Source organism: Cuculus canorus, chromosome 14, assembly GCF_017976375.1.
Source record: "Cuculus canorus isolate bCucCan1 chromosome 14, bCucCan1.pri, whole genome shotgun sequence".
Classification (NCBI taxonomy): Eukaryota; Metazoa; Chordata; class Aves; order Cuculiformes; family Cuculidae; genus Cuculus; species Cuculus canorus.
Genome location: NC_071414.1, coordinates 3,505,353 through 3,647,381, shown reverse-complemented (window position 1 = coordinate 3,647,381; position 142,029 = coordinate 3,505,353). Strand labels below are relative to the sequence as shown.

Genomic DNA, 142,029 nt, shown 5'->3' with positions numbered 1-142,029 from the left:
TTTTTTCTCAGGTGATGCCTGGCGTTGGCTCCCAGCAGCATTGACAGGAGTGGGCTTCTCTCTTCTGGCATAGTTTGAGGATACTCAAAGCAAATATCAGAAGCTAGTCTTGTCCTGCATCCCACCAAGGTGTTCAAACTCAGGTTGTACACCCTGGCTCTTGCTCCCAAAATCGGTCCATCAGGAGCAAGGTGACATGGCATTGCACCGTGTAAAGACATCTGGTTATCCAGGGTATGTACCCCAGGGGCAGCCGGAGTGGGACTGGCTCGGGGCAGCAAGAACGGAGAGGAGCTGGTGATGAGCTTTGCCAGCAGGTTTGCTTAAGCCAAAGGCACACCACTGCAGGATGAAGATGTAAGATGTGTGGGATGAACGTCTTGAGTGGGGCTGGGCTTCTTTGCTGCACTGGGGGACGCCAATATCTCAGACCAAATAACCGGTGGAAAAGTTTCTGTCCATAATAAATACGGGTGTCTCATGCCTCTTCAACCTACACCTTTTGTGGCAGTGAATGGGTTGGGCTGGAGCATTTGTTGTCCCCTTTTGCTAGGGTGTCAGGCTGCGTGCACCTTGGGAAGATGCTGGCTGCAGAAGCATGGGAGTACTGCAAGTTCCTTCTCAGGTGGTAAAACTCTTCCTTTCTCAGGGTGTGAAGCCCTTTAAGTTGAGACTCAAGATGCTGAAGTGGATGTACGCTCTGTGCTGGGGCTTATTTCCTTTTTATTAATTCTTCTTCGGAAGCTATATGTGAAAAATCTGAGCCAGAGTCCCAAGCTGAGTTTGTGGGAGCCACTTGCCCAGGGAGGTATTTGCTCTGCCCTGGAGAACAAATGACTGTCAGAGATTTACTGAATTATCTGGGAAATGCAGAGATTTTATTCATTCCTGAGCTTCTCCTGACTTTCCTTATTTGTTCTTTCCAGGGCCAGAAAAGGAAACACCATATTTATTCTTGCAAATGTAGCAATATTGATTAAATCATAAAGCACATATAAATACATATTGACTCATATTACATTAAAGTATCTATCACTTATTACTTGTTCCTCAATAATACTATAGTTATTTAAAAAAATGCATTAAAATTGGCATTACCCCCAGGAAAATAGCATCTGCCATCATTATTATTAGTTTGACAAATAAAAGCTTTAAAAAGGATGCAAGTGTTAAAAATGGAAACCGACCTCCCTCCTCCTGCAACAGTGACCAGATATTTCTGGCTATACTGGTCACTCAGGCACGGGTCCTGACCTCTGTTGATTTAACCAGTACTTTAGTCTTGTTGGAAAACTTTGTTGTGGATGCTGTCCTGATCCATGGCATGAGAGGATGGGTATCTGCTCAGCATTCCCTGTGGAGCTGGGAGGTTGTCTCTGGCTGGTGGGGAAGCACAGCTCTGTGCTTCAAAACTGAGATCCTCACAACCCCTGCTTAATTCTAGGAGTTCCTCACGCTACCAGGCACACAGCTTTCTGCTTCCAGAGTCCCTCAAGTGCCAAGATTTCTGCAGGTTTCTAATGTTATCACGGATAACTGTATTCTGGTTGTGCCGCCAGAGTTCATCTGCATTGATGACAGCATTCATGGGTGGTAGGGTGTCCCCTGGGTTGAGATCTCCTAGGTGCTCAGTGCCTGTGTCCCAAAAAATCTGACAGGATTTTGCAGGTTGGGTGGGCATAGAGAATGGACTTCGCTTATTACCGGATGAAGGTTCTGATTCTATAACGCAATGAGTGTTTAGAGCATCCTTCAGAAAACAGGGTCAAATTTCTATTGTAATTTGAGCAGAAGAGGGACTTCAATCTGGATCTTTGGCATCTTGAGGATACTTCTCTGTGTTTTGAGTGAGAAAACACTCGTGGTTTACAAACCTGGGAGCAGGGAGAGCAGCCACATCCGTCACATCTCCAGTGAGGATCCAAGAGCTTTGGTGCTTTCTGCTGCAGCTTTTTCCTCTTGGGCAGTTTCTGGCTTGGTAGATTGGATTTTGTCTCCTGGTCTTAGAAGTTGAGATTTTTCTCCAAGTATAACCTAGGAGTCAAATGCATAAGGTGTCAGGATAGTCGGCCCGTAAATCTTGCCTTATGAGGCTCAAGGATGGCACGGTTGCTGCAGAAATGATGCTCAGTTTGTGTACTGGAAGCCACTGAGCTCAGTGGGAAGGGGACCGTGCAGGTACAAACCATCCCACTAGTGGAGAGCAGTGGGAGGGCACACCTTATTTCTGGGAGTGTAAATAGAGGGGGAATTGCAGGAAGGGCGCTTAGCTTCTTGCTGATAAAAATTAAGCAGCTTTGGGACAGGGCCAGATGGCTTTGGTGAACAAACAAAAATGGGCAAGAAATTGAGTGTATCCCATCTCCAAAAATGCTCAGGAGCTTCTGTGGTTGTGCAGGAGGAGGAACTTAGCTGCGGTGGGGGCGTAAACGTGATGGGTTCCTGCTGGAATCATGCTGCAGGTTGATTGTGCAGAGATTTAAGGATTTCTTTTAGGCTTGAGAAACTTGGTCATTATTAGGCTTTGACCACTGCTTCACACAACCTGTAAGACTGTGCGCATGTGTGCTGCCTTCTTATGTGCAGCAGTAAATTAATAAAACCAGAGAGGAGGTTTTTTAATACTCAAATTTCTCTTTTGCAGAATGTGTTTGGCCTTTTCCGTGCAAAGAAAAAATCCAGCAAAATACTGTCCACATGGCTATTTTATGCTTCTGCTTGTCTTTCCTTCTCTTTATAATTAACCTAATGTGATATCTGATCCCTGCTCTTTTTAGTGTTGGTGTGCCCATCTGACAGCACTCGCGCTGTTATTTCTTAGATAAGCTAATCACTTCTTAATGACTGGACAAGGTATCTTTATTTAACTGCATAAAGAGATTTCACTTTTGCCGTTAAGATATGACCGCTGGTTTATGTTTTGTTAATGACATGTAACATCGGTGTAAGACTCAGGTGGCACCCACGTGTCAAAGTGGGCTTGGCCGGCTGGTTTTAGAGAGGCTGTGAAAGGGGCAGGGAGAGGAGGAACTTGTTTCCTATTAATCAGAATTTATTAAGCAAGCCCTCTGTGAGCCTGGCAGGCTGCTGCTGCTTCACCGCCTGGTGTGTGGCCATGGGGCTGGTGCTGCAAAATCAGAGGTGGGTTTAGGTCCCATCACCTCCCTGGTGCGTATGGTTGAGCACCTACACAAGTGCCTATCTGCAAGATTATTTGAAGTGCTTGCCGTAAGATTCTTGTAAGGGCTTATTTATAAAATAAACACATCATTAAAATGTGCAAGCATAAGGGGCAATGCTCGGTGAGATCCATATGTGAGCAGTGTACGTATAGGTCCATATTTCCTCCCTAACTTTCTATTTCCCTCTTTACTCTTGGAAGCGGTAGCTGGATGAGACAGGCAGAGCTCTGCCCTGCAGCCTCCTGTGCTCACAGCAGAATCCCACTGGACCTGGAACTGGCTGAGGCACATGCTGCGAGGGGGAAAACAAGAAAATCCAAACACCACCAGACTTTGCCGTGAGAGGGAGGAGCTGTTGTCCACGCCAGCACGGAGCTCGCGAGGAATGGGTCTGTCTGTACCAGGCTGGTATAAGCTGGAGCCTTGCTGTGCGCTGCTGGTAGCCGGGGCACAAGGTGACTGAATTTAAGAGCTCAGCCCTCTGTGCCCTGAGATAAAAGACCCAGACACAGAATGGACTGTTTAACCTGTTGTGCAAAAACTTGCTTTCAGAGCAAGGTTTTCTCTGCATAAAAGTCAAAGAGGAGAAGTGAGCCCAGTGAGACTAAATCAGTGCATTTATCTGAGCTCTGAGAAGTTACGGGAGATTCGGCCAGGAAACAAAACTCCCAGCACCTCTGAGCTCAGAGTGTGAGATACCTCCTGCTCTAGCTCCACGAGCCTGCAGACATCAAGAGGGAACTGGCATTTGAGCTGGTTTTATCTACCAACACCCTGTGCAAGCATGCTTTCAAGCTCTGGAGGCAACCTGTGGTGCTTTGAGGCTTGCTTGTCATTTAGGCCAGAGTTTTTTGGAAGGATACAAAAACTCAAGATGCTTCCAGCCCTGAGCCTGCAGCTGCTGACACCTACCTGGGGCTGGGTCCTCTTTTGGGGCTGGAGAGCAAGTGCTCAAACAGAAAGGCAGGTCCTTTAAATTTCCTCTGAAATTGTTCTATCAAAACTGAAGGCAGCAAAAATCCTTCCCTTTTTTATTTTTTTTCTTCTGTCGTCCCTAACATTTGTGAGTACCTTACAGTGTGAGTTTGGCAGAGAATCTGTATTCCTGCCTGACAACAAAAGGGACAGTCCAGTCCTTGGGGTTTCCATTTAATTGGCTGACTCTATTGTCAGTCTTATCAATGAGATCTTTTCTTTCCCAGTAGCACGTTCTAATAAGAAACTAAATCTTGAAGACAAAAAGCTTCTGGCATCTCCATTTTGTTGGCTCCTACTTCCATCTATGGCATGTTTACAAGAAAACATTTATCGATGGACCACTTGCCTGCAATAAGGAAAGAGCTGATAACAACGTCGTTTAAGCGGGGTCCTCCCCGCTTGGCTGGGTGGATGTAGGGGGCTGGAGTGATTGCTGTTCTGCTGCACAGTCCCGTCTCCTTAGAACCTAATCCAGACCAGTGCTAAAAATCATCACCCTGAGCTGTCTGCCTCCACATTAGGCTTTTCGCAAGAAGGAGAAACAGTCTCGTGAATCATTTTGGAGGAGCGAGGGCTTGGCTGGCTGTAAGTTTGTAAGTATGGAGCAAAAGTAAGTTTTCTTGTTAGGATTTGTAAAAGCTTTGCACCTGGAGCAGTGTGGATGGTGGAGTCGTCTGAGCACAAGTGGTGGGAAATGCAGCGTGTTTTAGAAATGCAAACTTACGTTGTGGCTGATCCCTACCGAGGGCAAAAATCCACTTGGTAGTGTTGTGTATGGTAAAGAACTCTCCAAATCCTACGTAAGGACTGAGGTATCTTATGGTAAAAGCTGTGAGCCGGGCTGGGGCAGCCCTGCGAGCCCTTGTCAAACCCATCCGAGTCCCCTTGACTGCAGAGATGTCAGGAGCATTAATATCCTCTTTTGCAGATGGGAGAATGGGGGTAGCAAGAGGTCAAGTGGCTTCATTAGACCCCAGAGGATTTAGCTGTCGGAGCTGAAAGCTGGAGCGTGGCATGGCAGGGAGCACTTTGTCCGGCACTCAGGGCTTCAAAGGCCCGTCTCTGGTAAATCCTCACGTGCTTTGATCTCACACTTAAACTCACAGTTAACTTTGTCCCTTGCCATTTCTGTAGCTGGTGCAGTAGACACCGATGTTTGCTGAGAAGGGTCAGCAGGCTCGTGGGGTGGCTTTGACCTCCCTCGCTGGGGGGCTCTGCCGAGGGAAATGCTGCCGGTCGTGGCGGGATTCAGCACTCACCCAAATCCCAGAGGGAAGTGAGCAGCAAGAGGCATCTCTGGGCAATTCTGGCATCAACTGCAGCAGTAATAACAATTAGCAATTATGCAGAGTTATATGCCTTTGGTGCCTATTACAGGCATCAACGAGGAGCTCTGTTTCTGTTTTCTACTTGTAGCTTGGCCTGATGCTTGCGTTTTAATAGCAGATGCTCTAAGATAATTAGAGCCACTGCAGATAATACTGGGGGTGATTTGCTGCTGCACGTGGTTGTGGCGTGACCAGTCAACCTTCCCGGCCCCCCAGTACATGCCAAGATCTTCAGTGGTTGAAAGCCACATGCCATGCGGAGAAGGAGGGAAAATAACGGGAAATGGTTTCTGCTGCTCAGAGCAGAGTTGTCTTGGGATCCATCTCCAGGTGATGTGCTGGGGATGGGGTGGTGGATACCTCTCCAGAGCTGTGGGGCTCACAGGGATCGGTGCTACCATCTCCTTACCTGGCGTGCTCTCTGGAGTTGGAGCTTCTAGAAACCAACTTGGAAACGATGCCTGGGAGGCTATAAGGGCTCCCGCCAGGCTCTGCAGCGCTCCCTCCTCAATGGCGCCGGGGAACAAACACGCTTTTACCGAGGAGATGAAATGCAGATCTGTGCTTCAGCTTCTCCTCCATTCCTCCAATTCCCCTAGAAAAAAAAAATGGTTAATGTAATATTCCATCAGATTGCACTCCAAGGAGCAGAAAGCCAATTTTGGGGGAATGTGAGCCAACCTACATTTAACTGGGATGCTGATATTTACTGTTGCGGTGATCCGGGCCCGTAGCATGGGTGAAGTCGCTAGCTGGGGATTCAAAGTCCAATTAGGCAGTGTTAATAGAGGAGGCGGCAATGCTTCATTGAGAGAAATTACTAAAATTGTACTTTTAGGACAGTCAATTAGCTGTGTTTTGACAAAGCAACAAAAAGATGAAACTGAAGCCCTCAAAAAAAGAATGAGAGAATTCAGAGGGAACATGTCTGTTTGGGGAATCCTAATATTTTTTGTTGAAATCATTAAGTGAAATTAAATACTATTTTAAACCAAAGGGATAGAATATCTAATTAAGATAGAAAAAAGGTTTGGGTAAGGGTATTGTTGAGGGGATTAGAGAAATGGTTTACAATTCGTGTTGACTGAGGCGGGGCCCCCTGAATATATTAGGTATATTAGTAACAAGGATGGGAAAAAACTCTCGATGAGCTGATCTGAAGTTCAGGGAAGGTTTCTTTAGGGTGACTCAAAGGTTTCTGGCCTCCAGAGTGAAGTGTGGGAATGAAGCCAGGGATATCAAGGACAAGGCGTATTTTTGTAGCATCCCTGGGGCTCCCATGACTCGGCACGATCCCAGTGGTGGTGAGGGAGCCCCTCCAGCAGCAAAGGGGGCTGCAGGGCTCACCAGCAGGAAGATGGAGGAAGATGTAGGGAGTCCAGGGCAACCTGCATAATGGGAAGTTGGTGGGGTAGTGCAGATCATAGACCCCATGGGTGCACCCTGTGTTGCTGGTAGCTGTGGGGTGCTGTGGGAGCCCATCCCTGAGCCCCGGCCAAGCTATTGGCAGAGCCCTTCTGGACAGGATGCTTGAGTGCCTTCATTTGACACGGTTGTGTTTCTCCCAAGACTGAAATCTCGGCTTCACGATTATGTTTCCAGGAGTCAATCTTAGACCGGCGTGTTCCTCTAGGACAGAGGCCAGCGTGATGGGCTGGGGGTCCTTTGCCAGCATCAAGCCCAGGGCATGGAGAGGGCTGGCCCTGCCCTCAGGAGGGTGCAGGCTGGCTGGGAAGGGCAGGAGGTTTCTCTGCCAATTTCTCTGTAACTTGTGATGGTTTTCCCATGTTTTGCATCCAGCACTCCAGAGGCTCCCACTTTCAACACACAGCCTAAAGGCCTCTCCGAAAGAAGTCTAGTTTTGACCTATATCATCATATTGTGTAATTCATTTGATATACAGAGACAGTTAGTGAAATATGCATGCTATATTATATTAAAGAGAAATGTAACCTTCAATTGGTATCTGATGTGCACTTTGCAATAACTGCTATTAGTTGTCTATAAAACTCCTAGACATCATTTGATTTTATTACCATGATATTACTTTTACTCGGGAACATATAGAAGGAGTGGTGATTGCAGGTCTTCAAGTGCTTACTGGGAAACATTTAACACAGAATGTTTTATTTATTAGCATAAAGAGACACAATGGATTGTTGGTGATTAAAGTGATGATACTGCTGCCATACTTGTCAAAAATATAGACCTAATTCAATAGAAAGGCGACAGTCAGTCTCCATGTTGATCTATGCTGAAGCAAACTGCCTCTGAAAGCAGTACAAAGCCTGAATTGGCCTCTTAATTTTATGCTCTAGGGCATAGTATAAAAAGGGGAATTCTTTCTAAGTGCCTGTAATTGCATGTTACCAGAACCCAAAATATAAGCCAAATTTTTGAAATTCTAAGTGTTAAGCTTTCCATTTCAATCCCTTCCCCTCCTTTGAAAAAAAAAATCATCAAAACAGAAGAGAGCTTTAAAATGCCTCGCTATCCCACATCATTAATAAAATATACAGCATACTTAGCCTTTAATTGCAAATGTACATTTTAAAAGAAAACACTTTTTAAAAAAATAAATTGTTTTCCTTCTCTCTCAGAGCAGGAGCCAGGGACCCGCTGGCCCCAGCTGGACATGCACCCTCCGTTTTGAAGTGGTGTGTTTCAAACAACAGCAATCTCCTGTGTGTTTTAGGTCTGCTTGTATGGGCTGGAATATCATTTCCCTTGCTTAGACGGGTAAGGCTCTGAGTTAGGTAAGTTGTGCAGGTGTGGCTCTGCCCAGGCAGGCGATGCTTATGCTCTTGCTGGATCCTAGAGGTTGGGCCAGTGCAGAGATGCTGGTGAGGTTTGTCAGTGAGTCAAACTGTTCAGGTAGAGCAGCTTGGCAGTGGGAACCTGAAGTGGAAAGAGCTTGTGTCCTTCCTTTGCCCTGTGCTAAAATGAGATTTGCTTTGCATAGACACACCACAGCAGCTGCCTTGGAAAAAGTCAGATATTTCCCCTGCGCTGCCCTTGCATGGGTCTGTGTTTACAACTTCACTCCTCTGAGAAGACAGCAAGAAAGAAAAATATAAGATTAACCATTTTGTACACTTGATGGCTTCATTGGACAGGCGATAAATCAATGCAATTGAATTGGAGAAGATACTCTTCAAATGCTATTATCTGTCTCTCTGCTATTGAGCTGGAATCCTTGGACTGACAGAGATCCCTCCACCTCCAGGATTCCCTTCCCCAGGAAACCTGCAGGACTTGACCCACTCCAGGGCTTGCCTGAACCCATCCGGCAGTCCCGCACTTCCCTGTAGATTTCATCCTTTTGGGGTTTGTTATCCCAAACCCATTCTTTTTGGGGTTGCTCTGACATGGTTATGTTGTTTGAGTGCAAGCAGGAAATCATCTTAAATGCTAACGCTGAAAAGATACTCTACTCATAATGACAGAGGAGCAATCTGACACAGAACCGAGGGTGGCAATGCCATGTGCCCCAGGGGAGCGCATCCAGAGCTGGAAGCATGGGCTTTAGAGAGCTAATCTGGTCCTCTGTGTCTTTGTTTTTGCCTTCTAGCGGTGAGATTGCCAGTGAAGGTCAGACTGCCACAGCCCCTGCAATCATAGACAATTATTTACCCAGGGCTGCTTAGAGAGCACAGGGATTTTACCCAAAGGAATCTCCTGGTGGTGCTTCCTGATTTGGGTGCCTGTATTTCCATAGTTTTCCAGGGAAGATGAGAGCACTGTGAAATTTGTTTTCTTGCAGAAAAGAAAAGTTCTCAATAACAGCTTAAGAATACCCAAAAGGCCAGATTTAATGTTGATTTAACGGGTCTGAGTCCACCAAAGTTACTGCTAAGTTATATCTTTGTAAATGAAAGGGAATTCAAGCCAAAACTTAAATACCACAAGGACTGATGCCGATTTCAAGATTTCAAAGATTTTTTTTAAGCAAAATATTCTGTTTCTCTAATACCAGCTTTAATATTTTAATGTCATCCTTATGTGCTGGCATAAAGGTTAAAAATTCTTTGTTTACAGGTGAAATCCCCACTCCTCTTGCTGTCTCAGGTCTTTCCCAGCCCCAGTGACTTGATAAACGTTCCCTTCGACATATGTAATTTCGGAGTGCCCTCTGGTGTGCAGACACCTCCAATGCAACGCCCTCCCGCCTCTCCCCTCTGACAGATCCACTTGCTTCTAACACTTTGCAGTGATTTATCCCTGTTGCTCCATGCTTCCTTCGAGGACATCAGACCCAACTGCCAGTCCCCGTCCAGCAAAGGCACTGACGTAGAATCACAGACTGCTTTGGGTTGAAAGGGACTTTAAAGATCATCCAGTTCCAACCCCCCTGCCATGGGCAGGGACACCTCCCACTGGCTCAGGCTGCCCAAGGCCCATCCAACCTGGTCTTGAACACCTCCAGGGATGGGGCAGCCACAACTTCCCTGGGCAACCTTGGCCGCAACCTTGGCCAGGGCTTCCCCACCCTCATCGTGAAGAAATTCTTCATTATGTCTAGTCTATGTCTGCCCCTCTCCAGTTTATACCCATTGCCCCTTGTCCTATCACCACAAGGCTTTGTAAACAGTTCCTCCCCAGCTTTCCTGTAGCCTTCAGGTACTGGAAAATCGTTATAAGATCTCCTTGGAGACCTCCTATGGAAAGTGCTCCAGCCCTCTGATCATCCTTGTAGCCTCCTCTGGACCCGTTCCAACAGCTCCATATCCTTCTTATGTTGACGATTCCAGAACTGGACACAATACTCCAGGTGAGAGGAATAGAGGGGCAGAATCACTTCCCTCACCCTGCTGGCCACGCTTCTTTTGATGCAGCCCAGGACACGGTTGGCCTTCTGAGTTGCGAGCGCACGTTGCCGGCTCATGTTGAGCTTCTCATTGACCAGCACCCCCAAGTCCTTCTCTGCAGAGTTGCTCTCAATGACATCATCCCCCATCCTATACTGAAAACGGGGATTGTCCCGACCCGGCTGTAGGACCTTGCACTTGGCCTTGTTGAACCTCGTGAGGTTCGCACAGGCCCAATTCTCCAGTCTGTCTAGGTCCCTCTGGATTACATCCCATCCTTATGATTACATCCATAAGTCCGACATGGACATACCTTGAGTATCCTGGGCTCTCCCACACTTCACATTAGTTAACGAACGGTTCTGCCTATCTGATGGTAGACTGATCTGCCTATCTGATCAGTGACGCTCTTTTCAGGGTGGTGCCACCCGTGGCAGTGAGCCTCTCTGCATGGATGTGACTGTGGAATTGATCTGTGTTTTCCAATGTATTAAAAAGAAAAAAGTGAGCCAAAATAATCCTTGCTGTGTCTCCAGCAGATTTAACAGACCTGGAGGATGATGTTCTTACACTGCCTAATGATATTCATATCAGATGTGAATCTGATCCCCGTTTTCAATGCAAGGAATAATGTGGAGTTTTTTTCTAAGATCTGTTAGTTTTGGAAATGTAAGCCTACAACAGTGCTATGTCTAGTGAAACAAAACCAGTGGAGCCTCTCGTGACCCAGAGGCTAAATGTCCTTCAGCACTGCAGGGAGGAACAGGTATGCCATAGGACAGTGTTAGGAGGACCAGTGGAGGCTCTGCAGGGACCTTGGATGCTGGCAGCAGGTGAAAATAAGGCATGCCATGTCCAGTAAGTGGATGTCTGGGATCTCCTTGGTTGACTTTTGCTTCCCTATGGCCAACATACACGCTGTGGGTTTGCACTTGATTGCAGCTGCTTCCGTTTAGATTGGGTCTGATGCAACCTGTTGGTGAATGCTATGATGACCATGACAGAGAATACACGGACGCCACTGTGGATCTCATGGACCTTGCGGAGCTAATCTACCTGGGCTCTTGCTCAGCTCCAGCATAGCCACGTGCTGCTTGCTTTGAAGGATTCCCAGGCACATGGGAGTGCCCCCGCCCTGTGCCAGGAGTGTTTGCTAGAATCCTGGAATGGTTTGGGTTGAAAGGGATCTTAAAGATCAGGAACATACAAGAGCGATGAACCATCCTCCAAGCAGTGATAGCATGTGGGCAACACTGACTTTGGGAGCGCAGAGCACTAACTGATCTGTCAGCAGCTAGCTACCAAAGGTGCTCCCTGGACAGATCTTCCCACATTGAAATCCCACTGGCGAAGAAGTCAGAGGGATTCTGGGCTCTTGCTGAGGCAGCAGAAATGGCAGATGATAAGTAAAGTGACTGATGAGTGCTGCTTTGTAATTAAGTATTAAAAGGCATCACAACCAAGGTAATTTACATTGATAGGCCCAACCTGGCAGCAGCAGGAAGCTGCGGAGATGTGTGCCGCACATCTGATTGCATCAGATCAGTGAAAATTTTACTTTACAAAACAAAGCGAAGACCTTGGCAAAGAGAGAAAGAGCTCCGCAGAAGCTTGTTAAAGATTTACAAGTAGAGAGCAAAGCCTGAAAAGTGCAGTACAAGACAAATGGGAACTTTGAGGTTGCTGTTAGTACTCAGACTTCTAAATTTTAGGTGAAATTGAAGAAGTATTGAAAAATAATTTCTTTCTTCTTGAGGAAGCTGGAAATCCTCTTTCTTGCAAAGGAAGTTCTAAGTTCTTCAGAGAACTAAATCCCATAGGACCCCAACCACTCGATCTGTAAAAGTCTGGGTCACACAGGCATGAACTATCCTTGAGCAGAGTTCCCAGCTGGTGTGGGAAATACAAAGAATTAAATGGGAGGTCCATGTGGTTTTCCTCTGTGTCATCCAGGAGTCAAGGGAGAGGGGTACCTTTGCCATTGCATGGAACTGCTCTGGGGGTCAGTTTTCCCCACTACTGGATGAAGCTGTGAGAGAAGCATCAAGATGATTATGTGAATATTTTGTCACCTTACCATCTTGACCTGCTGTAAATTACCACCAGCAGTAAAACACAAAGACTTCATTTGAAATAGGTATCCAATGCAGACGATAGCACAAGCCCCTGCCATAAGTGAACGGTTTTTCACTGTGGGATTGCCAGAGATAACTATGATGGGATGAAAATGGCCAGCCAAAGTATCCTAAACCTCTGCTGCTAGACTTGACAGCTATTGTGTGATTGGCCTCAAACCTGATCTCTGGTCTGGGTCTGAGCCTCACAAGCAGCGCTGGAGTCAAGCCTGGGTCAAACATCTGGCATTGAGCCTGGACTGAGGAGCCCCTGTCCTCCTCCCTGCTGGGACCTGATGAAATCCTCAGCCAGGACAGTGTCTGGCTGCCAACAGTGATTGGAAGAAATGGAAGAGCACAGGTTAAGATTACAGTGATATTTTCCCCTGAATATCTTCCCAACCTACTCAAAGCTCCTAGAGCCAGAGAACGTTGTCTTTTGTCTGCCCTCCCTTGACTGATTTTTCTTTTATGTGTGTGTGTCCGATACAGGTAAAGTTCTAGTGTCCCCAGCATCCTGTGGCAGTGACTTCCACAGTTCTGCTGTGCGTTGGGTGAGGATATACCGCCTCTTTTTTTTTTTATTTAATTTGCCAACTACAAGTTTCATTTTATGCCCTCTATTTCTTGTATTAGGGGAGACAGCAGACAGTTGTTTCTTGTTCTCCATGCTTCTTGTTATTGAATAGCCCTTTATTCTGTGTTCTCTTCATGACAGGACTATTGCTACCTATAGTAGCCAAGATGTGGTTGTACCATGCGCTCATACACTGTTCTAATGATATTTTCTGTTTCTCTCCCAGTGATTCCTAACACTCAATTTGATTTTTTGACCTTTGCAATGTATCAGACAGATCGTAGAGCTATGTATTACATTTCTAAAGTCATACCTGTGATCAGAGATCAGACCAGAGCCCACCGTTTCATCTGTAAAATTTTCAAAGGTGGAGTTTGAAAGTGCAATAAACATTCATTTCTTCAGTAAATATCTCTGTCTAAAAGCATCCAGAGGCCTATAAGCATCTACATATATAAGCATCTAAAGTGAACTGAGGATGTTTTGTGTGCAGGAGCCAGTAAACCACCCTGGAACGCTGCTGCGATGCTAAAACCCCCATTCTCCTGCCCCAGCTGAGCAAATATAACCGAGAATGCCAAATGGATTAACACTGTTGCTTACATAAGATAAGTTCAGTAAAGTCCAGGAAAGATATTGATTTATGAGGATGGCCTTAAACATCCGTCTTGTTCTTTTTCATGATTCTGAAGTGGTTTCATCTGAAAGACCTCTTGTCTCTGCAAACTGGAAAGCTGTGATCCATATATATAATCACACAGCTCCAGATTCCTGGCCTCTAGGAAGTGTCCTTTAGCACAAGCTGGGAACACGGACCTGGTTTTGTCTAATGAGCAAACAGAAATGTAAGAACTTGCCACATATATCTCATGTAGTGTGGTTTTCCTGGTTGTGACCTTGACACTGGAGGAGGTGCTTGAGGCATCACAACTGTTTACTGTTATCCAGAGGGACCTGGACAGGCTGGAGAAGTGGGGCTGTGTGAACCTCATGAGGTACAACAAGGCCATGTGTAAGGTCCTGCACCTGGGTCGGGGCAATCCCCATTTTCAGTACAGGATGGGGGATGATGTTAATGAGAGCAGCCCTGCAGAGAAGGACTTGGGGTTGCTGCTTGATGAGAAGCTCAATGTGAGCTGGCAACGTGCGCTCACAGCCCAGAAGGCGAACTGTGTCCTGGGCTGCATCAAAAGAAGCGTGGTCAGCAGGGTGAGGGAAGTGATTACGGCCCTCTATTCCTCTCTTGTGAGACTTCATCTGGAATACTGTGTCCGGTTCTGGAATCATCAACATAAGAAGGACATGGAGCTGTTGGAACGGGTCCAGAGGAGGCTACAAAGATGACTGGAGGGCTGGAGGACCTTCCCTACGAGGGCAGGCTGAGAGAGTTGGGGTTGTTCAGCCTGGAGAAGAGAAGGCTCACAGGAGATCTTATAGCGACCTTCCAGTACCTGAAGGGGCTACAGGAAAGCTGGAGAGGGGCTATTTGTAAAGGCTTGTGGGGATAGGACCGGGAGAATGGATACAAACTGGAGAGGCGTAGATTTAGGCTAGACATTAGGAACGTCTAGTGAATTTTTTCACTATGACAGTGGTGAGGCCCTGGCCCAGGTTGCCCAAGGAAGCTGTGGCTGCCCCATCCCTGGAGGTGTTCAAGGCCAGCTTGGATGAGCCTTGGGCAGCCTGAGCCAGTGGGAGGTGTCCCTGCCCATGGCAGGGGGTTGGAACTGGATGATCTGTAAGGTCCCTACCAACCCAAACTATTCTATGATTCTTTATGTCTTTATACCCAGCATGGGGGCTCTCTGGACTGCTGTGGAGAGGGTGAAATGCAGCAGTCCAGGAGCTGGGATGATAAGAAAACATCGGCCTCTCCAGGTTTGTGTGTGGAATCTGCAGATTTTTTTCTTCCTGTGGGTATTTTGCAGAGAGCGGTGGTGGGGAGAGGAATGGAAGGGCCCCTTGTATGCTGGAGATGGGGAGCTGCCTCTCTGCTCTTAAGTTAAGAAAGTGGAAACAATGTTGGCCATACTTTTGACTCTTGTGACATCTGTGTCATCAGCTGCGTATGCCATTGGGTTCCTGGGGAGAAAATGTGACCTTTATCTGGTGTGCTTGAGGTCCTTACATATATGTGAGAAAAGTCAAACCCAGAAGAGAATCCAGCGAAGGAAAAGGGAGGATTATTTTCTTTCTTTGAGCAGATTTCTTTTGAACATTGAAGCTGTGAGAGGTGCCCAGGAAGGCAGAAAAGACTGTCATTGAGCCAAATGAGGTCTCCACACAATTCAGTGATGCTTCTAGGCCTGTGAGTTAATTTGGATCATGCCATCCCACCTCTGAGGTCTGTGACCATGACTGAGTGTCCTCAGCCCATCCAAGACCTTCCAGTAAGTGAGCCTCTAGCAGGAGAAGTGTAGATAGGAACAGGCAGACCTCATCTGGGAAACTGAGGACCGCATGAAACGGGGGAGACAATGCAGACAGGTATGGAGGAACGTGATTTGGTGTCACTAGATGGTGCTGTTGATCCTAAAATGAGAACAGACAGCTCAGAAACAGGAATCTCTCCTCTGAACTTGTACCCAGAGCATCCCCCCAAATTACGGTTGACTGACAACGTCTTACATGCTTCCCAAATACCAAATGGACCTGCACTTCAGGCTCTGACAGTGAAGCTCTACAGATCAAGGAGTACAACAAGCATAGGAAAATCAGGAACTAGACAACTGCGTGCTGTGGCTCCACCTCATGGCCTCAGCTCTGCCTTTCCCACAGCGTGCAAGAATTACATGTGAAAAGCAACCACCAGAACAGGCTGTTTTACGCAGAGTACCATGTATTCTCTCCCATCTCCGTGGCCTTGGTTGCCTGTAGGTGGTAAACAGAGCTGGTGCATGTCAGCAGTGATGCAGAGCATCATTTTGGGATCAAGTTCACAGGGTTTCCCTTCCCCTCTGTTCCTCTCTCGTGAGACCTCATCTGGAGTACTGTGTCCAATTCTGGAATCCTCAACATAAGAAAGAGATGGAACTGTTGGAATGGGTCCAGAGGAGGCTACAAAGATGATCAGAGGGCTGGAGCACCTCTCTTCCAACCCTAACTACTCTACAATTCCATGATTTAACAAGTAGGGAAGTGCTGTGGGCTGGCAGCAGGTCCAGTAGAAGTGTACAGCGGCAAATGATACTACAGGGGGAGGCACTGTCAACCAGCTCATGGGCTAAGAGCATTTGGCATTGTTAGAGCACAGTAGCTGAAACAGCTCTGTAGTCTGCCTTACCAGTTTACACACACGCCACTTATGGACCTCTTCACCAACATATTCCTTCCCAAGGTATCTCAGCCCCACCAACTCCAAACTTTTACTATTCCTACTGGGAGCTGGTGTCACCTTTCAGATGAGCAGGGCACAGGAAGTTTGAAAATATGTTGACTTAGGGCCATTTTTTTTTTTCAGGCAAAACCCCCAGAAAACAGCATAGGTTTAGAAGCAATCTGTGATGTAAGACATGCCCTGGAGTCAAGGTTCCCAGGGAGGAAACAACGCCCAGGAGTGTGGATAGAATCCTTGAACTAAAATGTTGCTCCAAAGCCATGTATATTCAGTAGTTTGTGGAATTCAGTTTATCTGCTGATTATATCCTGTTTAAGGGCCAGACACTCTCATTTGGTAAGGGCTGTCCTGAACGCTGGCAAGGGCTAGTGAAAATGTTTAGGATACTAGTTCCCTTTGAATTGAATTAGTACACAGTTTTCTCCTTTCTAAAGGTATGGCTCTACCTCATGTCCAGGTAAGCAGGGACAGCTCATCCCTGCAACAGGTCATACAGTTCAATGGGAGAAGCATCCTTCCTACACCCTGTCTCGAGCATCTAGCTCCTGTGACACTCAGAGCCCTCACCCTAGTAAATGTCCTGGTCTGTGACCTGTTGCTATGGTCCAGACCACCACAAAAATCCAGCTTTTACTCTTTACTATTGCAAATACTTGGCTGAGATGCAGGCTAGCACCATCCCTTTGGGCATGCGTAGAGCCATATCTGAACGACAACTGCACGCAAAAACCTCAAGCACACAATTTCAATGTCTTTTTGTGAAAGGACCTATATTCATGCACATGTGTTATTTCTAAATTAGAACCAATCGTCTCATAGTCAAGGCTTGATCATTCATACCAAATGTTTAGACCTTGTGTCCGTCAGTATGGGTTTCAGAGTATTTAAGGAAAAAAAGGAAAAAAAAGAGAAATGTCAGGCTCTTTTATGTTAGTCTTGCAACACTAACATCTGGTGTAACCTATCTTTGTCACTTTGTTTGTCACCCACCATGTGACACCTCAGTGTTTTCCTTCTGGACATCCCGGCTTGTCTGTCATTCCTCCCTTTTATGGATGAAGCTCTGAAATTTGGCCCTAACATGAGGAGGGGCTCTCGAAAGCTATGTGCAAGAATACAGAGGAGATGGAGCAGCAGCAACGTGTGCTGCCATGAGCAGAGAAACCAGGTCACCAGCCTCCCTTGGTTTCCCTCACTGTCTTCATCTTTCTCCAGTGCTGCAGGATCTTCTGATGCAGACCTTTGTGCTGCTCTGCACAAATAACATGTTAGAGGCAAAAGTGTGGATGGAACAGATTATGCCTTAAAGAAGGGTGACAAAGCGAACTTCTACTGTGGCAGGATCAGCAGCAAAAAGTAGGCTGCAAGCAAGAAAGAAGACAACCAGGTAAGGATGGTCTTCCATCCTGTCCTCATCTGGCACAGTCTGGCCTGAGACTCAGCAGGACAGCTCTGTCTTTGCTGACACTGCAGGGCTGCAACACTGTCCTGCTCCTGCTACTGGGTGCTGCCAATGGTATACTAGTGATAGAAGCTTGCAGCTCCCTTGTGCTGCCCCATCTGATGATTCTGATCTGCGGTTATTTCAGGTTAAATTGATTTTCAGGTTTGCAAATGGTCTTTTTGATATCGAGGAAGGGCAAGTGCCTTTTAAAGATTTTAGCCCTGAGTTCACTGGGGCAGGAATTACTGAGCGGTGAAAGGAGGAGGATCCTGGGGAAGAGGTTATGTAACAGATCATGTCATTGTGTCATTACATAAATTAAGATTGCACAGGAAATCTTCATTATGTCTATAGCTTCTGACTGCCTGACTGCAGCTGCGCTGTGGCTTTAACCATGTTTACAATGCAATTTCCTAAGTTTTGTAAAAGCTTGCTAAAAAGAGAATTCCATTAGGGGAAACCATGTTGACTCCGATTTCTTCCTCAGTTCTCCCTGTACAGCTATTTCTAAATCACTTGTAAGCTTTTTCAGCTAGACCAAGTATTACATAGTGTAGAGTTGAGCAGAGTAAGATGATCGATATTGTAATGGACTTCTCATCCTCGTACATGGCAGAAATAATAAATGTCATGATGTACGACAGCCCTTTTAAAGACCTTTGGAGCCAAATGAGACACAGTAAGCATATATCTCCTACTTCCTACCCCTGTTTTGCTTCTCTGTGTCTGTCCTTTGTTTCCTCCCACATTTATTTCCTCAGTAATGGAAGACTGCAATTGAATTAAAAGCGACTCTGGACACATGAGAACATGCTGTGGCTGCACTGCTCCCCTTTGACAGACCTGGATGGATTTCTGAGCCGCTTCTGAGCTGCTTGGGGCTCTGTGGAGTGGGTTTTTGGGTGGTCTGATCAGTAGCCGTGGACTCCTGCTGGCATTACACACGCAAAGAGTTGCAGCCTCTTTCACTGTTACCATCTAGTGTTCACCTTCCTGCCCCAGTCTATTTGACATTTGGGTCATGCCAAAACATCACTTTGAATTTTGATTCTAGTTCTTGTTTTCAAGCCAAATCAAACAAATGTCTTATCTGCGTTTGTATGCTCTTCTTGGCTGTGATGTCTGATCAATTAAAGATGCCCTTCTTCTGCCAGTGACACCAACTGCCACATTTGGTGGGAGATTTTAAATGGAGTAAATGGGAATGGTGGTTCATGATGCTTAAGCGATGGCCCTGCTCTCCTCTTTTTGACTTTGACACCTATCAGGGTGTTATTTCTACACACACACGAGATGCACAGGTTGCAAATTAACAATGTCTCTAATATGCAAAGAAAGGGGGAAAAAAGATTATTTCTGGTTTTGCTTACTCTTTCACACGCAACAGGTGTGTCGCCTTTATTTAAGTAAAGAAAAGAGCTGGTTGGAAGATGAGAAGGGAAATAGGAAAAAACCCTACACATTTTAACCCATATCAGCATTTCCAAACCAGCTGTAATTAAAATGCCTCTGCAGCACGGCTGATGCTGGTGCCACAGTGAGCAGGGTGCTAGACTCAGTGGCCTCCAGACGAAATGACCCTGTGGCTCTATAAGTGTACTTACAGGTAGCATATAGGAAAGTCTGGGAGGGGCTCTTTACCAGGGAGTGCAGTGACAGGATGAGGGGGAATGGTTTCATGATGCAAGAGGGGAGATTTAGATTTGATATTATGAAGACTTTTGTTCCTGTGAGGGTAGGGAGGCTCTGGCCCAGGTTGCCCAGAGCAGTGGTATCTGCCCCATCCCTGGAGGTGTTCAAGGCCAGGTTGGATGGGGCTTGGAGCCCCTGATCCAGTGGGAGGTGTCCCTGCCCGTGGCACAGGGTGGGACTGGATGGGCTTTAAGGTCCCTTCCAACCCAAACCATTCTATAATTCTATGAAGAGGAATCTCTCACAGCAGCCCTAATCCCCCATCCTCGTGCACCTGGTGAGCTCCACCACTGTTTATTTCCATATCTTGTTGTCACATACAAGTCAATTTTATTAGTATTGCATGTTAATTAGCCACTGGTAACTTGCTTCAAGGTTAAAGGATTGTACGGGACGTATCCAGGTGAACCTACTGCTCAAGTAATTTCACTTTTGGAAAACTAATTGTATCTTGCACATGGGAGGTTTTTACATTCAAAAATAAGCTGAAGGTATTTCTCTTGTGGAACTGTATTTATGGTTTTTCAAAGACTTGAGCTTTTATGAGAGTGAGAAAGAAGGCAAAAGCCACATTTTGAGAGGTAAGATTCATTTCATTGCTGTGCCACTTCTTTCTTGTTTCAGTTTGTCTCATTTCCAGCAACAGAGTTTTCTTACAATGAATACAAATGCAGGTATTATGAATATAAATTAATGGAGACACATGAGCACTAACAGGTTCTAGACTTTTATTTTTGAAGAGTGAGTGTTTAGGTAAAGAAACGTTGAAGTTAGCTAGGTTACAGCATCAGACGATGAGCCCCTGGAGGGGAGGACAGCCTGGAGCACGGACTCAAAGGTGTGTCCTGCTCAGGGCCAGGAACAGCATAACTGTGGTAATCCACGCACAAGTCTTCTTGGGGCTTATAGCTCTTAGTACAAAGGAAAACATCTGATTTCTAGTTGTGTCGTGACACACAGATGTCCCCATATGCCAATTCACATGGAGTAGTTCATGTTGCTCTCCAGCTGGAAGGGACTTCCCAAAATGTTGTTTCCCCCTGGTCCTCAGAGCCTGGTGGCACAGGGGGCAGTACCTAATTAGGGCGGCTCACTGAACAGGCATGGAGACAGCAAAAAGGCATCTTATTTTTTAATCAGCTGAATATGGATAGCACATTCCACTGCAACAGTGCATTCCTCTACGCGGAAGGGCACTGGCACAGGCAGCGCCTTGCCTTGCTTAAGCTCTTCAAGTGTCTGGAGCACAAGTCTTATGAGGAGTGGCTGAGGAGAGACCTCATCACTCTCTACAACTCCTGGAAGGGATGTTGTGGTGAAGTGGGTGCTGGGCTCTTCTCCCAAGTAACAAACAATAGGATGAGAGGAAATGGACTCAAGTTGTGCCAGGAGAGCTTTAGAACCATAGAATAGTTTGGGTTGGAAGGGATCTCAAAGATCATCCAGTTCCAACCCCCCTGCCATGGGCAGGGACACCTCCCACTGGCTCAGGCTGCCCAAGGCCCATCCAACCTGGCCTTGAACACCTCCAGGGATGGGGCAGCCACAGCTTCCCTGGGCAGCCTGGGCCAGAGCCTCACCACTCTCATGGTGAAAAAGTTCTCATGGTGAAAAAGTTCTTCCTTATGTCTAGTCTAAATCTGCCCCTCTCCAGTTTATATCCATTCCCCCTTGTCCTATCAATACAAGCCTTCGTCAGCAGTCTCTCCCCAGCTTCCTTGTAGCCCCTTCAGGTACTGGAAGGTCACTATAAAGTCTCCTTGGAGCCTTTTCCAGGCTGAACAACCCCAACTCCCTCTGCCTGTCCTCACATGGGAGCTGCTCCAGCCCTCAAACCTTCCCTGTAGCCCTCCTCTAGACCCATTCCAACAGCTCCATATTCTTATGCTGAGGATTCCAGAACTGGACGTGATATTCCAGATGACATCTCACAGGAGAGGAATAGAGAGGCAGAATCCCTCCCTTGACCTGCTGGCCATGCTTCTTTTGATGTACCACAGGGCACAGTTGGCCTTCTGGCCTGCGAGTCCACACTCTTAGAACAGAAATTCTTGCAATTTTAAGAGAGTGTTTATTATTTCAGGTTATTCACTCATGTCTGGAGATTGTCTGCATATTATCTCTTGATAAAAGACAGATTTATTTGACAAGATAATTAAACATGCAAACCAGATACAGCAAAACCTATGAATTAATTCATATAACTGGATGATCCCAGAGGTCTTTTCCCACCTCAATGATTCTATGACTCTACCATTCCTCTACAGCTCAGCGAGCCAGTCAACATAGAATCATAGAATCACCAGGTTGGAAAGGACCCACTGGATCATTGAGTCCAACCATTCCTAACACTCCCTTAAACCATGTCCCTAAGCACTTCATCAACCCGTTCCCTGAACACCTCCAGGGAAGGTGACTTGACCCCCTCCCTGGGCAGCCTCTGCCAGGGCCCAATGACTCCTTCTGTGAAGAATTTTTTTCTGATATCCAGCCTGAACCTCCCCTGATGCAACTTGAGACCATTCCCCCTTGTCCTGTCCTCTGTCACTTGGGAGAAGAGCCCAGCTCCCTCCTCTCCACAACCTCCTTTCAGGTAGTTGTAGAGAGTAATGAGGTCTCCCCTCAGCCTCCTCCAGGCTAAACCCCAGCTCTCTCAGCCCCTCCTTGTAAGACTTGTTCTCCAGTCCCTCACCAGCTTTGTTGCTCTTCTCTGGACATGCTCCAGAGCCTCAACATCCTTCTTGTGGTGAGGGGCCTGAACTGAACACAGTACTCAAGGTGCGGTCTCACCAGTGCCGAGTACAGAGGGAGAATCACCTCCCTGGACCTGCTGGTCACGCTGTTTCTGATCCAAGCCAAGATGCCATTGGCCTTCTTGGCCCCCTGGGCACACTACTGGCTCATGTTCAGTCACTGTCAACCAACACCCCCAGGTCCCTCTCCTCCGTGCAGCTCTCCAGCCACTCTTCCCCCAGTCTGTAGCACTGCACAGGGTTGTTGTGCCCCAAGTGCAGGACCCGGCATCTGGCCTTGTTGAACGTCATGCCATTGGCCTCAGCCCAGCGGTCCAGTCTGTTCAGATCCCTTTGCAGAGCCTCCCTACCCTCCAGCAGATCCACACTTCCTCCCAGCTTAGTGTCATCCGCAAACTTGCTGAGGGTGCACTCAATGCCTTCATCCAGGTCATTGATAAAGACATTGAACAGAGCTGGACCCAGTACTGAGCCCTGAGGAACCCCACTTGTGACTGGCCTCCAGCTGGAGTTAACTCCATTGACCACCACTCTCTGGGCCCGGCCATCCAACCAGTTTTCAATCCAGGAGAGCATGCGCCCATCCAGGCCAGAGGCAGACAGTTTCTGAAGCAGAATGCTGTGAGAAACTGTGTCAAAGGCTTTGCTGAAGTCCTAGAAGACTCCATCCACAGCCTTTCCCCCAATCCAGTAGTCGAGTCATTTTGCATAGAAGGCGATCAGGTTAGTTTGGCAAGAACACATGCAGCAGGGTGTGTTACCCTGCCCACAGCACTAAGCCTTTTGTTTCTCCGCTCCCTCAGGGAGCCAGGGGCTTGCAAGCCTCGGGACCTGCGGGCTTTGCTCGGCGCTGAGCCTCCCTGGGGCAGTTGCCCAGCTCCCCGCCAGCCCTGTCCAGCTCCTCACCAGCCCTGCCCACGCAGGGCAGCACAGCACAGCAGCATGGCTCCCGCCATTTTGTACTGCCCTCACCGCCCAATACGCGCGCGGGAAAAGGAAGCGCATACTCCCCCCCACCCCCCAATATGCAGCGTGCACTAAGGGGGGAGCATGGCGCATGCACAGTGGAGGCGCGGGGCGGGTTGCGCGGGTCTCGCGAGAATGGCGCGCGCTATATCTGGGAGGGGGGCGGGCGCGGGGCTTCCTTTAGTGTGCGTCCGCCCTCCGCACCGCATCCAGCGACGCTCCGTCCCCCTCCAGAGCAGGCCGAGAAAGATGGAGGACAGCGCCATGGACATGGAGAGCATGGGCCCCTTGCGCCCACAGACCTTCCTCTTCGGTAACGCGCACGGTGCCCTCCCTCGGGCCTCGCGGCCTTGGAGGCTGTGGGGGCCGCGGCCTCGCGCCGCGCCTCAGACGGGGGGGGGGGGGGGCGGCGCGGGGAGCGCGCTCTCCCTCCGCCGCGCGCCCCCCCCCCCATCGTGGCCGTGTCCGCGCGCCCCACGTGGCGCCGTCCTGTCCCGCGCTTTTGTTCCCGTTCCTAAGGACGCGGAGGGAGCGCGCTCGGCCCTGGAGCACATGGCAGCGCCGCCGAGCACGTGGAGGGCGGCGGGGAGGCCTGGCCGCATCCTCCCCCCCCATCCTCCCCAAACACCATGGGGAGGCCCAGCCGCCCATTCCCGGGCAGCGCGGCGAGCGGGGAGCAGCGGTGGGCTGGGAAGGGGTACGCGGGCGGCTGGAGGCTCCGGGCTCGGCTGGGGCTTTCCCCGCCCCACGTGTGTGCCCCTGGCTCGCCGTGCGAGTTTAGGAATAACCAGCGGTCATTGAATATCTGCGCCTGGAAAAAACCCGCGTGTTCATAATTAATTCGTCTTTTCGCAGGCTGCGAGCTTAAGGCAGATAAAGAGTACCAGTTCAAAGTAGATGATGAAGAAAACGAGCACCAGTTGTCTTTGAGAACGGCAAGTATTGTTTGGGGGTTTAAGTAGTGTTTATATTTAAATATTGAGTATATAAGTAGTATTTTTAAGAACTGATTCTTTAACATGTCCCTTACTTCCTTGACATTCTTTCTTTTAGTTATAAGGGGGTTTTATGTGAATGTTGAATAATAATCACTTGTAACTGGGAGTGAAGCATCCCATGTCACTTCAAATGTTTGCCGCATTCAGAAAAAAAAAAAAGTTGGAAAATTCCGGTGATATTTCTCTGTTTACAGACCACAATGCAAACTGGAAAAGTTTAAAAATAAGTTCCAGTAGATTAATAATGCATAGGAAATGGAACCAAAGACCAGAGTATACACTCTGAGGTCACTAATGCGGTAGTTTACGTGCTACAAGAGCACAGGGAGATGATGAGTTATTGGGAATCACACCTTTTAGTAGAACTAATTAGAAACTTCAATTTTTCAAACCTTTCCATGTATTCCTCGAACATAATTCTAGTGGGTTTATTTCCACAAGCGGCTAATTACTGAATCTAAACAGAGGAGGAAGGTTATGAAACTTATGTTTCGGTTTGTCTTCATTGTTGACATCTTTTAGGATGTAAGTTGGAAATTATTTCTTTCATTCAGATAATTGGTCTAACAGACTCCTCACTGGGCAGGACACTCCTAGAAATTGGGATCTGTGCACTGAGGGTTCTTGTATCTGTCCTTAGACCTTTCTGCTTGCACAGAAAGCAAGATACTGTTCCAAGGCCTTTCTTCTGGGCTGAGCATGTTAGCTTTGTTTAGCATAAGGATAATAACAGCCCAACTTCACAGGCAAGTGGAAAAGCTGTAGCATCTCTCTGCTTTGTTTTATTACTGCATTAATTTAAATATAAAGAGATTATGGACGCAAGAGTCTTATAATTTGTGGATTGCTTCCTACAGCAGAATTACTTCCTACAGGACACTTGAATAATAATAGCCCCCAAACTTACTCACACTGGTAGTTACAACACTTAAATAGAGGCATTACTGTTCTTTGAATCATGTGTCTTCAGTCCTTGCATTCTACAAAAATTACAGCCTGGATTTCACAGTGACTAATGTGTTCTTAATTAGAATTTCTTTTGAGTGAAGAATATAACAGTAAAGTGTTTATAGGACAGGTTCATGCAGAGAGTTTTCACATCTGAATGGGGTTTTTTTTGTGCAGATGAAATTAGTGTTGCTTGAGTTGTATGGCTTTATCCCAAGACCCTGGTTTTGGAAAATTAGCTGTAGCATCTCTTCTGATGCTGTGCATTCTTCACTGGGGGCAAAGCAGATAGGGTGTGTGCTGGTACTTGGTTTATAGCGTCGTGAGGCAAAAGTCTCAGTAAGTAACCTGTTTAGAGGCAAAAGATGATATGCAGCAGAAATGGCATTGAAATAGCAAAGGCTTGAAGGTCTTAGACATAGCTACCAACAGAAAATGCTTTGTTATGCTTCGGCAGGTAGAGGGAGGGAGATGATGTAAGATAAAGTGTGAAGGTGGCAAATACCTGGTAGCTGATCTGTTTGCCTGATAGAAGACTGGATAAATCAAGATTGACTGACATGTGTTAATTAAGATACAGATATGGAGTTGGGTATGAGGCACACAAAGAGGTGAGGAGGAAAAATGATGAATGTGAAAGCAGGAGTGGGACTGGTGCATTTAGAGGTAGAAAATGGCACAAGGGTTTCTGCAGATGTCTTGCTAGTGATGGCTGAGAGCATAAAGAAGGATGGTCATGGTTTTATTGCCCATTTATTACCAGTGTGTGTTCCCTCAGTGCAGAAATTTTAAGCATATGAATGGATACTTGCCAGTTACTCAGTAAATAAATTAATAAGGGCTGCAGTACTGCTTTAACTGGTACAAATGGCAGGAGTAATGGGAGGGTGGAGAGCATGCTCTTAAATTCTTGTCCGTGTGAATAGACCCACCAGCCGAATGATTCTGTGTTCTTAACTCATTTGAAAGGTGAGATCAGAGCAGCAATTTCACCTTTTTAAATGGATTGTAACAAAACTTGCCTGGAGTAGTACATCCTATATCCTGTTCTTCAGCCTTCAGTCTGATATATCTAGTCTGGGTCGTTATAGCCTGCCTAAACTCAGCTCTTTGAGAATGGAAATCTGAATCGTATGCCTCTGCCTGAAGTGTTTACACCCACCTCTTCCATGGAGGGTGTAAAACTTTCTTTTCATGGGCCTTGAGAAAGGAAACAAAGAGCCTTGTTCACTTTTCTTGGGAATATTTGTAGTACTTAAAGGGGTTCTTGGTTTTCACATCTCTTGCATGTAATACTGACTCAGATGCCAGCGATTGAGAGAACTGGATTTTCAGGCCTGTGCCGTGTCTGTCACTCACTTGTTTCCCTGCAGCTATGACTTTTGAATCTTCAGGAAGTGCCAGACCTGTACCTAGTGTAAGGAACTGAGATATATGGGTTTTGAAATGCTCTGGGACATCAGCTCTTGGGTCCCATAAATGGCAGTACTGAACTGAGCATCTGTTAGAACTTCTTGTTGAAGGTCAAGTAAGCAAAAACTGTGTGGTGTGATAAACTGAAGCAATCGTCAAGACAAAACATGGCCTGAAGCAGGATAGTGTTTGTGATTCTGTAGCAGTGGTTTCCCTTCCTCTAGGCATGTGCTTGTACTTCTTCCCTTGGGCCATATGAGGTGTTGACTGGACTTGTTACTGACCCTTCTCAATGTAATAATTGGTAGCAGAAGGTCTGCTTTTCCCTGTGATCAGAACACACGTCTTGAGAGTCACCTTGCAAGTGCCAGTGTTAATGGGGAGGGGGTAAGTGGCTTAGGGAGGAGCACAACTGAATCATAGTTGAAAGTAGATGCTTAAGTCTTAAAAGATTCAGAACAGTGGCTGTAGGTTTAAAAGGCTTCAGAGTGTTTAACAAGGTGCTCAGAATGTGCCCTGTTCTTTGCTTCGTAGGTTACATTAGGGGCTGGAGCCAAAGATGAATTACACGTTGTAGAAGCAGAAGCATTGGACTATGAAGGCAACCCTGTTAAAGTAGTACTGGCATCTCTGAAAATGTCAGTGCAGCCCACGGTAAGTACAGAACTTGAAAAAGTCTGCTATAAATTTGGTCTCAGGTGATATAAGATAGTTGTGAAAGGGTTCGATTAACTGAATTCTAGTGAAACAATGTCAGTGCGTTCAGACAAGCATCAGCTTTGGCATGTGCAGTAAATACAAGCTATATGTGAATATACTTTTTTGTGCCTACTAGACTTAATCTGGTCATCCGGAGATGGTAGGCTTTGGTTCAAATTATGCATTTTTTGAAGAAGTGCTAGTAATTATGCATGTGATCTCTGTATACAAATTTATGCATTTGCAAGCGGATGCGTCTATAGCCAGCATTGCTTGCTTTGAGCCTGGGATGAGAAGTCTAGTTTTTCCTGCAGGTCCCAAGCTCTTGAGAGGTTCTAAAGATCACTGTTACCCTTTCTTAGTTTGAGAGCACCCTACTTGTCTTTCCTGCCATCTGGAATACACTTCCGATCAGTGCTGCTGATGTACAGGGGAAACTGCACAATGCTGTGGGCAGGTGTGAATAAAGTTCAATTTGGCATTGACTGTCAAGATGAATAGAAATGTGGATTGATCTGGCTTTGAAAAGTTGACTTTAATTAGGATAAGCAACGAGAGTGTAGTAAGCCCTGTTGTGGGTTATTGACCCTGATTTCGCTCTAAATGCTTTTGGGAATGCTCTCAGGTGGGGACTTGAAGTAACTGAATTAGTCTTAGAATCTGTGGATGTTGGTGCTCTTGGTTTCCTTTGAATGGATTGTCTGTTAGGCACACTTTGCCTTCAATATTTGAGTTAACAATAATACTTTTGTCTTTAGGTTTCGTTAGGTGGCTTTGAGATCACACCGCCAGTGGTGTTGAGGTTGAAATGTGGCTCAGGGCCTGTTTACGTCAGTGGCCAGCATCTCGTAGGTAAGTGTTGCTCTGCTTACTGACCTGTGATTTTGCTGCCTGCCAGCACCAGCAGAGCTTGAGTAATGTATGTGGTACCTCAGGCAGTACGTTCTCCAGTAGTGACCCTCTGAACCTTTAAGTCACTGTTTTCAGAGGCACAAGGTAACTGTAGGATGAAGGAACACAGCTTGTGTACCTGTTCTTGTCTCATTTTGTGTGGATAAGGGGAGTTTGTCAGCCTTGCTGTTCGGGTTCTAATTTTTATAAAAAGAGCTGCTAGGTTCCTTGTTTTAAACATTGTTAAATGAGGCAGGTTTTTTTACACATTGCCATCATTTTATCAGCATTAGAGGAAGAACCAGAATCCGATGATGAGGAAGACGATGCAAAAATTGTGAACACTTCAACAAAGAGACCAGCGAGTGGAGGAGGAGCTAAAACGCCACAAGTATGTGCTTCCAGTCAGCTTGTCTGTAGAATTGTCTTTTGGTTGGGTAATGCTGCCTGTAGCAGTAAGCAGGTAGCTGGATTAGTATGATTTATTTGTGTGGTCTCTTGAGATTGGAGGGAAGGAATAGTTTGAATTGTACTTAAGTTCAGGTAGTTTCCAAAGCTCTGCTGGAAGGGCTACTGCTGCCCACTGCAGTAACTGAGTGCGCAGATTATAGTCTAAGCATCAGCATCCTGCAAGAGTGGTGTTGAAGGAGAAGTTCGTGTGCTCAGGGCGTGCTGTGAAATCATCAGTAGCTTTTTGATGTGTTACTTGGAACTGATTTTTAGAGGAATTGTTGTAAGATATGCTTGTAATTGCGTCACAAATTGTTCTGGAGCAAGGTTGCTGTTAAGATAATGGTATTGACACTTCACATACTTGCTATTTTTAAAGAAAAAAGCAAAATTGTCAGAAGATGATGAAGATGATGATGAAGATGAGGACGACGATGAGGAGTATGTATTCTTGTTTCGATACTGTATTTAGAAATAATGTTAACTGTTTCAGAGGACGAATTGTGTAACATAACTCAGTGTGAAGTGAGTGAGCTACTTTACCTTGGCTATGAAAAAGTAGAATCGCCTCAAGTTTATCTCTGCAATGCAATCTAAATTGCTGTTATTAAAAGGACATACACTGGGTTATAAAACTTAAGTTTAGTGTAATTAATGGATTACTTTTCATACACTTAGAATTTCTTTATTAGTAGTAGTGGAAGTCCTAAGATATATGCCTTCAATATTAAAGCAGGAAGGGACACATGTAGCGTCTTTAGCAGGAATAAGTAGAGTGTTAAAGAATGCCATGTGTTAAAACAAGGTATAAAATAGACTTGAAAATATTGTTTCCTTCATGAATAAAACCTCTTTGGAGAGATGGGGGAGCCAAATTCCTTGGATGTGGTTAAAGCTGTAAGTAGTAGTGAGTTATGCTGACAGCCTTTCTAATTGCAGTGATGAGGATGACTTGGAGGATGATGAGGAAGAAGTGAAGACGCCAGTGAAGAAAGTAAGTGGCATATATACACACACTGACCTTCACCCATGAGGGATTAAACAGCTTGTTTAATGAACTGAAGAGAAAGTTGAGTGATAATGCCTGTGGACTTGATATCTACAGCTGAGTTTATTCAGACAGGGGAGCAAGTGCTAACACCTCTTCACTTACTAATAGGTGTTAATTAACTGTCCTGATTGAGTCATCTTTGAGGATTCATATGAAGACCCCTAAAGCAGAAGGGGAGGAGAAGCTGTGTTTGCATAGGTGAGATAGCTGTTTAGGTTTGAACACTGCATTTGTTGTAACACAGAAGCTAATTGATGTGTCCTTTGTGCAGTGTTCTGTTTTACAGTTGACTAGGCGCTAGTACAAGGGATGATAGTAACTGGGCAGGTAGTCCCTTACATCAAATGTGTGAATGCTGTGCTTCAGATGTGTGAGTGGGGTGCTTTTGATTTAGCTTAGACTATAGAAAGAGATCGCAATAGGGCATTAGAACTCCTCAGTGGGAGTGCGCCTCCAATCCATGTTATATTTACCTCACTGCAGAGGAGTGGCTGAGTTCTTAACAGCACCCATATGGGTATGGCTATCAGGCATTAAACAAGTCCTGCTCCAAGATGAGTTGTGCTTTCTCAGTCCTGCATGCTCTGAAAAAGGTCTTCTTTTAGCAACCTGAGTGAGTGCAGGATGTGAATGTGAGTGCCTTGTAAGGTTGGCTTCACGCAGTCAAGTGCTCAAAGGTGTGTTTCGGTCAGCCCTTGAGTGCCATCTGGTGGTGAAGTGAGCTTCAAGACAGTTTGGCAATTGCAGAGGTAGAAGGTAGTAGTTTTTTGAACTTGGGTACTTTGGTTTGAATTTAGATTTGCATACCTGAAGTTCAGAAACAAACATTTAATGTTCTACTTCAGAATGTGCTGCTCTGTCCTAATGAACATCTATAGGTTATGGTGCGCAATAGTTTAAGGCCTGTTAAAGACAATCCAAACTGCAGATTTCCTGCCACCTGATTGTGTCTAGTGTGGCTGAACAAAATGGCCCCTTGATTTATATAGAGATGGAAGATATCTAGTTCTTTAAATACACATCCCAGGTGGTATTTCTCTATGAAATGCCAAGCAATAGGTAATGGTTCTGTTAATAAAACAGCACTGAGTCAGTTCTTGGAATTGCATTGCTATCTAGAATTAGTCTTACGCAATATCTGCCCCCTGAATTCTGCATGGTAGCACATAAGGAAAGATGTGATGCTAAGGAAAGCGTGGTGGAGGTCCTACATATTTTTATGGCATTGAAACAAAACTTGATCTTGGTTATGCTATGTATTGTGCTACACCAGCAGTTTTCCGTTTGTGTTTCTGGAACATACACGCTTTTTGCTTAAATAACGGATGCTGATCATGTTGCATGGGCAATGAGAGTGCTTTTTTGTTTGAGGCTAAAGAGTATGTATTTGTCACTAAGTCTTGAGTATTGATGTCAAGAAAACTTAGCGTTTGCTAGCAGTTTTTCATAGTGAATGAGCTTGAATGTTTTCTTTTCAGCCTGTCCGTGAGGCTGCAGGAAAAAATATGCAGAAAGCAAAGCAAAACGGAAAAGACTCTAAGCCGTCCACACCAGCATCAAAATCCAAAGTGAGTGAAGACAAACGAGTAAAACAAATGTTTATTCTACTGTGGAATCTAGTTTTCTTGGCTAATGATGATGTTAAGTAATGTACTGACTATTACATTAAATATGTGAATTTGTATGAAGCATGCTGGGGATTCTGCTCATGGCTTCTTGTTCCCCTCTGAAACTCCTTCGTGCTCAGTGTATGTCTGCAGCAGCTAAGATTCGAAGCTACACGTGCTGTCCCTTCTGAATATTGGTGAATCCAAGGTTTAAAATACAAGGGGTTTTTTTGCGTAGCTGCTTGTACAGAGGATGAGTGGGTGCTAACTAGGCCTCTGTGGTACAGCAGGAGGCTGCTGCTGTTAAGGGGGTCTTACTCTACTGATCCATTTGAGAACTAACAATTTTGTTGCTCAGTTGCTTCGCAGTTGTCAGGCTTCATTATGGAGCTTTTCTGCACTGCATGTACTTGAAAATGCGTGCAAGGAAGGCCGATGGAGAAATCAGTGTGGGATGGATGATGGCAGGATGGCATCTGAAAAGCAGTCCAGATACTCACCTTTTTAAAGGACAATCTACTCTGACTGCAGTTGTGGAGTAAACTCTAAATCACTGAATGCCTGGGTCACTTGCAGTTTTGCTTTCATTGAGAGAAAGAGCTGTGTAGGCACCTGCTTAAATCCACGAGATATGAGCTGTGCTAACTGTAGTAACTCTAAACTTGAATGTTGTCTTTAAAGAATGTGTTTGGAGCATGAATTTGACTTTTGCGGCTTTTTGAAAACTATCTGATGTGCTTGTGTATCTATTTCTTTTATTCCTTAAAAATTCTACAGTAGGTTTTAATGTTTTTGGAAAGCTTGATCTTGTGTACTAAGCAGTTTTATTTATGTACCAGTTCCTAACAAAATGAATCATTTTCAGACTCCAGATTCCAAGAAGGATAAATCTCTAACTCCAAAAACACCAAAAGTCCCTCTGTCATTAGAGGAGATTAAAGCAAAAATGCAAGCATCTGTAGATAAGGTGAGTTTTTGGGAAATTGAGGTTTGTCAGCCTTATCGTTGTACTTCTGCAGATCAGAACTGGATGTTGTTAAGAAACAGTTACATGTAACGCTGAACTGTTAGGGGAGTATATTGATGGATAAGCTCAGAAAAATGAAAACTGTTTTGGGACAAAAAAGCATCTGTGCTTGTGAGAAACAAGCCCACCTACTTCAGTTTTATATTCTTAATAGTAGTGGTGATGGATAATTTGCTATTTCTTAGTGAACTGTCTCAGTTTACAAAAAAAAAAAAAATCTCAAAATAAAATAAAACAAAGCAACGAATGTTTATTCTACAGTTGTCTTAACTAATGTACGTGTTTTATTTTAGGCAACTAGGGTAAAACAGATTTCTTCAGGTGTCTAGAATTGCTTGGTCTTAGAGCAGTATCCAACTTTGATACCTTGGTGCTTGTAAGGCTTTGTAACTTCCAGAAGGGGGAGATAGGTGCTTCTGATATACATTAATGAATCAATAAAGACCTGAAAGAGTTCGCTTTTGTAACTGGAGGCGTGGGGTTAATTGAGTCTCTTCCCTCACTGGATGCTCTTATCTTTAGAAGGCCGCAGGGCAGGCGGCCAGTTGGCTTTTGGTTGCTGTCAGTGGTGACTAGCGCTTCATGGTGATGCATAAGAGTATTCTTCCTAGCTGCTCTTTAAGTATAAAAGAAGAAAATGGCATTTTAGTTATGGGCTGATTGGGTAAAAGTGTAGCTGGTAATAGCAATTCTTTTCCTGAGTTTAGAAAGCCGTGTGCTAGTTAAAGATCAGCATAGGTGATTGTGACATCCAGATTATGAGTTCTGATTTTACTTCACTAGCTCAGGAGAGATCACATGGATCACATACTAATTTGTAGCTGAATGAAATCCTTTATTGGAGACTTACATTTGGCTAAAGCCTGCACAAATATTGGTCCTGTGAAGAAATCTGAGTTTAGTTTGGTCTGAGATGATAAACCTCCCCCCCTTATGCTGGCAATCAAGTTATCTGAGAAAAATCAAGATTATCTTCTGCTTAGATTCTTGATGTTGAGGCAGTTTTGTCTCAGGAATGCAAGAAGAGACCAAAAATATTTCAATATAGAGTGGATGCAGAGTGAGCAATGACAACTTGTGATCAGGATCGAATGCTTATCCCTAAATTGTGAACCTGACAGTGATGGATGGTATCACTCTGCTAGGTCAAACTGACCTCTCGATCTGGTGGATGCTTGGGTGGAGTTTTGCGAGACTCAAGAGCCACGATTAGCATTTCTGCAGTGCAAGCAGAAGTGTCCAAGAGTCTCGCAGAAGAGAGGCATCCCTTTGGAGGGAAGCAGGCAGGGCAGATAACCGGCAGGTAGCTTTAGAATATACTTGATGTTGCTGAAGTTTTTTTAAGGGGAAATGCTCTGTAAGCACAACTATGTAGAAGCAACAGCATGTGGCTTAATTTGATGTTTTCCAAGGTTATGCTAGAGCATCCCTTAATAAGGCAAAAGGTTTATGCATTGTCATATGTAATAGCGCTTCTAGCTGACAGCCAGCAAGTTAGCAGCTTTAAAATACCACTTTATTAAATGATTGGAGTGAAACTGCTGTATTGTGTAGTATGTAGATATCAACAAGCTAATAGAAAAGCATCAGTACTTGACAGAATCTGGGGTGACACATTGTCCAAATACAAGCTTTTTGGTTGCAGTATTGCAATTTCAGATATTCCTAATGTAGCTTTGTTTCCTTAAAATATAAAATTGGTGTCTTTTGCGATGTGCTGAATAGCAGCTCAGTGTGCTGTCATAATTGGTTGTATGTCATCTGATGTACCTGAAAAATGGGGAAAATATTACACATGGAGCATGTGAAAGTGAGTTGGTGTCTCTTAAAGGTGTGCTGTATTTCACATGGAGACATGAAGATAAACAACCTACTTTGTACAATTGAGTTGATAGTGAAGACTAGATGAGAGGTGTAAGCAAATATCTCTTAAATTAAAAGTCTCAAAGGATAGATGGGAGACCAGACAATTTTTTGCTTTAGAGAGCTGAAGTTGAGAACCTACCTGTGAAGGATAGTAGTGTATCAGGTTGCATCCATAAATAGCAAATGAGGCCTGTGTGATCTGAATAGTGTATGGATGTTGACTACAAGCAAGGGGATATTAAGTGGTGAATGCTTGGTTTAGTCTTTTTGAGCATGAGCGAAGATGCCTGTGCAGCTACATCAGTGTGCAGGCATTCACTCCTGTGAGAAATACCTGGGTATTGTAGAGAAGCAAACTTATAAAAACAGTTTAAAAGCATATTGGTTTGGCATGGTGCCAGGTGATTTCAGAAAAATTCCATGTGCATTGCAAAGGATTTAAGCTATTATTTATTGGAATCATTAAATGACCTGCATACACTAAAGCTTGCTTTTTTTCAAAACAGGGTTGTTCCCTTCCGAAGCTGGAACCCAAATTTGCGAACTATGTTAAGAATTGCTTCAGGACGGAGGACCAGAAGGTAACTGCATTTATTGGAGCTTTATTTAAAGTCCAAAAGACTTTTATAACCTGACTTAGGGATTCTTTTCCACTTCTTAATCTTTACAAGCTTTGGACTGTTTCAAAGGGTTACAAACCACAAACAATACTTCAAATTAAATAAACGGGAACGGTTTTAAGGGGTTTAGTTGGCTAAGATGGGAAAGCTAATATTTTATTACATTTTTCCAGCTTTTATATGGTTGGTAAATTATCTCTTGCTTACTAAACCCACAGAATTTTCCTTTTGGCACCATATTGGCTAAGGAAATGAGCTGTGGTTTTCCTTGCTGCTGAATTTGGCCACCTAGACCAGTCTGCTGCTCAGCCTTTTGTTGGGGAGGTTGTCTGGGAGGTGGAGCTGTTTTGCGATGGAGATTATGGCTTTATGGCTACATTTTCTCCCAAAGTCAACTCAAGTCTTGTAAGAGGGCAAGCCAAAAGGTGGTATCAGGAAGCAAGTTTCTGAATTGATTATTACTTAACATAAACTAGGCTAAAATGTGTCTTAGATCTCCCTATCAAAATTCCTGTAAGTTTGAACTTTCTTCCAGTGACAGAATTCCTTATGCTTTCCTGCTTCCTTCAATGGTTCAGAGTAAACTTGTCTGATAGACAAATTGATAGGTTCTTGAAAGAATGTTTAAAAGCACTTAGCCTCAGCTACTGCAGTTGGTCTGACATGAGCCAGGGTAGGCAGAGTTCAGCCAATATTTGCCTAGTGGGTCCACACCCATCCTCTCGCTTACCTTCACGGAATTCTTACTATTGTGACTAGCAGTGAGTAACGGTCTTCTAGCAGAAGGATCTAATGTCTTGCTTTCAAGTTAGTTTTTTCTGAAAGGAATGCATTTTTTGTTGTAATTGAATGTCAATATTTTGTGGAGTAGGTGGAGGTAGTAAACTGAAAATAATTAGATTAATGGATTTCAGTTTCTAACTTTTTGTGTACACTTCCAGGTCATTCAAGCTCTCTGGCAGTGGAGACAGACTCTGTAAGAAAAGAAAACAGTTTAAACAGTTCGTTAAAATCTGCAGTCTTATTTCTGTAACCATTATTTGGCTGTCCTTTTTACAAATGCTGAAAGAGCTTTCCCTACCGTGTCTGATAAATGTCATCCAGATTACTTTGCCAAGAATGTGTTGTCCAAAATGCCTGTTTAGTTTTTAAAGATGGGACTCCACCCTCAGCTTCATTTTAAGTATGTATGGAATGTTTTGATAAGGCATGGTGGTGGTCAGACAAATGGAAATGGTGGGGAGACTAAATGTACGTGGAAATAAAATAAAGTTTAGTATTTTAATAAAGTACTATCGTTTCTTTTTTTATGGGCTGGGGGTAGTCTGCATACTGAACTCAGGAGATAACGGGGCTTTAAAGTTGACATAAGAACTCTACTGCTAAGTATCTTAGCTACTTCTCTTTACCAAGTACACATCAGATAGCCTCATTTATGTTGTCAGCTTTAAAAACAACTCAATTCCATGAGCTTTACAGCTACTGTTAGCAGTGTGATTAGTGAGAAGACTGAGGTGGTAAGTGGGGCTATGTTCTTGTCTGGAAGTGACCACTAATTATGTAAATACCTCAAACAGCTTTTCCTGCATCTCGATTTCTGACCCACTTCATTGCTCTTGGGTTTATGGTTTCTGCCTAACAACTGAGTTTGTAAGGCTTGTGACTCCGCTTGTAAAACGTAATACTTGTGATCTGGAAATTGCTGGCCGGGCTGTTCTTCTGAGGGGCTGCAGTCTCAGAGACTCTCATATAACTCTCGTAAGGGTTTTGTGAAGAGAGCTTGAATGCTGTAGGGTGCACTTTGAAACCTCTCTGGGGGAGATAAATGCCAGGAGATAAAATTTATGTGTGAGAACTAATGTAACTGGCTTCTATTTCTCACAGCAGAAGTCTTACTTGAATTAGAAAGGCATTAAAGCAGGCTTTAGCAGGTTGAGCTGCTTTCCTCTTGAAGGACTTGCACATTTAGGGTCCTACAGCAGTTACCTTCGCAAGATATGTTAAAAGCCTTTGGGTTGTGCTAATTAGGCATGGGATCTCCTTTTTACTGCATGTTCTTTTTTCCCCCTGTTTGTTCTAGAAGCAAAACATATAATTGGGTCTGCAAAATTGTCACTGGGAATACTTAAGGTTTTGCTATTATAAAATCTTCAGTCTATATAATTGAGATTCTGGGCATGATGGAAACTGATACAGGTCTCCAGAAGCAAATACTTCTTCATGGAAAAACAAAGGCAAGCAAAGTGCGTGGTAGAGAAGTGAAATGCTGCAAGTCTGGTGTCAAAGATTCATTTAAGCCCGAGTATAATTGCAGCATGTGGAATGGCAGAGTGTAAGAGTTTGAAATGTCTATTTTGGTGGGGTTATGTTAATAGATGATGTCACATGCACAAGGAGAGTGAATTTCCCTAGTGAAACAGAGCTAGTGGCACAGACAGGCTCATTTAAGCAAAATTGCCCTCAATTTTGGCTGAAACGAGTGAAAATTGTACAGTAATTTCAGTAAAAGCCCATCCAGCCAATTCCAAGTATTAAACTTCTAAGAAAAGGCAGGGTGTTGCCTTGTCTGTAGGTTGGTGACCGGAGCAGGTTGGTGGGGTGCAGCTGCCCTTGGCACGAGGGTTGTAGGGAAAGATGGACCCCATGGGGCAGCTTTAGGTTAAAACATACTCTTCTGCTGTAGCCAAGGTCAGGATCTGTCAGGCTGCCATTGAGTATCACGAGGCACCTGCATTGTGGCATCATGAGGATAACTGCTTGGCCCCAGCCTGCTGGCTGCTTTCTGCCAGCTCTGGCTGTGTGAGGTGCTCAATGTCACTGTCCTGTGCCCTCTGCTCGGTGTGGCTGTCTGCCCCGTCCCTCCCAGGAACGGGCCTTGATCCTCCTGCCAGTCACAGCTCCAAACATCTCATTTCTGTTGAGACTGGTCATCGGATGGCTTCTGTGGGGCTGCTGGCCTGCAGCTGTACCCTTGAGGATATTCACTTGCAGCTGCTGGTTCTTCCACTTCTATGAGCAGAGCCTCAAAGCTTGGATGTGAAAATTCCTGTTGAAGAGGGGGTCCCAAATGCCAGACGTGGGTTACTGCAGTACTGTTCCTGACTTGCTTTCTGTAGAGTTGCAACGTTTTTCCGTGGTAATAATGGCATAATTGCAGCAAAGCTGTAGCATTTTGGTAGCTGTGTGGAAGGTTTTTAAGCCTGTGGGACCCTGGTCCTTGACGATGGTTTCTTTCAGAGCATGGATATGCGTAGTCCAGTGTGTTGATGCAAACACAGGCTTTCTCACTCTACCATGGGAAAAACAACTTGCCTTCCCTTTACAGGATGGTAGAATGCCTCTCCAGGTGTCTGTCCCTTGACTTCTCTCCATGAAAATCATGGAATCAGAATGGTTTGGGTTAGAAGGGAGACCTTAAAGCCCATCCAGTTCTAACCCCCCTGCCACGGGCAGGAACATCTCAGGTTGCTCAAAGCCCCATCCAGCCTGGCCTTGAACGCCTCCAGGGATGGGGCAGTCACTGCTTCTCTGGATAATGACAACCTGGGCCAGTGCCTCACCACCATCACAGTAGCAAACTTTGTAATATCTACTTTAAATCTCTGCTCTTTCAGCTAATCACCATTACCCTTCATCCTATCCCTGTGTTCCCTGACAAAGAGCCCCTCCTCAGCTTTCCTGTAGGGCCCTTTAAGTGCTAGGAAGGCTGCTCTAAGCTCTCCTTGCAGGCTTTTCTAGGCTGAAGGAGCCCAGCTGTCTCAGCCTGTTCTTGTACAGGAGATGCTCCAGCTCTCAGATCATCTCCATGGTCTCCTCTGGACTCGCTCCAGCAGTTCCATGGCCTTCTCTGCTGAGGACTCCAAGTGAGGTCTCAAGAAAGCGGAGTAGAGGAGCAGAATCCTCGCCCCGCTTGTCACGCCTTTGGATGCAGCCAAGGGCGCTGTTGGCTTTCTGGGCTGCAAGTGCACATTGCCAACTCATGTTGAGCTTCTCATCTACCAACACTCCCAAGTCTCTTCAGGGCTGCTCTCGATTTGTTCTCCACCCAGCCTGTAATTGTGCTTGGTGCAGGACTTCATCAGCTTCACGCAGGCCCACACCTCCCGTCTGCCAAGGTCCCTCTGGATGCATCCCTTCCCTTCAGTGTGTTGATTGTGCCACACTGCTGGTCTGTTTCTTATTTCTTGGGGTGTTCAAGAAACACTCCAAGGTCTGTCCTGGGTTCGGTTTGCCCCTGTGAATGAAGCCAGCTTGCTACAATGGTGCCGTGGATCCTAAGCGCAGCGGTGAGTACGGGACTCTGTTCTTTTGCCTGTGCTCAGCAATTGTTGCAGCCTTTGGAGAGGAACAACTTGAGCAGGGCTGGCAGGAGGGTGGAAGGGAGTGTGTGTGGGCTGAGGTAATGGAAAACAGGGCCAGGATGGGTGGCGGTTCTGGGCTTCTTGCCACCCAGACAGTCCCTCAGGGGCTAGGTTCATGCTGGAACATGCTCTCTGTCCTCTCCACTAGAAATCTTATCCTGATACTCCAAGCTATGTCCTGTCTCCTTCCAGTCTGCCATTACTGACTAGCAGGCAAACTCCCAACTTTTCCTTCCCTCTTTCCCTGTGGAACAATCACGTAGATCCTTATTCCTCTTGCCATTTTCCCAAAGGGGAGTTAGAAGAATGGGTCCTACTCATAAAGCGTTGTAGTAAAAGCTGCAAATGAGTTGAGTGGTTTGGAGCTCGGTGTTGGATGGAGCGAGCACCTCTTCCCTGTCCTTGTCTACTGGTCCTGGCAAGCAGCAGCGAGCGCTGTTGGTTGTGTTGAGTGAGGTTTGGAGGTTTTCTGATCTGGTACTTATTAAGGGTTGCTTTGTCTGAGTCCTGGCTCTCGTGATCTGAATGAGGAGAGCTGAGCTTGTGTGGCAGGGCACAGGAGAAGTGGTACAGGACTCAGATGTGTCTGAGAGGGCCTGCCTTGTCCTTCCTTTTGCAGACAGCAGAGGGAATCCCCTGCTCTCTTCTTGCTGGTTATTTTTTATCTACATTTACACTTCTGGGAGCAGTTCTGTTCATTGTGTTGGATTAGCTCTTCAGCAAATGGCTGTTGGGTTGTCTGTTATCCAAGTGATTTTGAGAGTGGATTTTAAGCCATGCCTTATTGGGACCAAACAAATCAATCAAATATATTAAATTTTAATTAAGATGATATAAGTCTGACTTGGAGACCACTGGACTCTTCTAGTTGTATGCATGCATGGTCTGTGGTCAGTTCTATGGGACTGATTTTTGCTCTGCTCCTTCCATTCTCCAGAAACCCCTTCTTCTCCCATCACCACTTCTGTCAGCATTCCCTAACTGAGCTAGAGAACCTTTATAGGAAAAGGATCCTGCGAGAAAACAAAGAATGAGAACGGGCAATGAATCAAACTGATTGAGAGTCAAAAATGAGAATGAGGGAAAAAAGGAGACCCTCAGTGGGTTGGCTCAGCAGGGGAACCCTAACAGTGCCCGCTGCTTCCAGAGGTGCCCATGTGGGCGGTGATGTGCTGCCTGGAGGCTTGTCAAGCCGAGGGAATGCAAATCAGCAGGCTAGAACAGCAAGTGGCAAAAGGGGGGAACGTAATTAGGCCACTCAAACGAGAAACGATGTGCCTGGTTCACCTTAGACCTCGTGTTTGGATTGCGTAGGTATGAGAAACAGTCCTTTTTAGACTGAAGGCAATTTTGTTGGAAGGGTCTTACAGTCTTACTCAAGATCCCTTCAACTAATTGCCGGGGCTGTAAGCCTGCGGAGCCCATTCCAATTCTGTTGCCCTACTTGGTATTTAAGAGAAAATTAGTTCCTCTTGAATGAAGATATAATTTTTCAAAGCTTAAGCCTGAGGTTTTTTAATTGACTTTTTTTCCATGAAAAATAACTGCAGGGAGAGTTGAAGGCAGATTGTAGCTTGTCGAGGTGCTTGGCACCACTCTTCTGTAGCCATCTTTATCCATGCCCAATCCTGCAACTTTTTTCCCATTACTCTTTATGCTTGTCCCAAGCTTGTAATTGTGATAGTCTTCCAAGGATGTCCTTCCTGTAGTGGAATACAGCATCCTGGTGTAGCTTCCTGCAGTACCTGCTGCTTTAGCTGTTCCCTGTATGTAAATGTGTGTGTGTATACAATTACAGCTAATAGATAAAGCTTCCCGTTTAATAATAAGACCACCTCTGGCCTTTAGGGCACTTCCCTGCCCCTTAACTCCTTTTTTCCTCTGTACTTCTAAGCATTTCCTTCAAAATCTCCACATGGAAATTGCTTAACTAAATGACTCCACGCTTCCTATCTATGGACAATGACATATCATGGAATCCCCATCGTGAAAAAGGGGACTTGGCCCCTGTGTTCTCCAGTGACCATGGAAAGACACAGAGGCTGGAGGTCTTGTCTTCTTTTAGGTCTCAAAGTAGGAGAGGTACTTCTGCTTGTTCCCTCTAATTTTATGGTTCTGGATACTCCCAACTCATTCCCGCTTCTAGATCTTGCCACAGCCTTGTCCTCGCTAACTTTGCCCATTGCTGCTCCACAGACTTTTCCTCTCTGTCTTAGCATCATAGAATGAAATCATAGAATAGTTTGCATTGGAAGGGTCCTTAAAGCCCATCCAGTTCCACCCCCTGCCATGGGCAGGGACACCTCCCACTGGCTCAGGCTGCCCAAGGCCCATCCAACCTGGCCTTGAACACCTCCAGGGATGGGGCAGCCACGACTGCTCTGGGCAACCTGGGCCAGGGCCTCACCACTCTCATCGTGAAGAAATTCTTCCTAATGCCCAGTCTAAATCTGCCCCTCTCCAGTTTATACCCGTTCCCCCTGGTCCTATCATGACAAGCCTTTATGAATAGTCTTCTGATCCTTATCAGTTCCTCCTCCAGTCCATTGCTGTTGTGAGCAGCACTGACTTCCTGTGGTCAATCCTGTGCTCTCTGTCTCTAGGAAAACCTTGGACACCATTGTGAACCTGGTGCTCCTTCACGAGCCCGTTTCCCCTTCTGTGTTTCTTGGCAAAGTGTCCCTGAGAGCACAGCAGAGACCGGTGCCTTCCTTTCAGTCCAGATAAAGAATGATGATGGTGATAGAAGCCCAGTCCTGCTGCTGCACCTCCAAGCAGACAGAGCATTGAGATTACCTTTTCTTACAAGATGCTTGTGTATGCCCTGGGAAAATGCAACCTCCAGAGATGTCTCTCTGCTTACCTGTGACACCGATTTTCCAGAGAACAGCCATGTTTACCTGTATTTTTGTGGAAATAGTAAAGAAGACCCACCTATCTGTTGTATTTTTGAGTTCTTGTTCTGAAACCAGATGTGGCCTCTTCAGTAGGATCAGTACAAACATACTTTTTTCGGTGTTGTTCTCAGAAAGAGCTGCCCTGTGTCTGTCTCAACGCCCACCCTGAGTTGCTCCGAGGCTGCTCGTTCAGTTCTGCCATGACTGAGGATGGTGAGCTGAGAGAGGGTAGAGTAGATTGAGATGAGATCTTGGGAAGAAATGTTTTGCTGTGAGGGTGGGGAGGCCCTGGCCCAGGTTGCCCAGGGAAGTTGTGGCTGCCCCATCCCTGGAGGGGTTCAAGGCCAGGTTGGATGGGGCTTGGAGCAACCTGATCCAGTGGGAGGTGTCCCTGCCCGTGGCAGGGGAGTGGAACTGGATGGCCTCTAAGGTCCTTTCCGACCCAAACCATTCTGTGATTCTATGACACAAGGCATTGAGAGGTCCAGGACATCACCGGTGCCTGCAACTGTACGCATATCAACTCCAAACTGCCCCAGGGGTGGCACGTGCCAGCTGTGGGGACACATGTGGTCATGCAGCCTCTACGTAAGGTTCTGCCCGTAAGACAGCAACGGGAGCAGCGCAGGGGCAGAGGGCAGGAACCTGGGATGCTGATGTGGGGAGGGATTGGCTGTCCTAGAGAGGAGACTCTGCAGATGGGACTTGAGGTGGCGGCTTGCTGGAGACAGCTTAATTCAGGAGACTTCAGTCAAAGAGGTTTATGTTTAAGAGCTGTTGAGCTGAAAAGCTCCAAGTTGAGGAAATATTAAGTTTTGAAGCTTAACAGCTTGTGATTTTTTTATTTTTTTTTTTAGGGAAAAATGAAACCATGGAGGAATATAAATCCAAGGAGCCAAGCTCTAGGATTTAATGCACTACAAAGTCGGGGAAGTGGAATTTCCCACTGGTTTGTGTAGGGTTGTCTGCAGAGGTTTGCTTTTTCTTGCCTTCCTTCAGAAGCATTCAAGCAGCTGCCCTGTGCTTTCAGAGATCAGCTGCAATGCTCCTGGGTGGTGGGACCAAGGAGAGCCCCCGGGCATCCTCCCTGTGCAGGACTGGCAGGACATCAGAGCGTGAGCGGCCAAGCTGGGGGAGGTGAGGAGACCATGCCCTGGCCGAGGGGCTCTGGGTGCCGGAGGTGGGCTGCCCAGGGCATGACACTAGTCCGTATTTCTCTCCTTCGGCTTGAGATGACCATCACTTTCCTTGCTTGCTTTTTCCTCATTCCTCTGGTGATAAAGCACTGACACTTATTTAACGAGCATGCTGGAGCTTTCAGAGGGATCTGAGGTTTCAGTTCTCAAATCCCATTGAAATCCAGAAGGTGTTTCAGTGGAGAAAAACCTTTATGAACCTTGAAACTGTGGTGGCTGAGTAAGAAGCTTTGTTAGTTTGTTTTTCTTCTCTTACGAAGTAACAATACACATCACAGTAAGGGCTGTAGCATGCTGAGTTTTCCCTTTGCGTGGGACCATGAGAAATTCATATGGTCTGGAGTTGGAAGAGACTCTGCTCTTGCCTCTGTTCCAAAGAAATCCAGGAAGAGCTGTTGACTGCAGAAGGTCTTGGGAGCATCCCCTGCTCTCTCTGGAGCTGGGATGGCCTGGCCTGGCTGGCTGCAGCTTTGGGGATTCCCTGGCCACTTCCATCCTCCCAGGGCTTGGTGCTTTGCCCTGCGCCAGGTCCCTCCCCTCCCACTCCCCCAAAGACTGTCACAGTTTGTTGTCCTTCTTATTAATGCTACAGAATGAAAGCTGCTGTGCTTGATATCCTATTATCTGTGTTTCTTACTTATTTTATGTTGTTCCATTATCCTGATATTTTATGTTATTTTATGATATTTTATATTATTTTATATTATTTTATATTATTTTATATTTTATGATATTTTATGTTATGTTTTATGATATTTAAGGAACGGGTGGATGAAGTACTTAGGGACATGGTTTAGGGAGTGTTAGGAACGGTTGGACTCGATGATCCAATGGGTCCTTTCCAACCTTGTGTGATTCTGTGATTCTGTGATTCTGTTTGTTTATATTTGATTATGTGCTTTTTTCAGTCTGCATTCTCCAAGGCAGGAATTCCTGGTGGCCAACAGAGGCTTTCCCTGGTTATGGTACAGAAAACTCCAGCAAAACTGGGCTGATACCTCTGTGTGAGCTCTTCCTCACCATTAAGTGACTTCAGATCGTTCCTCACAGCTGTTCTCTTAATGCTGAACGATGGGTGTGTTGTCTTTACCTGGGCTCCAGATAGAGACCTTCACCTCTTTCCAGCTGGGCATCCCAACAGCTATTAAATGGCAAATACTTTGTGCTAAAACGGTGGGGTGATGCCACACTTGCACCTCAGTAGTACCAGTCTCCAGGTCTCTTGACTGATACCCTAACCCACCCGGGTCCTGGGTCACCACAGGGGACTGATGCTACTGGCTGGCATGGCACGGTGCAGTTCACATGTTCCAGGTTGGCATCTGATTTTTGGGGCTTATAAAGCACAGCTCAATGATCACAAGCAAAAAACTCGGTAAGCATAAGGCACCCTGCAGCAAAAACACTGTTTTGGGTTCTTTTTCACAGAATCACAGAATCACCAGGTTGGAAAGGACCCACTGGATCATAGAGTCCAACCATTCCTAACACTCCCTAAACCATGTCCCTCAGCACTTCATCCACCCGTTCCTTAAACACCTCCAGGGAAGGTGACTCCCCCCCCTCCCTGGGCAGCTGTTCCAGTGCCCAATGACTCTTTCGGTGAAGAATTTTTTTCTGATATCCAACCTGAACCTCCCCTGATGGAGCTTCAGGCCATTCCCTTTTGTCCTGTCCTCTGTCACTTGGGAGAAGAGCCCAGCTCCCTCCTCTCCACAACCTCCTTTCAGGCAGTTGTAGAGAGCAATGAGGTCTCCCCTCAGCCTCCTCTTCTCCAGGCTAAACAACCCCAGCTCTCTCAGCCGCTCCTTGTAAGACTTGTTCTCCAGCCCCTCACCGCTTCGTTGCTCAAGGTTTTGTAGTGTAATGAAGGGAACTTCTGTTACGTGCGTTCTGATTTAATGTTTCAAATGGTTGGTGTGGGAAGTCAGCATTTCTGCTTTCATTTACGCAGTTGTTTGGTGTTTCATTTAGTTTCTGATGCCTCCACGCACTTTCGAAGCCCAGGCAACCAGCAAAGTGATTGCAGACACGTGTTGGGTCTGTGCTGACCTCCCTGGCTCTTCATCGGTCTTGGGACTCAGTGAAATCTCAGTGTAAATGCTAATGATGTATGCTTTGGGTTCCTTTTGTTCCTTCATAACGTGGTTTGTTCATGTCCAGGGAGAAACTTCAGCGTGCTTAAGCCTAAATTCCATCTGGAGTTAACCGAGAGGTGAGCCTTCCCTATGCCTTTTGGTGTGCGGTGAAATCAGGGAGCTCCAGGGGCTCCAGCACCCAGCAGCTTTCCAGCCTCACAGCGGCTGTTTGGCGGCCCGTGGTGAAGCAAGGTGCTGGGGAACACTGCGAAGCACAAGAATTGCTAAAGACCAAACCATCGTGTGCTCTTCTTGTGCTCAAACCATGCTGACGTGGAAGTATGGAGCTGCTGCCTTCTGCTGCTACCGGTACAATGCGGGGAAAGCGTCGCAGGGTGCATTAGCAATGTTGGAGTCAAGAGAGCTACAGGAAGAAAAGCTGTGCACCTCTGCTGTTCCTGCATTTTTCCCAAGCAGCTTGCTTGAAGGACTCTACGTCTCAGGGAATGCATTTTCATTTAGAAATTACAGCTCTGGTTGTTAACCTTTTGTGTGGCCTTTTGCTCTCTTCTCCCATGTGTGAGGATCAGCAGGGCTGTTGGCCAGGCTGCCACCTACAACGGTGATGACTTGCAAATTTCTTGCAGGGTTTTCATGCATGTTATATGTGCATGTGTCTATATGGCTGTGTATATCTCTATCTCTATCTCTATCTATCTCTATCTCTATCTCTATCTCTATCTCTATCTCTATCTCTATCTCTATCTCTATCTCTATCTCTATCTCTATCTCTATCTCTATCTATCTCTATCTCTATCTCTATCTCTATCTCTATCTCTATCTCTATCTCTCCATCTCCATCTCCATCTCCATCTCCATCTCTCTATCATCTATCTCTCTATCTCTGCTTTGTGCTTCCACTGCTTCAAATCAGGGCTTCAGCTCAGCACTTTGTGGCTGGCTGAATCAGAGTCCTGAGAGTTTGCTCTTCACTGTTCCTCTCCCAAGGTTGTAGCTGAATGTCACGGTGCTAAGGCTTAAGTCCTGTCCTTCTGGGTATTGGTTCAGAATTGTTTTGAGGTGACTTTTCTATAAATAGCTGCAAAGCCCCCCCTCCCTGCCTGTCTGGGCTACAGGGCAGAAGCACTTCTAAAACTCCTTCTTACCTTGGGATGAAGTTGCCTTTTTGTGTGCCAACTGGATAAAGACAGAATATGCCAGCCCTTCTAAAAGTTGTCTTTCCTTTTACTGAGGCTTTCAAATGCAGAAATTCTCCTTAAGCTGGTTTTCGGTAAGAGCTGCTTACTGAAACGATCCAAGACCAGAGATGCAGAAGATAATGGGAGCAAACGGGGCACAGGTTCAACCACCGGCAGCAGGGCTGAGATGCAGAGCTGCACTTGGGCTTTGTAGAACGTCAACCTGGGCTTTTAATTTTTCCTTTAATTCTCAGCTGTAAAGGAGGAAGGTCCTTGGAGTGCCAGGTGCAGCAGGGCCGGATCCTGCGTCAGCCTTCGCTGCTGGCTTCTCATTCACATTCCAAAGGGATGTCCAGTGGGTGGGAAGGTTTCCCACTCAAGCATGCCTCTAAGTCCTTGGCCCCATTGAATAGGTTTCATGCTGTGTGAAATGCCCGTTCCTTGGGTGATATGGACCACTGGAGCAGGGCAAGGGAAACTCATTTCACCGGGGGGCACCTTCACAGCCCTGCAAGCGAAAGGTCACGCTGCTCAGACTTTGATTTGAACTGCTGAAGAGCAGTCACTAATCCAGTGGGGACACAGTCTTAATTCAGGCATTTGCATGTGTGAGGGAAAGACAGCAACCCTGGGAGATGCCAGGGAGCGCCCTGCAGTGCAGAGACCCTACCTGGCCTGTCCCTTGCTTCACGAAATCTGGTGAACATCAAGTTCTTGGGAACATACTGTGCCTGCCTTCGCACTCTGAGTGTGCCGTATCAAAAATAAACAGCTTAAAATAACGGTGTTCATTTTCCAGCGACCATTGACTGTGTTGGGATTCAGATCCTATTGCAGCTTTCGGCACTGAAGCAAGAGGCATGGGTGCAGAGCTCTTAATATCACATTCATAGCAACATGCAGCTTAACTGATATTTCTGTTTTTCCACAGATACCTGTGAGCTGCTTAATCTATTTTTTGTGCTAAACTGTGTTCTTCAAGGCTGGTAGCCTGAGAAACTCAATATTGGTATTATTCTCTAGGTAACTATTGGGATTTTAAAGATGAAAGTGCTTTGTCAGACTGCCGAGGCACAGAACTTGGCTTTAAACTTAGTTTAAATAAGGAACTCGTGTGATTGCAAATGATGTGTTATCATAATTGAAAAAAGAAAAATCCTATGTGCCTCCTCTAAAACCCCACTCTGGTGTTGTCCTGGCAGCGTGCACTGTCTGAGGTGTCCAGGTGCCTTTTGCTCCATGTGGATCCAGTCTCTTTGCCAGCCGAAGCCCAGTCGAGGTGCAGCGGCGGGAGGCAACCGTGCTGCCGGCATGCGGTACCTTGGCACGGCCCAGCATCGCCTGGGATGAGTTTTTCCATGTGTTTCCATTTCACATCTCTGCTGTAGCTGCTGTGATTTTCCCTGCTGTTGGAGGAACTGGAATTACAAACGTTAATAGCAGCTTCACAGATCACTTTTCTAGCTATGGCACTTCCACCCGGGTGCAGCAGTTTGAGTGTTGGGCAATGCCATCAGTCACTGACTAAGGAGCCCTTTCTCAGCGCTGGGTGATGGGGCTGCCACGATGCAGAACCACATAGTGGCGGGATGGGTGCTCACGGCTGCTGTAGAGACTTCCATCCTTTCCCTGGTGCATCCCACCCTGTCACCATCCCTGGAGGTGTTTAAGTTAAGCGAGTAGATGTCATGCTTGGGGACATGGTCTACCGGTGAACTTAGCAGGGCTGGATCGATGGCTTGGACAGATAGTAAAGGTCTTTTCCAACCAAAACCATTCTGAGTCTATTACCAACGGCATTTCTATATCCAACTTTGAAGGCACGCAGAAGAAAAGCATGAACTTTCCTGTCAATACTGTTTACATCGCTAGGGTATACAGGTGTAAAACTTTGTCCTACTTAGACCCTGAGGTCCTTGAGGCTGGCCCACGCTGGTCACTTAAATCAGCTGATGAACTTGGTGTATTGAAGATTCTGTTTGTGTGGGAGAGGGGCAGGTCCTTTGTGGGATGCTTTGGATTTGAAAACCTCACCAAGAAATCCTGACTTCCATATTATGGATGCTGAGTGTTTTCTGCTCTTGTGAAAGGAGGAAAATGCGATGCTTTCAGCTGGCACAAGATGTCACCTGTATGAAAGGTTGAGCTTTGAGGCTTAGCAGGATGAACCTCGTGGTAACAGTGCAGCATCTTGGCATCATCACGGCAAGGAGGGGGACTAAGTTTCAGGTATCCATTTTCTGCATGGATCCTGCTTCCTCAAGGATGACTTGGGGCTGGGCAGAGAGAAAGGTGACGTGGGCTATTAGTGGAGCAGGAGAAGGGGCTCCGGTTTTAGGTGATTACATCTTTGGTCTGGTGTGGTCTGCGTTGCAGTGGCCACCTGCAGGAGGCTCGGTGGTCTTTTCAGGAGCTTTGCTGAGTGGGGAGGCTATGCAGGCTTCCCACACCCAACCTCTACCATCTTCCCCCTACAGCAGATTGATTTTACAGCCTTGCATTTGTGCCTAAAGGAGAGTTAAAGGGGAAAAAAAATTAAGAAAAATATCTAAGGAGGGCCAAAGAAACCCATCAGGGCTATTTCTGACACAGTTCAGGCTAATTTTCTGATTGCTCTGAGTTTTGGTGGTCAGGAAGGTGCAGGAGGAGCAATCAAAGCTCCTGCTCACAGATGACTATGAGCAGCTGTGAATGTTAGGGAGGAATTATTGCCTTCTGGCTTTGGGTGCATCGTGGGGCAGATACTGGCCTTAGTGGGGGCCAATGCTCGTGGAAGCACTGGGCTTGACCCCTACGCCATGGGTGCCTTCGCTGTGGGTGACTGAGCAGCACCCAACGGTGCGAGGTGGCCTAGGCTGTGTTCCTCCCCACCCAAAATGCTTCGAAGAAAAGAGACGCTGATGATTATTAGAAATATATTGCATGTTTTTGCATCTAAACTAAATGTTCCTATCCTGTGATGTCTCCAAATTCTGTTTGCACTCTTTCTATGTGGGCATCTCGGCAAGCTCAACTTGCAGGGCTTGGGAAAACTTCTCTGTTGGGCTTGGCCATCTTTGGAAACAGCCTTCAGCTGTAGGAAGCTGCTATGGGACCACTGTGACGGGGATGCACGGTGCGATGATGTTGGTGGCATCACTACTTGACAACGGTTTGGATTTGGTTTTGACTTGGGGATTTGTAAGACCAGAAGTGTGAGGTCCATATCACATAGGTGCATTAGTGATGAAGGTTTTCTGAGAACTTGCTTTGGTCATCGTTTTCAAACTTCTTAGTGTTTTCTGTGCCTCTTGGGCCTGAAACCGTGGGCTGAAAACCATTGTAATTTGGTATCTGATTAGTCCCCAGAGCTGAACTCCGGGAATTAAAGATGTTGCTTTATTTGTGGCTGAGAACACAGAGGGAAGTGAGCGCTTTGGTCCCCACAGATGTGGGAAGAGCAGGGACCAACATGCTATGCTGATGCACACTGTTATTTGAGCGGAGAACTTGGAAAGCTCCGAGTTCTGAGCCATGGTTGTGTTCTCACTTAATAAGGTGTTAACTGATGTGAGGCTCTCTTTGGAGAGCTGGGCTGTGCGTGGAGGTTAACAGTTCCTGATGTTTTGTCTGCTATAAATGAGCTTTCGGGGATGGGGCAAGAGTTACCGCATGCTCTCAGCGTGTGAATTTTGTTCTTTCCATGAAGAAAAGAACCTGAGGAATGGGATGTGCGATGGGAGTGGGATGCGGGATGGGAGTGGGATGCGGGGTGTGGGTGTGGTGTGTAGAGGTTAACAGTTCCTGGCATTTTGTCTGCTATAAAAAAACTTTCAGGAATGGGAAAGGAGTTACCGCATGACCTCAGAGTGTGGATTTTGTTCTTTCCCTGCGAACAGGTTGCCTAGAGAGGTTGTGGCTACCCCATCCCTGGAGGTGTTCAAGGCCAGGTTGGATAGGGCTCTGAGCAGCCTCATCCAGTGGGAGGTGTCCCTGCCCATGGCAAGGTGTGTTGGAACCGGTGGGCTTTGAGGTCCCTTCCAACCCAAACCATTGCAACATATGGGAGGCTGGAGCACCTCCTGTATGAGGACAGGCTGAGAGAGTTGGAGTTGTTCAGCCTGGAGAAGAGAAGGCTCCCAGGAGACTTTATAGTGACCTTCCAGCACCTGAAGTGGGCTACAAGAAAGCTGGAGAGGGGCTGTTCACAGAGACTTGTGGGGATAGGATGAGGAGCAACGGGTATAAACTGGAGAGGGGCAGATTTAAACTGGACATAAGGAGGAATTTCTTCACCATGAGGGTGGTGAAGCACTGGCCCAGGTTGCCCAGGGAAGCTGTGGCTGCCCCATCCCTGGAGGTGTTCCAGGCCAGGTTGGATGGGCCTTGGGCAGCCTGAGCCAGTGGGAGGTGTCCCTGCCCAAACTACGCTGATTCTATGATTCAATGATGAAAAAAAACCCAAGGAGAGGGCTGGCGGTGGGATGCAGGGTCTGGAGGTTAACAGTTCCTGGCGCCCTGTCTGCTATAAACGAGCTCTCAGGGATGGGGCACGAGTTCCCGCATGCTCTCAGCGCGTCAATTTCTTTCTTTCCCTGAGGAAAAGGGACCCGAGGAGCGGGATGCGGGCAGGGAATGGGATGCGGGCAGGGAATGGGCCGCGGGCCGCGATGAGGGGCGCAGTGCGGCGGCTCGGCCGCCAGGGGGCAGTGCAGGAGTGCGGGAGCGGGCAGCGAGCGGGTCGGCAGCACCGGGGGTGTCCCTGCTCGGGGGAGGGGGTGTCCCTGCTCGGGGGGGGGTGTCCCTGCTCGGGGGAGGGGGTGTCCCTGCTCGGAGGGGGTGTCCCTGCTCGGGGGGGTGTCCCTGCTCGCGGGGGTGTCCCCCGCCCGCGCGGAGGTAAGAGCGCACCGTCCGCGCGGGTCTCGCCCCCGGCGTTTGGGGCTCGTCCCGGCGCTGCGCGCTCCGCGGGGCGGCCCCGCTCCCCTCCCCTCCCTGCCTTTGCCTTTGCCTTTTTATTTTTGATCCTTATTTTGAAAAAAAAAAAAGAATAAATCCTTCCCTGCCCTCGTGCCGCGCCGCGCAGGCTGTGCCCGATGCGCGCAGGCGATGCTGGATGCGCGCAAGCTTTGCTTGCCCCGCGCAGGCTCTGCTCGGTGCGGGTGACAGATCCGCGCAGGCGATGCTGGATGCGCGCAATCTCCCCTTGCCCCGCGCAGGCGGTGCCCGCTGCGGGTGCCCGATCCGCGCAGGCGACGCTCGATGCGCGCAAACTCTGCTCGCCCCTCGCAGGCGGTGCCCGACGCGCGCAGGCGGTGTCCGCCCCGCAAAGGCGGCGCCCGGCGCGGATCGCCGCTCCGCGCAGGCGGGTCCCGGCGCGGGTCCCCGGTGCGGCGCTCGCCCCCCGGCGGCCGTGCCCGCCCCGCTCCCGCCTCCCGCCCCGCACAGCCGCTGCCGGCGGGGAGCGCGGAGGCTGCCGCGGGCCGGGGGGCGGGGGGGGGGGGGGGGCCCGGCTGCCGATCGGAAGTTCCTGACAATAAGCACCTTCATCCCCCCCAAAGGCGGAGAGAGAGGGAGAGGAGGAGGAGGAGGAGAGACGGGGGGAGAGGAGAAGCTGATGCCTAAGCGAGTCACTCGGAGGAGGCAAGGCGGGCGGAACCACAACTTCTCGGCGGCGCGGAGCGGAGCGGGGCTCGGCCGGAGCGCTCCCATGTCAGCGCGGCGGTGGGCGACCGCACTCCGCTAGCCCCGGCCACCCCTCTCCTCGCCCAGCGATGTATTCACTGCTCTCCGCCTGCACTTGCCTGTAAGGATTATGGCAAATTTGAAAAGATTTTTTTATTATTTTTTTTTAAATCTTTTTTTTAAAAAAAAAAAAATCTTTTTTTTATTATTTTTATTTTTAATTTTCATTTTTATTATTCTTATTTTTTAAATTCTTTTTATTTTTTAAATTCCTTTTATTTTTTAAATTCTTTTTATTTTTTAAATTCTTTTTCATTATTCTTACATTTTAAATTCCTCTCATTTTCAAATACTTTTCATTTCCACTATCTTTTATTTTCTAAATTCATATTTTTCTAATCTTTTCATTTCAAGAACATTTTCATTTTTAAAATTTTTTTTCAAATTATTTTTTAAAATTCTTCAAAATGATTATTTTTTTCAAACTCATTTTTACTTCTATTTTTTTTTTTTCATTTTTTATTTTTAAACTTTCATTTCGGAGGCTTCCATTGCCTTTCCCTCACCATCAGGTGCTTAATCGCGACCCGAGCCTATTCTGATAAGCAGAGCATCGCTCTGCGCCCTTTAAAGAAAAAAAATCGCCATAAAAAAAAAAAAAAACCAACCAAAAAAACAAAGAAAAATATTCATCTTTAACCATTTTACCGCATCATTTGATCTTTTGTTGCTTTTTTTGTTTTTTTCTCCTCTCCAGATGTTTACATTTCCTGCTGCTGTGCTTTCAGGTACAGGTACGTGTCCTTTCTGTCCTCTTTCGCTCTTGGTTGTAAAATAGAAACAAAGGCGGCGTGCTGACCTCGCAGTGCCAGCCAGTTTTTGGCTAAGGCTTTCACTTTTTTCTCCTCTCCTCTCCTCTCCTCCAGCTTTTATAGCCGTATTAAAGCGATCCCCGCGCCAGATGCTGGAGCGTCCCTGGCCTGGCCAAGGGCTGTCCCTCTCGCTGAGCTCCGCGGAGCGCTGGTGCTGAGCTGGGCTGCGCGGGAGCGCTGCTGTAGCGGATCCTCTGGAGCGCCTTAGGCTGGCTAATGATGTGAGAGGGAGTGCTGGGCTCTCCTCCTCGCACGATTGATTGATGCACTTGCCTTGGAAGAGCAGGCGCTCTCCTACTCGCTTTCCTTTTCATTTTTTTTTAGTCCTTTCCTAGGGAACTTACTCCCAAAAAACCGATACTTTGAAAAACATGAGTTTCCTTCGCCAGGAGAAGGAGGCTGTGCGCGCCCTCCCCATTATTCAGTAGAAAGCCGTCCAAGTCAGATCCTGCCTTTGATCCTGCCTCGGCAGGAATGAAGCCGTTGGAGGAACACCCTGAGCGGCGAGGCTCTGCTCGGGCGCCCGCGGGACGGGGGTGGTGGTGGTGGGTGCTGGGGTGCCCGCTGCCCCCCGACAGCCCCGCGCGTCTGCCCGGGATGCGGATCTTCGCTGGGTATCGCGGAGCAGACCCACCTGCGGGGCTGGGCAGAGCAGGTGCCGCTGCCCCTGTGGCTCCAGCCCCCCCCGTCCCGATGGGGTTGGGGGCTCCTCCTGCCACCCCTCGGCCCCGCATGGTGCTTTGGCTGGGATTGCACCTGCTTGTCCTCTTACAAATACCCAACGGCAGCAGGGATGGTCCTGGATGAGCGCAACCTTGGAGAGGCCTCCATCCCTCTGGCCAAGCTAAACCCCAAACCAGCCCCTTCCCTTGCTCCCCCACCCCCTAAAATATTCCCAGTCGTGTCTTTTTTGTCCTCATCCGCTCTGAAAACTGCCTCTTGAACCTAACACCAGCAGAGCCTCCCCTCTGCGGAGCAGCCTCCTCATCAGGAGAGGATCCACAGCTGTAAATTACGCTGCGGTTGGAAGGCGTTCGCTCTTTTGCTCCTGTGCATTTCTTTTTTTTTTTTTCCAAGCCCGAGGAATAACAGCCTGCGCAGGGCTCGCAGCGACAGCACCCTTTGCAGCGGGGAGACATTTTTTTTGTGCTTGTGCGGTAACGAAAGTTAATCAGCCCCTGCAGCCCCCTCCCTCTCCCCCTCCCTTTGGTGCTTTTAGTGAATCAGAAAAAGTTTGGCTGCCTGCCTGGAAAGCACTTGCTAAAATCTGATCTCTTACTTCAGCAGCCTTAAAACTTGGGAAGTTATTGGCATTTATACAGTTGGAGCTCGCAGGCTTCCAAAGCAATAAAATAATATAAAAAAAAAAAAAAAGAGGCAAAAAAAAAAAAAAAAAAAAAAAGCTCTGTGCTCTGGTGCTATTAGAACCATACTTTGCTCCATTTCGTGCTGATTTTGCAGCGTTTTGAGGGATTTAAGGCAGGGATTCGCTGCGGAGGTGTCCCGGGCTGCGGCTGGAGGGGTGGTGGATCTCGCTGGGTGTTACACCGAGAGGAGAGCTCTTGCGGCGATTAACGTTGGGAGCCAAAACATTAGATTAGTCATACTCAAGGGCCTTCGAGTGAGTGTTTACAGTATTAATGGTAGATGAAAAGATGTGAATGCTGTAAGTTTTTATTGCCCATTTTGTTACACTTTCTTTCTGGATTTATTCATGGGATTACATGTTTTGAGCCTGAATGGGAGCGAGGGATTATAGGATTTCTTTTATAATGATCAGTTTGGGTAGGAGTTAGCCTTTGGTGAACTGGAGTAAATTAATGCATCACTTAGGTTTAATATTTATTTAGGCTAAAGGAAGTTGTTTAGTTTTGCTTAAAGGGCTCTGTGTTGTATGGGGGAGATTTAAGAGCGCCTGAAACGGATTATATTCTAAGGCTGCCTTTCGCTGTCCTGTGCAAGCCATGATCAGGAGGTCATCCCATGTGTTTGTCTTGGAATTATGCTCCTTGGCTGCCAATTGTTACCCTGTGGCTCTGCATGCAAAGGTAAAAATCCCTCCAGTGTGCTCCGGGGCTGAGGTATTTTAGGGCAAAACAGTGCAGCTCGGGTATTTTGTATCTTATTTTAGTTACTTGTGTGCAAAGACCGGGATGGGTTGGACCGCAAGCTGCCTGTAGATAGGTACCTGCTATGGTAGCCCATCTCCTGGCTAAAAGCTTTCTTGAAGACCCTGAGTCCCACTCTGCAGCATCAGTCTGCAGTGTAGGTGACCGGTCAGGTGCAGCATCACCCATGGGTGGGTTGTGGCAGCACCGGAGAGGCCTCCCCCAGGCTGGACCCTGGGGAGGTCGAAGGGATGGGAGTTTTCAAGAGCAGGATTGACTCCTGGACAAGTTGGATTCCTCCAAGGCTTTGCTGTTGAGTGACATTTCCACTGAGGGACGCGGGGGGAAATAGTGTGTGGTGGGTGAGAGGAGAGCACAGCTGGAGCGCAGGTGGTGGGTGCTGGTGGCTCTGTCCTGGCACCGGAGAGCAGCCCTGTCTGTGCCGTACAGGGCTGCGAGGAGGACTGCTTGTTCTCCGGTCCCTTCCCCTGTGGCAGTAATGTCCTCATCTTGTATTCTCCTCTTGCACCTTGGGAAGGTCCTCTGCTGCTTGGAGTTGCAGTCCTGAAGGCAGGAAGGGACACTGGATATCCTTGGAGACACTGGAGAGATTCATTTATTTATGCAGGTTGTTCTTAGGGATGCCCTTTCACCACTGGGTACTAAACTCTCCCTCTATTGCGCATCATTAACATTCTTCAGTTTAATTCTCCTGCTGCCTTTTCATACTTCCAGGAGCAACGTGTCTTCTGTGCTCTTTTCCTCCCTGTGTCCTGGAGTGGTTTCTGGTTTGGCTTCAGAGTCAGTCCCTGCTCTTCACGTGGGTGAGAAAACCCAGGAGCACCTTGCGTGGATGGAGGGGAAGTGGAAGTCCTGTCGGCTCTTTGGACATCAGGGTTGGGGACACGGGACCTCAGGAGCTCAGAGGTGGGGCCTTTGGTGTAAGCTGAGCAGCAGGATGCGAGGTTTTGGGTGCTGCCCTGGTTTGTGAGACCTTCCAGCTCTTCTGACCCCGAGCCACCTCCAGCACAGGGTCGAGTGGAGTATGTGGTGCTGCCGGAGTGGGCTGCCCCATCTGTGCCATAGAGTGGAGGCTGGTGCTGCCTCTGTCTCTTCCCTGCCCTGATAAACCTCAGCGTGCTCTTCTACATGAAGTGCATCTGTCTTAGATTAAGAAGAGGTCCCTGATAGGGCCAAATCCCTTGCTTTTATGGCTCTTGTAGGTTAAGATCCAGCTTTGGAATCTGATCCAGAAGCAAACAGGAGGTCAGAGGAGCGCACAAGGCAGCACTGGGCTATTTTCACATCTGCTGGTGTTGTGTAAGAGGAAGGCTGCTGTGCGCCATGCCAATAGCAACTTATGTTTCTCCTAAGCTCCTGTGCAGCGACAGACAGTTATTGTTTGGGGCTTTGTAAAGTGAGACACAGAGAAGTGTTGCTTCCACACGTTCAGTGAGCCAGATCCTGCGGTCTGGCGAAGCTGCGTGCAGCACATGTCGGAGGCGTGAGCCTGCTGAGCGGCTCCCTCTCGCTGTCTGCTCCTCCGCAGCCATTCTCCTCGGGGTCAGGTGGACACCAGTGCCACCAAACAGTGCCAGGGACACTGCTCTGGACAAGCCAGAGCATGGTTCTTGTCACAGCCTTCCTCCCTTGCCTCGCCACGGGGCTCCTCGCCTCCCCTTCTGCGGGTATGAAGTCGTGCTGGAGCCGAGGGTCCCCGCTCGTCCTGCCCTCACCTCCCCGACGGCAGCGCTGGTGGCTGGCACTGAAGGCAGTGTGCTGGAGCCCACGGGGTTATTCTCATGTCTACCTTCCCCGTGGGTGGGCATCCACTTGCCCGCACCCTGCCTGAGTGGCATGAGCTTGAGGTGGGGGCCAGGACCACGTGTGCTGCCAGGGATGGAGGCTCCGGGGCTCGGGCATTGCTGCATCACTCTTGAAGGCCACCCTGCAGGATAGACTGGATGTTACTTTAATGCAGCGTACTGCTCCGCTCCTCGTGGCAAAGCCTTGTGTGCCGAGATTCAGCAGAGGTCCTTGGTGCCCTGTGGCTCCTGGGCTGGGAGATCCTGTGCTTGCCATCTCCACTTAGCCTGGATTGGGACCACCAAGTCCTCGGCACAGCATCCCCACGCCAGGACCTGCCTCCTGCACTGTGAGAATCTCTGAACCCCCTCAGATGAAAGTAGCACCTGTCCAAGCAAACATCTGAGGTCGGGTCTGCTTTCCAACCATGCCGTGATACCCTCCCGAGCTCCCGTACCTGTGCTTGTGGTTGTAGAAGTGATGACGTGAAGGACAAAACATGGCATATGTGGTCTGGGAAAGGCTGGGGAGCTTTCTGTTGATTTTTCTGATCACAGCCAACTCTTAATTATTAGGCTGTGAGAAGGCAAGAGAAACTGCATGAGCAAACCCTGATTTAATTAGAGGAGGAAGAACTCAGAGATATTGATGAAGTGCATGACCCTGTAATGGGCTGGGAATGATGAGATGGTCCGTGATGTGGGTCTGTGCTGCTGCTGGACTTGTGGTGGTGGATGCAGTACCAGCTTGTGTGGCTCTGCTGGTCTGCAACCCACAGAGGCAGAGTTTGGTTGTGAATTAAATTGCTCCTGTTTAAAACTCCCTTGCTCTCCAGATGACCATGCTGCTTGCCACAAGGGATTTTTATTCCCCCTGCCAGCTCTTTGCACTGGGCTATGAAGCGTTATGTCCTGAAACTGCCCCTCGCATCTTGTTTCTGCCTCCCGGTCTTTGCAGAGCTCAAGCTGGTAGAGGAAGAGGACACAGGTTGGAGCAGTTGTCTGGGCTGGAGCGGGGAAGCCTGGCTCTGCTGAGCAGCAACGACCCGGTGGTTGTTCTGATGCAAGCTCTGTTCTCCCGTGGGACGTGCAAGACTGAGATTAGCATGGGGTGACTGTGGATGTGAGTCTTGCTCCTACATCGATGGGAATACGCAGCCTGTGCCTCCCACAGCGGCTGTCGGCTGCCTGCCTTGGGCACACGCTGCCTTTGCTTCCCGTGGTCCCCAGCCCTTCAGTGTGCTGGGGTAGGTCCTCTGCCAGGAGAACCCCCCAAAAACGCACATTTAGCAGGGTGATTTGCAAGGACAAAGCTGGTTTCCACATTCCCAGTGAGGCAGAAACAGGTGTGAACTCCTTCAGCCTCTGTGGGCTTGGCATTTTCTGGGTATGTTGTGGCAATGGGCAGCAAAGCAGAGAAGCTGCATGGAGGCTTCAATCCGCACACCTGTGTGCGTTGCAGTTTGCTTTTTCAAAGCTCTAGAGATGTGCAAGATGCTTCAGGGGAGCAGAGAAGGTGTTGTTGAAGAGAGCATGCAGAAGGGTGTAGTAGGAGTGGGATTCAGACTTCTCCTGTTTGAGGGAGCCGGACTCATTGTGCTTATTGTATTTTAGTTCTGTTTTGCTTTCCTTATTGCACTTGGCTCGTCCAGGACTGCACGGAGGTGAGTGATGCTCGGTTTGGAGCAGTGCTGGGTTGCTCAGGAGGGATGCTCACTTTCTGCTTGTAGAGCCGCTTGGTCGTAGTGTATCGAGGCAGGAAAGAAGAAAGCGGAACAGGCAGAGAGTGACGCTTCCCAGCCAGTGCAGGTGCATTTGGGACGCGGTGGTGCAGCCGGTGGTAGGTCCTTTGGTGAGGGGAAGGTGGGAGTGACTGCTGAGGGCTTCTGGGAGCTCAGGTAGGATGGACAGCATCGAGAGGACTCAGGTGGCCGCTCTGAATATTTGATTTTGCTGTAAGCTGATAGCGCCGAGCTGGTCAGCTGAGCGAGTGGATATCTCCCTCCACTGCAGGAGTCTGAGCTGAAGAGAAAGACTCCCGTGGGGCTGAAAATCATTTAGTTGGATCTATAAAGCTACTTCCTGGATCCTTGGGAGTATTTTTATGTGTCTCTTCCTTTCCTTAGGAGCTGGGGAAAACCCCTGTCGTGCTATCTCCTCTCCTCCCTTGCTGAGCAATAGCTGCTTTTGCTTTGATTTTCCCCAGATACGGACAGTTTATTTATCAGTTGTGATAAGAGCAAGTGAAAAAGGTGTTCAGGGAACAGTGTGATTTTAAAAAGGAGTGGCTGCTGGTGGTGCCTGAGCAGGGGTATGTGAGGACGGATACCGGCTGCCAGGGCCTTTGCCTGGGATCTCTGCAAACTGCTGTGGTCCTGAACAGGCTGTGGTAGGTCAAGCTTTGCATTCTGGGGGGAGGGGGTATGCAAACCTTGGGCAAAGGGAGGCACCTAAATCTCCTTGTGTGAGCCCAACGCACTGCCCCAGCAGGACTGGCAGGCAGGAACCCCCAGGGTGCTTCAGAGCAAGTTGCTTTGCTGCAAAGTGTGACCTACCCGTGCTCTACTGCTGCGACCAGGGGGTTTCCATGTGGGAATCTGTTGCCCCAGCAGGTTCAAACCTTATTTTTTTAATTTCCTTCCCTGGGTTTTTGTGTTTTAATCACCTGCTGTGCCATAACAGCAGGTACAACCAGAAATTATGCAGAGCTGTGCGTTACGCTGCCTACCTGGTATGTCGCTTCTGTGTCTCTGTACCTCACCAGATGTCCATGGAGGATTAGGCATCCAGCGAAGCAGCTGGAGGGCAAGTAAGAAAAAAAACCCAAACAAAATAGAAAAGACTGTCTGGCTCTGCCAAAGTATTTTCCTATTGGCATTCAGCAGCCTCGCCATAGCATGACGAGAAAGAAAGGGAAACAGAGAGAGGAAGGAGGAGGCTTAGCCTGTCATGGTCTGCGTGTTTCCCTTTGTGTGAGCTCCTTGCCGTGCCGGGGGCTGCGGTGGGTGGGAGCCGATGTGCCAATCTTCCCCGCTCGGCCAGGGGAGGCTGTGGGGTTCGTGCCCCTGGCGCTGGGCTCGCCAGCTTGCTTTGACGCAAGGCTGGGCCTTCCCCGCAGCGCTTTGACACCTCTCTGCCTGTTTTGCCCGCACGAACAGCTGGATTTCACACTAACCCACAGGGCAGTGTTTTCCATGTAGTGACAGCCCGGCCTCCCCACGCGCAGCGTGTTGGCCTTTGCCAAACTCTGCTTGCACCCTGCTCGCTGCGCACGTTTGCTCTTCCGTGAGGGGGTCTGCTTTATCCCGCTGCAGGGAAATCCAAAATGCCTTAAACGTGCTGGCCTGAGGGTGCAATAACAGCATCTGACAGCATCCTCCTTGCCTATAGCTCCTGTCTCGGTGTGTCTCGGTCTCTCTGAGGCCGCACCTTGAGTACTGTGTTCAGTTCTGGGCCCCTCACCACAAGAAGGATGTTGAGGCTCTGGAGTGTGTCCAGAGAAGAGCAGCGAAGCTGGTGAGGGGCTGGAGAACAAGTCTTACAGGGAGCGGCTGAGAGAGCTGGGGGTGTTTAGCCTGGAGAAGAGGAGGCTGAGGGGAGACCTCATTGCTCTCTACAGCTGCCTGAAAGGAGGTTGTGGAGAGGAGGGAGCTGGGCTCTTCTGCCAAGTGACAGAGGACAGGACAAGGGGGAATGGCCTCAAGCTGTGCCAGGGGAGGGTCAAACTGGATATCAGAAAAAAATTCTTCACAGAAAGAGTCATTGGGCCCTGGCAGAGGCTGCCCAGGGAGGGGGTGGAGTCACCTTCCCTGGAGGTGTTTAAGGAACGGGTGGATGAAGTGCTGAGGGACATGGTTTAAGGGAGTGTTAGGAATGGTTGGACTCTATGATCCAGTGGGTCCTTTCCAACCTGGTGATTCTATGATTCTATGATGCGGCTTCTGCTTCGTGGCTGTAGCTGCATGCGTGCCTGTCGAGCCCACTGGTGATGCCAGCTGAGGTGAACTTTGCTTTGGAGCCAATCTGGGAGGAAAGGGGGAACATCTTGTTAAAGATGTTCCTGCTTTTGCATGGGGGGGGATGGACTAGATGACCTGTAAAGGTCCCTTCTAACCCAGAGCATCCTCTGATTCTGTGATTCTGTGATCTGAGGCTGCGGTGTTGGGTATTCACAGCCTCTGCCTTGGGCAGCAGATGGAACTCGAAAAAAGTGGGCAGTAGGGAACATCTGGCAGGTCCTGCTCACTGCTGTGGTTGGTAATGACAGAGTGGAGGCAGAGTCCGGCCTTCAGGCTTGCCCCATGCTAAGATTAAAGGTGAGGCAGTGCTTTTCTGGGCAGACTGTGTTTGCTAGAGCTTGCCCCAGGGGGCCGCAGAGCCCCGTGCGCTGGCCAAGCTGAGGGGACAGATCCTGCAAACAATGGGGGCGATGGGGAAGCAGGGTGTCGAGGGGCCACGCGTGCCCTGAGATTCCTCTGATAACATTTTATAATCCAAATCACAGTGAAGGTCCCATATTGTGTGGATACAAATACCAGAATGCAGCAATTTAATTAATAACGGATTGCTCTTCCTACAAGGTATTTCCAGCACTCCTTCTTCCTCCCAGTTCCTTTTTCTCCTGCTGCATATTTCAGATCTCTTTCTTTCCTGCTAAAATACTATCTTTGGCATCATTTTTAAGGACAGCTTGTTAAAAAGCTGTTGTATCTTTTGGAATACCCTTCTGCAGAAATCCGGCGTTAACAGAAAATGTAGGGAGCAGGGGCGAGCGTGGGGAATAACTGGGCTGGCAGCACGCGTGCTGGGTGATTGTGGGCATGGCTGGTGGGACACGAAGCCCTGGGAATACAAATTAGAAAAGATGATGAAGGACAATATTGATAGAAGAGCGTTTTCCTGCTTCTCTGTTGCTTTCAAGCAAAGGATGGTCTGGAAAGCTGGTACGGCAGTGCTGCAATCGCACAGATTCCCTCATCCGCAGGCGGGACTGGGGCCATCTCATTCTGTGCAAACCCTAGGCAATCCACTAAGTGTGCAGCTCCTTGGGCTTCTTCTGTCAAATGGTCAGATATGAATCTGAACAGATACTAATATTTATTTTCCCAGGTTGGATTCAAACCGTAGGCAGAATTTGACGTAGTTACAGGAATGTGCAAGCTCACAGCCCGTGGGATGCGAGATTTACAACCCTAAAATGAAAGCTGATGTTGACTTCCTTAAGCTGCTAGGCCTTAAGGTTGCAATCCTGTATGAGAAGCGTCAGTCCCTCGGTGGGAGGCCATACTGTAAGATTGCATGGCGCGGCACGGTATTGATTATCTGTAAAATAAATTATGATGTATGTAGTGCAGGTTTCTGACCCCGTGGTCACGACCTTGCGGTGATTGGGGAGACTTCCGACCAGCTGAGATCAGAATAGCAAACAGCCCCCCAGCAATCAATAGAAAAACCAGCAGGTCTAATTGTCGGGGCCTTTTATAGGAATAATGTTGGATGCCGAGTACGCGTGGCGTTTTCGTCCTGGGGAACAAGCAGTTCTTCTAGAAACTTTGCCTCTAATTAGATGTGAAACTCTGTGTTGGGTTTCAACAAGGGAGCAGTCAGGGATGGAAAACTTTGCAGAGCAAAAGGGAGCGCGTGGGTTTTTAGGTCAGGATTTTCAATGATGGGCAAAGCTGGTCTATCTCGGGCTGGAAGGGAGGAGCAAGGGCAGCTCTGCCCAGCAGCACTCGGCGGCCCCAGCTGCGGTCTGTGGGGCAGGCGTGGAGGATCTGCCCTGGTTATGTTGTACACTCTCTTTGTGAGTTTGAAACGGCATCGTCTCAGTCCCTATGAGAGAACTCTTTTGACCTGCAAGCCAAACTGACTGATTGGTGGCAAAATTGGTAGCTAGACTGCAGGGCCTGAATTTCCAGAGATGTGCAGATGCCTGCAGACTTCTACCCTGTGCCGTGGGTAAATGAGGTGCCTGCTCCAGTGCTTTGTTGGGGTCCCCCCTGTAACGTGCATAGGGGCAGCTGAGCCGCCAAAGCGCTGTCACGGTGGGGGACAGAACTGTGGTTGCCCCTAAGGCACCCCAAGAGCATCATCCTGGCTCCTGGCTTTGCTAACGTGAGCATCGTGGCACTTCCTCTGGCTCCTGGGTCAGCTCAGCTATGTTCTCTGATTTGGAAAGAGAGCAAATAAATGGGAATAGTCTGCCAGAGAGGCAGAGGGCTTGCTTTTGCACTGTTCATGTTGAAAGACTAGATGCCACTGGAAGAGGTTGCCCAGAGACATTGTGGCAGCTCCATCCGTGGAGGTGTTCAAGGCCAGGTTGGATGGGGCTTTGAGCAACCTGATCTAGTGGGAGGTGTCCCTGCCCATGGCAGGGGGGCTGGAACTGAATGATCTTTGAGGTCCGTTCCAACTCAAACTGTTCTACGATTCTATCATAGTAGGAATTTAATTGCCATTTGAATTTAGCAAATGAGAATATGGAATTTATTTGCACAACTTTAATTGTGTTCCGGGGGACTGATTTCCCCAGTGTGCACCATCATGGTGAGTGCAGAGAAGCTGAGTCACACCAGATTAGGTCGTGGGGTTTTACTTCTAAAGAAAACCTGTGCTAGCTCTGCTGCGGGGCCGGCAAGGCTGAGCTTGCAAAGCTGCTCTATTAGCTGGGGGGCGGCCCCAGGGTTATGGGGAGCTACAGGCATTTCCAGACCAAATGGGAGCCATAGGCATTCCCAGACCAAATGGGGAACTGTTCGTACTGTTTCATTGGCACCGTTTGTGTGCGGGGTGTCACGGCGCTCTGGCCTGCTCCTCCAGGTCCCCTTGCAGAAGGATGCTCGGAGAGCAGGGGGATGGGGATGTCTGGTCCCAGGTTTTACACCATCCCTGTGCTGCAGGCACGAATGCTGGTAATTCAAAGAAAGGGTTGCTGGGGAATCTCCAGCTTCATGTCGTAAGGTCTCCTTTCCGTGTTTGCTCGTGGTTGGCCTGAATTCCCCTCCAGCAGCGTTTTATCCCACTGCCGGTGACTGGTGGTGGATGCAGCAAAGCGTGTTGGGCTCTCCCTGGTACCCAGCCCAAACTTCAGAAAGTGCCTTAGTGATTGTAATGCCCTTTTTTCTCCCCTATTTAAAATGTTTCAAAAGGATTTTTTCCCCAAAACTGTTGAGAATAGTTCCTTGACAATGAGAAACCTGCAATCTAACTTAATAAAATCCAAATGAAAGTTTTCCCTAACTCAACAAAGCAGAAAGATAAGCAATCCTGTTTATCCAGCCTTTGTAGTGTAAGGATTTCCACGCAGGAGCGCAGCTAATAGAGATCAGTACAAATCTTGTATCAGAAAACAAGCCATGCTTTTCATTTCTGGCCCTAGGCTCACATGTTTGTTATATCTGATCCTGAAGGCAGATTGACAGTTTGGTTTGGGTTAAGTTCAACACATGGTTTATGCCATACTTTTGATAAGGCTCAATATTAATCTGATTTTTTTTTTTCCCCTGCAGTCTTTAGTACATGAGCAGCAGAATTGTCTGTCCTTAGGAATATTTTCACAGTGAAACCATTAAGGAATTTTTTTCTGGAGGGAAGATAAAATTACTGATTTTAAAAACTCTCAAGATCCCAAGTAAAATTGAAATTCATTAACTGCAGGCAGTAACCTGACCTAGGCAGGTTTTGAGCTATTTTAGTAACTGATATAAAGAGCATTTTCTTTAAATATCTTTGGAAAGGCAGCAGAGGAGGGGACTGGCTCATGCAGAGGGACCACTGCAGGTACCTGGATTTTTAGCACCAGCATCAGCTCACTTCTGGTTATCTGGGAATGAAGATTGTCACTGTTTGCACCTATATGTGCTGTGAGCTTGGGTTTCTTCATGGGAATAACGGGCATTGCCACTGTCCCTGAATGACCTCCTACAGTACGTCCCAAAGATGGGCTTTTAGGTACATTGGCCCATTAGGTACATATAATAACTATATAATATACATGGTTATGTACATATAATAACTCCAATAACATAAATAACAATAACTATTGCTATTTATTTGTATAGCATGTATTTATTCTGTTTATAAATGGGCTTTACTCTCCAAAGCTGGTGTTTCTTGTCATTGTTCTGTTCACTAGAAAGAAAGGAGGGGTAAAAAGGTAGAAGAATTGGGAATGGGGAGGACAAAAAGAGAAGAGAGAAGAGGCAAAGAAGGAATGGCTTGTTGCCTTTGCACTCTGTGGCTCAGCAGTTGTGTGCCTGGAAACCTGGCTGCAGAGCTTTGTGTCTGTCCCTGCTCTAGGATGCAGTGATTTGTTGTGGCTAATTGTGGGGCCACCTCTGATGCAAGCGTGGTGACTTAGAACCCAAGGGAGATGTGTCAGAGGAGGTTGAAGTTGGATATTAGGGAAAGGTTCTTCCCCCAGAGGGTGGTGGAGCACTGGAACAGCTCCCAGGGAAGCAGTCACAGCACCAGTCCTGACAATATTCCAGAAGCATTTGGCCAATGCCCTCAGCCCCACGGTGTGAGTGTTGGGGTTGTGCTGTGCGGGGACAGGAGTTGGACTCGATGAGCCTTGTCGGTCCCTTCCAACTCAGGACATTCTACGATTGTATGAACTTGTGAACATGATTATTTTATCAGGGGTGAAGTTGGTCCTAAAGCTTGTCTTCGGTGGCTGAAGATAACCAGTGCTGGCAGGACCTGTTGGTTGATTGTATGGTGTTATCTCTGACTTGATGATGATGCTGAAAGCGACTGAGATCCTTATTCCAACTATATATTAACTTCATAAAAAATGAAATTAATAGAGCTGGAGATGAACATTGCCTGGGTCTGTGTTCATTTGATGCTGCCTCCAGCAGTGAGTTGCACTCAGCAACGTGCGTAGGTGTGCTCTCCTCTGAGTGAGGGAGCTCCTGGGGTGCGTGTCTCGGGATGAAGCCCTTGTATCTGAGCAAGACAGTGTGAGTTTCCTACATCCATCCGTGTTGAGTGAGCTGGAGATCTCCAGCCTCAAGCGGAAAATATGTGTTTGCACAATTAACGTGGCTGCTTCCTTCTCTGGGAGCAGAATGTTTTATTGATTTCTTTGGCCCGCTCACCCCCACCTATTCAGCAATAATGACCCTTCCACCCCAACTCTAAATCATCCCAGCCTGCCTCACCCGTAAGCCCTCTAACCTTTTTGGGTTGTTGTTGGTATTTATGCTCGTGGAGGTTTATGATCTGTCGGCACTGGCTGCTGAAATGCTTTATTTATCCATGCGCTGGGCCACACAGGGAGTGTCCTTATTCTGGTATCATATTCAGGATGCTGTAGTTAAGGTTTGTGTCAGCACTTCCATGCACAAACCTTGTTATTCAGGGGTTTTGCAACTCTGTGGAAAAGAAAACCAGTGACCTGGCACGGCGAGGGGAACTCAGAGGCGCACATGAAAGCCCAGCAACCCACTGCCCATTTAGGGATTATTAGATGGGCAACCTCTTTCCTCAAGAAAAATAGCCAAAAACATCCTCCTCCCTTGTTTTGAGTTTGTAAAAAGAAAACCCTCTTTTCTGTGCTTGTATTGGTGTCAGATGGGGAAAACACAGGGAGGTAAGACACAGGCTGGAATCCTCTGCGGATACTTGGAAAATAAATGTCCAACTGATGCAGAACAAAACTGCCTCCTCTGAACAAATGCTGTGCTGCGGAGGGTGGAGGCTTTGGGGAAGGCTGTGGCTGCTCCCTGCCACCTCGCTTCGCCCGGCCCTGCGCTTTCCCTCCTGCTCAGCGCCGCAGCCCTCTGAACGGTAGGCAACGGGCTATATAAATGTGATTTATTGCCCTGTTAGCGCAGGAGCTTGTGGGCTTATAAATTACTTGGAGATTTCTCGATAATAGAGGGAGTGTGGTATAAGCAGGAGAGATAATAGGGCTTGAGAATGCGTTTCAAAGAACTGGGGAACTTTTGTGGCTGTTGGCAGATATGGGGTAGAGGAAGAGCCTCTACAGACCAACCCAGCCAGGATATGTTTTTATTGCTCCCTCTTAATGGGCGATGGGTTTTGTGGGTGCTCCATGGAGCAGCCTGCAGCAGAGTTGATGAGCTGGAGCGAGAATGCTCGCAGAGCCCATTAGCCCAGGCCAGCGGGAGTTTGCTGGGGTTTAGCTGGGAGTTTGCAGTGGAAGTAACTTGTTTCGTAGAATTTATCAGCTACTTGTGTCTTCAAGCCAGCTCAGCGATGAAGTACCCTTCATCCCCCTCAGAAAGGGGACATGTCACTTCTCCCAAGTGACTGAGGACAGGACAAAGGGGAATGGCCTCAAGCTCCGCCAGGCTGGATATCAGAAAAAAATTCTTCACGGAAAGAGTCATTGGGCACTGGCAGAGGCTGCCCAGGGAGGGGGTCGAGTCACCTTCCCTGGAGGTGTTTAAGGAACGGGTGAATGAAGTGCTGAGGGACATGGTTTAAGAGAGTGTTAGGAATGGTTGGACTCGATGATCCAGTGGGTCCTTTCCTACCTGGTGATTCTGTGATTCTGTGATTCTGTGAATGGTTGGACTCGATGATCCAGTCCTTTCCAACCTGGTGATTCTATGATTCTATGATGGCAAAAGGGGTTTTGTGAAGGAAAACTGAGTGCTAAATACAGGCTCAACCCTTTGTTAGCAGGTACAGAGCTGGCATGAGCACTGTTACTGCTCCAAAGCTGTTTTTCTTGTCTGCAGAATGACACTGGCAAGCCTTGCAGCACGTCACCACGTTTAGCCTATGGGACTTTGCCACTGTCCATGGCAGTGCGCGGCAGGCTGAAAGCAGTGGTGGTGGTTCAGGAGCATCATTTTGGGGAGGGGCTTATTGAATTGGGAGGTGCAGGAATACATCTCAAACATGCCTTCAGGCTGAGCCGAGGGGATGCCCAGGTTCAGTGCTTACTGCCCTCTCAGTCCTTGGTTTGCTGACCACCTTTGGCAGGTCATGGGGGAGTGAGTCTGCAGCTTCTTTGTGGGCTTGTGAGAGTGCTGGGCTTGATGAGGAGCATCTTGGGTGCCAACATTGAAAGAGAGGTGGTTTCTATCTCTTCTGTTTTCATTTGAAGTTTTTGGAGCTGGCTGTATGTTTTGTTCACTGAACGTGAAGTTCTAAACCGTTCCTGAACATCCGAATCTTATATAGAGAACGTTGTTGGTGTGAAGTTGCACTTTGCTGATCACTCCTGGAAACTCTGCAGCCTCTTACCACGTGGCATCTGCAGACCGTGTTTTGAGGTAGGACCGCCCTGAGGAAATGATCGCAAACAGAAAAGGTTGCTTTAATGATGAGCTTAATTGAGTTTCGCTAAATAAAAGTGGGTCTTCCCAGGTAAGCAGATTTATTTAAAGTAAGTAGCACATTTTCAAGTCAAAATTGGTTCTGTCCACCTGCTACTTCAGCAGAGCTCCCGTGGTAACGTGTTTGGGATTCAGAGGACATCCTGAGAGCTCCATCCTGCTTTGTAATGCATGAAAGGTGAGCCTAAAGCAAGATCAAAAGAAAAATCTCTTCCTTTCAGAGGTGAATGAAATTTTGCGTCTTAGGTTTCAAATAAGTGAATTACTGATCAAAATAATCTCTGGAAAGCCCTGTTCCAGTAATAACATGTAAGACTTTTGTAAATTAGCGTGTTTCTCATGTACATGGGGAGAGAACTACGCAGGAACAACTCTAATATCTCAGGTGTTTGGTCATGGTAACTCAGAGAGAGGAAGAGTAAACTTGTTGGCAAAGTGTGAGTGAAATGGGAAAAGCAAGCTGTTGACGGACAAGAGGGTGCTCATCTTCATGGCTAGGATTTGATAAACTGTGATTTGATAAACTGTGATTTGATAAATTGTGATTTGGTAAATTGCGATTTATTTTTAGGTAAATTGCTGGCCCACTCCATTTATCTTCCTCAACGCGGTACCACAGTACCTTGCCTTTAACAAGTCCCAGTGGGTTCACAGAGCTCCAGTGGCTGTTCCTGGGAGCTGGTCTCCTGCTGGATTGTGCTGTGCTGTTGTCCCAGTTCTCTGCTGTCTCCTCTTCAGGAGCCTCCAATGTCATTTCTAAACCTAAAGCTTCCTTGTGGCACAGCAGTGCTGGGTGTCTCTGGGCTTCTGCGTGACCAGGGGTGATGAATCTTAAATTGTGGCTGTCCCTTTTCTGTGCATTTTGGGTTTTATATAGCTGTGTACTTCACTTTTTTTTCAACAAAGGGTTGTGCCCCTGGCTCCTCCAACAAGTCAGGGCTTATCGGATAAACTATTTAGATGTGGTGTGTGAAGTCCAAAGATAGAGAGTATATACTTTTGCGATGAGTAGGATAAAAGGAAGTCATAGAATCATGGAATGGTTTAAATTGGAGGGGACCTTAAAGTCCATCCAGTTCCAATCTCCCTGCTATGGACAGAGACATCTCCCACTGGGTGAGGTTGCTCAAAGCCTGATGGTTGCTCAAATGCCCAGTGGTGGTTGATATTTTATTGGGTTTTTAGACCTGCGAGGAAATCACTATCTCTGTGAATTCTACCTTGGAATTTGCAGAGATCTGTGCACACAACTCCTTTTCCTGTTTTGACACATAAAGCTTCAGAGTCACCTGGCCATTGGGGAAGGGCAGGTCCACAGAGACCCCTTGTAATGCTGCCGTGTGTCAGCCATGCGCAGTGACACCAGTTTTGCTGTCACAGGCTTTACTTCACTGGGTCGAGATGAGGAGGGTGGAGAGGCTCCCCAACAAGCATCCTCGTTAATTGGGCTCTGAAAGAGAGGTCAGCACAGAGAGACAGGATTCACCCTCCTCAATAACTAAGACGAGCAGGCTGGTATTCAGGAAACATGCAACTGTTGAGGCTGCTGTGTGTTTACAAGTTTCCAGAGATGTTTTGGTAGTTTCCATAGCATGGATTTCATCCTTGCCCCAAACCTGCATATGTTTCCCTTCCAGGTGGTGCTGTTGGAGATGATGAGGCTAAAGATGATACTCAGTTGCAGGCACCTGTGTGTCCCAGATGATTGAGAAGACCAGACTCTAAATGTAGTAAGGAAGGGTGCAAGCTGTGGGAGGAATTTTGGGTCTCAAACAGTGAACGTCAGCCAGTACTGAAAGCAAGCATGAAAAAATCAAGACTGAGACAGGCTAGTGTGGATGAAGGCAAGGCAAAAGCGAAGTATCAGCAGCACAAGCATTCCCTGCGGAATGATTCCCGCAGTTTCAGTATATCCCCTAGCTGGCCTCCAGTTATTGTTAGATGGATTAACCTCCCTTTCCTTGGTCACAACCGTTTTCTTATATCCCAGCACTATGTAGATGCAGCCAAATTATGGGATGAGTGAGCAGCGACACCTGAGGTGGTCCTTTTCCCCTTGGCACCGTTCCTGTGTAGGGTCACTAGGTGTTATCTTGCAGGAGTAGGACCAGTTGGAGCTCAGTAGAAGGTTTCCATAAAGGAAACTTGATGGAGGAAAAGTGGCATGGGATAATTTGATGGAGTTTCCGGGCATCTCTGCTGAATCAGCTGTGTGCTTTTCGAGAAGCCACCTTTCACATGAGATCAGAGCTTGGGAGCTACTGCCCAGGGAGATGGTTGTTAGCCACATCTGTATTTTCATTGCAAATTCAATGGAAAACAATGTTTAAAAAAGCCTGCTCTCAACTCGCGTGCGCTGCTCAGCAGTTGCCATGTTTTACCCTAGAGGGAGTTGCTTTTCTGCAGTGGGAGCAGGGATCTGTGTGTTCCTTGGACTATGTCGAGGGACTGGGATGAAAGGAGCTACCAGGGTAAACATCAGATTGCTGCTGCGGTGCTGCCGCTGCAAATGTTTTTTCTTTTATGGGGAGATCAGTCTCTGGTGATCTTCTGTTTCCTTCTGCCAGTGGTGTTTTCCCAGGTATTGCTCAGATTTCTCATGTCTTGTGCTTCTGCTCCTGTTCTTGTGGAGGTCCTGGCTGGGCTGGTGTTGAGAAGAGCCAGATATGTCATCTTGGGTCTGATGGGCCCATACTTTAAACCAGTGTTGTAACCCCTAGGGCTGAATGACTTTGCCTTTTTCCAGTGTTTGGAAAACCTCTGACCTGTTTCAGGGGTGTGGGCTTGGGATTTCCACTCTGCCCTGGCCAAATGGATTTGCAGATGGAGCATCTGCCCCAGGAGGAAGTTCTGCTGATGGACGAAGGAGAGAAAAGGCCAGGAGTGCTTTGAACCTGGCAAGTTTTTCAGTAATTGCGTTCGGATCTCGTTTGAAGAGGTGAACAAATTGCTTGTAAGTATTTTTCGTGGGATCTGTGCAGCTTTTGTCCCAGGAGTGCCCCGTTGGAGGACTGCCCTGGTCTCTGCTGCAACCCAAACGGCGTGGCCAAGCTGGGCTCCTCTGCCACTGCCCGTAAAACAGGGAGAGGAGCGGAGGGTGATGGGGACACACCGTGTGCTCAGATAGCAGCACCCTGGGGATAAGTTGAGGATAGAGAAGGGGCAGCCTCCTCACTGTTGTTTCTCGCCTTTGTGGAGCTTTTAAGCTGTTTGGGAGCAAGTTGGCTGCTGCCGCTGTGTCTGCTCCAAAAGGGACCTCCTCCATGGCTTGTGGTGCGGGTGATAGGTGCTCAGACACAGGTTACTGCACTGCTGTCTTGTTGGGGGTCGTGTTTGCTCTTCGTGTGCTTGAGGATGGATAGACTTTCCATTTTCCTCTCAAGGTTTTGTTTCTTGAATACCTGTTTCAACTGCTCAAAAACACCAATAGACAACTGCTTGCAACAGTTTGAATTGCTGAATGGTTTTATTTCCAGAGTATCCAGGCAGTTTATTTCAGCAGGAGCATTTTCACCATAAAGAAATGAAACGTTTTGTTGTTGTTAAGGTAGTGAAAGCAGTTGTGTGCCAAGCTCCCCTCATCCAGCTGCTGGCTTTGTGGATCCATGATCTCCCAGAAGTTGGTTGGGGCTGTTCCATAAAGCCTGGTTGCATTTTTCTTTGGAACAATACCTGTGCCCTGAGGAGGGACATGGGCATAAAACTGCTTCTGAAAAATACTCATGTGCTGGTGCTAGCAGAGAGGAGTGATGGCAGCAGCACAGAGCCATACGGGGTCCTGGGTCATGCACGGCTCATGCAAAGCCTGAAGGATGTTGCCACGACTCAGCAGAGTATGTGGGAAATTAATGAATATTGAAACTTCCCCATGAAAAAGAGAGTGCACCCCTTAGGAGGCATGGCAGGAAGGGAGGGCATCGTTCTGGGTTTTGTTTTGCCCTCACTGAACTTGGCAGTGTTGGAAATAACTGTGGTAAAGTGGCAGTGATGGGAGCTTAGTTTTTCCCCAGGGAAACCATCTGTGGGGAAACCACAGTAGGGGAGCAGTACCGTAAAGGGGACTGTTTTGGAAGGCTTAGGCTTATGGGAGCAGTGATTTTTGCATATCAGGACGATTGTGAAGGCTGTTGTAGTTAACACATCCTCCAGAGCCAATGCTGTCTGCTGTCCATGGGTTGTCTGTCTCAGGGTGGGTTTGATCTGCATGGTGGAACGTGTCCAGAGGAATGAATGCGCAGTGAGGTCTCGGTCATCAGGAAGTGTGAGAGTTTGGGTTGCCATGATCCAGGTCCGGGTTCAGGCCATGTAGTTACAAGGCAGTGTTTGGCACCGAAGGGTGTGAGACTTGAATGAGCGGCTGGAGTGGGAGACAGCAGGCAGGACAGTGCCTGGAGGGGATGTGGGGACTTCACCCCATCCCTGAATGGCTCTGCCAAGGTCTGGGGTGAATGGCAGAGCTACATAAACAGTTGGGTGATACTAGTCCAGCTTATTCCTATGTTTCTTCCAGTGAAAAATTAGCGCAGTAGTAAATGGGAACATTGTACATTTTGGGAAACCAGGTGCTGAACATAGAACAAACTTGGAACTCTGAAACCCAGGCTATCCAACTTCTGTCTGGTGGCTTTGACAGCTACAGCATTAACCCTTGCAACTTCTGCAGCCCAGGCTGCACAGAGATGCCCCGTGGCAGCCTGATGTGGTCTCATGAAACCACCATGGAAATTTAATGTATTTCAGTAAGCAAGGGAAGCATCTGTTCAGCTTTGTTTGGTTTTATTTTAACGTAGAAGCACAGAATGATTTGTGTTGGAAGGGACCTTAAAGCTCATCCAGTTCTACCCCCCTGCCACGGACAGGGACACCTCCCACTGCGTCAGGTTGCTCCCCTGTTTATTTTTTTGAAAGTCCCATTCTTATTATTCTGGAATTGTCACCCTATTTCCTAAAAATATAGTTTCGTTAAGATGTGGTTGGATATTTTTAAAATGGAAAAGCAGAGTTGTAGCATATCAAGCAAAGCTGAGCTACTTTAAACCTGCATGAGCCCTAGGTCTCCTTGCATCCGTATCTCTTCCTGAGACAAAATCACATAGATAAATGACAACTTTGGGTCAGGATTGCTGAGATCACCTTAAACTGGGATCACAGATGTCTTATGTGACTGCAGAGCTGGACATTTCAAAGCTCTGTTGTGATCTTGTGTCCCAGTTTGGGAACACCAGTAAGGACAACCTGAGTCAATTTACAATCGTGCATTTCAGCGTGTCCATCTGCCATGTGGAGGAGCTCAGTTTTCCCCTTCAGACCATGTTCACCTGATGGTCAGGCAGTGGTTGGAGCTGCGGAACTGAGCACCTGCAGATGCCTTTGGGTACACAGAAACCTGCAGTGACCCTTCGTAATCATCCTGGGGGAAGTGAGGTGCCAAAGCTGGAGCAGTCATGTCTGCATGGTGTTGGGTGGCTTTGGGTCGGACCTTCCTTCCAGCGCTGACCTCCTTCACAAGCCCTAGGCAGCGGCTTTGGAACGCGACAGTTTGCCAGTCACAGTGGAAATCAGAAGGACCACCCAGTTCTGATAAGGGCAATTTAGAAAGGAAGGGGAAGATTGTGAAAAGAGGGGCAAAGGGGCACAAAGAGAAATAAAAAAACCCCACCGCTGAACAAAAATGAAGATCAAGACTGCTGTTAAACACACTGCCTGTGAGGGAGGTCTCCACCATGCCTTTTCTAATCTAGAGCCAGCCAGGATTGTATTAACAGCTTCAACGCAATGGAACAAATTAATCCCTGATGTAATTGAAATCGGTGAGGTCTCACAATAGGTGAGTTTGACCCAGTGGGATAGAAATAGAACAAGTATTGGAATGAGGGAGTGAAATGAAGTCACACTGTTCAGCCATTGGTATTTCATTCCTAGAAACAAAGGCCAGACAAATGCAGAGAATACATGGCTCTGCTGGGCATGGTTGAAAGCTGCTCAATAATATCAAGCTTTGAAGGGATATTTCTGTGTAGGGAGGAAGTATAGAGCAGAGATATAACAAGTGTTAAAAAGAAAGAAAGACAAAGAAAGAAAGGAAGAAAGAAAAAGCCCTGCTTGCTCGTTGTTTAAATTGCCCTGAGTTTAAACAAAAAGATATATCAGAACTGGAGAAAAAATAAGAAAAAGAAGTAAGGTCTGAGTTGTATTCCTGGAGAATCGAAACTATCAAGAGCTTATCCTGCAGATACCCCGATACCCTTCTTGCTGCTGAGATGCGCGGGACTGGTTTGCTTTGGTTAGCACAGGTAGCAGGAGCTGCTCCCACTGGGGAGGAAGTGTCTGTTGGTGCTGGGAGGTGCCTTGGCCTTAGCTCCTCCTGTGCTGCTGCACTGTGGAACGATGAAGGTGGATGCTGGAGGGCTGGGCAACATCCTGCAGGCTGCTGAGCTGCTGTTGCTCATGGTAATCATAGAATCATGGAATGGTTTGGGTTGGAAGGGACCTCAAAGCCCATCCAGTCCCACCCCCTGCCATGGGCAGAGACACCTCCCACTGGATCAGATTGCTCCAAGCCCCATCAAACCTGGCCTTGAACCCCTCCAGGGATGGGGCAGCCACCACTGCTCTGGGCAACCTGGGCCAGGGCCTCCCCACCCTCACAGCAAAACATTTCTTCCTAAGATCTCATCTCAATCTCCCCTCTTTCAGCTGAAAACCATTCCCCTCATCCCATCCCTGCACTCCCTGATCCAGAGCCCCTCCCCAGCTTTCCTGGAGCCCCTTTCAGCACTGGAAGCTGCTCTAAGGTCTCCCCACAGCCTTCTCTTCTCCAGGCTGAACAACCCCAACTCTCTCAGCCTGTCCTTGTATGGGAGGTGCTCCAGCCCTCGGATCATCTCTGTGGTCTCCTCTAAACTTGCTCCAACAGCTCCATGTCTTTCCTGTGTTGAGGAATTATGTTGTGACCTGGGGGCTGTGGCCAGTGACCTGGTTCTGAATCAGCGAGAATGGGCAGATGCAGGTGGAGATGTGGAGGACGGGGGTGTTGGAGCCCGTCTAAGAGAGCTGCGTTGCAGCATTTCGGCAGCACTCTCATATGGCCTTGGCACTGGCAGCAGCACTGGCCAGAGGCGCCTTCCCTTCCTCTGGTTGCACGCGAGTATGGCTGGGATTTTAAAAGTCATTAATCAAGGCTGAAACCCTGCTCTTCCCCAAACTGAATGATTTCCCAAGACGGAACAAGTTTAAAATGTCACCATTTCACAAATTATGCGTTTTCGCAGTTCTGGCTAAGGCTCACTCCATCATCAAAAGGAGAAATTTGGTTTTCTCAAAGGCGGCATCATCTTTCTCTAGAAAATGGCCAAATACTGACTGATGGGCCATAAAACATTCGTTTCCTCAAGCTCTTTCAGGTTCTAGTTTTTTGGCACCCACCCACCTTCCTTGTGGTTTCATACCTGGCTCAGTAACAGGGTTGTCTGCCCTCTGAGGGACGATGGACACGTTGCTTTAGGGGAGCTGGATAGCAGTGGTATGTGGCTTGGAAAGCTGGTGGGATCTTGGGGAGATGCTGGGGGGTTGGCTGAATGATAGCTGTATTTCTCAGGGGCTGTGTGTTTTGGAGAGAAGGAAGGTCTGATGCTGCTCGAGGAGATTTAACGTATGGCCTCTCTGAAAGCGGCAGGCAGCTCTTTGGAGAGAAGGAGGCTCAGCTTGCAGAGCAGCTTTTGGATCCAAATATGTGTCACCTCACTGAGCTGTATGTCCCCTGTTCCAAGCCCTAGAAACTTCTTCTCTTTGGGTGTTGGTTAACATTTCTGAAATCCAAAGGGACGAACAGGCTCGACCCACTCATCACCCTGTTTCCTTCTCCTTTCCAACTCCATCCCTAAATGTACTTCACTTGGAGCGCATTAAATAAAGTGAACATCATTGAATTTCACATACTGCAGCAACTTGAAAGCGCTCAAGGCAAAGAAATGAGGGGCTCAGTTTCAGAGCATGTGTGTGCAGGAGTGGGGAGAGCTCTGGGTTTCTTTCTGTGATGGGCTGATGTCTCCTGCACGAGGCTGTGCCAAAGGAGAGCTCAGAACTCATCCTTCTTGCAGGCAGGAGCTCCTCTGTGGTGGGGGAGGCACGGGAGGGGAAGTGGAGGTGGAGGTAGTCTGGTGCTTGGCTTTCTTCCTTTCCCAGCATGGTGGAATGGAGGTCGGGAAGAAAGCAGAGAAAGGGAATAGCGTAAATGCACCTCAAGGAGAAGCACAAGGGGGGAAAGTATTATTCAAGCTGAAGGACACTGTTGGTACAAGAATAAACAGATGGAAACTGGATATGAGGAAGAAAATTAAGGCAGAGAATATTAAGGAAGTGTTTCTAAAACAGGCTTCTAAGGAAGCAAAGACAAAAGATGGTTCATGACTGGATGTATTAATGGGCTACAGAATGGTATCACTCTTGTGGAGGGAGATGTTTTAGCATTAGAGTTTTAAATAGGGCATTAATGCTTGTCTGATGACATAATTTCCCCACAAAAAAAAAGAAAATCAAAAAGTATTTCAAGTGAAATACTTGGTAAATGGCATGGATGGAGTCTTTTGTGGAGTTTGGGTGGAGGCGTGTCTCATTTCTGCATCATTTTGAACAACTGCCTCCATGGTGTATGTTGTTGCCCTTTCTCACAGTGCATCCTGGAGGGTACACAGTCACCATCCAAGATGACACCTTCCAAGACTGAGAGTAGAACTTGTTTATTTTGGAAGGAAAAAATGTTTTCCTGTGGATAGCAGGAAGAAACACACACCAAAACACAGGTCAAAGTTCTGTTATGTTGAAAGGCTTACTTCTATTTGCAATTCTGGCACTGTCGCGCCACAGGACACCTCCTGCTGGATCAGGTTGCTCAAAGCCCCATCCAGCCTGGCCTTGAACACCAGGGATGGGGCAATCATGACTTCCCTGGGCAACCCATGCCAGTGCCTCATCACCCTCACAGGAATAAGTTTCTTCTTAGTATCTAAGGAATATGGAGCTTTTTTTTGTGTTAGACGGATTTCCAAATGTGCTTCTAAAGCCGAGAGAAGTGAATACGTCAGAGCAGTGCACATCTGCTTCTGTCTAGGTTTGAACGAGGCTCTGTAACCTGAAGGTAACAATATCCTGGTGATGGACTGACTTTGCAGTTAAGAGGAGGAAAAAGCAGCGAATAAGGAGTGCATTGAGTTTCACTGTATGTCGAGGATGGCTGTCATGGTGAGTTAGCAAATCCTGCTGTAATTGGCATAGAGGAATTTTGCCAAAGTCATGGAAGCAGAGTGGTTTGTTACTTGCCTTTGTGGATTTGAGAGAGATCTGTCTTGGATATCCTCTTGTTGACCTTATCGAGGTAACTTTCATGTGTTTAGAAGGTCAAGGATAAAATCATTAATATTAGGTTGATTTGATGGCTGAAAGGTAATAAGTATTTCCTGCTTATCAGATTGGGTTTGAAAGGACTTTGATTTGTTTATCTTTTGCAATCGCTACAGCCCTTAGCGAAAGGGATTTTGTATTCCTGGTTCAGTTTGGGGAATGACATATGGTTTACTCTCTGATGAGGCTTGGAGGCTCCGTAGGATAAAAAGCAGAAAAATCAGGAAATTCTGAAGTCCAGCTCCCAGCTAACTCAGCCACGCTGTGGGCCTTGGACATCTCATGCTGTAATGCTTTATGACACGAACAATAACAGATTAACATCCCCTTTTACTGGAAAGCTCAAAATAGCAAATTCGAACTGCGCAGAGGTTGGTTAGATGGGAAGCCAAATCATGTAAACACGGCTTGGCACTGTGAGGGTTTCGTTGACCTTGGCGGGGCTGGGATTGCTTTCCGTTCACAACAAGGCATTGGCGTTTGCAGAGATGTGGCGCAAGCTCGTGTAGGACTAACATCGCAGTGCTGCTGTCAGAGGCTTTTGCTGTTCTTAAACGTTTCTTGGATTACTTAATGGTGAAACCTTTGGCTGTGTCAGCAAAATGGTCTTTCCCTGGTCTTCCATCTGGGATTTAACAAATAGGAGAGTCATTCGTTAAGCTGAAGGATTGTTGTAAAGCCATTTAAAATGAAATCCTCTCATTGTTTGAGAATCATTCGGCAAAAAAACCCACTTGAAAATCTCCCCGTGTGGCCTGTCTGAAGACAGATGTCGTTTCTGGTTTCTGTGCCTGCTTGGAAAGGAGGTAGGACTAAATGCACCTACCCTGAATGATTGGGAAAGTATAACAGGGAGGAGGGAGAGCTGCTTCTTTTCAGGAGCGAGACGTTTCTGATGCATCAACTGCTTGAAATGATGGTTGTTTTAAAAAGGAATACTGTTTATTCTGTTGGATAGGCTGTGTGTTCCCAAGTGGTGATTTAGGATGTCTTTCTAGCTGTATATTATCATTGAAAGAATGTAGTGATAAATAAATAATAAACGGGTGAGGAACTGATTGAAAAGAAAACAACAAGAGGAGGAATAAAAATGAAACCAAATTTGGTGCTCTGTTCTAATGACAGGGATTTTGCAGACTGTAAACCATTGGCAAAGAATGAGATGGAGTTACACGAAACCCACTTATCCTGAGATGCTGAAGCTGTCCTTCACAGCCAGTGGGCTGTACTAGTTGGATAGATTTGCAAAATAGACCACAAGACAACCCCAAATCCCACCAAAGCACTGGAGGAGATCAAATAATACAGGAAATCCTTTTCCTCTTCGTAGCAACTGTCCCACATTGCTGGTTGGGAGCTAGAAGGTACAAGCAGCCGTTCATTTCAGAGACCTCTTGTGCTCAACTCTTGCTACCTACAGCATGGACGTGTGGACAATTAGATTGAAAGGCCAGAAAACAAAGGTGGTCATTTTGCGGATGATGTTTTTATATGGAGTAATAGCATGTTATAATAGTGAATAAGGAAAGAAAGAAAAGATTTCCTTTTGCTTTGATGAACAGAAGTGAAAGCCCTTAAGTTTTCAAGTGGGTCTGGGACTTAAAGAAATTTCTGTGTTCGTTTTTGTGTGGTTGTGATTGTTATGGAAATGTGTTTGGGGGTGGATAGGCTTGGTTTTAGGTGACCTTCTTGAGTGAGTGTTGGCGATCGGTTCCCAAAGGAGGCATGTGTTACTAATTTTTTTGAGATTTATGAAAGAGAATCTCTCTTATGGTATATATAAATGGATGTTCTTATCTCAGTAAAGTTAGCTGCTTGGGGGAGCATTCTCTGTAGGGCAGGGAGACTGTGAGAATGGATTTCAGCAATGATCAAATAGGTTTTATCTCATGAAATCGACACTGCGTGAAATTTTATTTTAAGAGTATTGATATTCTCTGCTGCGGGCCAGATGCAGCCCAGGCTGGCACGGCTAATTCACCTTGGCTGCGCTCCAGCAGAGCATCCTGTTTCAACAGAGTGACTAAGTGTGTGCTTATCTTTCAGCAGGCAGCTAAATCCTGGCGGTTTCACTGCTGCTCTGGACCACAGCTTCTTGACCAGGGGAAAGCTGCAAGGAGAACCTGTGGCATGTTCCTCCTCCAGGATTTCTTTCCCTAGGTTAGAGCTGGGCCTGTTTTTGGATAAGTTATGGAACAGGCTGCCCATGGAGTCTCCACCCCTAGAGGGGTTTAAAAAACATGAAGATGTGGTGCTTTGGGGCATGGTTTAGTAGGCACAGTGGTGTTGAGCTGATGGTCAGACTGGATGAGCTTAGAGGTCTTTTCCAACCTTAAAGATTCTGTGAGGGATACAGTCTAGGGCTGACTTTGTTTCAGGGGTCGGGGTCCTCTGCTGATCCCCACGCCAGGCTACTGCTGGGTTTGAACAAGGTGTTGGAGTTGTGGGGACGGCTGCCAGGCCCTTGGCTGGAGGAGAAGGAGATGTCATCCCTCTGGGCTGTGGCGAAGGGAGGAGACACTTAATTAGCTAATCTTGGGCAGGAGAACTGTGACAAACATGTGCAGGCGTGTTCATGGCACGTCCGGAGCTGACCACAGCGCAGTATGCTCCATGGGTGTTCCAGAGCCTGTGTCTTTGGGCCGGGGCTTCTGTGGTGTGAGCGCTGGAGGACAATTAGAAGAGATAATTAAAACATATTTTGGAAACAGATTGCCTTTTCTATTTGAAGTTTCCAAGAAAGCAAAGCAACCTGCCCTTCCCCCCACTTCAGATCCCACCTGTTTTGGTTTTTTTTTTTCCCTAGAAAAATGTGAAATTCATTAACATGTGGTGAAAGCAATGTAATGACGTCATCTTGATTTAAAATCTGTTTTAAATCTTAAAATGATGGAGCCAGAATCTCTAACTACAAATAGCTTTGCTTTTGTGGGTACAAGCAGATTGTCAACATTACTCGAACGTCTCTGGTTTTAGTAGTTTAGCATCCTTTGCAGGAGTACCATTTGAATAGAAAGCAAGTGATGCAGGAATTAAAAAAAGAAATTAATATTATTTATGTCAAAAGACAAGTCCTGCTTGCTGTGCTTAGACGTAGCTGCGGCAACTTGGGAGAGGAAAGCGAGCAGAGCCTGGCTCCAGTGAAGGCTGTGAGCTCTGTCAGCATCCTGCGGTGCCCTCCTGGCGGGTGTCGTGGCTGTTACTCCTCTTGCATCCTCAGCTTTGGGTCATGACTTCTTGCTGTGCCGTCTTCTGAGAGTGGGGAATATTGTGATGGTTAATTGTGTAATTCTTATCTGTCACTTCTGTTGTTGCCTTAAATGTCTGTTTAGACCCAGAATCGACCTGAACCTCCTTTGGCACAGCCTGTGAGTTTAGCTCCTGCTGTCTGCTCCTGGCTTCTGACTGTAAAATAAGAGACTTAAATCAGTTTCTCTCTGAGGACTTGGGATTCCAATAGTATAATCCCAGCAATTAATAAGGACAGCAAAGGCAATCCCGCAACATCCCTGTGAACCTCGTGGCTGTTGCCACTGTGCTGAATATTGTGTTTTTGTTTGAGTTGCTTAGTGAAGGTCTGGTGCTAAGCAGCACTGCCTGCCCTAAGTTGTCCTCCCGCTACTGATCTGTGTGTCTACTCGATAACTGGAAATGCCAAAAAGTTATTTTGAGTTTCTGACTTTCTGGGAATATGTCACTTAAAAATATTTGCTAATATTTAAGATGACAGATGCAAGAGGCTCAAGTGAGGCTGTTTTACGTTTTGTGGCCACTTGGTTTTATGTGTTTTAGCCTGGAATGGACCTGAAAGAGGATTTATTGACCCTTTTTCACTTGCATTGCCAGCTCCACCCTCACACCAATATAGCGGAACACTGTTGCTTCCAGGCTAAGAGGACAAGTTCCCTGTAGTGGGAATATAGGAATGGTTGGACTTGATGATCCAAGAAGTCTTTTCCAACCTGGTGCTTCTATGATTCTATGTTAGGAGGAAAAGTAGTAACTCTGCTAGGAGTCAATGGTGTTCCTCTGCCAGCCCCAAACCTACACATCATTAAATTCCCAACTGATTCTCAAGTATGCATCACTGAATTCCCATATGATTCCTTTTTTTGTGGTGGATTTTGTGTCTTGCTTGCAAGTGGTGCACAACATTAGAACTCACCAACAATGAGCAGAATTTGAATGGTCTTTGTCTTGGTCAAGTTAAAAATTGCCTGGTGTGTGTGTGCCACTTGATAATCTTTTGCTTTTGGTTTCTGAATGTTTTATTGTCCTGTGAAAGGAGTCTGTCACCAACATATTGTCCGTCTCTAAGTTTGGATGTGGAAAACCAGTGTGGATGTTGTGCAAATGCCCTTAGGGACAGATAGTGGAGCAATTTCTGGGCTCTCGTATTGTTTGGGTGTAAAGTGCTTTGGGTCCTTACTGCCCAGCCTCCCCTTTGGGAGAGCATCTTCAGATCATCTAGGTTGTCTGGTCCTCTGACTTTAGGCAAGGCGGGGCAACTCTCTGGAAGCAAAAGCCAGAATCCTGTTTCTGCGTTTCTTTGGAACAGTTAAGATAGGAAACAAGACCTCCAGAGAAAGGCAGATGTGTCAGAGAAACTTTCTGGTGTTATTTTAAGACTGTAGTGAACTAAGGTTATTTAATCCATTAGCCAGAAAGAACAGATGAACTGGCACAAGCAATCAAACCCTGCTGATAATGGCTTTCTGGCTGGACATGTTAGTTTGGCTCTCACTGGTCATTTCGACCCTGTGGAAGTGTGCAGAGGTGCATCCATAGACGGTCACTAATGAGCTGGCTTCGCTGAAAAGCAGAGGTGAGAAAAAAAGCCAGGCTGAAGAGTGCCGATACCACTTCTATCTTATTACATTTTATGCCTGCACAAAGCTAGAGTCCAATCTGCTGGTGTCAGCACAGCTTTTTCTCTTAATTTCATCCCTGCAGTTAATCCTGGGAATCAATGCTGAAGGTGAAGCCCAAATTCTCTGAAACTGAGTTGTCTGTCCCCTTTCTCCCATATGTATCCGTGTATACAGGTAGAGGCCATGCATATGCAAGCAGAGCCTAATTTATGGCCAGCATTGCCAACCAGGATTAAATCAAAGCAGGACCAAGCAGAAGTCTTTACTCAAACACTCCCCGCCTCCCGATGCAGTTTGATTGTAAAAACCCAGGTTTAGTTTACTGTTGAGAGCCAGCTCAGGCTAGAATTGCAAGTTGAGTGCCGATACCGTGGCGGCAGCGGTCAAGTGAAGGGCAGCCAAATCCAAGTCTTCTTGCGCCAGATTGATGTGCAATGTTTCTGTCCAAGATGCTTGCTTTGTTTCATGGTCTCTTCTGTTCTCTTCCTTCCCTCCCCATCCACTCTCAGATGTTTGCTGCCGAGGAGAATGTAGATTTTCGGATACACGTGGAGAACCAGACGCGAGCGAGGGACGACGTGAGCAGGAAGCAGCTTCGGCTCTATCAGCTCTACAGCAGGACAAGCGGGAAACACATCCAAGTGCTCGGCAGGAGGATCAGTGCCAAAGGAGAAGATGGAGACAAATATGGTAAGAATATTTACTGGGATCCCCCAGGTTCCAGGTCAAAGGCCTTAATGTTGTATGTTGGGCTGAAAAGCTCTTGAGACAAAAAAAAAAACAGGATAAAAGGGAAAAAACCTTTCCCAGTTAAGTACATGGGATTTGTTGTGTTGGAGGAGGCTGTCAGGCCAGCTTCCCACTGCAGGCAGTTCCTACAGCAGTGTCATACTCCGGTCTATTAGTATATGATGTTGCTTGAGGAGAAAAATCTTTTTCTGCCCAATGGATGAGCTCACAGGGTGCCTACTGTAATTCATAAATGATATCCGGGTTGGTGACTGGTATGTTCTTTTCCCGAGAACTCTGGGCTTGAGTTTGGGTGAATCCAGTGCTTCAATGAAGTGCTCTCATGTTTCTAGGTGGTGGTTGTGGGGCATATTTGGTTTGAGATGAAATTAAGCAGACTTTGGAGCTTTGAGAGCACCCTAGAGGTTAAATTGAATCTCATGGTGTGTGGATCCTGCAGGAACGCAAATAATTGAACTTCCCTCAGGCTAGCAGTGTGTTCAACCATTGTCATTGTGATTTGCACACAAGCGATGTGCTAGAAATGCTGTTAGGAGGCTGAATTATGAAAAAACTCTGTAATCCTGGTACATTCTGAAATGGTTGCAGTAGAGATACTTTTACTCCAGTTAGTTGCTGGAAGGATGCTGTTCAGAGAACTGGTTCTTTTTCTCTTACGGGTGTCCAGCCCCATGTGTTGATGCATTGCTGCAGAGGTATGTGTATGCGTTGGCTAGCGTACACGTTCGTGTGAAGATAACTTCACATGCAACACTGGTGAGGTGGGGATGGGCTATGATGGCTGCAGGTCAAAATCTGGAAACGGTTGTTCCCTTGGGGAGCTTCAGGCAGGATGAGGTACACGCCATGCCTACTGCGTGCACACTGCCAGCGTGGGCAGAGGAGCAGGGCGAGCTGTGCCACGGGAGGTGATGGCTAGAGAGCACCTGGCTGGTGTGAAATGAACCCCCGCGTCTATAGTGTAGAGTCATAGAATGGTTTGGGTTGGAAGGGACCTTAAAGCCCAACCAGTTCCACCCCCTGCAATAGGCAGGGACACCTTCCACTGGATAAGGGAAGCCCCATCCAACCTGCCCTTGAACACCTGCAGGGAAGGGGCATCCACGACTTCCCTGGGCAACCTATCTCTCACAGAAAGCCCTGCCCTGAGGTCCCCTCAACCTTGTCCTTTGTCATTCCCAGATTTCCAGAAAAAACGGGAGCAGAAAGTGCCAATTGGCTACTAATTATTGTGTCATTTTATTGCATTCATCCTCTCAAGGTTTGATATGTAAACTAGGCGCTACGTTCTCACTGCTGGCTTCCCAGGAAACACTCTTGCCCACAGTGACTGTCAGGTAACGTGATGTAGTTTTCCTCTCCGTGAAAGAAGGCAGCATTTACAGTGGGGTGCAGCAGGGAAGTGTGCCCGTGAGCAGCTGACAAGTGCTAATTTATGTGTCAAAGCCCATCTTGTCCCCTTCATACATATGCAATCGTGTCTGAACAACAAATCCTCGCGCAGGAGCATGCTCGTGACCGGTGGCAATGCTGCACAATGGCAGAGCTTGAGGTTTCCCATCTGGGGAGCTCCCCAGTGCCTTCGTCGCTGCTCGCCACCGAATCCTCTTTCCTTCTGGTTGGTAGTGTCCTTCTAACAACCTGGGGCGCTCGGGCCATGGGGTGCTCCCTCCCCCTCACCTGCTAATAAAACTCCTTGATGCATCAAGCTGCAAAGCCTTCCTATCCCTTGCCGTGCTGAAAGGTTATGGAAATCTGTTCATCATCTTGCTTGGCACGGGAATACTTAGAGCATGATAATCGGGGAGACAGTGAGGTGGGGCATGGAGGTCCAGGATGTGACCATGCAGAGCTCCTAGCTGTGATAATGAAGGGGGGAGAGATGTCAGAGTTACTGAAGTGAGAACCATCTGTGTTACAGCCAAAACTGGATACAAAGGCAATGACACAGGATTCATTATGTGCTGGGAACCCCTCCCCCCGAGGCATTATTATGGAGTAACCTTTGATCAAGACCAGAGAGAGGCTTAAACCAGGTCTGGGGATCTCAGCAGTTGCGAACTTTTGATCCACATCTCCGTCTTGCTGGTCGGATCTGCCTCGGAGGGAGGACAACTTTCCTCTCATGCAGCAGATGGCTGGTTTTCCTCCTGCCCTTTTCTCTTCTTCGCTTTTTTACAGCCCCTACGCTGGCACGGTGAGTCAGAGCCAGGCTTAGCACTGGGGAGTGCCCGGCTTATTTCTTTGCTACATCGCCCTTGTGGATGGTGCAGTTGTCCCACAGATTCTCTGCTGTCCTAGCCCTGTCCCCATTGACAGGGGAGATGATGGTGAAGGTGATGTGGATTGATGTCCTAAGGCAGGGAAGGCTTTGGAAAGATGAGCAAGTGGCAATGTCTGAGCAAAGGCAAGAGACGCCTGGAAAGGTGCCCGTGAGCTGGCTCCAGCCCTGAGTTGTCCCAACAACTCAGTCCCATTAAGGTTAGGCAAGGGCAACGCAGACTCAGTCTACATGTGGGAAGCTCTGTGCGGCTGAGGTCCATAATGCTCATCACCAGTAATGAGCACCAGCCAGTTTTAAGGATAGTGAAGCTAATGATATTTTAGCACCTCTTTCCCCTCTCCATTCACAACGGGCTAAAGAACAGTGTCCAAGTGAAGAGATGCTTTCTCACCACCCCCCCCCCCATTCTTTCTTTCTTTGCACATGTACAGTTTCCAAATGGCTGGCGTGGGAGGGCTGTCCTGCCTTTGAAGGGGAGGGTAGTTTTATTGCAAGGTTTTATTGACTTCCGTAAAACTTCTCACCTCTTGGTTGAAGAGAATGCCCAGAAAAAGAGGGGAGGTGGCAGATCTCAGGCGGTGAATTGCTCCTTTCCAGGCAGCCACCATAAGTACAGCAGAATGACCAGCCAGCCCTGGGTCAGGGAGAGAAGATACCGCAAGGCTGGGGGGGTTCCAGCTGGAGGAAACCCCCTTGTGTGTTTTATTCAGGTCTGCAAATTGCATGTGCAAGGAAGAATGCAGGCTCTGCAATGCAGAGTTTTGTTGGCATAATAATTCCGGTGTGTAATTTTTGGTTTATGCATTCTTCAGGGCCAAGATCTGGCCCCATGTGTCAAATTATTAAATGGCAAATTAAGTCAGTTAATAGAATTAATTGAGTCGATGTAATCCTTTTAATCAGATGGATTTGATCCCTTCTCAGATGAATTAGAATCCATTAACAGATAAGTCAATTATTGGACTAAATTAAATCTAATCATAATGCCTGCTGCTCACAGCAACGCTAATTAATCTAAATACACTTACCTATCTCCCAAGGTTGGGTTTTTTTAAGGCTTAATTGATGTTCCTAAAGTGCTCTGAGATCTTTAGATAACACACGATCTATGTGAGCAAAATATTATCTCTTAACAGACTATAAACTAATTAAAAGACTGATCTATTTACAGATTGCATTTTTACTTTAATCTCTTCAACCTAATCAGCAGGATATTGCACTGTCCCAGAAAAACAATATTCCTGTTATAAGCTTATTGTTACTTTACAGGTTCCTAAGTGGTCCTTTCATTCAGAAAATTAAAGGGAGAAGGAGAAAAAACAACCATTAAAGTGCTGACAGAAAAAAAAAAAAAAGAGAAAAGGACCTGGAACCTTTATATTCTTCCTCCGATAAATGGTACAGATAGGGAACAGAGGGATCAGTGACCTGAAACCTTAGATCCTTTCATTTATTTTCATTTCACAAAAGGCAGAAGACATTCTATCCTGTTTGTTCACGATCTTTGTATCCAGCACAGTTGGGGAGACAGCTCTCTTGGTTGGGTGAAGGCATTTTTTGCCTCATTTGTATTTCACAGCTATGTGATTTTTGTTTTAATTTGTCCCTGGCTACTGCTGTCCTGCAGGGTGATGAGAAGTGATAGCCATCAGGAGAGAGGGAGGGAGGTGTGAGAAGCCTTTGGGCTTGCCCTCTCTCTGGAGGTAACTTTTTTTGTGTGAGTGCTTGGGTGTCCTGCAGGCTGGGATGTGGTGTATGTAGATAGGTTATTAGTCACTGTGTTCCAGGTTGCTCTCCGGTAGGATTTTGTCCATTGACCTAATCTATCACAGGTTAAAAAAACTCTTGGGTCCCCTAGAAGGTTATAAACTGTCTATTTTTTTGACCAAAGAAAAGCTGGGGGGGGGGGGGCTCTGTATCAGGGAGTGCAGAGATAGGATGAGGGAGGAGTGATTTGCAGCTGAAAGAGGAGAGATTTAGATGAGATCTTGGGAAGGAAGGAATTTTTTTCCTGTGAGGGTGGGGAGGCCCTGGCCCAGGTTGCCCAGAGCTGCCCCATCCCTGGAGGTGTTCAAGGCCAGGTTGGATGGGGCTTGGAGCAAACTGATCCAGTGGGAGGTGTCCCTGCTGTAGGCAGGGAGGTGAGACTGGATGGGCTTTGGGATCCCTTCCAACCCGAATAATTTCATGGTTCTGTTTTATAAACCTTCTCGTTTATAAACCTTCTGGTCTAAACCATGTGAGGCTTTGTCTGAGGATACGTGAGGGGCAGTGCACAGGTGTGACATTCAGTGATTTCAGCCACCCAGGGAGATGGACCTTGAGCCAGTTAAGTCCTCTCGAAGACTCCTCCGGAGTTCTGTGAGTTTTAGGTCAGGACTCAAGTGATGCTCCTGTGATGGGAGAATTGGGGAGGTTAACAAAGCATGGATTTGCTACCTGAGTGTTGACAAATCTGGGGTCAGGTGGACCAAGGAGGGAAGGAAATTCAAGAGGTGATGTGCATGCGTGGTGCCAGGCATTACCTCCACGTGTCGCGGGTGTTCCTAGAATCGCAGAATCACTAGGTTGGAAAAGACCTCTTAGATCATCGAGTCCAACCATTCTGGTACAGAACATCATGCCTTGTACAGATTCAATTTTTCAGATGGTATGGGGAAAGCAAGATGCTTGTGGGGGGATACTGGTGCCTCCTTCCTTGGGCCACCCCAGCCTGGGTGATGTGATCCATAGCTTGCAGTCCCCGCCTTCTGTTCTAGCTTCCCAGAGATGCCAGTGGACAAGCCCAAGGAGAGCACGTTACAGCTGTCTAGACATCAGCCACGCTCCATCCCGCCAGAGATTTCATTTGCGGTGGAAGTGGGCTCTGTTCCATGAGGAGGTGTAATACGTGTGGAAAATATTATTATAGCAAAATAGCCTCCTTTAATTGACTCTAACTTTTGCAGGATTCCTTCCTAGGTTTGGGTAATCCTGTGCACTCCAGAATTAATGAGCTGACATAGCACTTCTTCGGGTTTGGCAGCCTGACAGCTAATTTAGAACTCCCTAAACTCATTTCACTAATGACTCCCATTTGTTCTATCTCAAAGCCTGGAAACAAATGCAAAATACCAGTGCCATTGTCCCATCTTTAGCAAGTCATTCTTTCCCCTCGGTATTTCTGGCACCTTAACAGCAAGCAGCCTTGGGAAACCTGATTAACCCTTTCCCTTCCTAGAATACTTAAAACCAATTTTGATCCCTCTCCTGGGAAGATCAGGAAGGAAAAACTAAACTCGTTGTGGCTGGAAGGTGCAGAATTAACTTGCAAGAAAGAAGAGGGATGTGGCCAAAGTAGCGGTTGGGGTTAGTTAAATATGACTGTATTTTCACAGGCTAGACACTCAGAAACCTGCTTATCTTCCCAGGAAGCAGGTATGAGCGAAGCTCAGCCTCGCATCAATTGTGATTTGCTCTGTAATTTATTGTGCTGAACCACCAGGATGGCTGTTTCTTATTTAAACGGCGTAGCGCTGCCTCCAGTCTCTCCCCATTACAGTTTTGACATGACAACAAGACAAATAATTTTTTTTAAAGACCTTTTATCTTCTAAACCATTTATTTTCACTTACTTAGCCCGGGGGCAGCGCTGACCCCAGCGTAAGGGATGATCATTCACCATGGCAGCTGTACAGTCATATGTGTCCTGGGGACTGGCCTGAGCTGGAGAAGCCTTCGCCGTCCAGCTGCTGTGTTGTGCCTCTGGTTTTGTTCCCTTCTTGCTCAACATCCCCTCCTTGCTTTATTAGTTTTTTTTTTGTCCCTTAAAATGTCTCTCCTTCTCATCTGCAGTGGGGCAGTGGTGGAGTTTTCCTTTGAAAGCAGGCGTGGGGATGAACTGAAGCGCTCCAGTGAGGAGCATCAGCTGCCTTCACCTTCCAGGCGACTCCAAAAGGTTCAGCAGCTATTTGAAATGTGCTGTGAGCATCTTCTATGAACCATCTGTACGTTTAAGATGTTCTTATCTTTTATTGTACTGTATTCTGTGCCTCTCTAAGGTAGGGGAAAGCTCTTCTTAGGCAGGGTGAGAAGTTTGGGTAGAATAATCTAAGCCGTTTGCTTTTGGATTCACGACATAGCTATTTGTTGCAAGTTTACTTTTGGTTTTGATCACTGCCACCCCAAGGTCCCGCTGTGGCCAGTTTCATACCTCAAGTTCAGCTCTTTCCGCAGCAGAGCCTGTTTTGTACCTGTAGTAACAGCAGAAGCTGTTGTTTATTTTATCTCTGCGGTGATTTTTGATTTCCCTGCTTCTGGACCTGAAAGATAGCTTAAAGAGTCTTGAGTTTTATAAGAGAAGAAAAATATCACCTTTTTGCTCTGTGTCTGAACTTCAGCTGTCTATAGTCTCTATGGTTGGAAACCATAGGCCTGTCTGTCAGTAAATATTAGGGACCTAGAAATAACGAGCAGAAGTAATTTAGAGGTCTGCTGATAATTTGTCATTTTTAATTTCTGTGTGGAGTGGAAAGCGAGCTACAAAGTGAAAAATCTTTATTTTCATGCAAGTTCTAAAAGGATTTTTGTTAACAGTTTGTGTGTGTGTATCATTCTGTGCTGCGATTTAAGTGTTCCCATTAGAAATGCAGAATAGGAAATAGGATCCCATCTGTGAGCAATTTAAGAGGAAGTGAGACAATGGAGTCGATTGCTGCTTCAGTTTAGATAATCAATACAAATATTATTAGTATAGTGATTTATCTTCCAAGACACTTTATGAAAATGTGAATGCCAGACCCTGAAGACAGGTCAATATGATATTATCTGTTCCTGCCTTGCTGTAATGATGATTTTTCCCATGAAGCTCAAACAGCTGCTTTGCTAAATGTCCTTCCCTGGCTGTGATTAAATAATGCAGAAACAAAGTTAGAGCTTCCCTTTCTCCTCCGTGACTCTGAAAACACACTGTGCGTATTAGTACAAAGCTTACTTTTTATCTGAAATTTATACCTGAGGACTGCCAAGTGGATACTTGGAGATGATCTTTAAGGTTCTATCCAGCCCTAAACATTCTATGATTCTATCATGAAGTTCTTGAAGAAATTTGGATAATTTAAAATATATTTCTAGGCCATGAGCGATTCTGTGCACAAAGGCTGAGAGCGCTCCTTTGAGTTTATTGCAGTTGTTTCATGTTAGTGTCTGTTATCAAGCCTTGTGTCATGGTATCTGAGAGTTTCCCATATCTAAGCATTTGGCCAGTTATGAATTCAGGTTGGTTCTTGGGATGCAATTAAAAGTACCCTGCAAACAGGCTAAGTCTACAGTTCCGAAAGGTTTTCTTAATTGCTTTTACTTTGGAGAGGGAGGAAGGAAATCATCATCAATAAATTGTTTTGTAACTTTTGGCTTTGGCGTACATTGTCATGCGTGTTGTCAAGTGGCCACTGAGATTTGTCCTTGATTGGAGGAAATGAAAAATGTCAATAACCCTATTAAGAACATGCCTAATTAAAGACAGGATGGGAAATTCAAAACTGAGTGTGGAAAGAACATACTTCTGCTTGAAGATAACATGGGATCTTGCTAGGTTGCTGCTTGAAAGAACTAAAGTCGGTAGCTTGCCTGGCTGGAGACTTGATATTTGTGGTTTTTGCCTAGTTGCTCAGCTGGAGCATCTCTTATGCTCCGCTTTGCCCAGGTTACGTGGTAGACACTGAGGCTGGACCCTCTTGACAGTGAGAGAAGGATCTTTGCTCCTCACTTACAACAAAATGGCACAAATGTCATCCTCTCGGTCTCCTTTTGTGTCTAAACCTCTTCTCCAAAGCAAGGGTTGCACCATTCCCTCACCTTGTAGGTGTGCCATCAGGATAAAAGCATTGCAAATGGAGAGATGCTAAAGAGATGATGGCTACATTGGTAGCCTGCTTAGAACTAATTGTTTAGTGTTTTTACACACTGTGAGACCGTTCCTGTTTTCAGGTTGGGATTTCCACAAGAAAGGCGTTAGACTTTATAAAAAACTAAGGCAATTTAATTGCTCAGATTTCACCTCAGCTCTTTCAAAAACCAGATAGTCAGGAATTTCCGCAGCTGCGAGGTGGAGCACAGCAAACATTAACAACGCCAGCAGTATTGCATGGCTGTCTGGATGAGGAGGGAAGAGCCCAGTCTCCTGCAAAACTGCACCGAGCCTCAGGCTCGGCGGAAAGGTGAAAAATAATGAAGCTCCAAAGAGGAGAAATTGCTGATGCATGACACTTGGAAATCTGGAAGAGTCCAAAAAAGGAGCTGAAAATACCCCCCAAAAATGACTATCTGTGGCTTGAACGAAATAGTGTCCGATCAGCATTCAGAAACCGCTGAATTCAGGCCGTTCCAATACTGGCATTTTCCAGACTGCCTGCCAGTCGGATGCAGAGGAGAACACGTGTAGAGCGTCTGCGGTCTCAGCGCTTGCAAGAAGGGGAAGGCGAGCTGGAAGTAAAGGGAATGAGAAGGCCCAGAAAAAAAAACCAACTGTTTTTTCTTACTGTGAGGAAGAGAAGGGGGTATTGGGGTTGGAGGGAGATGGTCACGTGGCTGCACTCTGTTAGCATCCCTACTAAGGAGCTGTGACAGCAATAAATAGTGCACACTTTGGTCCCTGATGAATTTTAAGTATTTTCTGAATGCCTGTAGCAAACAATTTGTGCTTTTATGGTGCCATAGGAGCTGAGACCTTCTCAGTGTCTCCTGAGCTTTTTGTCCCTGACTTCTGCTGTAGTCACTTTGGGGATGTGCCTGTCCTTTGCTGATGCTACATGGAATGGTTGAACTTGAAGAATTGCTGGATGGTGCTCAGATTCATTGTGCTGTCATCTCTGAGAGCTGAAACGAGTGCCTAAAAGGCCTTCTCCTCCTCTGCATTCATAGCTGCCAAAAAGGGTGCCTTTCTTCCCAAAGTAATGAGAAAAAAATCCTGTCGTCTGCCATGGCCCTGCCTTCTTATAGCTGTAATGACTTCTGGGTCTTCTCCAACGAGCATTTTCCCAGCAATCACAACTGGATGGCAGCTGCGTTGGCTGGAAGGGTCTGGCCCCAGGCTGTGCCATGGAGAGGAGTCCTTGTACTCTGATGCTGTTTGGCTGCGTCTCTTCCTCTTCCAAGAGCTGGACTGGTGGGACGGAGGGAGGGCTGGATGTTGCACCTGAGCTGTGCAATGGTGACACAAGCCATTGGTATTTGAGCATGTGGTAGGTGGCACACTCTTGGGATCCTGGCTTCAAGTTGGCATGGCTGGTATGGTTTGTTTTGCACCTGATGTTCTCAAGTGCTTTTGGAAGGACAAGCAGGAGGGAAAATGGGTGGTTGGATGTGAGAGGGAAAGCTCTAGCAGCAGGAGACATCATCCCCAGCCACTGGAGGTGGTGAGGACCTTAAATGAGAAGAAGCAGCAGGGAAGGGCCAAGAACAGGATGGCATGTAAACAACAGAGAGATTTAAAAGAATGAATGTCCAAATGGTTTCACTGGTTGTTCAGGGACAGCCGTGAGGCTCACAGTGTGTCCATGCCCCCTGTATGGGATGGGCATGAGGAGTATCCTCACCACAACCCCCTGTTCCTGCTTTGCCAGCTTTTGCAGGGGTGAGTGCTGAAGCAGACTGAGGAGCGCTTTGGGTTCCTAGTTTCAAATCACACATTGAGTCGAGGCAGAGGGTGAACTCTACAGCTGCTGAAAGCTAGTCTTGTCCTGTTGGGATCAGAGATGTTGTCCCAGGTTCCAGCAGCAAAGGAGCTTGCCTAAGGGTAACTTCAATCTAAATCCCAAATAACATTTCTGCTGGTTGCATGGAGGGATCACAGGGCTGGATCTCTGTTACAACTGAGGCCCGATTATCCTCTTTCCTACACTCGTGAAACTCCGCTGACTTCAGCAGAGCTGTTCCTGGAGCTCCTGTGTGAGACTGAAAGGAGATTAAGTGCCCAGCAGTGCCTCCATTCCTCCTGTGTCTTGCACCTTTGTTAAGACCTTGCATTTCAAACCATTTTTGCTGGTGGGAGGCAAATCAAAGCTGTTAGGTTTTAGCCGGTGACAATGGCAGGGTGCTGCGTGGTGTGCCCAGCCCCTTGCCTTTGTGCAACGTTTGCTCAGCGGTGATTCTTGCCTTTATTTCATTTGCTTCTGCATCTGCATTTGTAACCGGTTTTTTCAAGTTAAGTTTCTGCCTGGTGACTCATTAGGAGTAAATGGGCAAAAGGATATTGACTTTACACCTACTAATTTGGGGGTGCTAACAAGCAAATGTAAGAGCTGTGTGCTCACTGGGTAAATTGTTCCACCTGGGAGGACTGGAGGAGGGGAGATAAAAAGCATTGCGGAAAAAAAAAAACACTTTTGTTTCTAGCCACTGGCCTTGGTTGTTCTTGCGACCACAATGAGTTTGGGAGAACATTGACGATCGCCATTGCTTTACCCTTCTTTGAGCTTTGCCAGGATTTTCTAGCGCTGGAACTATTAGACGTGTGTAGGCACGAGAAGAGGCTAAGATTCTAATTAGGAGATGCTAAATATGTTTCCTCGGAAATGAGGGCTGGTGGAACAAACCCTTCTTCCTGCGGCATATGTGAGTGGAGGACGGCAGATGAGTCAGGATGCGCGTCGCTGCCGGGGCTGGCACGCTGTACGTGTGCTGCCCTCGGAAGGGGAGTTAGAGGCATGTAGTAGCTTTAGTATAGCTCATATAGCTACCACCAGCAGCAAGCATCAGCAGTGTGGATACTCATTAGGGAAATGGGTGTATCCGTGGGCTACACACTCATGGCGGAGGGTCATGGTCATGGCATCTCACTCCTGCTGAGGTCTGTTCTCAGTTTCCCTGGTGCTGGGCTCCAAAGTCAGATGCAGATGTGTCTGACCCCCTCCAGTCACATCTCTGACACAATGACCACGTGCCCTTAGGTATATTTAAATCAAGATAAGGATTTCAGCTTTCTCAGGAAGAGCAACCTGTTGCAGGGGAGCTGGAGCACAGCCAAGGAGGGATGATCTCTAGCCCTGATGGTCCTGCTCTGAGCAGAACGCTGAGCTGGGTGACCTCTGATGAGTCTTCCCAGCCTAAATTATTTTGTGATTTGGGGAGAGTCTTTCAACACTGATTGTCAGAATGGAACTGGCAGATAAAGTCATCAGTGTTCGTTGCTTTGAAGGTAATGGCTCCCCTTTGGGTGCATTCAGTGGGACCCTTAGGAATTGCCATTTAGTGGTCTGTCCCTCCTTTTGCTTCTCATAATTTTTGTATTGAGATTTTTAAGAATTTATATTATTTAAAGACTGAGTGCAGGCTAAATTTTGTATTCTGCCACTTTATTCCTTCTGCCTTTTCCCTCAGCTTGGAGTGACCCACTTGTATCTGTGAAGATGATACCATCTGCACAAGGCGATATATAACACAGTTGGTCTTAAAAGGTGTGTGCTGCGGAGTGCAGAGGCACACTTTGTACCAGTGCAATAACCAGTTATCATCTCTACTCCTTTCTGGACATAAATCCAGTTTTCTGTGTACTTTGAATGGAAGGAAGGAGTCCCCAGTCCTGCTGTATCCAATGTTAGGCTCCCTTTAACCGACTGTTGCTCTGCGACTTCCAGCCTCACTCCTCCTCCTCCGTGCCTGACCTGGCTGCAGCCAATATTGGTCTCTCAGCAGGAGGAATCTGAGGAAATGCAGCAAACTTCAGCTCCTGGGGCTAAATTGTTGTGCTGTGTAACAGCAAACTGTGTTGAACTAATTGACAACCAGCTTTAAACGTACCCTGATCAAGCAAATACATTGATTTATTTTTTCCTCTCTTACTGAGTGTTAAACGGCTTCCAGCTTGGTTTCCTCCCCAAGAACTGGATAACTCATCTATTGTGTAGTAAAACTGATGGGCAGTTTTGACCTCTATACAATCCTTTCAGTATGTTGAGGGAGGAAAGAGTTTCTTATACTCCTATGAATGTTTGACCACTTGAAAAAAGCAAAACAAAAAAAGCCCAACCCAAACCCACACACACACCAACAAAAGATGATCCATTTTCTCTGGATGTCTTTGAAAGAAGCTTAGTTTAGAGACAGACTGGAGAGAAAGGCTATTGATTTTGTTTGACCTCCAAACAGACTGCCGTCAGTATATTTTCCCTGTTGGAAGCAGTTCAGAGCTCTGAATTTCCATGTCAGCGTTTGTATTCTGAAGTGCACTGGAGCTTTTGCTGCTTCTTCAATAAATAGCAAGCTGTAGGGAAAGGTATATGTGTATTTCCCTCTGGATCTGCCCGCCCTTTCTTTTTCTCTTCTATATAACTCAGTCACATTGCTGATTAAACATTTAGAAGTCCTTTTAACTGAAAGTCGTGCAGGTTAGTGGTTTAAGCTGGGACTATAAGCAAAAGTTTTGTAATCCCTGTCTTGCTTTTTCCAGTGCTGAGCTGGGTCTTTTCCCAGGCTCTTGCCTGCAGAGACACCCATTTGCTGTACCTGGCATGAGCAGAGAGATGCCTTCCTGTAGACAGTCATAAATCCTCTAAAAAATGCCATCCCTTCTTTTACTCTGATTATTGTCAACCTTTATGTGGGAAAGGCTTCCTGTCTTGCAGTTTCTTCATGCTGAGAATGGTGAGGCCCTGACCCAGGTTGCCCAGGGAAGCTGCCCCATCCCTGGAGGTGTTCAAGGCCAGGTTGGATGGGCCTTGGGCAGCCTGAGCCAGTGGGATGTCCCTGCCCATGGCAGGGGGTGGAACTAGATGGCCTTTAAGGTCCCTTCCAACCCAATCTATTCTATGATTCTATGATTCTATGATTCTATGATTCTATGAAGTCTCCTGCAGTGAGATGTTTGGTGACTCCCATTGTACTGAAAACGCAGTTACCGCTCTGCTCAGCACAGGTTTGTATAGTTTTGTAGTTCATCTTATAAAAAGGCTTATGACAAGTCTCGTGCCCTTTCTCAGGCAATCGACTATCAAGGAGCAGCTTCAAGGGATGGAAATACCTGTAGGATGCTTTGATTGTCAGGTTTCTAAATGAACTTCTTGGAGCTCCTTTGTGATGAGCCGCAGCTGGAGAACAAGTCTTATGAGGAGCGGCTGAGAGAGCTGGGGTTGTTTAGCCTGGAGAAGAGGAGGCTGAGGGGAGACCTTATTGCTCTCTACAACTACCTGAAAGGAGGTTGTGGAGAGGAGGGAGCTGGGCTCTTCTCCCAAGTGACTGAGGACAGGACAAGAGGGAATGGCCTGAAGCTCCGTCAGGGGAGGTTCAGGTTGGATATCAGAAAAAAATTCTTCACAGAAAGAGTCATTGGGCACTGGAACAGCTGCCCAGGGAGGGGGTCGAGTCGCCTTCCCTGGAGGTGTTTAAGGAACGGGTGGATGAAGTGCTGAGGGACATGGTTTAGGGAGTGTTAGGAATGGTTGGACTCGATGATCCAATGGGTCCTTTCCAACCTTGTGATTCTGTGATTCTGTGATTCTGTGATTCTGTAGCAGTCAGCACCTCTCCATGTCGAAGTGTTGACTTCTCATCTCCTCCTAGTTTAACAACAATGCTTCACACGGCAGGATTTTGGTTTGTATGCTTCTGCCCGCCTTGTGGCAAATTCAGCGTAGCAAGTTTGCTGCTGTCAGCACAGGAAAGGGCAGCCCAGCCTGATAAACCTGCCATGATGTAATGAAGCCATAGGCAGTTGGTCAGTGAAGTTGGATGCTTGTTGCTGAGCTTCCCTATTGGCTTTGACAGCATCAGCTTCATTTCTAACCCACATGGACAGTTGTCCCTCTTGGTCCTAATGCTGATCCCCTCTTTAGAGAAAGGGTTGGTTTTCATTGCCACTGCCAACCTCGTGTCTGCTTTTTGCTGTGTTTTGAGTCAGGGTTGAGCCTCTTGGTACGGACGCGTGAAAGTGTGGCATACGCTGACAATTATACAGCATCAGTATCTAACTTTCGCACTTAGCTTCCGGGACAGTAATAGCCCACTGCACCCCTGAAAAATAATGAATGGTGGAAGATGTATTTGTGTAGCCTGTGCCAAGTCAAGCTGAGGTTGCGTGTGTAACTAGTGGCTCCCCCGGAACAGGATTTAAAGGGTTCTTGCCTAATCCACCCTCTTGCTACATCTGAATATGAAATTACTTTAACCCTTTTCAAATGGCTCAGCAAACACCTCTGAGAGGGGTGAGAAAGAGAGACCTGTAACTCTTAAACCTCTGCACAAGCATGAAGGCAAAGAGTCAACGAAGGGAGATTGTGGGAGGTGATGGATGTGTTCCCAGTGATCCCTCAGCCCCAAGCAAGGCATGAGCCTGCCCATTTCTGCCCAGCAGAACTCAGCAGTGTTCTCCCTGGGTGTCCCCACAGCTGGAGCTGCTGGAGGTGGGTCCCATGGGTGCTGCCTGCCAGCCTCCCTGCCTGCCCAGCCACACTGCCTGCTTGTCTCTACCCTGGGAACCAGTGCTGCTAATTAGCCTTCAGCTCCAGTTCCCAAAGCCTGTGTGATCAGTGGTCCCCCTGTTTGCACGCGGCCATTGGGCAGTGGAGAACAGTCCAGAGGGGCTGCTCTGCTGTCTGGGATGATTTAGTAATGATGCAGCAGTAATATTCGTCGACCTGCTGCTTGTCTAGGGAGTAAGTAGTCCTGAACACAGAGTAGTCTGTTTGGCTATTACCCACCTCAGGATTATCATGAAGCTTTGTTAATTAATAAACAAAGTTTTGCCAGAAGCCTGAGCGGCAGGTAATGTGTCAGTAAAACATGTCGTCGGCATCATGGGTAATCACTGGGAAAGCAGCAATGCTATTTGTTACCCTATTGCTTCCATAGGTGGTCTCCTGAACATTGTGTTGGTGGATCAGGAATATGACAGTTTCTTGTTAATGATCTAAATCAAAACCTAAGCACTCATAGAAAAGCAAAGATGCCCTTGTGCTTTAAGTGCCTGTAATCTGTTTCTAAGAGCTGGGTACCAAAATATCCCTTTGATTCTCAAAGGTAATTGTACCTCTTAATTAGCTGGAGAAAAAAAAAAACAACACAACACAGCCTGAGATCTTGCTATATAAATTATAATTAACCCCTTGGCACTGGAAGTTGAGATTTCCTGCCCCCGAGCACAAATGCAAAACGCATTAGCAGCACTTAACGTCAGGCACTCTCGCCCACCTCCGAGGGGTCAGCTCGCTACCCCATAAATACTGTTTGGCTCCCAAGTCCAGTAGGAAAATGGCAGGGAAGCTGCGGAAACCCAAGGGGAAGCACTAAATACACCATTTGAGGATGTTTGACCTGCTGTTTTTTCAGAGCTGCAAATGCCCCAGCGGGAAGGACAACACAGAAAAATAAAACCCTGGTGAGGAGATGGGGAGCAAGGAGAGGGACGCTTTCCGGCGAGCGGTTTTGTTAGCCGACATGGCTGGTTGCTTCGCCATGAGAATGGCTCTTGGCGCTCCCGCCTCACACACCTCCAGCGAAATAATTGTCTGGTGCCAGACACACTTGGCTGTGCCTGTTGTGTGCAGAGCGCGCCAGCCAGGGGCTGTCGGCCACCCACTGCTGTCATTCAGCAGCATCCTGCTTTTTTGTCTCCTTTACATCCGCGCCTGTCGGGGGATGAGCTTTAACTCTTCACACCAAAAGTGGACCTGCAGTGAAACCCCAGGTCGGGGCAGCTCGAGGCAGGGAGGAGGGCAGCAAACAGTTGCTGCGGGGAAGCTGGCCTGAGCTTGCTTGCACCTGCACATCGTCCCTGGTACCCGGCTCAATTCATCACCTTGGTGGAGGGCCAGGCTGGTGGGAACCTGTGTTAGGGGAAACCATCTGCTTTCCCCACCAGGAGCCTGCATGGAAGCTCCTCAGTTCAAGTTTACCGGTTCCTCTGCTCCTATGGGATCCCAGATGGAGAAATGACTCTCTTTTGCTGTGGGTTAGCAACTCTGTGCTGAGCTATAGAGCTCTTGCAAGTAAAATGTTGTTTGCTAAGGGCTGTGTCTTGTCCTACAGGTTCATCGAATCATAGAATGGTTCGGGTTGGAAAGGACCTTAAAGATCGTCTAATTCCAACCCCTCTGCCATGGGCAGAGACACCTCCCACTGGATCAGGCTGTCCAAGGCCCATCCAACCTGGCCTCGAACCCCTCCAGGGATGGGGCAGCCACCACTGCTCTGGGCAGCCTGTTCCAGGGCCTCCCCACCTCCACAGGAAAAAAATCTTCCTCAGATCTAATCTAAATCTCCCCTCTTTCAGCTTAAAACTATTCCCCCTCATCCTGCACTCCCTGACCAAGAGCCCCTCCTCGACATTCCTGGAGCCCCTTTGAATCCTGGAAGGCTGCTATCGGTTGCTAGATTGTGCGGCATGTCCTTGGGCGCCTTGTGCCGTTAGCTCTGGTGGTGAGGGGTGTCATGGGCACTGGCAGCTCCTCTTGCAGCAACAGTGGTCGACTGAGCTTGGATGGTGGCAGAAAGTGTAGGGAGACTTGGCTACTTTGCAGGTTTTCAGGGTGGCTTTATCCTCCTGCGGCAAAGGTGAGGCGCAGCCCTGCTTCCTGGGCTTGGCACGGAGATGTGGCCATCAGGGCTGCCTTTAAATATTTCAAGTCTACTGTGTATAAATAGCAATGGGGAATTTCCTTCTCCTGCCTACTCCAAAGTTATAGAAGGAGATAAAATAGGACAGCAGTGAGGTTTCCTGGTGGGGAGGAGGGCTGTGCTCGCTAGCACGGCGTAGTGAGTGCTGCAAGGAGGGTTTGTCCTTTGAATTTTGTCTTTTGTCTGTATGCCTGAAGATTTTCTAAGTGAATTATGTGCTGATTAAAGATCTAGCCGAAGAGCCCTCCAAGCTAAATGACCTCTGTTTATCCATATTAGGGTGGGTACAGTCTGGACACCTCCAGCAGCGGCATCACCTACCAGCATGGCACCCACTGCCTGGATCCATAGGGCCACCCCCTCCACGGCGAGGAGAGGAGGGAAGGGTGCTTTTGTGCAGGGAGGAGAGAAAAGGGCTGAGAAAAAGTTCTAGGTAGAAGCTCTTCCCCCAGAAGGTGGTGGAGCACTGGAACAGCGGAAGCAGTCACAGCAGTGAGCCTGACAATGTTCCAGAAGCATTTGGCCAACACCCTCAGCCCCACGGGGTGAGTGTTGGGGCTGTGCTGTGCAGGGACAGCAGCTGGACTCGATGGTCCTTGTGGGTCCCTTCTGACTCAGGACAGTCTGATTCTGTGGGGCTGAGTCTGAGCTTTATAGGTGACGTGGGTCTCCATAAATTGAAATTGGGATAAGTAATAAATAATATAATACAGATTTTACACTGTCACATTGGTTCTTTAAGCCCACAATACCCCCAAAAAGCTATTAGAGGTATTATGTCTTTTCTTTGCTGCTCTTGTTTGTGATGCCACGGATGAAGAGTGGCTTAGTTCAGTACTTGATTTCCTTTTTACATAAAGATTTGACATGGATCTCGTTTTCTTAATCCAGATGCTTTACAATACAAATGTGGAATTATATTTGAGTTTTTCAAGTACCTTTATTAAAATGTAAAACTAATTTTACCGTTCTGACAGGCCTTATTTAAATACCCAGCGCCACATGCCTTTTTGTCCCAAATGGCTCTAGAAATAAGAGAAAAAAAAGACTTTTAAAACTTCTCCTGCAATTAAATGCAGTAAAAGGCAAGTAAAATAGTCTAAGCTAGTAAAATTACCTAAGCTATGGACTGCGGGTAATAGCTTAAGAAAAGCCTCGTGATGAATGTGTTTCCAAAAATAAATATATAGAGCCAAAGGTGTTAAAGGCAGGTATAATGATATCCGAATTGTGTTATTTGTGTTGCTGCTGCTCTGAGAATAGTTGAAACAATTGTGGTATGTCTGTAGGGAGAGACCTTTTCTAAAGGAGTGATACTGAGAACCCTCCTCCAAGGTGCTTCACCCCAAGGACTTGCTTCGGCTGCAGCTGGTTCCAGAGGATGAGTGTCTCCGGGTGTTATAGCAGATCAGTTCTTGTCCTCCTCTTTCAGCACATGCCCTGAAATAGTCACTCTCTCATACCCTTATGTAAGAGTGATGATTGTGTATGTCTCATTCAATAGTATGTTATCTTTTATACGGCAAAAGTGAGCATCAGTGCAGCACAAGCATTGAAAAGTCAGATATTTTATAATTTTATCCATTTATAAGAGCAAACCCTGTTTAAAATCTTAAAACATAGAGGAATTTTCCCCTTGTGCCAGAACATTTTTTCTGGTAGGTTGTGCCTCTGCTTCTCTGGGTTCAGAGCCACAAGAATCCCACTGAAAATACTGGAGCATCCTGCAACTTTATTTTCAGCATATTTTTTTTACTAGCTGGGAGAAGGGAAAGTTACAGTGAGTCCCTTTGAGAAAACTAACGCGTGTGCTTATAGTCCTCTCAATAAGATTAATTATCATAATTTCAACTTTTACTGGAGGGCAGTAACTCTCTAACCTGCGTGGTTAGAACGTAGCATCTTATTATATCAGGCGCGGCTGATAATCTTAATTCAACTAACGCTGCAAATACTCTGTGTGTTTCTCACTCACAAATACGACGGTGGAGCCTGGATGGACTAACTTTTGGCGTATGTGAAACCATCGTGGTGTTGGCATAGGGAGAGATTTATGTGCTTGAGTCTCTTCAGTACAGGGATATGGTGGTACTAACATAACATCTACTTCATTGCCAAGGACGAGCAGCCAACCAGCAGGTTGCCCAAGAGAGGTGGGTGAGTGCTTCAGAGTACATGTGGTCTGTCCTACGCTGCTGGCCACAAATAAAGCAACTTTGGAGAAGGAAGAGTACATGGGGTTCCCATAGTTGTCGTTCTCTGCTTATTGTTATTTTTGTGTACATCAGTGTTTATATTGGGTTCGGCTGAGACTGAGCAAGGGAACGGGAAAGTCAAAATAACTTCAGGAGGGTTTGTTCTTGTGGTAATTCTAACCCTCTGTGGGACGGGAAAGGTTCATGCTATTCCCAGACCCAAGAGACTCGAGCGTTTTGGATGCGTTTCAGCAAGGCAGTGCGGGCCAGGTTCTGAGGTCCCTGTCTGTTGGGCTTGACTGTGTCAGTAGGAGTTTATTCAAATGAGAATGATCAAAGACATCAGGTTTTGGCCCTTTATTTTTCATTTTAGGTGCTTTTTCAAGCATAACAGAGCTTCTGAACTTTTTTGAGGCTCATCCTTCACTAATTCCAGACTCGGAGCCTGGCAGCTTGTCAAGCAGCTTTCCTGCCTCTGTAGAAATACTGTCCACTTGAGCTGTGTTTGGAGGCAGCAAGACACCCTGGTGAGATAGAGGAATTTCTGTGCTAACATTTTTAACGTTTCTCTTTCCAAGCCTTCTCCTTAGTCATTGCGAGTGTGCAGGTGGCAAAGTTCAGTGCAGAATTTGTTCACTGCCGCTCCCCACCCAGGCGTTTTTAAAGCGCACAACCTATTGCCTCCAGTTTTACTGGATCTTGTCTAAATAAGCTTATTCACCATCATTGAAGCAACTGCCAAAATATTTTTTGTGTCTCTTATGGTAAATTATGTATAAAACTTCTGCAAAAGGCCAAGTCTGATTCCCCACTGCTTAATCCTGTTTTCATATATCTATAACTGAGTGCAAACGGCTCTGTATCAGGATGACAGTATTTTACATTCATTTTTCACATGGGTAAATGATGGCCAGACCTTGAGTAGTGCAGGCTTGGACCAGTAATACGGTACTTAAAATTTTCGTGTTGTCCTCAGATATTTTTTCTTTATTTTGTTTTTCACAGAATCATAGATTTGGGGATTTATTAAACTTTTATTTAAGTTGGGCAAAATGTCTCAGACCTACCTCGGTGCTTATACCGGTCTTATGTCAGCTAAGCTATCAAACCAATTTCATATGCATGGACTAGTAAAAAACCTCAAATTAGTGAATTTTCATTTAAGCTTCTCCCAGGATGTGGTGAATAGAGATTATAGGGACTATCTCTGGAAGCTTTGTCATCCTTTAGGAGCCTGGGCAGTCCTAAGAGCACTTCTTTGTTTCAGAATCTCCTTTTTTCCTTGGTATTGCCATTCTGGCATAAGCAACACATCTCCTAGAGGGTGGGAGACAGGCTGTCCCCAAGATGGTCCTTGAGATGCTTGAGGAACACCAGCAGCTCAGCATTGTTCCCTGGGTGTGTTTTGTTAGCCACTCGCTGAGCTGGTAGTGGAATTTTTTGGGTGGGCATTCTGTACAGGTGAGACCACTGTAACGATGTCGAGGTTTCAGTACCGTGTGAGTGATATTTTATTACCGGAATATCTCGGTCTGTGCACCCTGTGGGGTTAACTGCTGCGGCGATGTGTCATGCTTGCACATCTGCCCTGGACTGGGTACTCAGGCTGGCGTGGTTGGCACCAGTGTGGATATTTCTGCATGTTTTGGCCTCGTGTCATGTAGACGTGCCCAGTGAGCGCCGACGGGATAGCTCAGCATCCTGGAAAGGGGACAGGATGTCTTCTTAGTTCTAGGTGGTTGTTTGCAGATGAGAGTGCCTGAAAGCACCTCCCAGAGACTGAAGCTCTTTTTAGCTAGTGCAGGGGTGAAGCCCAGAGGAAAAGTGTGCCAAGAAGGGCAACTTTCGCTCTTGTTTCGCTGTTAAAAAGTCCTGTGACTCTGCACTTTTCTCTACTGCATCAAGCCCTTGCGGTGGCTGTAGGTAGGCAGGGCGAGGAGACAGCCCTGCGCAGGGCAAGGGAGGGAGGATGTTCACACCTCTGTGTCCAAAGCCATGCTCCCGGCATGTCCAACCGTGTGGCCGATGGCAGAGCCAGGACCCTAAAGCAATGTAGGGGTCTTTATCAGCACTCAAGGGACTTCCGATGTTTGTGAAGTCCTTTGTGTGAAAGTATTTGCAGGATCAGGTTGCTGCACTGTAAGTGCCTTTGAGGTCTTTGCTGCATTATAGATTTTCTTCTGATGTCTCCCATGCAAATATTTATCCTGTCTGGTTCTGAGAGCTACTGAGGCTGTTACGCGGGTGGCAGGTTCTCTCTGCAGTTTTCCTTTGTTCACACAAAGTGCTCAGTCCTGCTCCCCTTCCTGCCCCAAAATCAGGCATGGAAAAGTGCACAGGGGTCTCGGCAATTGGCATATATTGATGTGTTGGTGCTCTGAGGGGCTTATGTGCTCCAAATTGTGTCTTTTTCTCTCATTGCATCAGCTGACTGGGTAAAAGATATGGTGTTTAAATGAGGTTTAAAAGAAAACCCCATTTAGAGAGATGGCATTTTTAAAAGCCTAGGTTAAGACCGGATTGTTCCCTTGCATGAGCAAAGTGATGGCTTAAAAAAGAAAATACCTGGATCCTGGATCTTGGAGTGCTTTTACTCCATTTCCCCACGACCATCCCTTTTAATAATTTGACATACATATCCTATGCTTGCTCAAGACAGACTCAATGAGCTAATTGCAGTGGTATGTGGGTCAGAGCTCTGCCCCCGTGAGCACCAGCCTTATTGATTTTGGTAGTTACTTCCAATTTGCACCGGAATAATTGAGAAGGGAATTGGGTTGTGTGGGTTATAAGTATTTAAAAGGGTACAGTTTGGAGGAATACACCAGTGTGCAAACAGAACTTGAGGATGCAGCCTAGATTCCCTCACTTGTTCATAGCCTTTATTAGGCCCTCCAGACTTTACCTAATTTTGGCATAATTCCCTTGTAATTACGTCATGGATGTGAAGCGGAGACAGGGTCATTCCCTCCTATGTTGTGGTCATGTAAAGGATTCACGTGGATTTGGTCAGGGACAGGCTGTGTTTGAACAGGTTTCAGCTGTTTTGAGCACCCTTGGCTGTGCTGGGGTTCACACTGGAAGATTCTATCTTACAAGAGAGTGAATTTTACTCTCCCATCAGGTGCAATATATGCTGTGAACTGTGGAAATGCACTCTGTCTTGTTCATAGCATCAGAATTACTAAACTAGAGAGCTGTTCTCCGTCACACACACTGTGGTCTCAGCCTCGACGTGTCTGTACATCCTTCCTCTTCATTAACTGGAAATGGTTTCAAGTGCTGGGAATGCTTTCCCCAACTTTGTAATTGCATCAGAAAAAAGAGGGCAATAAAAGCAACAAAATCTTCTTTCCCTCAGAGAACGTTTTCTTCAGGAAATCTGTTTTAGCTGTCCTGCTGCAGGATGCCCATGGGTGGTATAAGTGGCTGTAGCTTCTTTTTCTCTGTGGCTCCTTTTGCGGGCTTTATACCTGGTGGTGGGGAAATAAAAGCAACGGTGGGTAGACTCAAAGTATCCAATCGTTCTGCACCTTCCTTGTATTTTCCCCTTTCTCTCAAACCGGATGGTGCTTAGGCTTTCATGGTAGGCACATGTAAACCTGGCACTTCTCAGGTGCCCTCTTTCTCCTTTCTTTCCCCATGCTTTTCTGGCTCCCGTCCTCCCGCTCCCAGGAAATATTTGGAAGATAATTTGGCCTGTTTTCTGCTACCTTCACATATCTCCCTGACTTCATGTTTTCTTAGCTGGAAGATAGCTTTTCAACGTATATATGTAATCCTTTTCACCTAGACATGTGAGGAATTCCAGTCTCTTCCAGTGGGAGTTTTCAGGAAGGTTTAGATTAAATGGGCCAATAAGGCAAAAGCATGTGGCAGAAGAGCTCACCCTCTAAAGACATCTTTTCTCTCTAGCTGTTTTTCTTTTCCCCCCTGGAAAATATATCAGAATATCTAGCTGTCAAAGAATTTAAACAATAATACCTGATCTGAAGGCTAGAGTGCAGGGCTTTTGAAAACAAAGATTGTAATCTCTCCATGGAGTGTCCAGGGACGAATGGAGCTGGAAAGCAGGTGTCCTGAGCAGCAGACTGCTGTAGGGACACTGCTCCAGCTTGGTGAGACTTATTTCACCTGAGCTCTTAGTGGAAATTCCCTTGGATTTTACCCTTGCACTTTCATTGTGGCCATGGCATCTTTATCATGAAGACAAATGAGACAGCAAGCCTAGCTCAGCTTATATTTATTTGAATCTTGGTGGTGGCGGCTGAGCTCTTCTCCTGTCACATGTAAGTTGGGTGGGAGACCTCAGCAGCCCCTTCTTCTGGGCCGGCCTCCATCCTCAAAAACTCTTGTTGCAGTATTAAGGACTAGGCTTTATCCCAGCTGATTTTAGCTGACTAGATGTGTTGCCCAAGCTCCCCATCTCAGCTCCTGAGAGAATTTAGGGAGATGCCTGTTGTAAGAACAAGAATTGGCTTGGGTGTCTTAACGGTGGAAGCCAACTGGATTAGGAACCCAACCCTAAAGCCACACTGATCTCTCGTATAGGAAAAGAGGTCAAGGATCCCTAGAAATAAGAATGTGTTTCCAACATCTTAAGACTGATTTTTCAGAAGTGGGTGCTGATGTGTGCCCTTAGCGTGTACTTTGGCAACTAGGAGGAAACAGGGAGCAGACAGCATCAGCTGAACCTCCTTCCTCTGCTCCCCACTCCAAGACATTGGGTGCAGGATGATCTCTGGGGCTCGTGTGCCTCCTTGGGGCACTGGGTTATGTATGCCGGAGTATTTACTGGTGTGGGTGTCGCACGTGCTTGCCCATCTGCTGCTGCTTGGTCCGTGCTGTGGCACTAACCCAGGAGGGATCTCAGCACCAGCGTAACCTTTGCAGCCTGCAGGAAAGGTGACTTCCATTTAGTTCTGAATTATGACATTATTTTATTAGATCTTTAAACTTTATTTAAATTCTTTATTTAAAAAGGGGGAGGAAGGTATCATATTTTAATTAGTAGCGGTGTCAAAGGAGACCTAGATTAATTATTTGAAATCACTCCATCCAGATGGTTTTAATTTTCACAGCAGGGAACCGGCATCTTTTTAAGGTGATATTTTTCAAATTAAAATCAGCTTGGATATTACTCATACAGGCTGCAGCGTGAGGGGGTGGGGAACGCGAGCCGGCATCCCCGTGTTTATCCATCTGAGCGCGGGCTGCCAGGGGGAACCTGCATCGGAGGGGTGCGGGTTGCTGACTATCTGGCAGGACTGCGGATCGAGACTCTTGCACTGGAGTTCTTTATCAATGTTAGCTTCTACTTTGACTGGCCCTAACCGGTATTTCATATTCAGCGTTAGCAGCTTTAGTCGCAGCGCTAAGAATGGAACAGACGGGGAATGCCTTGCAGCTCAGAGAGGAACTTGCCGTGTTCTGTTCTTGCCTGTGTTCAGGCTCTGGAGCCCTCGCTTGACCCCTTCGGTGGGTGACTCCAAGTATGTTTGTGTGCCTGGGTGGGTTCAACACTGTCAATCTCTGGGCAACTCCTTGGTGCTCTGAGTGTTGGCTGTGGTTCTTGCGCCAATCTTTTGGACATCTTATTATGATGACAAAACCTTTCCCTGTGTGCGAGCTGCTGCTCTCCCCGCCTGAGGCTGACAATTAGTCCTCTCTAACACCTTTCTTCGTTTGAGGGGAAGACCTTTCCCAATCACCTCTTTAAAGCCCTGCCTCTGTCTGATCTCTGGTTTGTTAATGCTGTGTTGCATCTGAGCAGCCTCCCTGATCTTGAAGCAGTGGGCTTTCACCGACTTGTACACTATGTTGCTCATCTCCCCCTTGACCCCGTGCCATCCTCCTCCATCCTGGCTTTGTTCATCTTTATATCCTTACTAGAACGGGTTATTTCTGATTTGTGTGGCCCTTCCTCACTGAGGTATGTGGGTACTGCTTCGATACCACCTTGGCAGGTGTGGAGGGAAAGCCTGCAGCACTCAGCTATTGCTGGCAAGCTGCTTTCTTCATCACAAATACCCAAAAACCTAGCTGGGATGCTCCTGGGGCCAAATCCTGCCTGAGGGCTGTGGGTTCCAGCACAACCCACCTGCGCTGGCTGAGTGTTTGTGTTGCCTGCTGCTGTGTTTGCACTGCACAGAACCGAGCTGTTTGTTTGCTTCGAGCCAAGGGAGCCAAGCCTGGTGACAGCGGTGGTGGTGGCAGAACAAGCACAGGTGCTGCTCTCCTTGCTCTCTGTGCCATCTCCCTGTGCCCAGCCAGGAATACGTGCCTCTGCTCACATCCTTCCTCTGTGCACACACTGCAACATCCACTTGCCCACCGGACACCCTCTGCACACCAGCACGGCTAAAGCCTTGACGCACTCCTGGCCCTTGCTGTGAGCCCTGCTACCAGCAGCCCCTCTTGCCCCGCTCTGGATTTCTGAAAGACTTAGATAAATATCCATATTTATGCATGATTGCAAGTGATATTCTGCTATAATACAGGCATTATCCCACTTGCGGTCAGAAAGAAGTTATTCTTTAAATATCCCCTGTGATAACTGTTTTAACAAATAAATCTAAATAAATGGGAACAGCTAGTAACTGGAAAACCTTGAACTTGCATATGTGACTGAGTTGCAAAGGGAAAACTCTGTTTAGGGCCCTTGTGAGTTAAAGTTTTGTGTTATTTGCACTGCTGCAGAAGCCAAAAGCTGACTTTACAAGTGGGAAAAATATTAATGTGTTTAAATGAAACAAACTCCTATGTCTATCCCCATGGTAAATCCTTACAGCGAACATATTTGCTCTTAGAGAGTTTTAAAGTTTGAAATATGAATGCCAAAAAGAATGTGACTTTTTGCAGTGCAGATCAAACATTCTCCAGAGTTTGGCAAAAGCCGTGTTTCTCCGGTAAGGCTCGGGTCTTACAAGCGTGAGTATTTCCAGAGCAGGACCGTGGATTTGCACTTGCTGACACTTACACATTCTTGCATTGTGTTTCGACCATGTCTCCTTTCTCCCCCTCCGTATTGGAGATGGATCTGAACCAAAATGTCCAATCTGCCTGTTCCTGCCTCTCCAGGGAAATTCCTGGAATACAAACCTTGAGCATGACTGGAATTTGTGTTTAGATCAAAGACAGAATAAAACACTGAATTTGGACGTGTCCAGGTTTTTGAGATGATGATGGCACGCTACACATCTGGGTGGCAGCTTGGCCACTCTGCAGATACGTTTGAGTCGGGGCAGGTGATTTATGAAGATGCAGCAGAAATCTGCCCTTTACCATGGCTTCTGGCAACGCTGCAAACCAGCTCTGGCCTCAATAAATGTGTGAGGCACTATGAGATTGACCATATTTTTCCCAGCTAGAGCAGGAATCACAGACCTGGACTGCCAGAAAGCAATTAATGCCCTCCTTGGACTGTAGGTAGACACACAGAGGACATCTGCAGCGCGGGTGTGCATCAGAGAGAACAAGCAGTGCTGAATTTCTTCCTTGCCAGCTTGTTGCGGTGATCTTCAGGAGATAACAGCAATGTTTTGCACCACGAGTGTGTGGCTGGACCACTTCTGTGAAGTGTTGGAGGGCTGTCCTGTGGGGAAAGGTTTTTCATTCTTGTCATGCTAATCTTTTATTTTCACATGAATAAAATCCATGTTCTTACCCTCTGAGAACCCGCTTGCAGCATGAAGGAGAGCATCTTGCTTTATATTGCTGCTGGGGTGGAGGGTTTGGTGTGGACTGATGGAGCGCACATGTATATGTGCATGTTTTGTGCTAAACTGGCATTAAATCTGGAGCATCCACATAGGATTCAGTGGAAACGTGTCAGGTCTGCACCTGTGACCAAGGCTGGAGCTCAGCCCCTGGGTGATTCCCTTGCAGAGCATCCCGGTGTGGTTCAGTAGGGGTAATGGGACAATGCACTGATGAGCTTTGCGTGCTCTCACTTAATGGGACCACACTGGTAAATGTTATTTTTTCTTCTTCCTTTACAAGCCCAGCTTCTAGTGGAAACAGACACTTTTGGCAGTCAAGTCCGGATCAAAGGGAAGGAGACAGACTTCTACCTTTGCATGAACAGGAAAGGCAAGCTAGTGGGGAAGGTAAGTGTTTCCTATTAATTCATTTGTAACATGAGTGTTACCTTTAGCAGCCTCCTCAAGGCTGTAATGATGTGTTTGAGCTTCGCCTGTCAGCCTCAAATGAAAAGCAGGACGGAGAAGATGTGTGAGTCTGTGAGGCAGCTTATGCCCTTCTGAGCCCTCCCCTGTGTCCGTATAATCGAGTTGGGCAGCCAGCCTGGGGATTCTCTGATGGTGCTTTGGATGTGGATATCTCTGCATTTTGCAGTTGTGTTAAACTGACGTGAGATGTCATCTCAGCATCACAGTGTTGTGGTCACCTCCGCAATAACTGTTGTTACTTGATCTTTCTTTGGAGTGAAATTTGGAATAAAAGGGTGAGCTGGGAGGTCGACAGCATAAGACTCCTTTCGGTGGTGAGCCAGAGGATGGTGTGGCAGAGCTAACACTGGAATCCAAACATCATTCTGGGGCTGGGCCTCACAGTTCTAGCGTTACAGGAATATTTTATTACTTTGGATCCCCACACAATGGAAGCATGTAACAAATTACAGCGCGTTCGCCCATCTAGCTTAACTTCTTTCTGAAGTCATATTTTTTATGTCTTTACTTGTTTTGGGAACTTAGGCAGTTCTTCCGTATTGTTGGCAAACCTAGAAGGTTACTAACCAGGCAGGAGCTTGCTCAAAGCTAAGATATCACCAAAAAAAGCTATATAAAATAAAATATCAGAGCCCTGAGAGGCCCTCTCCTCCACTGCCTGCACTTTGCACCATCAGAAATTAAAACCTGGCATCTTTGTGGCTGTGAAAAAGGGAAGCTGCGTTTTGTTTTGAGTCAACACAGCGAAAGCCAGGCTCCCAAACAGAAACCAGAAACCAAATTACTCTGATGAAGCATTATTTACTTTTGTGGTCTCAAAAGTGATACTTGTGGGACAAATGCTATTGCTGGAGAATCCCTCCTGCCACTTCTGTTTTTGTGTGAGTAGTGTGAATGCTTCGGTTGAAGCTAAGCCCAGATTTTGTGCGGGCAGCCGCTAGCAGTGTGCCTGCCCCACTGCGGAGCTGCGTCGGGGAAGCAGGCAGCACCCAGAACACTGCTCAGAGGGGGACTTGGTAATTGGTACACCAGGAGAATTGGCCCAAAACAGCCAATTCTCTGCTTTCTGCACTTCTGCAGTGCAATTATTGCTCCAAATAAGGCACTGTAGTTTGCTCTTGAGCAAAGAAATTTAGTTTTTAACCGCACTTAGACCTTGCAGGATACACAGACCTGGCTTTTTTTTTTGTTGTTGCCTTAATTTTCCATCCTTATGATAGTAGTACTTTTCCCTGAAATGTTATAAGGATAATTTTGTTAATGTTTATGAGGTGCTGATACAGCAATAATGGAGACCTTAGAAGCACCCAAATTAGGTGGGGTAAAGTGAGCATGAAATCTTACCTTTTTTTTTTTTTTAGTAACCCTTCACAGAATCTTAGAATTGTTGAGGTTGGAAAAGACCTCTAAGATCATCCAGTCCAACCATCAGCCCAACCCCAGCGTGCCTGCTAAACCATATCCTGAAGCACCACACCTACATGCTTTTTGAACCCCTCCAGGGATGGAGACTGCACCCCTGCCCTGGGCAGCCTCTGCCAGGGCTTCACCACTCTGGCAGTGAAGAAATTTTCATGTTGTCCGATCTAAACCTCCCCTGGTGCAACTTGAGGCCGTTTCCTCTCCCCCTATCACTTGTTACTTGATTGAAGAGCCCAGCACCCACCTCATCACAACGTCCTTTCAGGAGCTGCAGAGAGCGATGAGGTCTCCCTTCGGCCTCTTCTTCTCCAGGCTGAACAGTCCCAGGGCCCTCAGCCGCTCCTTATGACTCTTGTGCTCCAGACCCTTCGCCGGCTTCATTGCCCTCCTCTGGACACGCTCAACGTCCTTCTTGTAATGGAGACCTTAGAAGCATCCAAGTTAGATGGGGTAATGAGCATGAAAGCTGACCTTTTGCTTTAATAGCCCTTACAACAGGGTGGATCAGCAGTGATACACAGTGCAACCCACATCTCTTCCTGCTCTGCGCTGAGTGTCCAGGAGCATCCTGAAAACATATAGTATATTTTGGCATGATTCCTCCTTTCATTTGTCTCACTGGGCACCAAGCAGGACAGTTCTTGAGGTAGTTACCTTTTGTGTGGTGTAAAGCTTTTGTTTTGTTTTGTTTTTTTCTTTGTTGTGTTTTTTATAATGTTAAGATGGCAAATGGTTTGCCATTAAAAAAAAAAATAAATCTGTTCTTGTAAATATGAGCCTTCCCACCCCAGACTGCTGACAAGTTCATAAACCAGCTGACCTGAGCAGAAGGGGGTATGGAGCACAGCGTTTGGAAGGAAAATGTTCCAGACGTGTTGCCCATATTAACAGCTTCTCATGAGCAAAAAAAAAAAAGAAAATAATAGCATGTCTTCTTGATACCAAAGAATGTGGTTTTAATTAGTATCATAGTTTCAGCTCTTTTTGTGGCAAGAGTTTGACGGAATGCTTTTTAGCCTGAATGCTCTAAACAGCTAGTAAACCCCAAGGAAAACATTAGATAAAAGTTATGCCTGTGCTTATACAAATATTTAAGTTCAGTCTAGGGGTGGAGGGGAACGAAACCCATAAACTGATTGTTTCACGGTCGCCCCGGTACGTTCATTTGGCAAGAGAGGAGCTGTGGGACTCAACCGAGTCTCTTTCTCTGCTCATTTCCTATTGCCTTACACTGCATAATCCCTAACAATACCAGCATATGCCATCTGGCTTTGTTCTCCTCAGTCAGCAGTTCTGGATCCACCACCCCCCCCCCCAGCTGAAAACCTGCTTTGCATTTAGTCTTTTTTGTTTCCCATAATCACCTACAAAGGGTATTACAGACCGGAGCAGGTTGTGGTATCTCTCGGGTGGAACTGGTGATGTGTGCAGGAGCTCCAGAGCTGGGGCTTGCTCCCCACCTCAGAGCCAGTTTTATTGTAGGGCTGAGAAGAGCAGCCTTTGTGTCTTTTTATTTTGGATTATTATGTCGTGGCTGCCCCATCCCTGGAGGTGTTCAAGGCCAGGTTGGATGGGGCTTGGAGCAACCTGATCCGGTGGGAGGTGTCCCTGCCCATGGCAGGGGGTGGGAGTGGATAATCTTTAAGGTCCCTTCCAGCCGAAACTATTCTATGATTCTATGATTCTGTGATTCTATGATTCTGTTTATCAGCAGTTGCACCTAAGCCCACATTTCTGAGCAGAGTCTTTTGATGGAGCTTTCTCAGGAGCCCTAAACCTTGTGTTTTCTCCCTTGCTTGTTTGTTACTGCACATGTGTTCTCAGCCAACTTTGGCCAAAGGACTCGGAGGTGTTTTGCGCAGATTTCTAACTTTATTTGTTGTCACAGCATGCAAATGCTGAGGTCACCGACGCTCTACGTGCTGCTTATGAAAACTTATAGACAGGGCAGGTGTTGTACAGGGAGTGACTTTTCTGTCAATGGCAACCAGCACTGGGGGGAAACGAATTGGATTGTGTTTCTTCATTGATTCTTGGCGCTGTGTTGAAGAAGGCCCAAGGAAGATTTCATTTCATTTGTTTCCATCTGACCATATTTGTTTTGCCTGGGGATTTTTGCTGTAGAAAATGTAAGTCATGAGTTTTCTGCTTTTGCTGAAGTTTTGTACGGACCACTGAACTTTATGGAGTTATATTAGAAGGAGAGGGTTTAAAAGATGAAAGCTCAGAGCAGGAACTTCTGGTAAAACACAGTAGATTCTGTAGATTCTGTAGATTCTGAAAGGTTCAGCTCTCCTTCCAAGGAGAGGTTCGATGTGACGCCGATTTGTGACAAAGCACAGTGTGGCTGGTCACCTCCAATGCAAGAACTCTGACTGCAGTAATTCAGGGTTAGGGGAGAAAGAGGAGCTAATGGTCTCCTTGAAGGAGCTCTGAGCTCCTAAATGTGGTTCTCCTGGTGAGTCCTGTGATTCTTCTCTCTGCCCTAGCTTATCTTATCTCGTGCATTCAGATAAGAACGTCAATAAAGTGAGGACTTCATGTTTCTAAAAGGCTGTCAAAGATAAGTCTTTTAGGACTCCAGAGCAAGAAATAGCAGCCTGGGGTGTGAGCAGGTGGCTGTTAATTACCTTGGCCACCGCTAACTGCTCTTGCTGTGCCTGTCCTTACAGCAAATTGGTGCTACCCAGAACTGCAGGATGCTGCAGAGATTTCCTCTCCCTGTCCTGCCCCAGTCGCCTTGTCAGGAAGGCATTTGCAGCAATCTCTGTGAAGCTTAAACTGGATCTGTCAACACGATTAAAAGATGACCAAAGCCCTGCTGCTAACATAGCCACTGCTACGTGGAGATCAGAGCATCTCCGAATGCCCAGGCACTGTTGCCAGGGAATTTCTCATGTTTCTCTACAAGCCACCCATCTGATCGGCACCAACACTCAGGCCATAGCCGCTATCCATAACGGGAGAGTTTTGCACGGCCAGCTATAAAGGGAGAGGAGAGAAGAGGCTTGTTTTTCTGGACTGACCAAAGGCGGAGGCAAATGGACCTTGGCTTCCCACAAAGCTGCCAAGTGGGAGGAGAGGCTGCGTATTGCAGATCATAGCAAGGGACACATCAGTTTTCAGAGCAAGAAATAGAAGCAGGGAAGGGAAGTAAGGACTGGAAGGAATCCAGAAAATTTGAGAAGAATGGGGAAAGAGCTAAGTGCATCTTCAGTTTGATCCTGAAATTTCTTCAGAAGGTGGTCGAAGCAATGCCATTAATGTTCTTTCATGGCATTGGGTGGACTGCATCTTTTCCAGATCCAGCAGCAATGTCATTCCCTTTTGGTTCTCTCTGTTGTTCTCTGTTCGGTTCATTTTGAGAACAGCTCCATCTCTCAGGGCTTGAAGCCACTTCTTGAGCTCTTTTAGGAAGGAGAAGCAGGTGATGGGTGCTGAAGCCGTCTCCTCAGGGTGGGATGGGACTCCAATGCAGGTGGAATAGGAACAGTATGGTGACTGTCACTTGTGTGCTGTGCTTCCATGTGATGCTGCTCTGCATGGGGACATAAGCTCGACACTTGTGAGTCTGTAGGATACTCCTGCACCACTGTAAATGGGGACAAGTCCTTCTCCTGAGGTAGGATGTGACTATGGAGAAAACTCCAGGAATAGCGTCAGAGTTAGAAAAGCAATAGATGGAATGGAGTCTGTCACAGGTATCATCCCTGCCAGCTTTACAGAGAGTGAGAGCAGTAAAGTTGTATCTCAAGAAGTCCCTGCTCGTTCATCAGTTCAGCTTCTTGTAAGAATTCAAGCCTGAGAGGAGGTGATACTATAGAATAGGTGATTGCCCACCAAGTCCATGTGCTGATTTGCACCATCTCTCTTTGGGTTTTCTTTCTCAGTGAGCTGGTAGACACACACTTTCAGAAAATCATTGTGGTATATATGCATCATTTTAAAAAGCATTTTAGTAGGTTTGGTTCCATTTCTCCTTTCTCTGCCCTTAATGTGAACAATGGGAAAAAAGCTTTTGATTGAAAGGTAGGAACTCTTTATCCACTCGGGGTGGCTAAGTCATTGCTTCAGCTTGATGACAGGTAACTCAGGTGCTGTCTGGGCTCAGATTTTGCTGATGCCGTGTATAGCTCTGAAGCCCTCCTGGCACTTAAAAAGCACAGATAAGCAGTGCTGACCTTGTGCCCTCCAGCATGGTCCAGCTCCTGAAGAAAAGCTCTGCCAGGAGCATGTCATTCGCGCCAGGGCTGGAGGTGGCATGGCTCTGCTGGCCACCATCACCTCTACCCCACCCCTGACCAGCACCACTCTGCTCATACCACTTACAGCATAGACCTGCCTCTGAGGCATAAGATTTTTTTCTGGTGTGATAACTGCTTTCCAAGCCAATATATTTCTTAATGTTACCAGAAAGTTGCTAATACCATATGGCAAGGCTCTCTGTATTTTTGCAGGACAACAAACAAATTGTTGCTAGATGCCAGACTGCTCTGGCAGAGCTTTATCACTGATGCCTGCCAGCAGTAGCCTTTAGGGGATAGTAATAATTTGGGGTTGTTTACATTACAGCTTTAAAATAGGGGGTTTCTTGAAGCGTGTGTGTGTTTAGTCAGGAAAGTTGGCTAAAAAATCTCTGATGGCATCAAAGAGTGAAGGCACTTGCTGCAGCCCATGCATGCGGTGTTGGCTCTGTATAGTACCTCAGGACTTACAGGAGGAAGAGTGTTGTGTTAGAGGAGCTCCAGGTGATTCAGTGGGAGCAACCCTTTGTAGAACAAGAGGACTTAGCTGGATAGGAGACTCCAGGTAGGTTGTCCAGTGCCTTATCAGTGTATCTGGACCAGCTATGTCATCAGTTGACTTTGGTCAAGGCTGAGGGTTAGCTTTCTTGAAAAGCTACCTGTGAAACACTGATGGTGGGAAACCAGGGCCAGGCTGAGGCAAGGAGACTCAGAGTTGAACTCTGAACCTGATGGTCCGTCCTGTGCCCAAGTCCTGCATGGCATTTGGCCATGAAGTATTCCTTGGTGTCTGCCTGTGCTAAGGTCTGTCCAACAGCCAAATGTGCTGCAAAGATGTTGGAAGGTGGCGAGGGCAGAGGAGCACTCGGTTTGAAGCTTCGATGAGGTATTTACACACTGCAGCTTGTGTATTTAAAACCACGCCTAACTGCATCTTGGATTTGGGGCAGGACTTGGACTTTCACAGGGTTTTGGTACTTATCCATAATTTTTCCTGGAGTTGCACAGTATTTAGGTTGCTTGAAAAATGCTTGTAAAACCTAACAGTTTCTGGGGCTGAATGCTGACTTTGCAACAAAAACATGACCAGAATTAGTGGGGTGTCAGATTTAATAGTATGCATTTCGTGGATCTCTTTGTGACGTGTTCAGCCAGAAACTATTCTGAGTTGGCATCTCACGTGAAAGCAAAACTTGACATGGCTTTTGCTGGATCTTGCTCTGATCTCGTTTTGAACTGTAGCCTGGTACTTCGTATACGGTGGGACTTGTCCTTTTTGAAAGTGCAGTGTTCCCAGGCTTTTGCTCCCCTGTGAGATTGTTTTGGTTTAAGTCATCTAAACAAACACCTTCAGTGGAACCTGGAGCCAAGCAACATTGGCCCATGTCATACTTTGAACAGGGACCTCATCCGAAACCAACCTCAAGTGTCCAAAAATCTTGAATCAGGGCCTGTGGGATTGCAAATGTCTTAAAAGCAATGAAATGACAAAACCAGTTTTGTTTCGCTTGAGCTATTAGAACCTTCTGCATTCACCTAATCAGGCTTTTTCCTGAAAACTTAGAAGCCGAGATTCTCATGAAATTAAAAGCAGAAGGGAAAGCTAAAATCAGCAATCGCCCTCCTCCATCCTCAGCCCCCAAATATCATGAGGTTTTTGGTAACACTGCAACCTTTCACAGCTGCTCCTTTCCCATTGCCGGGTGAACTGAAGCATGGCATTCAAACTTTTGTAGAAGCTGCTGTGATTTGTATCTGGTTCATGTGCTGCACTTTCAAAGCTTTACAGAGCTGGCAATGTGTTGAAAGAGCTCTCCGAGGAGGGGTTGCTAGGTGTTACAGCAGGGATGTTGTTATTACGGAGTCTTAAGGTGTGTGGATGCAATAATTTGTCATACTACTTCTTGGTAGGTGCTAACTGGCCAGACCTCATTGTGCACCTCCCTGGGGGCTGCGGTGGCTCTGCCCTCCGTTGGGAAGCTGTAGGTGGCACAGGGATGAGATGTCACAGCTGAGGTGGCTATGGTTGTGCTGAGGAGGAGCCCCTTGTCCTGGAACAGAGGCAGTTGTCAGACACCAAGCATTACTTGGCTTTTCCAGGAGACCTTGTTCTGGATGGCACAACTGTGTAATGATCCCCAAGAAACTATTTATGGTTGAGCCCAGTGAAAACTACTTTCTAGTGTTTATTGCACTGAGGCTGCCTTGGCACAAAAGTGGCTCTTATGCTGCAGTGGTTCCTTGGAAGTGGTGGGATTTTGTGTGAGCTCACTAGACCTTTGCAGTGTTAATATTTGCTATGTGCTTCGTCCTACTTCTGTGTTTGTGATGATTTGTTTACAGCAGTGTTTTGCACAGAAATTTCTCTGGAGGTGGGAAGGAGAGGAGAAAATGAAGTGAGTGCAGGTAATGAACTTTGTGGAAGAAGTTTAGGTGTTTTGTGGTGGTGTGGGATAGGAGGTGGCTGATCTCGATGTTGTATGGAGAGTAGAGGTCATTTTGAAGCTCTGTGTTCTCAGAAGAGGGCAAGCACTTTGGTGGCTCGTGATAAACACCGAACGGCTGCAAGGCTTGAGAAGGAGAGACTGGAGAGTTTGCAGAGAGAATGGGAAATGCCAGGGAGTGCTGGTGGTGGTTGAGCTCACACATTGCACAAGAGGCTGAGGAGATGAAAGAAATGTGCTTGTATACAGAAGACCCTTTTTTTTCCACAGAGGGTTAAAAAACTGCACCAATTCTTAACAGACCCTGTGTGTGCACGTAAGCTCAGATGCCAAAGCCCCGAAGGCTGTCTGAGCCAGAAGATTGTGGTATTATGGCACTGGGTGGAGGGAGGCTTGTGCCACCGTGTAGGCATTTTCCCATGTCTTCGCTTTGCCAGTCAGTTGTTAGTACTGAGTGTACCTTTTACCTCCATGGTCCCGGTGGATTTAGGTCACGGATTTCACAAATAGAATGATATTTATGCCCATAGAGTGCTGCTAGGGATGGATTTGTATTTAGCTGCTTTGCCAGGCAGAACAATAACAGTGTTGGTTGGACATCACCTAGCATCTTGTAAGAATAAAGTGAATATTTAAGGTCTATGCTAAGTTCTTCTGTACTACCTTCAGTTCTTGCAATCTTCTAAGTATGCTGAATGGATGCTGATCTTCTCAGGCTGAGCAAGGCCAGGAGGTTTTGCTCTAAACAAACGGTGGGTAGATGAGCTGTGCTTGACATGAGGTGTGAATCCTGCAAACAGGGCTCCTGGGATGGCAGCGGGACCATCTGAGGTAGCACTGGTGCTTAATACATCATTTTGCAGGGCAAGCCAAGTGCTTAAGTGGTCCTTTAAAGTCATACTTTAGCCATATATGAACATCACCAGTTAACTTAAGCTTCTCATTACAGCCACAATGCTTTAAGTGTTTGCTCTAAAATAAAGCAAAAAGTCCCTTATCCTTTTATTTTAAAAAAGAAATTTCTTTATGCCGTTGGTTTTATGCTAGGGAGTTACAGCTGCTCAGCTGAGGATGTGAGCATCAGCCTTTATCTCCAGATTGTGTCTAACACCAAAGAGCTGTGTAACGGGTTTATGGATTCCTTGTGATTCCTCTTTAGCAAACTTTATATTTTCCATTGGATATTCCTAAGATGCACTGATTCTCTCTCAAATTGGAGTCTTGCAAAGTCAAGTTTCGTATTGCAGGCCAAGCTTGTAAACCTGGCCTCTAAATTTTTTTTTCTTATCCCAAGGCTGGAAGCTGTATATCCCCTTCCAGGGAAAAAATACCACCTTCCTGAAAGCTATCTGATAATTTAATTTAATCCTTTCTGTGTTCAAGGAGCAAGTGTCACCATAAAGCTGCTAACATCCTGTCCCCTGTGTTTCTTGGTGGCTGCAGCTGTGTGTCATGTTGGAATATTTAAGTTCCCCAAGGTTAAATGTCAATTGAAATTATTGAGAGGGGATCCCTGAGCTGTGGTCATGCCTCACCCTCTTAGAGTAGAGAGGCTGTGCTGTATGCATCTTGTGCTGATACTTGTATCAAGTTCAATTTAATTGCTTTCCTCAGAGAATCTCATCTCTCAAGTGCAATTTTTATTGGTTTTGAGCATCTCTAAGATCAGAGTGATGTTTCTTTTAAGCAGTTCTTTACAAATACACTCATATATTTAATGTACAACAAGAAATATAGCAGTGCTATGCAGTTCAGATGCACATTCACGTAGATCCTGCTCTTCAAGAACTGTTTCTACTTGGGTTCTCAAATGCTTTTTGGAGATGAAGTGAAAACAGAGACTAATTTTGAAGTGGAGAATAAAATCTGTGCTCCAACAGCAGCAAAAGACAGTCCATTTGATATGGCCATTGCAGTACATTTCAGGTCAAAGAAAAGTAGTTCTTGCTTAAGTGATTTTGCTCTTAATTTTTTCTTACATTGTCTTTTGGGTATTTAAAGATATTAGGTTCTCCTAAAGGAGGATAAGTCTTAAAAGCCTTGCATTTGTATACAGATAGAAGTTTGTGATTCACAGGCTGGGACAAATCTTGATGATCGTTTTTATGGATGGCACTCGATTTGATTGTGGATTTCTCTTTTTTCCTTGGTAATATAATTTGGCATGAACTAATGCCATCCCGCAGATAATCAATGACCTTTCTTGGTCCTAGATTCCACTGATTTAAACTTGCCCCAGGGAAAGTGGTGTCACTGCCAGAATTTCAGCTGAATGAGACTGCGCTTGTTTGAAATGATGGCTTAAGAAGTTAGCGTGTACGTTTGTTTAATGTGTATAAACCTGCTACGGTTTATACCAGACCTGCTATGGGGTCAGCAGCTGTTATAGTGTTATGTTCTTGCTCCACTCATCATCTAGACCTGAGGTTTTAAGCAATTTAAAAAAAAATAAAAATTCCTATAGTGGTATAGGTCCTTAGAGAATGAATTTAAGTCCACAAAAATGTGCTGCTGTTCTTAGTTGGCTTTTATAGACAGTTCAGGACTAGCGTGTAAGTCTTGATGGAGGCTGGAGATGACAGATCTAAAAGGAAACACGAAAAACCCTGGCAGTGCATTTAACCAAACAGATTGTGCTTTGTATGGATGGGTAAAAATGCCTTCACAGCTCTTACTGTAGTTGGCACCTCAAAGCATACATGCAGCTGGAGAAGGGAGGTGCAGGTAATGATAGAGGTTATAGATCTGCTCAGGTGTCACGTCTGCGAGCTGCCTGTGGTTTCACGTCTCCTGAAGCAGTGCCTTCCTATTGCAGGAAACTCCTACTTTTGACTTAAATTCAATTTTCCTAGATTTTCTATTGGTTCCATAAATTTAATTTAAAAAGTGATTGATGTTTCTCATCATTAATAGTAAATACACATAGTACTCAGTTTCGACTTTCTATTTCTGTTTAAGCTGAAAGAGGGGAGATTGAGATGAGTTGGTAGGAAGAAATGTTTTGCTGTGAGGGTGGTGAGGCCCTGGCCCAGGTTGCCCAGAGATGCTGTGGCTGCCCCATCCCTGGAGGTGTTCAAGGCCAGGTTGGATGGGGCTTTGGGCCACCTGATCCAGTGGGAGGTGTCTCTGCCCATGGCAGGTGGTTAGAACTGGATAATCTTGAAGGTCACTTCCAACCCAAACCGTTCTATGATTCCAAAACTGGAATTTTTCAATGAAAGGTAGAAGGAAAGAAAAATTTCATACCCTTCTTTCCTTGGTTCCCAAAGCTTCTGCTGTGTCTGGCACAAAGAAGGACGGTGTTCTGTGGTGCCCTTGGGTCCCAACGCACACATGCAAGACTGTGCCCAGTTTTTCATGCTCTCAGGAGACACAGGATGTCCCCTCAGTGTGTTTGAGCAAGTGGGTGCGAAAATGGGCAACCCTACCTTGAAACTGGGTTTCTGAGTGGAGATGTACCCTTGCATCGGAGAATCTCTTCTGCATGGGTTTTGTATTACTTACTCTGCTTAATGAATGCACTTAGATGCCCTCTATACATAATTAACCTCTCTGCTGTACTGGCAGACACTTTTATTGAACTGTCCATCATGGCTCCTAAGTATTTTCCTCGGAGGATTCTGCAGGTTCAGAGGCCAGAGGGATGGAGGAAACGTGCATGAAGCTGAGTAACTCTTGGCAGTTATAGATGTAGCTCACCCTTTTTTCTCGGAGCAAGAATGTGCATTTGGGTCAAGAGGTGTCTCTGTGGTGACGGTGCCTTGCCATAAATCCAGGATGCTGAACAGCAGGATGTTGGATCTGTCCTGATAATGCCTATAAAGTGCATGGGGATGGCTGAGCCCGGCTTACCAGCAGCCAGAGCACTCAGATTTGCTGGGCTGCGAGGGGGTGATATTTCCCACAGCATTGCTGGGTCTGACAGCTGCCACACTCACCTCGTTGTCACACTTTTTGACCTCTCTTTAAAAGGTGTACGTGTGAAGGGGGAGAGGTGGCAATGCTAAAAGCTCTGACATTAACATAGCCTCTGCCTTACCTTCATCCACTTGGGATTTTCCAAGCGATGCGGAGTCTCACATTATGCCAGGGGAGGGTCAGGTTGGATGTTAGCAAAAATGTCTTCACTGAAGGGGTTCTCAGGCACTGGCAGAAGCTGCCCAGGGCAGTAGTTGAGTCCCCATCCCTGGAGGCATTTGAAAGACGGTAGATAAGGTGCTGAGGGATCTGGTGTAGCAGTGGACAGGTATGGTTGGACTGGATGATCTCAAAGGCCTTTTCCAACCAAAGGATTCTGTGAGTCTGAGCTCTGACTTTGAGCTGAGCTTGTGCAAAACCACAGAGAAGTAATGAGCTTCCTGAAACTCCCGTGTGTCTACGTGCATGCTGCATAAACAGCTCTGGGGCTTTACAGGAGGGGTTGGTGATGTTTGGGTGCACCAGCCCTTGGTCCTCAGCTGGGGATGCTTTAGGCTTCCTGGGACTGCTGAGCCACACACCTCCTGAAAAACCAAGCATCCACGCTGTCAGTGCTCCAAAATTTAGGGAATAGGGCAGGATTTCTTCCTTATAATGCAGAATGTGCATGTAACAGTGCAGCATTCGAGGGGAATTCTCGGCAAGCCTTTGAAAGAATTGCTGAGCTCAGTGGGTGCACCTCATGCCTGGGGGTGGCGTGAGATCCAGCACAGTGGGGTACCAATGCTCCAGAGTCCTTTGTCTGTCTGTCTGTCTGCAGGGGGAGAGGGAGGAATGCAGAAAAAGTCCATTTTCAGGGTTTTTCCTTATGAAAACCCTCTAGGTGTGTACACCTCTTGGAAACCTTTTGCGTGAGTGGTAGTTTTCCCTGCTCTGGGATTTTTAAGAGGAGCGGGCTTGCTTTCCTTGCACGGGGAAGTGATCCTGCTTGTATGGAGAGCTCATATCTCCGCAATTTGACTTTGCTCCCGGGGGACTGAACTTGCAGAGAGGTGGTAATGAGACATGAGAGTTATCCCTGTTTCACTTGAAAGGTTGAGTCTCGCTGTGCCCTGTGCCAAGCCGGCATTCCTGGGTTGTCACAGAGGTGTTCCCTACAGTCTGGTGTTTGTTATTATTTGCAGCACATCACCAGTGCATTCAGTCTCCTTACCCAGAGAGCTTCTAATTGCAACATCGTTTGAGGAGGGTGGAAGTGTTTTAGCATAAGCTTAGCTAACAAAAGCTTAGCACAGCATCACTTGTAGGGCTTAATTTGTGCAAACAGAGAAACCTTTCAGTCTTGGAGGCATCTCTCTCCGCACCGTGGTGTTACCCAAGCTGCTTGCATGAGCTTATTGTTGCCGTAAAAGCTGAGTGAAGTTTGGATTTGCTGGTGCCCACTGAGCCAGATTTGTGAAGCATAAATGAGAAAACCTGCGCTGGCCTCTCTTTCCCATAAAAAGCTGCTCAGGTGGCTTAGTGTGGCAGGCTAATGGGGAGAAGGCGGAGGCGGCTGCTGCACCTGCTAACGCTTTGGCTCAGGCTGGTGGCACAGAGGCTGCCGTGAATTCCCCCTGAGCAGCAAGCTGTTAGTGGCAGGAATGCCTTGCTCAGAGGAGCGCTCCTGCTACGACAACAAAGAGCCCTTTGATCGTTTCCATTTGGAGAACTTAAAATGAGAAAGCCAAACTACAATAAGACCAAGTTGGGTCATAAAAAAGGAGAGCAGGAGCACCAAAGCGCTCCCGAGTGTAATTGTAGAAGCAGCAAATGCTTTGCCACTTAATTCTCTTTTAGTGTCAGTTCAACATGTTTCACGTTTAAGACTGGAGAGCCCATCGCCAAATGCTCTGCACAAACAATCCGGGGCTGTTCCTTGGTAAGCTCAGGGCACTCAGAGCCCCTGGCTCCAGCTTAGCTCCGTTAGCTGCCTCAGCTACACACTGGCCGGAATTGGCCCATGGTGTATGAACAGTCCTGCACTTGAGATACCCTTTGCCGGGGATGCTGCTGCTCTAACCCTTCTTGCTAAAGGGACTCAAACCACTCATGTTCACTGGGTATAGTGGCTTGCTGTGTCCAGAGATGGTCCCGAGCTATTAGGTACTAGGTTCCCAGCTATTAGATCTGCTTCTGGAACCGATGCTTTGTGCTGTCTGGGTGTTACCAGTGCACTTTCCTTTGCCTCTGTGCCGATCAAGGTGATGCTGGAAGGGTTTCTGTGGAAGGTGGCATTTAGAGCAGGCATTTTATAAGACGTTCATGAGAAGTCTGGCTAACAGCTATTGTATCTTCCCATGGCTATTAGGAGTGTGTTTAAACAAAAAATGCTTGGAATTGTTTCTATGCAAATAATTGAGTGCAAGTTGTCACCCCTGTGGTGGCATAGCCTTGTTGCATAGACAGGCAGCAGCTCCCTGGAGCAAAATTGGTGGTTCACAGGTGGCTTATCATAGAATAGAATCATAGAATAGAATCATAGAATAGAATCATAGAATAGTTTGGGTTGGAAGGAACTTTCAAGATCACCCTGTTCCAACTCCCCTGCCACGGGCAGGGACACCTCCCACTGGATCAGGGGCTCCAAGCCCCATCCAACCTGGCCTTGAACCCCTCCAGGGATGGGGCAGCCACCACTGCTCTGGGCAACCTGGGCCAGGGCCTCCCCACCTGAACAGCAAAACATTTCTTCCTAAGATCTCATCTCATTCTCCCCTCTTTCAGCTTAAAACTGTTCCCCCTCATCCTATCCCTGCACTCCCTGATCAAAAGCCCCTCCCCAGCTTTCCTGTAGGCCTCCATCACAGGTACAAGGAGGTTCCAACTTGAACAGAGCCCGTGCCATCCACAGGAGCAGAGTTGTGCCTCTGCCATGGCTCTCATTCTGCTTTGAGCAGGGAACTTGGCTGCAGATGTTACGCATGGGATGGTGGTGAGCAAAACAGGAGCAGCTCGTGCCCTGAGCACATGTGGGACAGCTTGGGGCCTCTGTAGGGCTGGGTTTGGGTCCTTGTCTGCCACATGGCAGTACCATCACATCCCACCTGGCAGCTCCTGCACAGCTCTGAGGCTTTCAAGAACTCTTCTTTATTTTAAAGAATCGATTACAAAACTTAAACCTCCCTGTTTTGAAGAGTGAGCTCTCTGCAAGGTGCAGCCTGACAGATAAGTGTGTATGAAATGTGGCTTGGCAGCATCTCCCCGCTGACATCTGTGGCAGAGGGTACAGCCCTGTGTCAGCAGCATTTGCGTCAGGAGCTCCTGGGGAAGGACAAGCAGGTGGCTGGAGCAGGGAGTAATGCTTGGCCAAAGCCATCTCCCTTTTCTCTTCCTCTCTTTGGAGGACCAAGGGGTCAAAGACCCTTTCCTGTCATTTAAATAGAATCATAGGATGGTTTGGGTTGGAAGAGACCTTAAAGATTACCCAGTTCCAACCCCCTGCCATGGGCAGGGACGCCTCCCACTGGCTCAGGCTGCCCAAAGCCCATCCAACCTGGCCTGGAACACCTCCAGGGATGGGGCAGCGACAACTTCCCTGGGCAGCCTGGGCCAGGGCCTCACCACTCTCATCATGAAGTAATTCCTCCTCATCTCTAGTCTAAATCTGCCCCTCTCCAATTTATAGCCATTATATATAGGGACATGATTAGACCTTAAATGATGGGCACCTGGTGAAAATAAGGTGACAATTAAACATTATTGTAAACCCTCATAAGTTGCGTTTCCCCAATAGTTTGCCGTGGGTTCAGCTCTCCATAATGTAGGCAACGTGTGCATGTGGTTTATGCTATTGGGGATTATAAAGATGCTGTAAAATCATCTTGTAAGCATATGAAAATCATTTGTCTGGCTCTGACGTGTCTTAGCACGTACAGGAATGCTCTGTTTGAGGAAGTGAGGTCCTTATCCTGATTTATCTCGAGGTACTTTTGAATGTTACTGTAATTTCATGTGATCAAATCATTTAGCTCTTCCTCTTCCAGAACGAAGTTATTTTATCTCATGCACCTTGTTTACTTCAAATTAGCCCTGAGGTTGGCCTGAAGTTGCACCTTATTATTCCTCTACCTCCTGTCCCCGTCTTAGGCTCTTTTGGCAAATTTGAAGTTATAAGTAAACACTTTTTTGTTATTAATAGAATAACTTCCCCCTCCCACACACACATTTTCTTTTCATTCCAGTCTTTGTTTTCCATGAGAAACTGCCATTGCTGTAAAAGCGGAAACCTCCCAAATTGCATGAAAACACCTTAATTCTCCTAGCAACAAGGTCAGGGCTCAAATCCAGGACCTTTCCACGAACATGGGGGAAATGGCCCTTCCAATTACCTGCTCCCCTTGCAGTACGGATCCGGTCGGTTCATCAGCACCTGGGTTTGGGTGGATTTGAAACCCAGCCATGGCATTGTTTAAAAATTCTCCATTCACTGGGGAAGGGTTTGTAGTGGGCTGAGCCCTGAGAAACCTGGGGCTGGTTTTATGGCTTCCCATTGAAACCTGGTGGAACCCCGTGGTGTTGACTGATTTCCCCCTTCCCCACTCATGTGGCTTTGATCAAACCCAGGGCTTGGAGAATGACCGCCCCCCGCTCCAGGAACTGGAACCACTGAGCATTGCCCAGTTCTGCCATTCATTAAAGCGTTTGTGAGCTTCCAGTTATAGATGATAAAATTAGGACCTTTTTGTGCCTAGCCTGGGATGGAGATTGCCCGTCCTATGGCGGAGCTGGCTTTGCCCCATACAAGGGGGCACGTGGACCCTGGATTAGCATGTCTGATGCAGACGTTGCTGTGATCTCCGGTGCCCTCTTAATGAGACATACCCGTGGTAATGAAACCCTTTAGGCAGGATGGTGCTTTGATGCTTTTACGGTAAGCATCACGTTTTGTTGCACGGATTGAATTGAAGCTCTCCTAAAGCCAGGGAGGGATGGCTGGTCCTGGAAACTAGTGAAGTTGTTACCTGTGTGACTCCAGTTTAGGTTGTTGTGCCTGATAGTTCCCATCTCAAAGCTCTGTTTGTAGCTCATACAATGTTATTTGGGGGTCGAGGAAGCCTGAGCCAGCTCAGCCTGAGCAATTTCCCTCCTGTCCTTCCCACAAACTGCTCTAAACTCATCTGTGGTTGTGCAGGACTTTTATAGGAAGGCTTCTAGGAAAGAGCAAGCTGGCTTGTCCTTGGGGAAGGGGTGGTGAGCATGCTGAGCTGGGCTCCTCACCCCAGCTGTCGTGCCCAGGGGAGCCCCTGAGCAGAGCCTGGGACTGGCCATCGCTGCGGGTGCTGTGCTGGTCATGCCGAGGTGGCTTTCCTGCTTCCCTCAGGGATGGGACGGGTGAAATGGCTGAAGACCGAGTGGGTCTGATACAGTTTAGTTTGGATGGGGTGGGTGGAACAGTGAGCATAACAGCAAGCATGGGCCTGCAGTACTGAAAAACTCTTTATTTGACTTGAGTGGGGAGTTGTATTGAGCCAATACTCTGATGGAAATCCTTCCTTTGGCTTTGCTGAGCATCAGATTAAGTCCTGTATGATGCTCCATTATTCTTGTCTGGAATCCACAAAGCACCCAGAGCTGAGACAACATCCGGAGCTGAAGTGAGCCTGTATCTACTCCCTAATACCTCTTGATGCATAAAGCGGAGTACTGGTGCACACAGCGATGTGTGACATTCTAAATGCAGTGCCAGTAGCTCAGCAGTTAAAGAGCAAAACATATTTTCTGTTGAATTTTATAGGTGGGAAGAACTACCCCTGTGCAGAGGGACTTAAATATGCTGTTGTGTGATGCTGCAAATCCAGGTTGCTCTATAAATTAGTCCAAGATCCTTGCGTCCTAGTTCTGGGTGTGTTAGTCTGGATCTCTAAGCTGAGCCGAGCCCTGTGTGGCAGGGTGACCCTGGCTGGACACCAGATGCCCCAAATCACACCATCACTCCCCTGCTCACCTGGACAGGGGAGAGAAAATAGAATGAAAGGCTCAAGGGTTGAAATAAGGACAAGGAGATCACTCACCAATTACAGGCTAAACAGACTCAACTCAGGGAAACCAGTTTAATCAATCAAATCAGAATGGGAAGAATGTTGTTTAGGGACGTTGTTTGGTAAACCAGGTAATTTGAGCTCTGGATGGCTCCTTTTAGGCTGAGATTGAAAGGTAGGGAAAGGGAAAGGGCCACGGCCCCTCTGCCACCAGAAACGAAAACCACTTCTGAACAAAAAAACCAACCCTGAGAGAGTGGAGGAATAAAATTGGGCGCTTGTGTCACCCTCTCTGGCAGCAGAGCTGTGGGTGGATCTGGTGGCTGAGGACACTGCGGCCCTGTAGTCCCCCAGCTGCAGTCGCATTGGGATGCTGGTCGGGTGTTGGAGTGCCAGGGGAGCCGCTCCAGCGTGGGAACGGCCCTTTCCACTGCTGATGTTGCTCAGAGTTAAAGCCCAGCAGTGGTGTACAATGCAGGTCCAAAATAACCAGTTGGAATCAGGGACTGGAGTGGGACTGGGGTCCTCGATGCCGGCAGCACGCCTCTGGCTCATCCTCTGAGCTCCTTGTGGTTTATTTGTGTGGTGTTGCACGCAGGATGCTGCAGGGGAGAGTTTTTAGAGCGCTGGGAAGGCTTAGACTAAGACTTAAATCATTATTTTAGTGGGATTTGGGTAGATATGGATGCAAGCCCATAAGGTGTTTCAGAAAACATGTCACAAGTGAGTGGTAGAAGTGGCAACGCTGTTGTTTGGCCCATACGAGAGTCTGATTTTTCTATGTTTTATGACTAAGTATGATGTTTCCCTGGAAAGAGTTCAATTCATCCTCCTTTCCTAGTGGAAAAAGCAAAGCTAAATATCTTGCTTTGCTTGCGATTGAAGGAGCTGGACTGGAGAAACTTTGCTGTTGTCTTTGAAAAATCTTTCTCTCCTTGGACAGGAGTGTTTAAATAAAGTCAAATTATAACCTCATACTTTCATGCTTTTTAAAAACCATTTCTATTTCAGCTGATGTTTGCTGCTGCTGCTATGTTTGAACTAAAACCAGGGCCCAGATGTGATGATTTTATTGATGCCAAATAGGGGTTTGGTCACTGAGATAATGATTTTTTTTTTCTTTTTTTTCCTTTTTTCAGCCTGATGGCACCAGCAAAGAGTGTGTCTTCATTGAAAAAGTCCTTGAAAACAACTATACGGCACTGATGTCAGCGAAATATTCAGGCTGGTATGTTGGATTCACCAAAAAAGGGAGGCCACGGAAGGGGCCCAAGACCCGGGAAAACCAGCAAGATGTACATTTTATGAAGCGGTACCCAAAGGGGCAAGTGGAGATACAGAAACCTTTCAAGTACACAACAGTCACCAAGAGGACTAAGAGAATACGACCCACCAACCCCAGTTAAAAATAGACAAAAACCAGTGTCACAATAATAAACCACACACAAAAAAAAAAAAACTGCACCAGAGGAATATTTTTACATGAAAAATAAGGAAGAAGCTCTATTTTTGTACATTGTGTTTAAAAAAAATAAAAATAAAAAAAATTAATAAAGACTAGATGGCAAACGCTGGGGAAAAGCTGTTAGGGATTTATTGTGACTTGAAAAAAAAAACGAACTGCTCTATTTAAATTGACTTCTTGTTGTTGATGACACACAGGTGCTTATTTCGCTTTTTTTTTTCGGAAAGGACAACTTTTCAAGCGTATCCCCAGAGGAGAAAACAAAAAGTAATTATTAAAAATAAATAAATAAAACCAAAGAAAACCAAAGTTCTTTTCCCAAAGTTACTGAGACCCTGCCCCGAAAAGTGCCGGTTTTTGCAGTAATCTATTTATTGTCTGCTGCACGCCGGCCCCAGACAAGATGGTGTGTGCCGCAGTGATTGAGTTTCCGTGGAGTTCTCGACGCATCGATCTTCTGTAACCTTTCTGACGACATAAGGTGTCACGGCTCCGTGATCCTGCATTATGCTCAGTTCTGGAGAATGCTGCTAACTACATTCAAGTGACTACAAGATGACCTAGTACACCAATGATAAGGGAATATTTTAAAACCAGCTATATTATATATATTATATATATATAAGCTATTTATTTCACCTCTCTGTATATTGCAGTTCCATGAACCAAGTATTACTGCCTCAACAATTAAAAAAGTTATTTAAAACACATGTACATATTTTTGCTGTTCACACTTCTTTCCCCTCCCCGAGTAGTGGGTTTTTTTTTTAATGCGTATTTATCTTTTATGTGAGGGCAGCGGGGTATGTTCAGGATAGTTTCCCTGCTATAAACTACATGGCTAATTCTGTAATTCCTCCTTAATACCGTTTTCTGCCTCCTTCCTCGTTGTTCCCACAAAAAGTGTTCACGGAGTGATGTTGGGCTGAGAGTGGGAGAATCCACGCTGGCATTTTTCAAGAGCAGGAGTTAAATTTGATACTTTTTAGTCCAATGCATATTTCCTAAAGCTTTGGCCAAGCAGAAGGTAAACTGGAAAATTAGCTTCTGGCTTAATTTACACATACATACGTGTGGCTTGTGTTTCCTCCACTGGAGGAGATTTTGAGAGCGGCCAGTTGGTTCAGCTATTTCATTCAATATTGTATCTTTTAAAGCTTGCTGTAGACTGGTCAAATCCCTCTCCCTGTGAAGCTCTCCCAGCTCTTCGATGCCTGCTCTCCTTGTCGGTCCAGCCAGCTTTCCTCCCAGGTGTTCTGCATGGGACCTGGATGATATAAAGCCACCAGGTGTGAATCTCTGTGTACAGACTGGCCCATCCGATGTGTCGGGTGAGACAGAATTAAACAGAGTGGGGACAATGAAGGACGATGAAATAACCGACCACAAATATGAGCTGAAATGGCAATGGAGTCTAAGTGAAGCTTTAAAGAGAAACTCACTTGACTTTTTCCGTCTTTCCACGTGCAAACATTGCTACGCTCTGATTCCAGCCAGGCCTGAAAATGCTCAAAGCCACTAAGAAAGCTTTTTCTTGTTAATCAGGAGAACAATTCTCCCCAGAACAAGCTTTCTCAAGATAACTTTGAGAGCTGCAGCCAAATCCTGCAGATCAAAGCCGTTTAGGAGATGGTGCAGATAAGCGTGCAAGCTTGAGGATGCTTATCTGAACCAATCTCCAAATCTCGCAAGCCTAGGGAAAAATGAACAGTGCTAAACAGGGTCACTTTGTGCTGCTCCAGGAAAAGCTGGGCAGCCTTACAAGTGATACCTTGACCCCAGGTAACCATGGGTGGTCACTCAAGCAGCCCCTGTCCCAGTGAATATAGTGGGAACTGCTCTCCTGGTACACCTGGAGACCAGCATGGAAGCAGGGCCTGATGGCACGGTGGTGGAGTTGGTTGATAGGGGCTGGAAAGCCATGCCAGCTCTGCCTTCAGATTGATTCACGTGGGAGAGATTTGGGGAGAGTTCAGAGGAACGCTAAGAGAGGTGGGGGATTGGGAGCAGCTGGAGATTTGCCGTGTTAATGCCTCCAAGAGGAGAAACCCATTTGATTTCCAGAGTGAGGAAGGATTTATTGGTGCTTTTTTTCTCCTTGAAATATCACCGTGGCCCATGGCACTGACGGTTTCTCTGTCAGACTGACAGGGTTTGTTTGCCATTGGGGAAATTTGAAGGGATGGAGGTGGTAAATGCTGGAAAAGGCTGGGCTGGTCTCCTATGAGGTTGAAAGCAACCAGGGAAGATCTGCTGCCTGTACTGCAGTGCCCACTGGGATTGGAGACTGGCATATGTGAACTAGGGGCCAGGCAGTTGTCACGAGAGGCCTCTGGTGTTTGCATTGTTGGTTTACAAGAGTATTTACTGGACTGGATTGAGATGGTTCCTTGGACTGTGAAAAGTCAGTGTGGTGAGGAGATAGGATGCTCACCTCAGTTAGGTGCTGTCAAAGAGATTTATTGGCTGAGAATGGTGTGCATCGAGCATTCATGTGTGAACATATATCTGCTTTTTAGGCTTTATTAACAACAAAAGCAGGGGCAAAGGTGCACTTAGAGCACCTTCAGATTGAGCAAAAGGGTGTTCTAGGGAGGAGATGTTCAAGAAATGAACGGAAATAGGGGACATCCATCATGTGCTCTGTGATGGACAGCCTCGTGCTTGCAGCCACCAGGCATGTGGTGGTTTTACACCTGGGTTGTGCTTGGTGGTTAGGCCAGAGGTTGTGAGAGGTTGTCAGCATCCCTGTTGGCCAAGTCTCTCTGCTGACCTCCAGACTAAAGCAGCAGCTTGTCCGCAGTATTGAACACTTGCTCCTTTCAGAAACTCTTAAGGCTCCCTGAATATGAGCTGAGATTCCCCGTGTAGGCTATTATGTTTTATTTACTTTATAATTGAAGATTGTTAACAAGGATTTAATTACTATTGTGGTAATAACCTCAACAGCAAGGAGCATAATGCTAGGCTATTGCTTGAAGCAACTGATGGCGTTAACGTGTGTGTGGAGCTCTGGGTGGGCACACTTTAAACAAATACACTGCTTAATTGGATTTAATAAGAGCATATTGTAGCTACTGTTTCAGAAATACTGTTGGATTTGTAGCAGTGTTTTCATAGCTGAGATCAGATAGTGGCGTGCTCTGGTAACGCTGTGGTTGTCTTTGTCATGAAGCTGGGCGCAGGCACCGCTGTGCACACTGAAAGGTGAGTTCATCCCAGGAAGGAAGCTTTGTAGGTCCAGGGAAGTTTCTTGACAATACTTTGAGTGTGTTGCACCAACCAGGCTGCTGTTTGGTGAGACCTTCTGAGTGGTAGGTCTTCCATGCTGTTCCTCTGATGGTGAAGGGTTGGAAGTCAAAGCTCAGCCAGGCTGTGTGTCTGGTCCAACTAGGACAAACCTTACATCATGCCTTGTGTAGGGCTCACCACTGGCTGAGAAGATGAAGAGTGTCCTGATCCCCGTGCTAGGTGTCTTCCAGCTCACCAGGACCTTTCCTGGAGCTCTCACCAAGTGGGAGCGGTTGACCAAGTTGACATCGCTGCAGCTGGAGCCCCAAAAGCTCCCCCGTCCACTCTCAAGGTATTAAACATCGTAATTTTGGCCTGCTGCAAGGAAGCAGGTATATTCCTATGCATAATTTCCTGGTGGAGTGCCAAAGGGTGGAAGTTTATACTTAAGATTCACAACAGCTGTTTAAAGTGCCTGAGTCTCGTGCCAGCCATACCACCTGAATGGCCAAGGGATATATATAAAACTTCAATTATTTTCTGAATGTTTGTTGTTATTCATTTGGAGACGGATGAGAGGAGATTCCTTGCAAATGATGTAACCTACGTAGACTCTGTTATTTCCAACGGTGTGAGCTGAAAAATTAGGGAGGAAAAATCAGGTCAATCTGAAACTTTTCTTTTTTTTAAGTGAGACAAAGTACTGGGTGGAGAGATTTGGGTTTACCAAAACCATTCGGTTCACCCTATTTAAGAATTTACTTGATCTCTCTAAATATAGGGAATGTTAAAGGAAAAATAGAGAAAACATGATGCTTCCCTTTGAAAGCAAAAGCAATATTTGATGTGTAAAATAATCTTACCTGACAGTTTCTCAGTTGATGCTCTTTTCAAAGTGTCTAAATAGATTTGAAACCCTCTCTAGAACTCCACTTCTGTGGCACTTTACTGTTTCTTTAGCAAACGCCACCTCACTGCCCTGGCCAAGGCCCTGCGTAATAACACCCATCACCTTACCCTGGAGCCTGCGGAGGGGTTCAGAGCCCAAACTGCCCCTGGGTTGGCCATGTCTTACCTGTTTCTGCTGCCCTTCTGCTGCCACCTCCTTCTGTCCAGAGGCTGAATCCTCACTGGTGGGGAAAAAACTCCTAACACCACATCCTTTCTCCTGTGGCATTTTAAGCTCACAACACCCATGTTAATGTGCCACTCCAAGCAGACGCAGGACACAAATATCGCCTTCTGTGCATCAACTGAGGGATCCCTGTCTGACAGCAAGAACTGGCACGCACAGGGCTCTCCCCAGCTGTCAAGACCCACAGAGACAAACCAAGCTCTGAGCTCCAGGCTGGTGACAACCACCGTGGTACCCGGCGATGTTTGGTTTGGGTGGGACTTGTTTCTATACAGAAAGTTATGGAAAATTGTAGTCCACCCAGGGCAGCCCTGAGGTGGTGGACACCTCCCTGGGCAAGACCTGATTTCCAGTTTGGAGCTGACAAAACAGTAACTGTGTGCACCTCCCCAGTGTGTGTCAGGCCGTGGGGACTTGTGGCTGAGCACAGGAAGCGTAACTGCGCTACACTGGGCTTGAGAAACAACTGGTTGAGTTTCCCAAGCCACATCAGACCAATCTGAGAGAGATGAATTGGTCTGCTCAGGCCTAAAAGATAGAAAACATTGCCTTTGTTTTGAGAAAAAACCAGCTGTGGTGGCCAGGAATAACAGAAGATGTAACCACATTGAAGGCTCTAATGGGAGTTTCTTTCTTGGTTAAGCAGCGCAAGTGTCATGAGGTTCCTGGTGTGTTTTGAGGGATGTTCTTGATGAAGCACAGCTTGGCCTGGCTGGGGGAGGCACCACAGGTGATGATACAGTTGCCCTTTCTGGGGATGCCAAGGACTTACTCCTCCCTTGGGTTGTGTTTTCCCCAGCTTGTGCAGTCACAGGCTTGGAAGGGCCATGTTTCTTTCCCAGAAGAGGCAGTTCTGAACCTGCTTCCACTCTGAGTGAACGAAAGGAGCTGTGGAAATCATGACAGAAATTTGTAATTGGGAAATTTCACCCTAAAACTTCCTAGCTAGGGGATCCTCATATGTTTTGGGGTACACCACCTCTCCATCTGTAGCCAAGAGAGAGCCACCATCAGAAACTCAGCTGTGGGTGGAGCAGAAAGGACACAAGTAAAGGCTCTTGGAGTATTTTGTGAGACTGTGAGGGAGCCGGCTTGAAGCAGACCCTGTCCCAGCTGGTTCAGAGCCAGCTGTCTGCTTTGAGGGATGTTGTGTGCAAGGACAGGAGGAAGCAGCATCAGGAACAAGGAGGGAAAGCGATGGTGTGAAATAGGCCATGGCCTGCGGCACGCCAACAATTAGTGCATTAGTTCCTGGGAGGCAGCACATGTTACTTTGATCATATGATTGTATTTGCATGAATCAGAATGTAAAAATCTTGGCTGGGGTTTACAAAGGAGCATAGAGGAACGAGCTGCCTATCTATCGATGTATCTGACACGAGAACATAGTGAAAACTCACTCTTTCATGGGACTATTTTCCAAGGAGAAACAGCTATGTGGAGCTTAAATGTTGTTTACAGCCATGGCAGGCTTTGGGGCTGTGATCATCTCTGCTCGAGAGCTTTCAAAAGAATAAAATGAGCCTCATATTATAAGGGCTGAAAGTGATCCTAAATGAATAACACACATGCAGCCTTCACAGGCACATTTCTGAGCCATTGGAAATGTTGGCACATGCAAACAAACAAAAACACATGTCTCGGGTCTCTGGTTTTCATAGATTTCTGCATGCCATGACATTTTTGGGGATGGCATTGCCAAGAGCTAACGAACCAGATTCCCAAGTTTGGCTCACAGAGCTGGCTCGGTGGTGCAGGAACTAAAAGGGGAGGCCTTTGGGCTGGGAACAGGCTCTGAGGATTGGAGCTCTCTGAGCAGAGCCTCCGAGGGGTGCCCGCCCGCAGAAGGACCAAGCAGCCTCCTCCAAAGCAAGTTTTGCAATGGGGAAGGTCTCTGGAGGCAGTCTGAGACTGATGACCTGCACCCATCTCTGCTTGAAGGAAAAGAGGGGATGGAGAGCAGTTCCTACAAAATCTGCCCAAGTGATTCCCAAAACACTCCCCGGAGTCTGGGCGAGTTGCATGTGTATGGCTCCATCTGATCCTAAAGTCATGATGACCTTGACACTGAGGAGTGCCATCAGAGCCACCACCAGCCTCCAGGGACCCTGAGGCCAAGCGTGGGGGACAGGGACCCTGCGGAAAGCTGGGCTGGTCCAGGCTGTGCACTGCAGAGCAGCTGGTGCGACCCACGGCGCTCACCCAGCTCGTGTGCACCGTCCGTCTGCCTGTCTGTCTGTCTGGGTTGCTTGGGAAAGGTAAAACACCATTTCCTGCGGGGTCAGATATTTTGGAGGGGGAAGAAAGCAATTTGTGGCTGTGTTGTCTGCCTGATCAAAAGTGTTAACCGGACTCGGCTACACAATGTGCACTCTTTAAACCGGTCCCAATTAGTCCTTCTTGCTAATGCTGCATTTCATTCCTGGGAGACTGCACTCAGAGAGCTGTTATGACTTTGTGATTGTGCACATACCTTTATGTGCTTTCATTCTTAATCCCCTTTTTGCAGAAGCCAAAAGGTCTTCCAGCCAAAAAGGAAATCAAAACCTTTTGTTGGCTGCTTCATAAGAATTAAGGGTGGGATGAAGGTTGTAGCAGGATCTTAATTAGCCATTGTAAATAACGAGAGCGGCAGTGCCTGCAACCATATACCACCTTGGGTTGAGATATTGTCAGACCACACAAAGCTAGGTGAATGGGCAGCACAATGGCAGATAAAATTCACCCCTGACGACTGCAAGGCAAGGCACGGCAAGGAATAATTCAAGCTATGCATACACGTTGTCAGGCTCCAAATTAATTGTAATAATTTCTGGTTTTATTGAGCTATCAGCAACCACACTGGGGTCTTTTTTTTTCTTTTTGCTGTTGGTAAAGTAAAACAAAATACGAAGATGGTTTAAAGAGAGGGATGTAAACTATTCCTGAAAGCCTGCCTGCTCACAGCAGAGATCCGGAGGAGAGCCTTGCTAACACGCCAGGCTCCTCTCTGGATATCTGATCTCAAAAGGGGATATAGTGGAAATAATAAGTGTTCAGAGGCTGACAATGCAAATGATTAGAGGCCTGGTGAGGGAACGCTTTATGGAGATATTGAAAGGACTGTGCCTGCTTCATTTGGAGACAGGAAAGTAATGAATAGTCTAGACTGCAGAGAAAGTAAATTGGGATCTCCCGCTCACCTGCTCTCTTAACACAGGCTGGGAACTTCAATGAAAGGCAGCAAACTTCAAAACTGGTGAAAGAGAGCAGTTCTTGGCTTGGGAAAATTAACATATGGCATGGTGGTTAACCTTTGGATTCAGACCATGAGAGCCTGGAGACTGACCTCAGAGGGGAAGGGCGTCGGGCAGCTTACCCCTTACCAGTGGGTTCTTCTCCCATCCTGCCCAGAAAAAGCCATGGTGCTTCATCCCAGTTTTGTCCTTGTTAAAGAGCTCTGAAGAAAGCATAAGATACCTGCAGGTGTGCTTTTGGTCCTTTCCCAGTCCTATCACATTGGTCTGTCATTTCTTATGCTCCTGCACTGGCTGAAGGAGCAGCAAAACCACTTTATGGTGGCCTTGTATGACCCTCATAGGGTCCATCCCTCCCCTGGTACTTTTTCACCCCCAAAAGAGGCTCCAGAGGCACCTTTCCACAAGGAGACCTTTGCCCAGGTAGCAGCCACTCTGCTTGCAAACCCTAGCTTGCATTTTCCCTTGGTGATTTTTGGATCCCAAAGTCCTTTCCACATTGCAGAGTCACCATCCCATCTGCTCACCACTGGGACAGAGCTGGCACATGGCAGTGCTTTTTGGCCAACTTTGTCAGCTGGTTGGAATTGGAGAGAAATATCAACCCCTGCCTTCATGGAGTCACACAGGTCTTCTCCAGTCCTCACTGCCTTTCACATCAGCCACACCAGGCAATTATGTGCAAGTGGTCCTATTCCGGGGGTGGAAAAGATGAGATTACTCGTTCAGTCTTGAAGTTTTGAGCAAGTTTTGAGCTCTGTGTTTTGAAGCCTGATTGTACAAGCTCCTTGCATACATGCAGGCTGAGATCTTTTGTTGCCCGGAGGATTGAAGTATTCAAGTCCCATCCATTTGGCACGTTGCAGTTGGATTTCTCCCATGATTTCAGGAGGAGATCCATGCATGCAGCAGACCCTTTGCTACGGGAACACTAACAGCTACACAGTATGATTTGCTGGAAAGCATCAAAAATAGCTGCTGGGTGGGAGGCAAGTCTGGCTCTGAAAGCTCCAGGGCACTACAGAGTAACTGGGCGCCCTCTCCGTTGCCTGCACAGGGAGCGGGTTAGGCATGGCCAGCCCAGCTGCGGGGTGCTGCTCTCAGACGTGGTAGGTGGTCTGAACCTGGCCCAAGGTGCTCTAATCTACAATCTGCTGTAGCAGCCAAGTGATTCAGGGCTGGATGTTTGCTTCGTACCTCCTCAAGGTGTGAACTGAGATCACATCATGTTCTTGAAAGAAGACGATGAAAACAGACCCTCACCCTTCCCAGCTAGCTTCTCTAAGCAGTGGCTCCGCTCAGGTGGTGGGATTGACTGCTGCCAGCTCAGCTGCAAGCTCTGGAGAAGCCTTTCTCCTTCCTGGGGGCATCGCTCTCCAAATGCACGGGACAAGCCAGATACCAGCTCAGGGCCACCCCAGGAGGCAGGGATCGCCTTTGAAAAGTGTCTGACTTGCAGAACAAGCCAAAACCTTGCCCTTAGGTGGAATTCATCGCATTTAAATTTATAGGTGGCTTCTGTGTAGCACTGCATTGCAAGGGAGCCAGGAGCAGGACTTTGTGATGGGGTGCATACCTTTACGGTATGTGCTTCATTAAACACCTTTCCACCCTAGCCAAGTGGTTCGTACCTCAGAAGAGCAATCAAAGCCTTTCCTGGCAGCTTCACAGGCAGAGGAAAAAGGGACACGGGGCAAACTTCTGGGGCAGGTTTGGCAGCAAGTGGATGGGAGCATCAGCCCCTGGAGCAGCCCCACTGCAGCAGCCTGCCCTGCAACAGGGCTGCCCATGTGGGCAAACGTCAAAAATCATCACTCCAGGAGAAAACACCCCAAGTCCTTGAAAATGGCAGCAATAGGGGGAAAGAAAATGGATCAAAGGAGCATGCAGAGATGAAAGATTAGCAAAAGTTCTTTGGTCTGGAAGTTTCCAGAGAAATGATGGTGAGCGTGAGTGAAAATGGGCTGCGGCCGGAGGTTGGAGGATCAGGGTAGGGCTGTCCCTGTGTCTGATGGCAAATACGCAAACTGGAGAATTTTGGTTTGTTATCTGCTTTTGGGGGGGTTTATTATTGGCCTCACATCTGTCCTGTAACTTCTCCTCTGCTGTTTGAAGGGTGTTGCTTGTTCTGGACTAGGAATAGCTGCATCTTCCCGAAGGGCATGGGGACACCTGCTAGAGATGTCAAGTTGGATGTGCTGGAATGATGGAGAGGAAAACGTGAGCACCTACCCACATGGAGAGAGCGCTGGGTTTCCATCAGAGACCCTTGCTACGACATATTTCAGCACAGACACGCGCAGATGCCCTGCACCAATGTCAAGGGTAAATTGAGTCAATTATATCCACCACCTCTGTTGAAAGTGGTACTTAATCCTTCCCTGTAAACCTTTTATCTGACATTAAATGGTCATTAGCTTAAAAGAAAAAAAGTTAAGCTGACTCACTTTCCAGCTGGAAAAACCTGTATAATTGCAGTAAAAATGCACTGAGGGCATGTACTGATAAGATTGTTTTAGGGAACAAACAAAAACCACCATCAGTTTTGCATTAATTATTTTTCTGGGTAAATGAATTAAACAAACAGGACCGCTGATTTGTAACTTATGGGCACATTATTGTGTTTACTATTAGACCTTCCTGGAAATTTCCTGAGTCAGAAGAAACAATGAAATTGTAACCAGCTACACATTTCTGTTGGGAATCGTTCCCAGTCATAAATAATATAGAAGACTTTAGGCTGGTGAGAAGGAGTTCAGATTAATCTCCCCGATATTTCCAGTCCAAAGCAGCAATCCAAGACCCGGCTGCTCTCGAGGTGGGGAGAGGTGGTAGTGGGGAGCCCAGGGACCTCAGAGTTCCGGAGAGTGCGAGTGGAAGGCTTGACTCATCCACCTGTCCTGCTCCATGGTCTTGATAGCAGTTTGCAGCATTCAGCAATCATCCTCCGCTCTCAGTATGGCACCTGGAGGAGGTTGGGTTTTCTATCAGGGCTTCTCCACTTGGGCTGCCTCCTGCTGCTCCGCGGCAAGAGCCTACTGTCACGGCAGACCCTTGTGCTGTGTGTGTGATGGGGTCAGAAATGTGGAGCAGGAGCTGGCTTGGGTTTTCGGAGCAGAACGGGTCTGTTAGGCTTTTACAACCCCAAGTTTGGAATCCTATTAGTGGCATCAACTCCTCAGCATCCTCTGTTTGCAAAACTGGAAAGGAAGTGGTGTTTTCTCTGTGTGAATTCTTTATTCTTCTGCAGCCTGTGCTGCCTCCCAGCTCTGCCTCAGTCCTCCCTATCCACACAGTGTGAAAGGACCAGGGAAGGAGCCACAGATCCTGAGGGCTGTTGGGACAGTTGCTGCCATCTGCATCCCTTTCTGCTGGCAACTCATCGTGTGACCCAAGGACAAGGAGTGGGGAGGTAATTGCAGCCTGTACCTTGAAGCAGCCTCAAAAATGATGTTATAGAGAGCCTTTCTCCAAAATATTGTTTATGTAATGACTAGAACGTGCAATTTACTACTAGGGCTTAGGTTTCAGCGAGGTGGGTATTGGACTCTTCTACCAAGTAACAAGTGACAGGACAGGAGGAAATGTCCTCAAGTTGTGCCAGGGGAAGTTTAGATTGGATATTAGGAAAGATTTCTTTACTGAAAGAGCGGAGAGCCCCTGGCAGAGGCTGCCCAGGGCAGTGGTGGAGTCTCCATCTGAGGGGTTCAAAACACATGTAGATGTGGCACTTTAGGATATGGTTTAGTTGGCACGGTGGGGTTGTGGTGTTGGCTGGACTGGATGGGCTTAGAGGTCTTTTACAACCTTAACGATTCCAGGATTTCATGATTCTATAAACCCAGAGACCACAGTGACATCCTCGTGAGAGGCCTTCACCAAGGCCAGAGCTGAGTATGGGATTGGATTGAAGTGATTAAACAAGAACTAAACATTAAATCAGGAATTAGCTAAAGGTCTAGTGAAATATGACTGGGATTTTTTTTCCTTTTTGCCTTCAAAAGTACAGCTAAAGGATTAAGTTTTGTGTTTTTTAACCAGATTTTCTTTTTCTTGGAAAATTCTTTGCATTTTTCCAGCCTAGAAACAAAGTCTAGAAATACTGAAATGTGAAAAGAATACATTTCAGTTTTTCTCCTTTTGACAAAAATAAAGGTTTTCTTTAAAGCAAAGTTTTTGCTTATCTGTAAATATGAGGAAATTTACAGCCATCTCTAACATAGATGATACAGTTGGTAAAATTTGAAATAGAAATGTTAATTTTTCGCATCACTAGAAGTGCAGTGTCAGGCTCTGTCCTCCTGCCCCTGGCAGGGCAGCACGCACCCGGAGCGGGGCACAGCGAGGAGCTCAGCTTTTGAAAGGACTGTGTTGACTGTGTTGTGGGACGTGTCCCTGC

The 142,029-nt window shown here is 47.0% G+C and overlaps 2 protein-coding genes across 6 annotated transcripts; both read left to right on the top strand.

Moving 5' to 3' along the window:
- Positions 1-23,333: 23,333 nt before the first annotated feature.
- NPM1 (nucleophosmin 1) lies at positions 23,334-36,041 on the top strand. Its single transcript, XM_054079878.1, has 11 exons — positions 23,334-23,492; positions 24,035-24,114; positions 27,073-27,192; positions 27,996-28,089; positions 28,416-28,519; positions 28,958-29,019; positions 29,518-29,572; positions 31,108-31,197; positions 32,102-32,203; positions 34,636-34,710; positions 35,691-36,041. Exons 1-11 carry the CDS (start codon positions 23,429-23,431, stop codon positions 35,727-35,729), a joined length of 885 nt encoding a protein of 294 aa, XP_053935853.1. The 5' UTR covers positions 23,334-23,428; the 3' UTR covers positions 35,730-36,041.
- Positions 36,042-51,319: 15,278 nt separating this feature from the next.
- FGF18 (fibroblast growth factor 18) lies at positions 51,320-130,702 on the top strand. 5 transcript variants are annotated; one of them, XM_054079609.1, is made up of 5 exons: positions 51,320-51,355; positions 52,899-52,935; positions 83,021-83,201; positions 110,328-110,434; positions 129,703-130,702. In XM_054079609.1, the coding sequence occupies exons 3-5, from the start codon at positions 83,021-83,023 to the stop codon at positions 129,967-129,969; spliced, it is 555 nt and encodes a 184-aa protein (XP_053935584.1). In that variant the 5' UTR covers positions 51,320-51,355; positions 52,899-52,935; the 3' UTR covers positions 129,970-130,702. The 5 variants fall into 5 exon arrangements, with proteins under 5 accessions (XP_053935584.1, XP_053935583.1, XP_053935585.1 ...); XM_054079608.1 differs by lacking the exon at positions 51,320-51,355 and adding an exon at positions 52,026-52,262; XM_054079610.1 differs by lacking the exons at positions 51,320-51,355; positions 52,899-52,935 and adding an exon at positions 78,125-78,446.
- Positions 130,703-142,029: the final 11,327 nt, after the last annotated feature.

Coding starts and splice junctions, on each gene's coding strand:
- NPM1 (XM_054079878.1), top strand. CDS start 23,429: ATGGAGGACAGCGCCATGGACATGGAGAGCATGGGCCCCTTGCGCCCA. Junction 24,115..27,072: donor ACCAGTTGTCTTTGAGAACG/GCAAGTATTGTT, acceptor TTTGCTTCGTAG/GTTACATTAGGGGCTGGAGC. Junction 34,711..35,690: donor TCAGGACGGAGGACCAGAAG/GTAACTGCATTT, acceptor GTACACTTCCAG/GTCATTCAAGCTCTCTGGCA.
- FGF18 (XM_054079608.1), top strand. CDS start 52,231: ATGTATTCACTGCTCTCCGCCTGCACTTGCCT. Junction 52,263..52,898: donor CTCTCCGCCTGCACTTGCCT/GTAAGGATTATG, acceptor TCTCCTCTCCAG/ATGTTTACATTTCCTGCTGC. Junction 52,936..83,020: donor TGCTGTGCTTTCAGGTACAG/GTACGTGTCCTT, acceptor ATCCACTCTCAG/ATGTTTGCTGCCGAGGAGAA.